Source organism: Mesoplodon bidens (genome assembly GCF_964165515.1).
Source record: "Mesoplodon bidens genome assembly, chromosome: 18".
Taxonomy (NCBI): domain Eukaryota; kingdom Metazoa; phylum Chordata; class Mammalia; order Artiodactyla; family Ziphiidae; genus Mesoplodon; species Mesoplodon bidens.
In genome coordinates, this window is record NC_138175.1 from 20,223,335 (window position 1) to 20,365,724 (window position 142,390).

At 43.4% G+C, this 142,390-nt stretch overlaps 5 protein-coding genes and 2 pseudogenes across 14 annotated transcripts in view; 4 read left to right on the plus strand and 3 right to left on the minus strand.

Annotated features, from left to right (window-relative positions):
* Positions 1-3,117: 3,117 nt before the first annotated feature.
* CA7 (carbonic anhydrase 7) lies at positions 3,118-11,041 on the minus strand (the record flags this gene model as incomplete). The annotated part of the gene is made up of 7 exons (XM_081216809.1): positions 3,118-3,240; positions 3,727-3,882; positions 4,401-4,463; positions 4,565-4,660; positions 5,380-5,498; positions 8,310-8,507; positions 11,002-11,041. 7 exons carry the CDS (start codon positions 11,039-11,041, stop codon positions 3,118-3,120), a joined length of 795 nt encoding a protein of 264 aa, XP_081072935.1.
* Positions 11,042-17,941: 6,900 nt separating this feature from the next.
* NAE1 (NEDD8 activating enzyme E1 subunit 1) lies at positions 17,942-43,106 on the plus strand. Its single transcript, XM_081215477.1, has 20 exons — positions 17,942-18,051; positions 21,434-21,537; positions 21,627-21,687; positions 23,409-23,439; positions 24,179-24,250; positions 24,513-24,592; positions 25,225-25,334; positions 27,195-27,304; positions 28,215-28,277; positions 28,673-28,736; positions 29,611-29,702; positions 31,947-32,006; positions 32,100-32,233; positions 34,257-34,332; positions 34,572-34,611; positions 35,876-35,962; positions 36,784-36,876; positions 40,072-40,186; positions 40,273-40,322; positions 42,866-43,106. The coding sequence occupies exons 1-20, from the start codon at positions 17,999-18,001 to the stop codon at positions 42,973-42,975; spliced, it is 1,605 nt and encodes a 534-aa protein (XP_081071603.1). The 5' UTR covers positions 17,942-17,998; the 3' UTR covers positions 42,976-43,106.
* A 1,930-nt stretch (positions 43,107-45,036) lies between these two features.
* On the plus strand, positions 45,037-91,827 carry TERB1 (telomere repeat binding bouquet formation protein 1). Of its 7 annotated transcripts, none has more exons than XM_081216688.1 (18): positions 45,037-45,123; positions 48,655-48,717; positions 55,449-55,559; positions 55,746-55,874; positions 58,059-58,190; positions 59,328-59,388; positions 59,483-59,598; positions 59,702-59,824; positions 64,484-64,636; positions 66,044-66,175; positions 67,693-67,818; positions 68,955-69,112; positions 80,292-80,641; positions 81,964-82,028; positions 82,320-82,415; positions 87,365-87,514; positions 88,266-88,331; positions 91,508-91,827. In XM_081216688.1, exons 2-18 carry the CDS (start codon positions 48,687-48,689, stop codon positions 91,693-91,695), a joined length of 2,187 nt encoding a protein of 728 aa, XP_081072814.1. In that variant the 5' UTR covers positions 45,037-45,123; positions 48,655-48,686; the 3' UTR covers positions 91,696-91,827. The 7 variants fall into 7 exon arrangements, with proteins under 7 accessions (XP_081072814.1, XP_081072812.1, XP_081072815.1 ...); XM_081216686.1 differs by having other exon boundaries at positions 45,063-45,686; XM_081216689.1 differs by having other exon boundaries at positions 45,063-45,686; positions 64,538-64,636.
* On the minus strand, positions 74,392-74,862 carry LOC308606511 (large ribosomal subunit protein eL20-like; annotated as a pseudogene). The gene has a single exon. The product of its transcript is annotated as a large ribosomal subunit protein eL20-like (transcript).
* On the minus strand, positions 75,333-75,934 carry LOC308606148 (inhibitor of growth protein 1-like; annotated as a pseudogene). The gene has a single exon. The product of its transcript is annotated as an inhibitor of growth protein 1-like (transcript).
* Positions 91,828-95,354: 3,527 nt separating the features above from the next.
* On the plus strand, positions 95,355-120,345 carry DYNC1LI2 (dynein cytoplasmic 1 light intermediate chain 2). 2 transcript variants are annotated; one of them, XM_081216693.1, is made up of 13 exons: positions 95,355-95,477; positions 95,608-95,681; positions 97,703-97,819; positions 102,410-102,640; positions 108,174-108,343; positions 109,069-109,162; positions 110,376-110,511; positions 112,673-112,784; positions 113,431-113,490; positions 114,244-114,285; positions 114,690-114,807; positions 115,634-115,750; positions 117,388-120,345. In XM_081216693.1, exons 1-13 carry the CDS (start codon positions 95,371-95,373, stop codon positions 117,486-117,488), a joined length of 1,479 nt encoding a protein of 492 aa, XP_081072819.1. In that variant the 5' UTR covers positions 95,355-95,370; the 3' UTR covers positions 117,489-120,345. The 2 variants fall into 2 exon arrangements, with proteins under 2 accessions (XP_081072819.1, XP_081072820.1); XM_081216694.1 differs by lacking the exon at positions 102,410-102,640.
* A 19,295-nt stretch (positions 120,346-139,640) lies between these two features.
* Positions 139,641-142,390, plus strand: part of CMTM4 (CKLF like MARVEL transmembrane domain containing 4) — a 71,002-nt gene continuing 68,252 nt past the window's right edge. Inside the window, exon 1 of the mRNA XM_081217015.1 lies at positions 139,641-140,007. Coding sequence (XP_081073141.1) covers positions 139,822-140,007 — 186 coding nt within the window. The 5' untranslated portion in view covers positions 139,641-139,821. The remainder of the gene's footprint in view (positions 140,008-142,390) is intronic.

Consider the following 142,390-nt stretch of genomic DNA (forward strand, 5'->3'; position numbering starts at 1 on the left):
GCCACAACTACTGAGCCTGCGCTCTAGAGCCCGTGAGCCACAACTACTGAGCCCATGTGCTGCAACTAATGAAGCCCACATACCTGGGGCCCGTGCTCCACAGCAAGAGAAGCCACCGCAACGAGAGGCCCACGCACTGCAGCGAAGAGTGGCCCCCACTCGCTGCAACTAGAGAAAGCCCATGCGTAGCAACGAAGACCCAACGCAGTCAAAGATAATAAATAAATAAAATTTAAAAAATAATAATAAATGAATTAAGTGGAAGGGTGTAAGGAATGAGGAATCTTGGCAGCCTTGGGATAATTATTTTAAAATCAGCTCCCATTTCTCAAGTCCTCTGCAGCGCCAGGACTGTGGTGCCACCATCCCCGGGAGGTGGCAGTGGGGTGCTAAGATCCCTGGAAGGGCCAGTCGTATTAGGCCTATTTGGTCACCACTAAGCTCAGTGCTCTGGCGTAGAGCAGGAGAGTTAGCAGACAGATCCAGCTTCAAATTTTGCTTGGCCACTTGCCTATTTAACCTCCCCCAGCCTCATCTTCCTCATCTGTAACATGGGGGTGATAACAGTTCTTAGATCATAGGGAGAGAGTCAGACACCTGCCCCAGGCCCTTTACCTGCCTTCAGGGGCAGCATTACTAGCGTTACTTCCCTGCGGCCACCTGCCCCCAGGCTGAGCAAACACTGTCTTCCAGACACTATCCTTTTCACCATCTCCTGAAACATGGAGAGAGCAAATGGCCCCCAGATTGGGCCAGGGGTGCCAGCCGGGCTGAAACTGTGTCTGGCCCTGTGCTGGAGCAGCACGTGCTGAGGGGCCCTGCCCCTCCTGTGCCCCAACGGCACTTTAGGGACAGGTTTGCCCTGAGCATGAGAATGGAAGGGGGGAGTCAACAGAGCAAGCCTCTCCCTTACCTGCCTCCCTGGTCTCAGAAGCTAGAAGTCTAAGGCCTAATTCTATCCTCTCCTCGTGGCCTCACCCAAAACCCAGAAGTATCCCATGACCCTGGAGTGCCCTTCTGGTATAGTGACAATGACAGGAGCTGTGGCCAAAGTGAGTAGACCGATGTGCCCCCAGCCCTGCTGGTACCTGCAGCTTGGCCTCCTTTCCAGGGATGTTCAGACACACCACCGGCCCATCTTTCCCAAAGCCTCGACCCTGTGCCCCCTCAGCTATCGCTTTCTTCCCCTTCACAACCACACGTATGCATTTGCTGTCCCGGGTTTACTTCCCCTCACTCCTCAGCCCCCTCACTGTCCATCATCTGCCCTGTCCTGGCTCATGGGGCACAGGGATGGCTGGGTCTCTAAACCTTCTGGACTTGGGCTGGGACTAGGGTGAGTCCAGCGAGGCACTTACGGTGCACATTTAAGGAGACACGCACCCTCAGCGTCATACAAATGCAGGGTCGGGGCCTGAGGGTGTGTGCCTCCTTAAATTTTGCACCCTAAGAGATCACTTGCCTCACCCCAGCCCCAGCCCTGCCTCAGACTCCTCAGCAGCCCCCAATGCCCCTTTCCAAACTCTCTCACCTAGGTATCTCAGACACCACTCTGTGGCTTTCCCTCTCAGCAGATCCTCCTCAGGGTCGTGCGCTGGTTCTGTGCTAGATCCTGGGTCCCTTCTCTCACTGAGCACCCTCCCCCTCCCTCCCCTCGGCCTCACCCACCACCCTGAGTGAAGATGCTCCAAAGCAGCCCCCTCTACCCTCCACCTCTCTCCCCGGCTCAGACCCCAACACCCAGCGCTTCCTAGCTCTCCTCTCAGGGCCCCACAAACGCTGTGTGTCCATCCTGGTCTGCTGCTGCCCAGGCTTTCCTGTCCTCTCTCTCCGCCCAGGGACCCACCCTGCACTCCCCTCCACCCTCACAGAGAGCCAAATGCTATCTTTGGGCTCCACGTCCTAAGTCTCTCTCCTCCAGCCCCCTGCTCCGGCCTCCACCACCCTGTATTCTTTCTCCTGGCCGCTGGCCACCACCTTCTCCTGCTGCCAGTCCTGCCTGCCCACCCCCACTCCACAGGGATCTCCCAGCCTTTGCACGTCTGCCCCTGCCCCTCCTCTGCTCCAGATCCTTCCTGACTCCCATTAGCCTTGGGAGAGAGTCCCAGGCCCTCCCCCAGGGCTCCAGCCCTCGTTCTTCTCTGTTCCACAAACACCCTGGGCTCTCACCGGGGAGCTGGCACACCTGCTCTTCCCTGAGCTCAAACATGCTGTTCCCTTCTCTCTGCCTTGGAATACTGGTTGGAATTTAATTTCTTCACCAGATGAGGACATCACAGTGTGAGCTCAGGGTGGGGGAAGTAGGCTCTCCCTTTTCTCTGCCCCCATGGCCCCTGCCCCGCCATCTGTATCACCCTCACCTCTTCGGTGCCCACGGCCCTCTCAACATCCTGTGCTTGACTCATCACCGTGGCCTCCCCGATGCCTGGAACAGCACTTGACAGAACACAGGCACTCAACGGGTATTTGTTGCATGAATGAGTGAATTTATTAATCAGTGCATGGATGGATTGTCATGTAGGTGGCTTTGGTGGCTGGGTGGGGATGAAGGGAGATACTACATAAGCTGTAGCCAGTGCCTGCCTATGGAAGCAGGTGGCTGGAGGGAGAAGGCCATGTCACCTCCAGCAGGCTGGGTCCTGATTTTAATGGCCTGGCAGTGAGGTGCGTGCATGGCGGAGGCCTGCAGAAGAGGTAACACCGAGAGGGCAGCTCTGCCCACTTCTAATTATTGCTTGAGTCTTTCTGGCAATGCCAGCTGCCTGCCCTGCAGAGTTTGGTCTCATCCATCACAGTGTGAGCTCAGGGTGGGGCTGCTGCCATTGCCAGTGGGGAAGACAAGAGGAGGTTCCCAGGGGCCTTTGGGTGTTGGAGAGCCGAGGCAGCCTTAGGCTCGGACCATGCTCAGCTCCTGTCCTTCCTGTCCCCAGGGCAACTGAAAGGTGTCCCCTGACTTGAGGGTCCCATCGAGAAGCCTCCAGCGTGGCCAAGGAGCAAGTCAGCTGAAGTGGGGTCCACAGCAGCCCTAGGCAGGGAGCCTTGGATGGTTTGGTGTCTGCTGACATGGAAGCCCTTGGGAAGATGGTGCTTCAGTGGCCGGCTGGGCAGGTAGGCAGCTCAGGCCCTGAAGGAGGCCTTGACCACACGGCCCTTCAGTGGCTGCGGCGGCCGGAAGTTGTTCACCATGTGGATCCTCTCATCGTCCTCTGAGGTGAAAAGCAGGCTCCGGAATTTCTCCATCTTAAGGCAGAAGAGATACTCAGGGCAGAATGGGGGCGCTGTGGTCCTCTCTGATCCCAGACACAACATCTGGCATACCCTGCCCCTCTCTCCTCTCGCCCCTGGGGCTTGTCCCTACTTCTCCCCACTCATTTCCTCTTTGGGAACCCAACCTCAGTTACTTACTCACTAAAGAGCCTCTGAACCTGGACCCTGCTCCACCTAGTTCCAGTTCCCATCTAGCTAAGAATCATCAGCAAATGCAGCATTCAGATTCTAGCACACTAGGGGTGGTCCCAGGATCCAGGGATCTCCCCTTCTAGTCTGTGTCCAGGTCCTAATAACTAACAACCAAGCTGACTCCCACCCAAGAATCTAAACATTTATTAGCGAAAGACGGGAGCCTTGATGGTGGGACCACAGGCTGTGGGCTGCTGGTTGGGAGTCACACTGCCCGGGTGTGCCTGACTGTCGTATCCTTCCATCTGGTACTCTGGGAGGGCTCACCTGCCTCTCAGAGATGCTGATGGGCTCCCGGAGCACAATCCAGGTGACGCTCTCGCTCAGTGGGGGTGTTGTCAGGGAGCCAGGGTAGGTCCAGTAGTGCTGGCTGGCAGGCAGGAGGTACTTGGGGTTGAAGCAGCTGAACTGGGCCTTGGTGCCCTGGGGCAGGGTGGGGAACCCAGGAGTCAGCAAAGACCTCCCAACAGGATGAGACCAACACCCTCCCCACCCATTTCTGTCAATAGGATTTAGGCTTCTCCTTGGCCCATGGATGCAAATTGTGGCCAAATGTCTGTGATCCCAGGGGCTATTTTCCAGCCTGGCCGGCCCTCTCCACCCATTCCCTTGTGTGTAAAAGCTGTGGTTCCTAAAGCTCTTTGGGCACCATGCTCTCCCTTGCCTTCAACAGAACTTAATGGCGCTGCTGGTCAGAGTACCATTAATGTGACAGGCATCTTATCAATCCTATGCCCAACCAGACTTCACGCTGGGCATTCAGTGGGGCCATGGACCCTGATGACGAGGAGTCAGTCGCAGGGCACCACAGGTGCTGACCTTCACCTCTGCCAGGGTTTGCTGCCAGGATGGAGGAGTGGCTGGGCCCACTCCATGATCTAGCCTCTTCCTTCCTCCCCACCAGGCTGCTGTGGATCAAGAGCATGGACCCCTGGTCTCACCTTAAACCGAACCATGTAGAGTGCATCTGTCAGACGGTTCATGCTGGGGTGCTCGTCCCCCGTCTGTCAGGGAGAAGTAGTGTGAGCCCAGATCTCACTGTGTTCTGGAACTAGGGGTGGTACCAGGCCTCCCACGGCCTTCTGGGCCCAGGTAACCCCCTCACCTCCAGGAAGACACCAACCACAGCCAGGCCATCGGGTGCTGAGGCCGCCTCCCCAAAGGTGCTGTACTTCTTGGCATTCCAATGAACCAGGTGCAGCTACAGGGGCAACGACAGGCCAGGCCAGTGCTTAGTGCCTCCCAGGGGCCATGGGAGCTGAGAGCCAGGCTTCCCTCACTCCCACCAGACTCCTGGCCCCTCTGCAGGAGGGGCGGGCCACAGATAGCATTGTTCTGGGCCTGACCCTTTCCTGAGCCCCAAGGGACCAAAGCGATCAGGCCCTGCCCTCCGTGAACAGTGAAACAGATAATGACTATCCAGTGTGACACCTCCCTGAGGAAGTGAAGCCTGCAGCTGAGCCCAAAGAATAAGAAGGGGGCTATCGGATGAAACTCTTGGGGCAAGGTATTCCAGGCAGAGAGAACAGCAGCCTGGAGATATGAAAGAGCCAGGTGTGGGCAGGGGATTCATCACATGCAGGTCAGTATGGGAAGAGGTCAAGGGAAATGAGGCCAGGCAAGGCCAGTTCATGCAGGGCCTTGAGTGCCAGGCTTACTCCTTGAAGGGTTGTTAGTAAGGCTGTAGTGGGACTGGATTTGTCCGTCATAAAATTCCTTCTGGACACACAGATGGGGACGACAGTAGGCAGAGTTCAGGTGGAAGACCTGAACTTCAGGTGACGGGCGTCTCTCCCAAAGGTCCCCGAGTGACTTCACTCTCTCCAGTGCCCCACACCAGGCACCTGTCAAGACCCTGACTCCCCAGTCCCCAACTCCTTCCCCAAGTGGTAAAGGGATTCAGGTAGAGGAGGGTCTTACTTCGCTGGGGAATGACTTGCCATCCACCGTGTGCTCTGAGCCCTCACTGTGCTTCTTGCCCCAGTGGAAATGGAGCTGCTTGAGCCGGTAGGGCCCATCCAGGGGGCCCCCAGTCACCACTGCGGGGAGAAGGGGGTGCGTGTAGCAATTGCTGTGAGAGAGCCCACACCGCCCGCAGGCAGCGGTGCCAATATCAGGGCAGTGCTCAGGAGAGGGATAAACTTTTCATTTGCAACATTCCTTGCTCTAAGTGGATTTGGATCAGTCCCTGCCCAGTTCCCTGTGCCCTTAGCTGGGCCAGGGCAGAAATCCTGGAGCCCTGTAGGTGACAGAGGAGTCTGGTACACTGAGTGGGTATATCTCTCCATCTGGATCCTCCCCACTCTTGCCCAGTTTCGAGTGGAAGCTGGGACTTTGCCTCTCAGGCCCTGATTATCACTAACAATAGACCTCCCATGTCTGCAGCCCTGACCCAGGGCTGGGTCGGAAAGATTCTTTTCTTTAGTCCTCATAGTAGCTCATGAAAGACAAAACCTATTATTATTTCTATTTTATAAAGGAGGAACTGAGGCACAGAGAGGGCAAGGCATTTGCCCAAGGTCACACAGCAAGGCACTGAGCTAGGATATAAGCCTGCATCTACTTCATATAAGTTCAGAGCCCAAGGCCCTAATCACCAGGCCGTGCTGCCTCCCCAGAACCTGGAGGCTCCCCAGGACCTGATGTCTAGAGGCCAGCTCCTAAGGGTCCCCACTCTGATGGTCAGGCCCAGGTACCTCCAATGTCCCTCCTTCATGCCCTCTTTGGCAGGCCCCACTTATGCTGGTTTTGTGAATTTCCCACTCTGATACCTGGTGAGCTGGGGCCACTCACAAGGCCTCCTGGGACTGATTGAATTTCCAGCTGAAAGAGATCTGGCTGTGGAGGGAGCCCCAGCCAGGCCAGAATGTGAGCTCCTGGATCAGGTGACGCCCTGGGCTCAGCGTTCCACTAGGCCCCTCCAGGACTGGTGACCAGCGCAGGGCCTTGCCCCCTGTGGGCCCTTCAAGGAGGAGGACCATGGGACAGCCCAGAGGCCCCTTCTTGCTGTCCTGCCTCATCTGAGAAGCAGGGCCTGTCCATGGCAATGCTGGGTGGTTGACTGAGCCTGGGGGTGACGGCTGTGGGCCAGGGCCCAGTCAGGCTGCTCCATCCTGGGGAGGCAGGAGTAGCTAGACCTGCAGGCTGAGCTCCCTGATATGGGCTGGGAGGGCCCACTCTTCTGAGCATGACCCACCTGGGACTCCACAGTGTAGTCTCTTAGGGAGTGAACTGCCTCCCTAAACCTTGAGCTTTGCTCCCTTAGCCTCCTCTCTCCATCCTGACCATAGAACACACTGCCATTCACTGTGTACTTCCTATGTGTTCAGCAGTCTGCAGACATTAATACCCACAGTGACCTAGAGGGGGACACATTGTTACCTGTTACCCTCTTGGCCAGACGTGGGACTGAGGCTCAGAAAGGTAGGTATCCTGCCCAAGGTCACACAGCTGGGGAGTGGCAGAGACCTAACTGTCTCACTCCCAAGCCTACTTTCTTCCCACTGGTCCCCTACCCCTCAGGCCTGGGCATTCTGATAGGGGAGGGAACCCAAACCAGGCCAGAAAGTGAGCCCCTGGATCAGTGGTCCAGAGGAATGTTTCCTTGGGCCTTCCCCTGCCAAGAGTGGCCTTCACTGAGCTATTGATGTCTGAATTGAGCCCTCAGTGCCCTCTGAAGGCTATTTAGAAGATCCAACCATTTGAAAACTGCTCCTTCATAAACTGTGATCTAAGGTCATCAAGAGTTCCATGTCCCTCCCCAAAGTTCTGGGTGGGAGGCTTTTCTTAGAATTCAGTACCAAGAATGCTGTGTCTCTCATCTGAGGACCTGTTGGATTTCCTACCTTCTGCAACAAGAACTATAACTGATCTTCTTTCCCCTTTTCCCTAGCCTACCAGGGAACTCAGAGTTAAGCAACTAAGATCATTCCTATCTGGCTTTCCTCCTCTTCTCTGCCCTTTGATTTTCTGTTTGAAACTTAAGTTTCCCTGAGTGCTTTCATTGTGCGTATGGGGGGTTGGGGGAGGCGACAGAGGGGCAAAGTACCAGTCACTTCCTTACATAAGAAACTTTAGCAGGTTCCCTCCTTACCCCACTTCATCCCTCACAGGCCTGGTCATAAGGACAAAAATCCCTTTACTAAGGAGCACTCCCGAGGCTTCTGTCCAAGAATTTATCATGAAGGAACCCGAACTCTAATCCCAGGGCAAAGAGACCTTGGAAGGAGCTGCTACAAGTTCCCACTGGCCTCTCTTTGGTCCAGGACGGTTGGGATCTTGAGGCTGTAGGTGGGTTGGAGAAAAGACCTTTGGAGTGGGACCAGGCTGGTTCTGGCCCTCCCCAGCTCAGTGAGTCTCTACTTGCCCATCTTAGAGGTAGGGTCTTGAGAAGAATAAAAGAACTGCCTGTGACCTTAGCAAGGGGTCTGGCACACAGAACATTTTAGCTCTGTTCTCTCTCTGCTGGGCTTGGCCAGATCACACAGAGAGGAGGGTTTGGCCTTAGGCCACACAGCAGCTCAGTGATGGGGCAGGGAGTGAAAACAAACCTGACCTAAAGCACTAACTGAAAGAGAAGAAAGAGAATTAGCATTTCTTGAGCATCTGCTATATGCCAAAACTACAAACATCACTTCAGTTTTTCATTTCTCCTATGATCCTAGGGAGGAAAATAGGGTCTTAATGCTCCCATCGTATGCATCAGGAGACTGAGGCTCAGCCTAAGGCTTCACAGCTGGTGAGAAGTGGAGCCTTCCTTCCCTACCACAGCATGCTGCCCCTCCTGAGCCTGCCTGAAACAGGTTAGGATCCCAGGGGGAAGGGTACCAGGGTCTGGCAGGGCCACTTACCAGTTCGGTCATCACTGTCATTGAAGTCCACTTGGACAGAGTGGCCATTGTTGGCGATGCTGAGGGACGTGCAGGACTCATAGGAAAGCTCCAGTGGCTTCAGGCTGGGCGAGTACACAGCCTGGCTGGATACGATATTGATTGGGGACTGGCGGTCTCCCTGGGCAATGGGATACAGCTTGTGCCAGTGTGAGGGGCCTGCAGACGGGGAGAGGGCAAGGACTCAGGCCAGCCTGAATCTCTGGGCTGCAGACTGAGGGCACCTGTAGGGGATGGTCTCCATGCTGTCCTTTCAGAGATTAGCCCCTGCTTTGGAGCCATGAAGTCTGGAGCTCCAATCCCAGCTCTGCCACTTCCCCTCTCAGCCTCCATTTCCTTGTCTGCGAAATGGCCTCACTAAAACTCTCCACCCAGAGCTGATAGGAGGCCCAGAGAGGTAATGCATGGAAGGGAGCACAAAAAAGCTACAGGCTCAGGGGCAGTTTGGGGTAGTGGGTCCTCCCCAACAGGCAGTATTGCTTAGAGAGGTCCCCGGGCTCCCAAACTCTCTGACCTGACCCTACCAGGTATCTGGCCTCTTCCTGCACTTTGGCCAAGTTCGAGTTGGTGTTTGTGAAAATGATAACAAAAGTTCGCATCAACCTCGCTTTGGCTCTGTGACATGAATTTGCTCCTCATACCAGCCTCGTGAAGTAGAAACAAGCATGATCCCCATTTCACAGATGAAGGAACTGAGGGCCACTCGCGCATGTGCGCACACACACTTGGGCACTGGTATAAATACACAGTGTGTGCATGCATTGCCCCCAGCTGCCTTCCCCAGCCATGTGCAGGTCCAGGGAGATTTTCACGTGCGCACACATATATGCACAGTGACCTGAGCTCACCGCACCCAGAGCCATCAGGACCAGTAACACATGTGTACAAATACACAGCCCTGCCAACTACCTCTGACACACACATATGCACCCTCACACACAGCTATCCCCTGTTGCAAACCCAGGCCTGCACTAAGAGACTACAGCAAAACACATGCTCGTGCACACACATACACACACGCACACACACGCACACACACCTGCATGCACACCCACGAGCACCCACCACCTGCCTCCCAGAGACTCCATCTGCAGCCGAGAGGCTCGGCATCTCCCTGGGGAACATCCTGAGATGCAGCCTATTTTTAGAGCTATTGCCGGCTGGTGCTTCTCCCCGTTTTTGGCTTCTTAAGTTTTCCTGAGAAAACAGCAGCAGGTGCCGACAAAGCTGTGTCCCCAGTGGATGACTCAGAATCATGGCCCAGACCCACTGGGTTATTTTTGAAGTCCTGTGAGCATGCTGCATGCCGGCACCTCCATCCTGTCTTTCCCTCCCTCATCGCAACTAGACTGGATGGCCCAGGACTGGGCGAGGGGCAGCAGCTTCAGGGTGGCCAGCTATGGGGCTGGCCTGTTGGGATACTGGACACAGTGCTGGTGGGCAGGACCAGCAAGAAGGCTGGAGTCAGGGGGAAGCACCCTGAAGCTGGCTGGGAGCAGGTGCTGGGGGGCAAGAGGATCTTCTGTTGGGTCGTGTCAACCAGCCCCTTCTCTGACTCTCTCTACGTCTCTGCTGGTCTCTGTTGCCTTTTTCTGAAAGTCTCTTTCTAGCTTTTGCATGTCCAGATTTGGGGTTCTCCCCTCCAAAATATTCTCCTGTGTGCTTGGGGTCCCAGAGGGGGCAGAGACACCACAGCACCTCCCTAACTCCTTCTGGCCCATTGTAACCTCCAAACCCCCAGACTTTGTAGCCTAGGACCCCCGCCCACCCTCACAGAGTGCCTGTCTCTCCTCAGATGAGTGGGACGGGGGTGTTCCTCCCACCAGCACTTCCGCTTCTCCCCACTCCCACCTGCCTTGCCTGGGTTTCGTCCTGGCAGCCTGGATCTTGGCTCCTCATTGTTCATCTCGGGAAAAGCAAGAAACCCTATCCCACACCGCGACCCCAGTTTGGTAAGAAATAGCCCAAAAGGAACTGACTTGCCCCAGTCCCACACTCAAGCCTTCTGGCTCTCACCGTCTGCCTCTTCTCCCTTCCTCTTCATCTTAAGGAACTGAGGCAGGACCGAGGAGCTATTCTCCCGGTCAGACCAGGAGGCTGGTGTGGGCCACGGGCTACCATGCCTCACACCTGGACGTGCTCAAACACCCTGCCCGAGGCAGACACCCAGACACATCCGTGAGCCCCCAGATGCTCCCTTTCTTCACATACCTGCCGACTCGAAAGCTCGGACGCTTCGACGGGGAAACTCTGCGCAGGACACCGCGCCCTTGCCCACGGGGAGCCCAGCTCGCCGGAGGTCCCGGCACACATGCGTGCGCGCTCCCCGCACAGACACCGCGCACAGCGCTCCGCCGGGACCGCCCCCCGCTGCCCTGGGCTACCTTCACCCGCTGCGCACTCCCGGCGATGAGTGAGTGTCCCGGCCCGGGTCAGAGCGAGCGGGGCCGTCAGGGGCTGAGCGGACTTTGCGCCAGGTGCGGGGGGAGCCAGGGCTCGGGCCGGGCGGGTGGGCCGGGTTCTGGGGGACGGATGGGAGAGGGATCCCGGTCCCGCCTAGAGGATAGGGGGCTTGAGGGTCGCCCACCCCGGCTGGGCGCGAGGGTCAGGAGCGAGTCCCAGCGGGTGGGGGCCGGCCGGGGTCTGCGCCTACCGTCGTTGTGGCCGTAGCCCCAGCCGTGGTGGCCGGTCATGCTGTTGCCGTCCCCGCAGCCGTGCACCTGCCGGCTCGGCTCAGTTCTGCTCGCTCGGACTGCGGCTCCGGCCCCGCTCGCTGCCGCGGAGCAGCCTCTTAAAGCGGCGGCAGGCGGGAGGAGCAGTTCCCAGGCGACCCGCCCCCCACCCCCCCAGCAGGGCGAGAGGGGCCGGCCCTGCCCCGCCCTCGCCCACCCGCCCTCAGGCCAGTTGAGCCAGTTGAGTTGAGATGCGAGATGCGGGGGGTGGGTGGGGGGCGGTCAAGGGGACCTAAACCCCAGCCCCATCCCCACCCTGGCCCTGGCCGGAGCACTCTCCCTCCTTCCCTCCAGCACGTGTACAGGCTCTGGGGCTGGAGAAACGGCCAATGCTGAGGGCGGCCTCTGTTTCTCCACATCCCATCTATTCCCCAGGCTTGTCACTGGGCAGTAAATCCCGCCACCGGAGACCTGGGCTCTGGGCGCTGAGTCCTCTTGGACTGGGACCCTTTTAAACTGCAGATTGCACTGACCATCAGGTGTCCAGAACTGGAGCTTCCCCTGTTTGCCAGATACTGGCAGGTTCTGGGCCAAGCTTTGGGTCCTTCCTGTCATCTAACCCTCTCAGCTTCCCTACAGCAATGGGTGGTCCTTCCATTAGCCAGAACAGGAGACTGAGGCCCAGAGAGGTGAAGTGACTTGCCCGAGGTCATCTAGCCAGAGAGTGAGGGATTTACTCTTAGTTTGTCTCACTCCTAGGCTCTTGTGCTCTTTACTACTTCCCCTTGGTGCTGGGGGCAAAGGGGTCCTGTGGTTGTGGGGATCTGGGAGCCCTGGGCTAGGAGGAGGCCTCAGGCAGAACCAGAGCCTCAAAGTGGGAGTGGGGAGTTTGGGCTTTAACCACTGGGCATTAAGACAGACAGACCCACAGACACCAGCTGGCTTTCCCATGGAACTAAGTCTGAGGCCTTGCCTCCACCCTCTCCTCTTCCTGGCTTCCTCCTCTGTCTGGGTCTCTTTGCCTATTCCTCTAGAGCCCGCTGTTTGTCCCTCCTTTCCTTGCCTCTCCATGACCTTTGACATGCCTGCTGGGAGCTCAGGGCCTCCACCCTGCACTCAATCTCAGTATCTGCCTTGGCCCAACATTTTCCCACCCACAAGGCCTGGTCCTTGCTGTGCCCTCCACCTGGGATGTCCTCTGTCTTCCACCCACTGGCTCCAGCTGGCCCAATCCGACTCATCTGAGGATGTGGCCTTATGCCAAGGATAGGGCTTGTCTCTGGCTAGGCCACAGCAGGCAGTTTTGGGAAGACAAAATGATGAGTGGATAGAAGGACAGACAACTGATCCCACCCAGGGGCTTGTACCCGACCAGAGTTGAAGGGCCATTTGTGGAATGTCTGCTGGTCTGACCTCTACCAGAGGAGACTATTTCAGGCCCTGCTGTTGGCTGACCTTGTGAAGGAGTCTGCCATCTTGTCTGCCAGGCTCCCCTATATCTGTGTGGCTGTCTTGGTTTCCCTCTCCCAGGCCCTGAACCCCTCAGGTCCCCAAGTAGAGTTGTGGAGATCAAGGGACAACTGGTTGGCTGGGCCAAGGTCAGTCAGTGACTTCCCAACACTGCCTAGATGCTCCTCCCTGACCCAAGAGCTGGAAGGGGCCCTTAATAGAAATCTGACCCTAGGGCAGGGGGGCGGGGCATCATAATAAACATGTAGGGGGTGGCCCCCAAGTCTGGCATGTGACAGGGAATGCAACCTTGTCAAGGTCCCAGGTCTCCAAACCAGAAATGTCATCTTTAGACCAAGAAGACAAAGACTAGCTTCAGAGTGAGGACTGCAGCCTCTGTTCATCTCCCAGAAGAGCCAGCCACTCTTCTCCTGGGGGAGTTGCAACACTTTCAGGGCCTGGGGATGGGCCCAAATGTGTCTACTTCATTGACCTACTTCCCCCTCACTGTGACCCAGAAGACACTTCCATGTTTATTTATAGTGCTAAAAAAGTTGGAATAACTTAGTTATGAATCCAGTTTCATCCGCACAGCAACCCCACTTTACAGATGAGGAAAGCAAGGCTGAGAGAAGTTGAGTTAGGCTGTACAGTGAGGAACTGAGCAAGAATGAAAACCCAGGGCTGCTGAGTCCCTTATTCAGCATGTCTAAAATCATCAGGAGAGGGGAGGAAGTGGATTTTAAATTTGATTGTCATTTGTGTATATATGCAAGACTCTCTTCACAATGACTTAAGAGAAGCTAGAGAGAGTGTTTGCCTCCAGGGTGGAGACTGGGAGCCCTGAAGGGTGGGGGAGGGTGCGGAATGGGGGTGGGAGGGACACTCTTTACTGCCTACTCCTTTTGAAAGAATTAAAGTATTGCCTCTTTAACAACCAAATAAAAGTTGATCCAATTTTTTCCTTCCTATATCCTGTCTTTGGCAATTTTCTCTGGGTGCTGGAGAACTGGGAACTCAGGTAGGTAAGAGGAGCCGATGGAGTCTGCCTGTCTCAGGTGAAGCTCCAGTTTCCCTGCAGCCCACTCAGGTCAACTTGGGAAAGACTGTGCCCCCGTTCAGGCACCTCCTGTCTCAATTACGTGCCGTCTTTAAAGCTGAATTGATTTCACTGCTCTGGAGTTTACTCTTTGGTCTCACTGGCATCAGTGGCCTCCTGGATTTTGCTGTTTCTGGTGGAGACGGAGGGTAGGGATATGTGAGCCATGAGGAAGGGCTGGGGAAGGAGGGCAGGAGCAGATTGCACAGCCACACCTCATTCATTGCAAACTTGACCAGATCTCACTTCCCCTCTCAAAGTTACAAGTCTCTCTTCTCTATAACAATGAAGTGATTAGGGCATCATCCTGGCCCTGACCACCTCATGGGATCCCAGTGAACATTGGTTGAGACAACAGTTGTCCAGTGCTGCACCAACAGGCAGAATCATGCCTGCTCTTCACTGTGTGTTGTGCACAGGGCCAACGGGCCAGACCGAAGACCTAGAGACTCTAAGATCAAAATTACAGCTTATTGTGGTTTTTTATTTTTTTTGGCTGCATTGGGTCTTCATTGCTGCATGTGGGCTTTCTCTAGCTGTGGAGAGCAGGAGCTACTCTTCATTGGGGTGCACGGGCTTCGCATTGCGGTGGCTTCTCTTGTTGTGGAGCATGGGATCTAGGTGCGCGGGCTTCAGTAGTTGTGGCTCGCGGGCTACAGAGCACAGGCTCAGTAGTTGTGTGTGGTGCACAGGCTTAGTTTCTCCGCGGCATGTGGGATCTTCCTGGACTAGGGATCGAACCTGTGTCCCCTGCATTGGCAGATGGATTTTCAACCACTGAACCACCAGTGAAGTCCTGAGTCTGTTTTCGGATCTATCAGATGGGAATGGAGAATCAAGAGGGCTAATAGGATGGTCAGGTGAGGTGATATCTGTGAGTGTCCTGGAACCAAGTATGTACTCTCAGACCTCTGTTCCTTCCCCTTCTCCTTAGCTTGTTTGGGCACATTTAAACCAAACATTCCTTTTCCAGTTACAGTAGTGGCACCTATTTATTGTAGAAAATTTGGAAGAATCAGAAAAGCATAGTAAAGAAAATTAAAATCACTGGTCATATTACCACCCAAGAATCACCACTGTTAACATTGTAGTGACCATGGTGCCAGGCTTTTTCAATATGTATTAGTAGTACTTAAAAGACAATCAGAATCATATGTGGAGCTTTGTGACCAGTTTTTTCTTTTTTTTCACTTCATGCCCTATGATAAGCATTTCCCTGTGTCATCAGTCTTGGAGAACTTGACACTTAATAATTTTACAGTGGTCTAGTATGTGGATTATTTCTAGTTTTCACTATGGTAAATGCACTGCAGCGGACATCCTTATTTATATATCTTTGTGTGTGTGTCTGATGATTTCCCTGGGAAAGTGGTATAACCAAATAAGATGAGGTACATATTGTGGGTAAGGCATTTTAAAATGTAGAAGGTATGGTGGAAATAGTTTTAGAAATTTATTCTTTTGTTCAAAGCATTTATGAAGACTTATTAGATGCGAAGGGCTGAGCCAGGCATGGGTGATACAATTGTGAACATTACAGACCCACAGTTTTCTCAGGCGAGGGGTGGGGGAAAGAGGCAAGAGATTGGCCAATGAGCACCAGGATGAGAAGGGCTGGGATAGGTAAGGTCAGGTAGGGAGGGCTAGTGGCTAAGGTCTGGGAGTGTGTCCTAGGTTGTGATTCATCCTTCCTGGATGGTTTCCCACAGATTATAACCTCTTCCAGGTCAGAGGTAGCCCCAGACTTCCTGGAAGCCCAAGTATCCTGTCTCCTCCAGCTGAGACCAACCAGGATGGGTAAAATAATAGACCTAAGCTGGGTCTGGCTAGATCTGTACGGGTGTTTCTTTCTAATCCCTGTGCCACCTTTTAATAGCTGTGAGAATTTGGAATTTTACTCACCTCTCCAAGTGTCTGCTCTCTTGGGTATTAAATGGGGTAAGCAGTAGTATCTATTGCATTGGGTGAGTACAATGAGCACAAAATGGTGATGCATGTCAAGGGCCTGCCTGGCATATGAGTACTCAGTAAACAGGGGTGGTATAGGGATTTTGGGGCTCAGTTTTCCCACCTGTTCAGTGGGAGATTGGCCTAGGTTGGTGGTTCTCAAACTTCAGCATGCATCAGAATCACCAGGAGGGCTTCTTAAAAGTTTCCCAGACCTCACTCCAGAGTTTCTGTTTCAGCAGGTCTGGAATGGGGCCTGAGAATTTGCACTTCTAACAAGTTCCCAGGTGATACTGATGCTTCTGGTCCAGGGCCTCATTTAGAAAACCAATGGTCTAAATGAATGCAGCCTTTGTTTCCTGGTCTGATACCTTTGATTCCCTGTCTTCTATAATAGGAAGAACTTGTGAGGTGCCCTGAGTTCCCAGATGGCAGGGTTTGTGTCTGGTCAACCGCCATGGCTCCATCACAGGCACCTTTACATGCTGTTATGGGTTGAATTAGATCACCCAAAAGTTGTTGAAATCCTAACCCCCAGGGCCTTCGAATGTAATCTTATTTAGAAATATGGTTTTTGTAGATATAATCAAGTTAAGATGAGGTCATTAGGGCGGGTCCTGATCCAATGTGACTTATAAGAAGAGAAGAAATACAGAGACACGAGGGGAAAATATCTATGATGATGCAGGCAGAGACTGAAGTGCTACATACAGCTGTAAGTCAAGGATTACTAGCAAACCACCAGAAGCTAGGAAGGCCAGGACAGATTCTTCCCTTTAAGCTTCAGAGGGAGCATACTGCACACACTTTAATTTTGGACTTCCAGCTTTCAGAACTGTGAAACAATGAATTTCTATAGTTTGTACCAGTCTGTGGTACTTTGTTACAGCCACTTTAGGAAAATAATACACTGAAGTATCTTTTTTATGGGACACCACCAACACAAACCTTTTTCAAAATCTTATATTTCTTCATAGGCAGTATGACTCCCCTCTGCCAAATTTGGGGATGTTTTCATTCATGCAGTCCATGATTGCATTGAATCCTCACCTGTCGCCTTTTGACCTTCCCACATTCCGTGGTTGTATTTTATTATCCCTTATATTTCACCTGTCCAATTGGAGGACATGTGACAGCATAGCACATGACAAACTGGGAGAGTCTCATGCCTCTGTTTCCCATCAGTTGTGTTCCATGGGTGCTATGTAGGGGTCAAGGGCAGTCATGAGTGGGTGTGCCCCCACCTGATCCTGGAGACAGCACCTAGGGGGAATTACAACCATCATCGCTGCACCATTACTGTCAAACTGTGCCCCTTCCCCTGTTCCCATTCCAGCGTGGGTTGGGGTGGAGATCTGTGCCCATTTTCACCTTATTTCAGGTAATTATTAACCTGAAGATGCCTGTAGAGTCTGGGAGATAGAGAGGAAGGGATCCTCATGTCCCTCCACTCTCCTTTCTCTCCCCCTTCCTCATGGGGTAATCCCCTTCTTTGGCACCCATCCCCAAAGGGATGTTTCTTTTCAGGAAGTGGAGGGCTTTAAATTCCACCTTGCCTTTATGTTCTCTTCTCAGTCCTCGTGACCTGGCCCCTGCTGTCCCTCAAACTTCCCCTGACCACTCCCTACCCTTCACCTAACTCCACACCACACCAAACTTTAGTGCCTCAGCCCGTCATGCCTTCTCTGCCTCCCAGGGATGACACCTGCTGTTCTTTCTGCTTAAAACATTCTACCTTGCCCACACCACGTGAAACATTCCTGGAGAGGGGGAGTGGGTGGGGTTCCTCTGCCCACCTCTCAGCTCCCCAGCTTCACATTGTCTAGTGAGTACTCGTTTACTGTCCCTCTCCTGTCTTGGGACAATGAACTCCCTTAGAACAGAGCCCCAGACTTATTCCTCTTTGCATCTGCATCCAGGAGCAGCTAGCTTTGTGATTGGAAACCTGCCCTAGTGTGAGCTAGTTGAATGACAGGATGGAAGAAATGGGTGAATAATAATGACCATAATAATGAAAGTTATTATTCAGACATGATTTTTTGTGAGTCTTGTTCTGTGTATTCAAAATCTCATTTAAGACTAATAGAACTCTGTGAAGGAGGCTCATTTATCCCCATTGCACAGAGGAACAAACTGAGGATATGAGCGGTAAAGAGCAGATCTCACAACCAGTAAGTGGTTAAAATCTAAATCTGCCTGATTCCAAAGCTCGAGTTCCCCACAGCTACTGCGTACATAGTCTCGGACTGGCGGACTAGAGGGGCTGGTGCATTGGGGAGGACTAGATCACCAGCCCGAGTCTGAGCTTTGGCTGCACACGCCTGGCGTACAGGCGACGCGTGCGCAGTGCAGTGGCGGCGCCCCCTGCGGGCAGCGCGCAGGAGGCAGCTGCAGCGAGGGGCGCTTAGTGCGCCTGCGCGCTCGTGGAGGTGGTGGCTGTTCTCGGTAGTGGCCCGGCGGTTCTCCGCGCGGCGGGCGCGGCCATGGCGCAGCCGGGGAAGCTGCTTAAGGAGCAGAAATACGACCGACAGCTGAGGTAAGCCAGGGCTCACCGAGTCGGGCGGGCCAGCGGGTTCCTGTGCGTCCGGGCCGGGGCTAAACGGGCGGGCGGCGTGGTTGGGCCTCCCTCAGGCCTCCCACCGGGCTGGGCCGGGCCGTGCGGCCGGCGCTCAGGGTTCCGGCCTGGGGCCGGCGGTGCTTCTCGAGGGCCGGGACTCGCCTTCCCCGAGGGGCGCGCCCGCCCGCTTGCCACGCGGTGTGCAGGTCGAGGTGCACCGTCCCAGCGTCAGCCGGGTCACCGGGGCGGCTGCCAGTTCCATCTCGCTGTGCTCAGGCTTCTCGTTTTGCAGAATGAGGGGATCGGGAATACCCCATCCCGGCCGCAGAGAGCAGCACCGAGTGTTAGGTATTGTTCTAAGCCGGAGCTGTCCACTAGAAATATAATGCTAGTCTCATGTAAACCACCTGTGTAGTTATATATATATATTTTGGTAGCCACATTAAGAAAGGAAAAATAAACAGGTGAAAATAATTTTAATAATGTAGTTTATTTTATTTAACCCAATATATCCAAAGTATTACCATTTCAACGCATAATCAGTATCAAAAGTTATTAAAGATATTTAACATTTTTTTCCATTCTGTCCTTGAAATCCAGCACTTTACACTTGTAGCACATCTCAGTTTGGACTAGCCTTATTTCTAGTGCCCAATAGCCACATGTGGCTAATGGCTACCTTAATGGACACTGCAGGTCTAAGCCATTGGGCTGGTTCTTGACTACTTCCTCTCCCATGCCTCTTCTCCTAACACTCCCCATTCCTTATTTATTGATCATCTTCTGAGTGTTAAGGCAGCAGAAGTAACACAAATGTTTGGCTCCCTTCCTTTCTGGAGCCCCCAAGTCAGAAGTTACAGTGTGTCCCTAAGGACTGGAACCCATTTGTATGTACCTACAGCTTAGTGCTGTGTTAGGGGCTTTATGCACTCAATTCTGAGAGCAGCCTTGAAGGTAGATATTCTCTCTGCATTATAGATGGGGAAACTGAGTCTTAGAGAAGTTCGGTAACCTGCCCAGTTTCCCATGTATTTGAACCAGGATGTAAACTCAGGTCCTTCTGGCTTTTTCAGAGCTGGTACTATCTGCTCCTGAGCTTCTGGGGAAAGAAGCAAGGTGACAGAGCCCTTGTAACCAACTTGTGTTCTCTTGTAAATTCTTGGAGATCCTTGTGTTTTGAATGTAGATGTAACCATACATGACAGACTTGAGAAGATATTTATTTATTTATTTATTTTTATTTATTTTGCGGTACGCAGGCCTCTCACTGTTGTGGCCTCTCCCGTTGCGGAGCACAGGCTCCGGATGCGCAGGCTCAGCGGCCATGGCTCACAAGCCTAGCCGCTCCGCGGCATGTGGGATCTTCCCAGACCGGGGCACGAACCCGTGTCCCCTGCATCGACAGGCGGACTCTCAACCACTGCGCCACCAGGGAAGCCCGTGAGAAGATATTTTAGATTACTAAGTAACTGTGACAAAAAAGAATTTTTGCTGAGTCCAGTCCATTTAAGGACCAAACTTTACCTTTCATCGTGAGAACTGTTTATTGGCTTTGAAGTGTCAGAGGGAAGCAGATACAAGTAAAGCAGCAAAGCTGTTCAGCCAGCTAGCAGTCAACAGGCCCTGCTTTCCTTAGGCCAGCAAGAGAATAGAGAGGATTGATTTCTTGTTTGGGCCGTTTCTTGAAATATATTACCTAGAGATGCACTAGTATTCTTTTAGGCTTACTTTCCAACTACCCGGGTATCCATCAACCAAATATGTCAGGTGTCTTCTGTGTGCCCTACTTTCACAGAAAAAACAGACATTTCCAGTCTGTCTGGTTCTTCTAGGCTATTCCTCCATGCATTTGACAGCTATTCAGTGATCACTTATCCTGGGCAGGGCACTGTATCGGGCATTGGGGTTCCAGTGGTGAACAGAGGGAGTGGTCTGGACCCTTATGAAGCTTAGAGTGGAATGGAGAGATGGGTGTTCAGCAAATAAAAGACCAAATGAGGGCTTCCCTGGTGGCACAGTGGTTAAGAATCTGCCTGCCAATGCAGGGGACACGGGTTCGATCCCTGGTCTGGGAAGATCCCACATGCTGCGGAGTAACTAAGCCCATGCGCCACAACTACCGAGCCTGCACTCTGGAGCCCACGAGCCACAACTACTGAAGCCTGCGTGCCTAGAGCCCGTGCTCTGCAACAAGAGAAGCCACCGCACTGCAACGAAGACCAAGCACAGCCAAAAATAAATAAATAAATAAAATAAATTAATTTTTTAAAAAAACCCAAATGAGGCAGTTACAGTTGTGATATGCTCTGGAGGACATATGGGCTACATAAAAAGAGGGAATCTGTTTTAGATCAGGTGACAGGGAAGGCACCTTAAAGCCTATCAGTCCTCCAGGCTATGAAATTTTTCTAATGATTTGGGCTCCCCCTATACTAGTTCCTATACTGACAAGAAAAGATACATTAGTTAATAGGCTTTCTGGGCGAAGGTAACCAGGTTGGATCAGCTGTCATGATGCTTATTTGATCATGTACCTTGCCATGTTGATGATATGCTGGTGTGACAGGATATAACATATATTTCAGGTTATAACATATATTTCTAATCCTTATTACATCTTGCTGTTTGTTAATGTATGCATTTATTAATCATGCTATTAGAATGTTCATTGGGAATTACATTTTAAAGCACTCTTATTGAAGTCAGTGTGAAGGCTTTTCAGATGATAATTCAGTTTTCTTGGTAAAGCTTTTCTTACTCTTGCAGATGTCATGGTGATAAGTCCCATGTCAAGATCTTAAATATTCTGGATCCCTATAACTTAAGGAGAAATGAAATAGAGAATAATAGGTTTTAAATCTAAGGTACTTCTCGGGACTTTCCTGGCGGTCCAGTGGTTAAGATTCCGCACTTCCACTGCAGGGGGCGCAGTTTCAGTCCCTGGGAGGAGAACCAAGATCCCACATGGCCCACATGCCACGTGACACGGCCAAAAAAAAGAATAATAATAATAAATAAATAAATCTAAGTTTCTTCTCTAATGTTAATGACTACAGAGACTTTCTGTTCTGTAAGTTATCTGGCTTGAAAAGAGTAATGGACTAGGAGCTGGAGGACCAAATTTTTAGTTCTGATTTAACCCCCCCTTAAACCATGCCAGGCATCAACCTGTTTGCGTCTCAGGTTAGTCAGCTATATAATCCCCGTAACACCTCCTGCTGTTCCTGTCTCACATATTTGCCATGGTTGTCACATCAGTTATTCTATACAAGAACACTTTAAAGGTCAAAGATCATGATTCAAATAAAGTTGTATTTTCATGAAAGCTTTTAAAATGTTAAACTTGTGTATTCTTTTGTAGGTTGTGGGGTGATCATGGGCAAGAGGCTTTAGAATCTGCTCATGTTTGCCTAATAAATGCAACAGCTACAGGAACTGAAATTCTTAAAAACTTGGTACTACCAGGTATTACAGTTTTGTTGTTGCAAATTTACTTCGTTAAGGTTTTGAGCTAGAAATATATATTCTTGACTGACTCTTGTTTTGTCTCCCAGGTATTGGTTCATTTACAATTATTGATGGAAATCAGGTCAGCGGAGAAGATGCTGGAAATAAGTATGTTCTATTCTTTTCAGATACCTGCATGTTAGGGAAGGCAGTGCATTGTCATGGGAGAGCAAGGCCTGAATCCCAGCTTCAACTCCTCAATCAGGGTGACTTAACTTCCAGGTGGAAATAGTCCCTATGCTTAGGATCATGGCAAGGATGAAGTGAGTTAATATAGGTAAAGTGCTAGCAGTGTCTGGTAAATAGGCCTTTAGTAACAGGTACCTGTCATTACTGCCTTTATTGTTGTTAGGAATGAAAAAGGGTAGTCATTCTTACTTTATCTGTGAAACCTGGATCCTTCCTGAGTCCTTATATTGATTCCTAGATGTTAGTATATAATTAACAATAATTGTATTTTTGGATTATAAGATAGTAAAAGCTACCTTTTGTTTGTGGTGTCTTCTAAGCTTAGTCCAGGTATATCTCTTTCTACAATACACTGTCTGTAGAAATGCTGTTCGTTTTGGTTTTTTTATAAATTTATTTATTTTATTTTTTAGGCTGTGTTGGGTCTTCTTTACTGTGCGCAGGTTTTCTCTAGTTGCAGCGAGCAGGCGTTACTCTTCGTTGCGGTGCGCAGGCTTCTCATTGCGGTGGCTTCTCTGGTTGCGCAGCATGGGCTCTAGGCACGTGGGCTCCACTAGTTGCGGCACGCGGGCTCTAGAGCGCAGGCTCAGTAGTTGTGGTGCACGGGCTTAGTTGCTCTGCGGCATGTGGGATCTTCCCGCGCCAGGGCTCAAACCCGTGTCCCCTGCATTGGCAGGTGGACAGGTGGATTCTTAACCACTGCGCCACCAGGGAAGCCCTAAAAATGCTGTTTTAAAGATGGCCTGCATATCATTCTTGAAAGATGATCATATTTAGACTTTCAGAGCATTCCCCAATTTGGATTTCATGCTTGCCTTTTCAGGGACTTGGAGTCTGGGATCTCTCATTATATTTGTCAGTAAACAGCAACAATGAGTAAATAGAAGAAATCAGAATTTGGTTCATATTGAGCTTTGTTATCTTTTCTCTGGGTGGTAATACAAGTTTCACTACCACAACACCCTTTTATTGGTATCTATAAAGAAAAAGACCTTTTATCTTTGCTTACTTGGTTGGTTAGAACAGGGTATAGTAAGAGTGAGGTTTCTTTCTCTTGTGGAGCTGCTGAGCTTGTGCTCCAAGGGTACCCTGACTCTGATCAGCAGACTCAGATCTGGACCTTGGGGCACAACAAGGGTATGTGTGGGAGGAAGCCTGAATAAATCTGTTATAGTTACTTGCAAAAGCAGACTGTTCAATGCAGCATTTCCCAAGTGTGGTCAGTAGCTGTTAAATGGGCAAATGGATTCCATGGTCAAATGAGTTTGGGAAATGGGTCAAATGAAACTAAATATTTCTTTAGTGTAAGACTTTAATATCATGCGTATTACGTATATTATGAATTTCCAAGAGAGAATATAACATATGGTGTTTCCCAAACTTTTTAAAGCCCGGGGACCCTTTTCTCTCAGAGCATTTTGTGAAATTCATGTTCTGTGGTACATACTTTGGGAAACATTGATTTATTAGCCTGTCTTTGGTTACAAGTTTCATCTAGCTTTCTTCCTCCAGGAAGGCTGTTACAGTCTGAAATTAAAATATAGTTTGTTTTAAACTATGAATGAAATGCACCTGGTATTACAAATAACCTTTCCTTTATAGTCAGAGAAGCCATTAAATTTGTTTTTATTCTGTTTTAGTTTTTTCCTTCAGAGAAGCAGTATTGGCAAGGTAAAAAATCAGTTTGTTATAGAATATAGTTGTATTTGAACATCTAGTGATGCCACTATGTTTCGATTGTTTGAAAAGCTTTACTTTAAAAGAGCTTATTATTCCTCTGAGAAAAAAGCTAATTATCTCATTTTTTTCTGATCTTGTAAATCTTTATATGCTTGGTAGTTTAAGAACTTAGAAGTACTGTTCGTGTTTTTATTATCCTGTATTAAAGCTAAATATTCAGTGATGTTAATGTTCAGAGGTTGGAGTATTTTGGTTAAGAAGATTTTTTTTTACCAAGAGTTAGTCAGAATGTGTCTTATTTTTGTATTTCATATTAAAAATCTTACAAAACCATATGGGTCAACTTACTATAGTATTCTGAATAGAAATGACTGTTTCTTTAATGACTGACCTCTCTGTGCAGGACTGTAAATGTGGGAGGTTAGAGTAAGTCTCAACTTGACTCAGAATCTCCCTGCCTGCTCCCCAGGGTTTTCTGGTCATTTGCCTAATCAGGAAAGTAGAGTGCAAGTCATGTAAGCATTTAAGAATTCTGAATAATGATGGTTTAGCTCTGTTTTAAGTAATACTCTGGTTTAGTCCCAGTTTAAACACTATGAAAAGCAGAGTTGTCATATCTATGCATGGAATTTGGGTTGTTTTACAGTGTTTTTGCCTGATCTGTAAATTAGGGGTTACATTTTAACCAAATTTTTTTCTAATTCAAGTAAAATGTTTTGTTTTTAAAAAGAATCGAGCTCAAGCCGCCATGGAATTCTTACAAGAATTAAATAACGATGTCTCTGGGAATTTTGTGGAAGAGGTATATATAGATATATATATATATACACACACACATATTATTATTTCTGGTCAGAAATTTAATTTTTTAGTAATTCAGAGCCCTAAATTTAGTAATTTAGTAATTCAGAATTTTGAATCTTTGTATATTTATGTTGAGAGTTGAATTATTTTAACATTGGAGTCTAGCATTTACCTCACTTGTTCTAAAGTAGCTTAACTGTTTCTGTCATCTTTAATATGATTGTCAAATTGTTGGATTTTCTTTCCCCTGTCCTATTTAGAGTCCAGAAAACCTTCTAGACAATGATCCTTCATTTTTCTGTAGGTTTACCATTGTGATTGCAACTCAGCTTCCTGAAAGGTAAATTTTTAAGTTAATTTGTTTTTATTTTAATCTCTTATTAGATTTGCATAGTTTTGTTTTCTCTGCAGGGTCTGTGGTCTTTAAAATTCTTAAACTCCACAGAAACCTTTAATTAGAAGTGCTTATGGATCTCCAGCACTAAAAAGATAGGGAAGAGAAAAATACTGAGATGTGAAACTTTAAAAAATATATATTTAGAACAGTTAAATTGAACATTGGTTATTTTTTTAGTGAAAAAAAAAACTAGTTAGAATTAATTATAGGGAGTGCTTGGCGCTGTATACAAAAGTTTTATAAATATTTTCTTCTTTATTATGGAAATGTTTAGGAGATGTCTTTCAGTAGCATTCTCCCTAATACAAAGGACTAGGTTTTCATATCTCTCTAGTCCAAAAGATATACTTTCTTTGACACTGCAACCTTGTGGAATTGCTTATGTAAATATGTAATATGTTTATGTAAATATGCTGTTTATGTAAATGCAATAGATATATCTTTGCATTTATTATTTAGTAAGAAAGTTGCTTTATTTTAAAGCATTTTCACATTTGGCATGTTTCCATTTGCTTATGTTCTTATCCTTTGTGACTTCTTTTACAGTATATTACTACGTTTGACTTCTTTTACAGTATATTACTACGTTTAGCAGATGTCCTCTGGAATTCCCATATCCCTCTTTTGATCTGTAGGACATATGGACTAGTTGGTTATATGAGGATCATTATAAAAGAACATCCAGGTAAAATTGTTGCACATATGGGGCTTCCTATTGGTTGCTTTAGCTATAATTTTAGGAACTTGACAATTTAGAAAGTCAATTTTAAATCACAGAGTAAATTTGTAGCAGCTCAACTCTGGTTATACGTTCAAAGTGGCAGTCAGAATCAGTAGGCTTTAATCTTTGTATTTCCTTTACTTAGCACTATAGAAGGATACAAAGCAGGAGATACAACAGGTGCAGCTGCTTCATCTTATTAGGAGGCCCAGCAGCTATGCAAATACCTAGCTTTTTTTGCCTCCTAACCTACATAGGGCATGTATGTCTGTCACAGGTAAGAGCCAAGGTATGTGGGTTACACTGACACAGAAAGGATATGCCACCTTTTCCCCCACCAGTTTTCTATTCCATTCTCATACAGGCATTAGGCTTCCCCAGTTCAGGTGTAATTGCACACAGCAAGCAAGGCATTTACCTAACTACTGTTCCAAGGAAACAGTGTTTATAGGAGACTGAACTCATCTATAGGCAGGCTTGCATCAGTTCAAGTCCCTTTATTTAGAAAATTTTAATCTTAAATCATCATAAAGTTTTCGTTCAGTACTCCTGCATTGCTCTGAGCCAGGTACTCTGCTAGTGTAATGACAGTCATTGGCATTGGTAGCATCACTGAAAAGTGGTATCTGCCTGGGCAGCTAAGGAGTGGTATTTGAGACTAGGTTTTTGGCAGTGGTGATGGGTCATTTAAGAGTTGTAAGTAGGAAAGTGACAAGGTAAACATTTTGTTTTAAACTGGTCACTCTGAAACCCGGTGGAGAATGAATGGATTTGAAGGGGCAAAGATTGGAGACAAGGGTTGCTTTTAGGAGATTTTCAGTGGTCTAGGTGAGAGAAAGAGCCAGAGAGAGAGCCCCTGACTGAGGGCAGATGTTACAAGGATAGGAAGAGGGAGTAGACGGTAATGAAGGTTAACATTGCTGGCTGTGTGCCTGCCTTTATGTGGATTATTTCATTTAATCTTCCCAAAATCCTTGTAAGGCAGATACTGTTTTATCTGCTTTTTACAGATAAGGATGCTGAGGCATAGAGAGATTAAGCTTTTTACCTAAGGTCACACAGCTAGCAAGTGACAGAATGGAGCCTAGCTCTAAACACTCACTGAAATTACACACTTTCCCATGCTCCCCTATGTGGAGAGCTGTGTATGAAGTGACATCAGGATGTGGGGAGTGACTGATACTGGGCCAAGGAAGCTCGAAGTCAGGGAAGACCATCACATTTCTAGGGAAGAGGTCTCGGTAGATGGTGATGCTGTCTGTTGACCACAGGTGGAGGAAGGGTAGGTTGTTGGGTGCTGTCGGAACACAAATTTTACCTAGTTTGATCTTTTCCAATTGTAATAACAAGAAAATTCTTCACTAAAGGAATCTTGGTTTTACTTTTATTAAAACTATAGTCCACTTAAAATTTGTGCATTTAGTAAAATACAAATTTATATGTATATGTAAATTTAACTCAATAATGAACAAAACAATGAAAAAAACCTGTAGGCCCTATGCCCATTTAAAAATTACAGATTTCTGGGCTTCCCTGGTGGCTCAGTGGTTGAGAGTCCGCCTGCCGATGCAGGGGACTCGGGTTTGTGCCCCGGTCCAGGAAGATCCCACATGCCGCGGAGCGGCTGGGCCTGTGAGCCATGGCCGCTGAGCCTGCATGTCCGGAGCCTGTGCTCCGCAAGGGGAGAGGCCACAACAGTGAGAGGCCCGTGTACCACACACACACACACAAAAATTACAGATTTCCTAAGTTCCTATAATGTATGTACTGCCAGCAGTATTGCTAAAGAAGTAAGTTTATCTTTTGGGATTATTTGTTTCACAGTAATAGAATCTCATCCAGATAATGCGTTAGAGGATCTACGACTGGATAAGCCATTTCCTGAACTGAGAGAACATTTTCAGTCTTATGATTTGGATCATATGGAAAAAAAGGTTAGTAGTGTGTGTGACCTTCCATTTATAGGTATACTTAAAACTTTGTTTTTAACCTAAGGTTTTTGAATTACAAAGTGAGGAAATACTATAAACCTCCATAGTCCTGTCATCCAGGTCACATAGTAACAACATTGTACCTAATTTGTTTTAAATAAATCTATCTTTCCCCAAAATTTAAAAACTTTTTTATTGAAGAAAAGTACATTAACTGAACATATCTGTGTAATCAACACCCAGGTCAAGAAATTGGACATTAACATATCCCAGAAGCCCTCTTCATGGCTCTTTCCTAAACAAATAGATGTACTTTTTAAAACAGTTTGAATTTGGGGTGGTGTTTGTTGAAATTGACTCCTCTTAAAACTTATTTTTAAGAGAATTACCAAGGCAACTGCATAATTCATTATAGAAATAATGATATTTATAACAGGCCATGTAATTTAAGGCATATATATATATATATATATATATATTTTTTTTTTTTTTTTTTCCTGACTACCCATTAATTAACTGCAGGTATTTTGTTCATCAGAAAACACAGAAAGGATCCCTTTTCCTTAGTTTTGGATTGGTATCTGAAATCAAGATACTTGAGCTTTGTTTTTGGGTGGCAGTCCCTGAGACAGTTTTCTTAATGGTAAAATGGGGACAATCATAGTATATACCTGCCTTATTAGAATTAAATTGGACACTGCCTTCAAAATCTTTGTAAAGCAATTTTTGTTAACCCAGTTCATTTTCCTTCATTCATTATTCCACATATACTGAGAGATGTAAACATTGTTGAATAATTGAATTTAATAAATATTGTTGAATTTGTTGAAAATGATATGGTATAGTGAAAAATAAATGTTAACTAATTAATGTTAACTGATACTGATATTTCCTTTGATTCTTTTATTTTTAGGACCATAGCCACACTCCATGGATTGTGATCATAGCTAAATATTTAGCACAGTGGTATAGTGAAGTATGTCCTTTCTTGAAAAAAGAAATTCCATATATGACTGTATTTTTTCAGTTTATTATAAAGAATTTCGTTGGAGGGGGTGGGACATTGATTTTTTTTCCTTATATGGTTATAGGGCAGCTGATTTAAACTGCTAGTTTAAATCTAGCAGTTTCTCTTTTGATACTGACATTTTTATTAACAAAATGAAATTTGAACAAATGTCATTCTGAAACTGGCAGTGGGGAATGAATGTAGAGAAATGGCCCACAGTTTCTGTTTTCTATCAAGTCAGCTGATTTCACCGAGGTATAGATTTGCTGATGAAATCTCATATGGATAGGGGGAAACTGGACTTTCAGTTTCCATATTTTGAGTTTTTACAACTAGACTAAAAATTTTTTAACCCAATTTAGACAAATGGACGAATACCTAAAACGTATAAAGAAAAAGAAGACTTCAGAGATTTGATTAGACAAGGTAATATGGGATGTGATTAAATGTATAAAGTTTGAAAAGCATATTGCTTGAAGCTAATGTTTATTGGATTTCTGTCAACACCTTTGTCAGATGATGCCATCATGAGGTTTTGTTTTTTTTTGTGTGTGTTTTTGGCTGCATTGGGTCTTTGTTGCTGCACATGGGCTTTCTTTACTTGCGGTGAACGGGGGCTACTCTTCGCTTCGGTGCGTGGGCTTCTCATTGCGGTGGCTTCTCTTGTTGAGGAGCACGGGCTCTAGGCACGTGGGCTTCAGTAGTTGTGGCTCGTGGGCTCTAGAGTGCAGGCTCAGTAGTTTTGGCGCACGGGCTTAGTTGCTCCGTGGCATGTGGGATCTTCCTGGGCCAGGGCTTGAACCGGTGTTCCCAGCATTGGCAGGCGGATTCTTAACGACTGCGCCACCAGGGAAGCCCCCATCATGAGCTTTTATTTTATTTTCCTCAGGAGGTTAAGGAGCCACTCCTTGTGTAGTTTTAAGAATGACTAGTGGGCTTCCCTGGTGGCGCAGTGGTTGAGAGTCTGCCTGCCGATGCAGGGGACACGGGTTCGTGCCCCGGTCCGGGAAGATCCCACATGCCGCGGAGCGGCTAGGCCCGTGAGCCATGGCCTCTGAGCCTGCGCGTCCAGAGCCTGTGCTCCGCAAGGGGAGAGGCCACAACAGTGAGAGGCCCGCGTACCGCAAAAAAAAGAAAAAAAAAAAAAGAATGACTAGTGATTAGCCATATTTCTTCTTCTTAAGGTTCAGTATCCAATCCTCCCTTCAGAATCTGACAAGGTTATCTCCATAATGCTGGGGGGAGAGAAAGAGTGAAAAGAAAAGGGCTGTTGTTTACTAATCAATTTCTATTTTAATAGGAATTCTAAAGAATGAAAATGGGGCTCCGGAAGATGAAGAGAATTTTGAAGAAGCTATTAAAAATGTGAACACAGCACTAAATACAACTCAGGTATTAAGAGCTGATGAGGTATTCACAAATGAAAGGTGTTTTCTGAAGTCCTCATATGTGAAATAGTTGATTTTAATTTTAATTTAATATTTCTCAAATTGTAGAGTTGGTTAGAAATTAATATCTGTAATACAGCTTGAATATTCTTTTAATAAGATTCTGTATTGTCCTTGTTAAAATGGATCTCAGTGCTTCAGCATATAATTTGATACAGTGATTTATATAAATTAATTGTGTGAAGTACATGGTTTGTGAATAATAAGTGTTTGGGGGTAGGAATTATATAATGAAGGTGGTATTTTGCTGTTCCAAAATAGTGTTGCCTGAAAAGTTAAATCTTACCCTGCTTTGCTTTTGACAGTAATTATTTGGATATATTGGAAGATGTTCTTAAAGACATTGTATACCTTAAAAGTTACTTGGAGGATAACCTAGTGTAGATGCCCTTTGTTTTGTTGTTGTTTTGTTTTTGAATTCTGGCCAGTGAGTTTTTTGGGGAACTTTGGAATAATACAACTGGTAGTGTAAATTAGAATTTTCTTATAATTTTTAAAATCTTTTTTTTGGCTGCACCACACAGATTGTGGGATCTTAGTTCCCTGACAGGAATTGAACCCGGGCCCTCAGCAGTGAGGGCCTAACAGTTAGCAGTGTGGAGTCCTAACCACTGGACCACCAGGGAATTCCCAGAATTTTCTTATAATTTAAAACAGGAAAAAATGCTACCCTTCAAGTTAGGAACGCACTCAAGGTGTCATTACATACTCTTTGGAGACAATGAGGTAGTGTTGCTGAGTGCTTAAACATGTGTGCTCTGTGAATCACACAGTTTTCTGGGGTGTTGAAAATTTTCTGTGTCTCAGTTGGGGTGATGGTTAGAAGTATGTGTATCATTATCAAAAAACATTGAATTGTACATTTAAGATTTGTACATTTGGGGCTTCCCTGGTGGCGCAGTGGTTGAGAGTCCGCCTGCCGATGCAGGGGACACGGGTTCGTGCCCCGGTCTGGGAGGATCCCACATGCCGCGGAGTGGCTGGGCCCGTGAGCCATGGCCGCCGAGCCTGCGTGTCCGGAGCCTGTGCTCCGCAATGGGAGAGGCCACAACAGTGAGAGGCCCGCGTACCACAAAAAAAAAAAAAAAAAAAAAAGAAGATTTGTACATTTTGCTGAATGTAAAATTTACCCCAATTAAAAAAAACAAGCTTCTCATGGTTGGGGGACAGTGAACTAAGCAAACAGACAAATGTGCCAGGTGCTGTGAACAAAATTAGAGTAGAACAGAGGGGTAGAGCATGATGGAGAGGAGGTCTGGGATCAGGAGGGGCCAGGGAGACTCTCAAAGAGATGTGTTTAAGCAGAAGCCTAAGTGAAGTGTCATGCAGAGGTCTGGAGGAAGAGCTTTTCAGGCCAAGGAAGCACATGTACAAAGGCCCAGAAGTGGGATGATGCTTGGCATTTGTTCAAGGATCAGTATGAAAGCCACTGTGATTGGAATGAAGTAAACAAGGGGGAAAGAGGTGGGAGGGATTTAAGTTTGGAGAGGCAGAAAGGGCCTGATCATAAAGGCACTGCAGTCCACTAGAGTGTTTTGAGCAGGGGAATGGAGTGACCTGATTTATATTTCTAAAAAAATTATTCTGGCTCTTGTGAGGTCAAAAGACTGTAGGGGACTGGGAGTGGAAGCAGAGAGAGCAGTTAGGAATTACCAGTAAGAAAGTTCTTTTTTCCACACAACAGTAGAATCAAAGCCTAAGGTTTCTATAGTTTTTATTACTGTATGATGTTCTTGCTAGCATTAAATATCCTTAATTTAATGACCTCATTTCTGTCAGAGTGGTTGTCTCTTTCAGCAGTCACTAATTAGGGTGTAAGGGTTTCAGATTTTTGACAAGATGGAAAAACACGAAGGACTACAAATCTAGCTTGGTATTAATGTCTGTTATCTTTGTTCTGTCTTCAAATATGACTATAAAAAGATTTACTTAGGCTCCTTCTTTACTCTACTTATGATGTAAGAGAATAGGTCAGTCTTTAATGCTAACAGCAGTGGGCAGGAGGGGACTTTCTTCCATTCGCTCTTTCCCCAACGAATCTCCATCTGGTGGTGATTCTGAATAAAAGTCTAAGTTTGTATTTGAACTTGTTTGGAAAATTGCAGTGGAAGTTAAAGTGGGCAGTGAAAATAAAAATGAACTTACATTAATTCTTAGTATAAGTAAATGTTTCATGTTCCTTTGTTAGATCCCAAGCAGTATTGAAGATATATTTAATGATGATCACTGCATAAATATCACCAAACAGGTAACAATAACAAAAAAAGTAAAAATAGTGCCACCTTAACCTTTGGGTCAAATTCAGATGTCACTTAATATTAATTTTTTTTGCTTCTTTTAGACTCCGGCATTTTGGATTTTAGCTCGTGCCTTAAAGGAATTTGTGGCCAAAGAGGGTCAAGGAAATTTACCTGTTCGAGGCACAATTCCTGATATGATTGCAGATTCAGGCAAATATATAAAACTTCAAAATGTGTAAGTCACCTGTTTTCAAACTATGTAGTAGAAAAATCAACCTGTTTATATTAGAGATGAACATATTTTATCAGTCTACCAGAAATCAGAAATCAAATGGAAACCTGTTATAATCTTATCACTTTAAAAATAATCTAAGGGACTTCCCTAGGGGCGTAGTGGTTAAGAATCCCCCTGCCAATGCGGGGACACAGGTTCTATCCCTGGTCCGGGAAGATTCCACATGCCATGGAGTGACGAAGCCCGTGCGCCGCAACTACTGAGCCTGTGCTCTAGAGCCTGCGAACCACAGCTACGGAAGCCTGCACGCCTAGAGCCCGTGCTCCACAAGAGAAGCCACTGCAATGAGAAGCCCGCGCACCACAACGAAGAGTAGCCTCCACTCGCCACAACTAGAGAAAGCCCACGTGCAACAACGAAGACCCAATGCAGCCAAAAATAAATAAATTTATAAAAATAAGCTAAAAAACTTAGGGGGAAGATTTTTTTTAATATATTTTATTTTTAAGAATAGTTTAAGTTCACAGCAAAATTGGGCAGAAAGTATAGAGTTCCCACGTACCCCCTGAAGGGTCAGATTTTGTTTTTCATATTTTAAGATAAAACCTAACATTTGAGCACTTAACTCTATGCTATCAACTGTTCTATGTATTAACTAATTTAATATTCACAATAGCCCTATGAGAGAGATACTATTATTGTCCCAGTTTTACAGGTGAGAAAACTATGACATAGAAGAGGTAATTTTTTCAGGGTCTGACAACTGGGAAATGGCAAAACCAAGATTTGAATCTATGAAACTCACCTGTATACTCTTAACCATGGCCCTGTACTCTCTTTTATCTGTAATTTAAAACTTTGAAGTCTTTAGTTTTGATGAATTTTTTGTCATTAATTTTCATAATTTAAAGAGTTCATGACTATAGATAGACACCTGCTATCCAGTTATCACTATCACCCAGGTAGATTGTCATAAGGACAGGTCTCAATGGATATTACCCTTGTGTACTTTGGGCATGGTGCTGATGAATCCAGGGCCACTGGCCTTGTTTCTTTAGGGACCAGATAATGACAACACAGAGAAGGTCTCTGTTCCCTAGACAGATTGTACTCTTCATCTCAGTCATTCTCTAACACATCTTTATTGCCCTAGCCTAAAAGTTCATCTACCTAAAACTTGGGAAAAGTCAGTTGAGGACAAAAGAATTATGACCTCATATCAGAGGTAGTCAGCTTAACACTGATCATCTCTAGAGGGTGAAAATGTAAATAGACTTAAAAGTTTTACATGAATTTGTAGATGGACAGTTCTGAAGTATTTAACTTTCCTTGGACTTGACTTCAAGGAGATTGTATTCTTTTGCAACATACTTTGTTAGGTCCTCTGTCAGAGAAGCATGGGTCATGGATCTCTCTAGAAGGGCAGTTTTTAAGTTAGGTGCTGTTAATTATTGAGGGAGCCTAGGTTATTAGTGCAGTCCAAGAACCCGTCACCAACCACTAAGAGGTGCTGGTAGCATTTCCATGGCATTGTCACATTTCATGTATTTTCAGATCAGTATTTTTTCATGAAAGGGAAAGAGATTTTTTGTCTGATTCATGGTGATATTTAAATTTGGTAATTTATTATTTATTTATTTATATTTGCCTGCGTTGGGTCTTTGTTGCTGCGCACGGGCTTTCTCCAGTTGTGCCGAGTGGGGACTACTCTTCGTTGCGGTGCGCGGTCTTCTCACTGCCGTGGCTTCTCTTGTTGCGGAACATGGGCTCTAGGCACGCGGGCTTCAGTAGTTGTGGCATGTGGGCTCAGTAGTTGTGGCTCATGGGCTCTAGAGCTCAGGCTCAGTAGTTGTGACACATGGGCTTAGTTGCTCCGTGGCATGTGGGATCTTCCCGGCCCAGGGCTTGAACCCGTGTCCCCTGCACTGACAGGCGGATTCTTAACCACTGCGCCACCAGGGAAGTCCCCAAATTTGTTAATTTAAATATTCGTTAATAGTAGCTTTTTGTTGTTCTTTTCCAGTTACCGCGAAAAAGCAAAGAAAGATGCTGCTGCTGTGGGTAATCACGTTGCCAAATTGCTTCAGTCTATAGGCCAGGTAAGCTGCCGGGCACACTGCCTTTGATGGACAGTACAGCTCCAGATAGGCCTGATTGCATCATGTAACTCCAGCCAGAAAAGGCTTAGAGAGAAGGTGTGACACTGGCTCAAAGCTTCTTTAGAGGGGTCCTCACTTGCCTGCTAATGAGAAGGCCTGTCATAGTGATGGGCTTTGTGCTGTACCCTCTGTTAATCTGCTTTTATACTGGAGCAAAATCTGCATTTATCTCTTTACAGGCACCAGAGTCCATTTCAGAGAAAGAATTAAAATTACTCTGTAAGTCACCTTGACTTAATTTCCTTATTTTGTTTGATAAAAATGTGCCATGGGAGATGTTCCCAGCAATTTTAAATGGTTGAAATTAAAAATTTTCCATGGTCTCAGTGGTATTGACATAGGTAATTATTGCGTAAGGTTTTTTTTTTCTCATGATAAATGGAGAGGGTATTCTAAGACTGGTCAGAGGTAGAGCATCTTTATCTAATGCTAAAAAGACATGAAGATCAATTAATTGAAAATTATCAGTAATACAGAATTATTTTCAGCTTACTCATTTTAAATAACTTGGGAAAGTTTTATCTGAAGACTTTGGGAGTGAAGTCTTGAGTCACATGTACATTGACAGTATTGGTTTAAATACTAACTTTGATCAGTGTTAAATGACTGTGATAGAATTAAGAATTTTGCCATCTAGTTTCAGAGTGGCTAGGCTCCCGGGGTCTTCTTTATAACTCCTGAGTAGGCCCAGAGAATTCAAGAGTTAGTTTAAGAGTAATAAAATCTGTTTTACATGCCATCTGAGGATTTCTCCCTGTAGCTATGACCCCTAGTTTCTGCAAAAGTCTATATTTTGTATGTTACCCATCCTTAAAATTATTTATCCAAATTATTCATTTTAAGACTCTTCAACATGTTTGTTTAGGCTTAGTTTCAATGTTTTGTTCCACTACTAATCTTACCCTGTGTTTATGCATTAGTGTTTGTGCTACTAGATTATATGATACCAGATTAAAAGCTGGATGTGTTGGGTATTTGAGACTTTATTATTCTGGTCTCTATTGGGATATGTTTGAAAATTTCCATAATACAAAGTTTTTTGTTTTTTGTTTTTTGTTTTTAAAGCCTTACATATTCTCAGAGCACAATACATATAACACTCTCCTTCAGTACTGCTTGTCCATAATAATGATAAAAACTACTATTCATTGAGCCCTATCAGGCATTCTGCTTGGTATGTACTGTACACAGTTACACTTTTGATCCACAGAACAACTCAAAGGTAAACAATATACCTCCATTTTACAAGTGAAAACTGAGGCTCAGAGAAGTGCCATCACCTATGTAATCAGTGCTGAACTGGTTGTAATCCCAAGGACATGAATTTAAGATAACTTGTGTTCTGGTGCCATCTCTGCTAACTATTAGAACCTTTTCTTCATACTTCCATGTCTGTAAAGAGGATACACAGAATTTCCTGTTCTTAATCAGGATAGTCATGTATCTTAACCATTTACTTCCATAATGTCTTTTCTGTGTTTAGGCAGCAATTCTGCATTTCTTCGAGTGGTGAGATGTCGATCCTTAGCTGAAGAATATGGCTTGCATACAATTAACAAGGATGAAATTAGTAAGTAATAACCTTTTTTAAGTGAAGTTTTTTCTTTTTAAAATTAATTAATTAATTTATTTTTGGCTGTATTGGGTCTTCGTTTCTGTGCGAGGGCTTTCTTTAGTTGCGGCGAGCGGGGGCCACTCTTCATCGCGGTGTGCGGGCCTCTCACTGTTGCGGCCTCTCTTGTTGCGGAGCACAGGCTCCAGATGCGCAGGTTCAGTAGTTGTGGCTCACGGGCGCAGTTGCTCTGTGGCATGTGGGATCCTCCCAGACCAGGGCTCGAACCCGTGTCCCCTGCATTGACAGGCAGACTCTCAACCACTGCGCCACCAGGGAAGCCCCAGTAATAACTTTTTGATGCTAGGTTATTAATTAATTCTAAGGATATAAATATTTTGTGTATAACAATGTATAGTAGACTATATGGTGATAACATAAAGGATAATATAAATATTTATACTCTAAATTTTATTCTATAAACCTGTCCAAGAAGTCATAATTTCAAATATAAAACTTAATATGTACATACATAAAATCCTATTTAGGTCACTGAGTAAGTTGTGTGATATGTAGAAGAGCTAAAGTCAGCATAATACTACCTTAGTAGAGGTTATGTGACCATAGCTAATAGTCTAAGACCATTGGGTTTTATCTCAGTAACGTATCTCCCTTTATTTTATAATTATTTATCATTTTCTATTTTATTGTCACAAAATATTTAAATTTTATGATAGAATTCCCTTGTATTCTGAAACTTGAGTATATAGTAAATTCAGTTCTTCCGTGTTTTTATGGCATGAATTACACAAATTATACTGAAATTTTTTTCCTTTCAGTTTCCAGCATGGACAGTCCAGATAATGAGATAGTATTATACTTGATGTTACGGGCTGTTGATAGATTTCATAAACAACATGGTAGATATCCAGGTAAGAATAGCAATCAAATTATCAAATACAATAAAATCTTGTGTTTTGGCCACACAGCATGGCTTGTGAGATCTTAGTTCCCTGACCAGGGATTGAACCGAGGCCACAGCAGTGAAAGCTCCAAGTCCTAACCACTGGACCACCAGGGAATTCCCAATAAAATCTTTTTTTTTTAAATTAACTAATTTATTTTTGTCTGCGTTGGGTCTTTGTTGCTGCATGCAGGCTTTCTCTAGTTGTGGTGAGTGGGGGCTACTTTTTTTGTGGTGTGCGGGCTTCTCATTGCAGTGGCTTGTCTGTGTTGCAGAGCACGGGCTCTAGGCACGTTTCAGTAGTTGTGGCACACGGCTCAGTAGTTGTGGCACATGGGCTTAGTTGCTCCACGGCATGTGGGATCTCCCCGGACCAGGGCTCGAACCCATGACCCCTGCATTGGCAGGCAGATTCTTAACCACTGTGCCACCAGGGAAGTCCCCAATAAAATCTTAAATAAATACTTAAATAGAATGAAATCTTAAAGGATTCTTGGGGTGTTTGCAGTAGTGATGCTTGAAGTCACACTGTAAACAATTTACACCTGGTTCGTCTCAGGAACTACCATTTGTTTTTTAAGTGTAACCAGTTGCAAGTAGTGTTTGATTCAACACAGGGGACTGTTGGTTGATTGCATATAGGATAAAATTTTTTCCTGTCAGTTTGTACAGTTTACTTCTAAGACTCACACTGAGTTTGATTTAGTGGAATGAGAAAGCCACAAGAAGTATGCCTGTGATTTCCGAGCTCAGAACTCTGAAGATGTTTCTTTGCTCAGTATCTATTTTTTGTTATCTGTTAATGTAGTAATTGGGGAATTGGCATATGCTCAAAGGTCTTCAGTTGCCCAGGATATCTTTATTAAGATTGTAATTTTAATTGTGCAGGATTATTGCATAGCAGCACATTCTGGGTGTGTCATAAAACCTGTTGTCCCAACTGATGTAGTATACCCACTGAGTTATAATCTTAATGAGCAAGCTTACCAGAAAAGGAGAAGGAATAAACACCAAATATGTATTGCTTTATTTGTATTGTTTGCTTAGAATGTATTTTTGGTTATCTCTTGCATAATCAACCATCCCCAAATTTAGTAGTTTAAAACAATCAATTTTTCTGTCTCGTTACTTTGTGGATTGGCTGGACTCGGTTAGGCAGTTCTCACTGGGGGAAGGGGATCTCATGCAGTTGCATGACGCCTGGGGCTGGAGTCATCCAAGAAGACATGCTCACTCACATGTGTGGCACTTTAGTTGGGATATCCGGAACTGCTGTGGGGGGAGTGGGCCGGTGCTGGTCAGGCCTCTCTCTCCACATGGCTACTTGGAGCTTCCTTTTAGCATGGGAGTCCTAGATTTCTTACATAGTGGCTGCCTTCCCCAGAGTTAACATTCCAAAAGACCCAGGTGGAAGGTACAAGGCTTTTTATGACTTGGCCTTGGAAGTCACAGCATCACTTATGTCATGTTCTGTTGGCTTCACAGGGTCACATTAGATTAAGAGCGGAAGGGGGACCACACAAGGGCACGAAGAGGTGTTCATTGGGGAGCCATCATGGGAGATTAGCTGTTACATAGAGCACAGGCTTTGGAGTTAAACCTAGGTCCAAATCCAAGTTCTGTCACTTATTATCTCTTGATCTTGGGTGAGTCACTATTTCCCTCCAAGTCTCAGTTCTCTCGGTATGGAAAGGTGATAATAATAACTACTCTATTAGATTGTAAGGGTTAGATACGTGATGTATAAAAATCACTTAACATACTGCTTAGCTTTTTTTAAGTACTCAATAAAGGGTAGATGCTACTATTTTGAGAAGGAGTGATGATAGGTCTTTTTTTTATTAATTAGTTTATTTTTATATTTGGCTGCGTTGGGTCATCGTTACTGCACACGGGCTTTCTCTAGTTGTGGCGAGTGGGGGCTACTCTTCGTTGCGGTGCTCAGGCTTCTCATTGTGGTGGCTTCTCTTGTTGCAGAGCACGGGCTCTAGGTGTGCAGGCTTCAGTAGTTGTGGCATGCGGGCTTAGTAGTTGTGGCTCGCAGGCTGTAGAGCGCAGGCTCAGTAGTTGTGGCGCACGGGCTTAGTTGCTCCGCGGCATGGTGGGATCTTCCCAGACCAGGGCTCAAACCCATGTCCCCTGCGTTGGCAGGTGGATTCTTAACCACTGCGCCACCAGGGAAGTCCCGATGATAGTTTTTAAACTAGAGAGGTTAAAAAATAAACTAAACTAGAGGGGTTTAGTAATACCTGGATATTATGGCAATTACATTTTTCCTTCCAGTAGTAATAATAATGATAGCTTACCTTTGGAGACATCATAGTTTAATCATTAAGAACTGCCTGGGCTCATATCACAGTTTTGCTACTTATGAGCTAAGTAACTCAGGCAAATAACTTAATCTGTCTGTGTTTCCTTATCTGTAAAATGAAGATAATAATAGTGCCTACTAAATAGGGTTGCTGTAAGGATTAAATGAATTAATATTTTAGGTGGTGTTTAGAACAATGTCCAGCATCTATTAATGCTCCATAAGTGTTACCTATTATTATAGTTTTTTGTTGTTGTTGTTTTTGTGGTACGCGGGCCTTTCACTGTTGTGGCCTCTCCCGTTGTGGAGCACAGGCTCCAGACACGCAGGCCCAGCGGCCATGGCTCACGGGCCCAGCCGCTCCGCGGCATGTGGGATCTTCCCAGACCGGGGCACGAACCCGTGTCCCCTGCATCGGCAGGCGGACTTTCAACTATTATTATAGTTTTATATGTGTCATTTAATCTCCTGGAAATGGGTAATAAATGCTATAGGTTTTATAAAGGGTATAAATAGGACATTACTTTCTCCTTCATTCAGTTCTATCAGATAATTATTGAGCACCACTACGTGTCAGATACTCTTCTAGATACTGGGTAAGGAGCACTGAACAAAGCAGATTTGTCAAACTCAAATTTTTAATAGATTTTAGACAGTTTCTTTGATTGTTACAAATTTGTGATAGTTGCAAATATTAGTCTCATACTTTCCATTATTTTTGTTCTTATTTCAGTTTTACACCTTAATGTTTAAACTAGAACAGCTAAAACTGGATTAAATAAAGGAGATAGCCAATAATTTTGAGTCACATATTTATTTTAATGAAAATTAATTTGCATATATATATTTTAGGGGTATCTAACTATCAAGTTGAAGAAGATATAGGCAAGTTGAAGTCTTGTCTCACTGGCTTCCTTCAGGAATATGGATTATCCATAATAGTGAAAGATGATTATGTCCATGAATTGTGAGTATTTTTTTAGGGAATGCAAGAGACAATACTGTCCTGTCATAAGGCTAACAATCTGTTCATGTCTCCATCCTTTCCTGTAGTTGCCGATACGGAGCTGCTGAACCACACACCATTGCTGCATTCTTAGGGGGTGAGTTCCAGAGATGAGAAGACTGTCACCTGTTGTTATATAGTACAGTTATGAAGTTTTGTTTTCCCAGCTGTTTTAACTAGGGAGGTCAGTAAAGCACAATGTTAATATTGAGTTTAGATTATTTTGGTAGCCCCCAAACTGGTCTCCCTGCTTTCCGTCTCTCCTACTGCTGTCCATTTTAAACTCCTGAAGAGTAATTAATCTTTCTAAAGCATAGCTCTGATTGTGTCTCTCACTAACCCTCTGACCTGGCAGTACACACATATACACTACAGTAGTCCTCGGAAAATAAATCCAGAGTCTTTCATTTGACATTTAAAACATTCTGTGTTCTGGTTTTACCCAGCCTTTCTGGCCTTGGTTTTTTCAAGTTACTTGCTTTTCCCCTAGACGTGCCCTTTGATTTCCCGCTCCTTGAATCTTTACCCCACTCTGGGCCCATTTGCCTTAAGTCTCCCTGTTGCCTGCATGTCTAAAATCTACCTGTTCTTCAGGACCCAACTCAACAATACCATCTCTTAAATAAAACTCCTTGGAGCCTGGAAGTTGAGGTCAGGGTCAGCATAGTTGGTTTCTGGTGAGGCCTTTCTTTGTGGCTTGTAGGCAGTCACAGTCTTGCCATGTGCCATAACCTCTTCTTTGTGCAGGAAGGTGAGGAGGCTCTCTGGTGTCTCTTCTTATAAGTATACTAATCCCGTCATGAGGGCCCCACCCCCGTGACCTCAATTACCTAATTACGTCCCAAAGACTTCAACTCCATCTCCACATACGGTAACATTGGGGGTTAAGGCTTTAACATTTGAATTTTGGGGGACATGCATTTGGTCTATAACATGTGCATTCTATAATCATTCTGCACAAGTCATTTCTTTCAGGTCTTTTTAAAAATATTATCTTCCCCTGTGAGGCCATCCCTGATTGATTTAAAACAGTCTCTCCTCTTGCATCATATCCCCCTTCCTTGCTTTTTCTCCTTAGCACTTAGTCACTTGACGTTTTACTTATTTGTAAATTCTCTCTCCCTCACTACTGAAAAGTAAGATCCATAAGGATAAGGATTTTTGTCTTTTGTTCCCTGCTGTATCCCTAGTGCCTAGGACAGTGTCTGGTACATAGTAGAGTCTCAAATTTTATTGAATCAGTGAATGTGAAAGTAGAAGCTTCAGATTATAAAAGATGAAAAATTGTTTTCTTGGTAGTTTTTTTTTTTCTTTTCTGTTGTTTTGTTTTGAATAGTAACTTTAAAACTTGTTACTGTTACTCTATACTCAGACTGTTACTGAGTATAGCAGTCTGGGTATCTAATATAGATCCTTTCCAAATTACAGATATTCCTTTACCCTCCCTTTTTAAAAAAATTTATTTATTTTATTTATTTATTTTTTGCTGCATTGGGTCTTTGTTGCTGTACGTGGACTTTCTCTAGTTGCGGTGTGTGGGCTTCTCATTGTGGTGGCTTCTCCTGTTGTAGAGCACGGGCTCTAGGCGCCTGGGCTTCTGGAGTGTGGCTCACGGGCTCTGGAGTGCAGGCTCAGTAGTTGTGGCACACGGGCTTAGTTGCTCCGCGGCATGTGAGATCTTCCTGTACCAGGGCTCGAACCCGTGTCCCCTGCATTGGCAGGCGGATTCTTAACCACTGCACCACCAGGGAAGCCCCTTTACCCCCTTTCTTTTTTTTTTTTTTTTGCGGTACGCGGGCCTCTCACTGCTGTGGCCTCTCCCGTTGCGGAGCACAGGCTCCGGACACGCAGGCCCAGCGGCCATGGCTCACGGGCCCAGCCGCTTCACGGCATGCGGGATCCTCCCGGACCAGGGCACAAACCCACGTCCCCTGCATCAGCAGGCGGACTCTCAACCACTGCACCACCAGGGAAGCCCCCCCACTTTTTATTATAAAACATGCACAGGGTAAAATTCAAATGCAACAGAAGGGTATCCTTTGAGAATCCTTTCTGCCTATATTTAGCCTTTAAAAAAAGTGCAGTCATCCATACTATTGTTTTGACTTTTTCTTGCTTAATATATTTTGCCAGTCTTTTTTTTTTTTTTTTTTTGCGGTACACGGGCCTCTCACCGCTGTGGCCTCTCCCGCCGCGGAGCACAGGCTCCAGACACACAGGCTCAGCGGCCATGGCTCACAGGCCCAGCCGCTCCGCGGCATGTGGGCTCCTCCCGGACCGGGGCACGAACCCGTGTCCCCTGCATCGGCAGGCGGACTCTCAACCACTGCGCCACCAGGGAAGCCCTTTGCCAGTCTTTTTAAACCACCATAATTAAAAATACTTTTTCTTTTAAACTGTGGCATAATATGCCAGGGTGTGAATGTATAGAACAAAATTTTTATTTCCTTTAGTAACATAGTTATAAGAAATTGTAGTCCTTTGTTTTGATATGACTCAGTAAGTTATGTCTGTTTTGGATTACTTTTAAACATCTTTGGTTTTGGAAAGGAAAGGTTTTCTTTACAGAATTGAATATTTTTATAGAACTCTTTAAATTTACCTTTTTCAAAGATTTGCTTTTCTCCTTTTTCCTTGCAGGAGCTGCTGCTCAAGAGGTTATCAAAGTAATCACCAAACAATTTGTAATTTTTAATAATACTTACATTTATAGTGGCATGTCACAAACTTCAGCAACTTTCCAGTTGTAGAATAAGTACCCTATAGTGTGTTAATGATTGAAACTGTAATTGCCGTCAGGTTGTGCTCCAGTTTGTAAAGTTCTGCTAAGGGAGAACTGTTAAGTTGTTTCCTTAATAAACATTTTTCTCATTTATAATAATGTAGTCGTGTTCTTTGGGGAGCTGAGGTGGAGGGAGGAAGGAAACAGTTTTCTCAGAGAATAAAAGCTATCCATTTCTAACTGAGTTCATTATTTCTGGCTTGCTATTTCAAAGTTACTTAACATAGAAATATCTTGTATGGACTTCCTTGGTGGTGCAGTGGATAAGAATCCGTCTGCCAATGCAGGGGACGTGGGTTCGATCCCTGGTCCGGGAAGATCCCACATGCCGTGGAGCAACTAAGCCCATGCACCACAACTATTGAGCCTGAACTCTAGAGCTTGTGAGCGACAACTACTGAGCCCATGTGCCACAACTACTGAAGCCCACGCGCCTAGAGCCTGTGCTTTGCAACAAGAGAAGCCACCGCAATGAGAAGCCCACACAGCCCACCACCACAACGAAGAGTAGCCCCTGCTCACCACAACTAGAGAAAAGCCCACACACAGCAATGAAGACCCAATGCAGCCAAAAATAAATTGAAAATTTTTTTAAAAAGGTCTTGTGTTACATTAGAAATAGCTTAAAATATTTTTTTCTTATAATCTTAAATAATGAATTTAAGGCACGTGCAGATTTTAGCTGTGGACATCTTAATACCATCACTGTTTGTTAAAATACAATTTAAAAGGGGCTTCCCCCAGGACATGGAAGCAACCTAAGTGTCCATCGACAGATGAATGGATAAAGAAGATGTGGCACATATATACAATGGAATATTACTCAGCCATAAAAAGAAATGAAATTGTTATTTGTAGTGAGGTGGATGGATCTAGAGACTGTCATACAGAGTAAAGTAAGTCAGAAAGAGAGAAACAAATACTGTATGCTAACACATAAATACGGAACCTTAAAAGGTTCTGAAGAACCTAGGGGCAGGACAGGAATAAAGACACAGACGTAGAGAATGGACTTGAGGACACGGGGAGGGGGAAGGGTAAGCTGGGAGGAAGTGAGAGTGGCATAGACATACATACAATACCAAATGTAAAATAGCTAGTGGGAAGCAGCTGCATAGCACAGGGAGATCAGCTGGTGCTTTGTGTTCACCTAAAGGGATAGGATAGGGAGGGTGGGAGGGAGACGCAAGAGGGAGGGGATATGGGGATATATGTATACATATAGCTGATTCACTTTGTTTTACAGCAGCAACTAACACAACATTGTAAAGCAATTATACTCCAATAAAGATGTTAAAAAAAAAATAAAAGGGGCTTCCCTGGTGGCGCAGTGGTTAAGAATCCACCTGCCAATGAAGGGGACATGGGTTTGAGCCCTGGTCCAGGAAGATCCCACATGCTGCAGAGCAACTAAGCCCGTGTGCCACAAGCTACTTACTGAGCCTGTGCTCTAGAGCCCGCAAGCCACAACTACTGAAGCCTGTGCGCCTAGAGCCCGCGCTCTGCAACAAGAAGCCACTGCAGTGAGAAGCCCACGCACCGCAACGAAGAGTAGCTACAACTAGAGAGAGCCCGTACACGGCCAAAAATAAAAATAAATTTAAAAATATATTTTTAAATACAATTTTTAAAAGACAAATATTTCAGATGTATAGTTTTATCAGAAAACAAGAACAGGATACAAAGGGGAGGGAAGGTTGTAAAAGATTAATGATGGCAGCGCTTGGGGCTCAGACGGCCTCCTCCCCACGCCTGCGCACACCTACCCGAGGCCACGACGCCGGCCTCAGCGACCCCAGAGCCTGTTCTCCTAACTCCTTCGGGCGAACGCCCCTCTGAGCAAAGAAAACCCTTTACACAGGGAGCAGTGAGATTAGAGGATTTCCCCTTCATATAGTGACTTTCCACTACTTCAACAGGCGTACATTTGCTATCCGCAGCCCTCTGGAATATGGGTGAGCAGTGGCCGGCGAGAGACTCCACGTGGGGGCGGGGCGGCCGGAAGTCCCGCCCCACCGAAGTGCGCCCGGTCCTCTCGGCGGGAAACCAGGTCGGGCGTCGTGCTCAGCGGGCTGCAAGGGAGAAAGGGCGAATCCCAGGGCGCTGCGACTTAAGGGTAAAGGACACGGCCTCCACTCCCTGCGCGTTCGGGTCCTGCCTCAGCCCCGCCTCGGAACCCGCCCGTCGCCTCCTGTGGAAGGTCTGGGATGCAGAACGCCCCGCTCTAACCTTCTTAACCGACCCACATGAGGGGATGGGGTGATGAGGCGGGATGGGGCATTTCTGAGGAGGCGGTCGCCCCGGGCTGAGTCCCGCACAGGGAAAAAGAATTGTCACGTACCACTTAGGCGGCTAGAGCCTGGCCGATTGTACTTCAGAATCCTCGGGCGCTTCCCCAGGTGGTTCTGATGTATGAAGGGGGTGGGCGCAGCTGGGGCAGTTGTTGCTCAGATCGGAGGTGGGAACCTCTGTTCCGCATCACCTGAGGGGGAGGGCACGTTAACGGGACTGATATTCAGACCCACCCGCTGCCCTGCCGGTGAATCGCCTGTGGAGGAGCCGGCCTCGGGTCGCTAACCAACGGCCACGTCCCTGCAGGAGTTGGAGAACCCTGGTCTAAGAGGGAAGGGCCCGGGGGACCACCTATGCTCTTCAAAAGGAGTTCCTCCAGCTCTTTAGGTGAGCCAGGCAGTGGTGTTAATGAGCGCAAATTGACGAAACAGGGTAGAGTTAGTCTTCTCGCCTGGGCAAGATGTCTATCGGTTACCTGTGGAAACTGGGATGAGGTGATGAGGATGAATGCGGAACGGCTGCTCCAGTCTCCTGAGGCCGGGAGTGTTGATGTTGTAGTGAAATGGCTCCTGGTACCCTCAGCCTGTTTCTGGACCTGATTGACTGTTTTTTCTCTATCTAAACTATTGTAACAAAGTTTACGTTACATTACTTGCATCTTGGCCGTTTCTCCCTTGCCTCTCCTACTTTAGGGGAAAGTTTCCACTTGGTATGAGCCTAAGCTGGGGATCCACTGTCAACAACTTAGTGGTGGCAGATATGGTGGGATTTTCAGCCCTGCCAGCCTTATGCACAGAAAGATGTCATTTATCTTTCTGATATTTTGAGGGTGCTATTTAGATTTCAAAAAGCTTTTCATGTTAACATTTTCTAGGCCACGTAAAAGAGGAATGTTCACCTCATTTTCTTGCTTAAATTTGAATTTAACAGTAGTGTTTTGGGGAATTGATTGAGTGCAAACTGTTAGTAGGATAGTTTCTTCCTGTTACCTGGAAGAAAAATCCCTTTTTCCCCCTGTGAGAATACAGTAAATAATTTTGAAATCTTGTTCATGGCAGTCTGCATCTATTCACTAAGTTACTGAAAATACTTAATAATATGCTTTATTGGGCAGATGATTTTGTTCTTGTATTTTATACTTTTAAATATAATTTTATAGTTATCCCTCCCTTGAAAGTTATAACTTGTCCTTTGCTGTGGATGTTTTTAAGCATGTAGCAGGTAAATAGATGACTTGTATTAATGCTACTAGATATTTGACAAACTTTATCTTATTTTACTGTGCAAAGTAACCATTTATTAGAAAACAATATAAGAAAGACAGACAAAGGGGAACAGAAGGAAGTTTGTGTTGTCAGCTTCAATTTAAAACTTATATCCCTCTTTAAATATGAAAATTATATTAAAAAGCAGAATAGATTGACTAATTAAGACTACGGAAATAGTCCTTAAACTCCCTCACAAAGCAAAAACCTCCATGTGTGATACGTGTTTTTTTTAAAACAGGCTGTTTTTTAATCTAGTCTTTTTCCAAATCCTAACCCATTTGCTCAAAGATAATGCAACCTTTAAAAAAGGATGTAAATTTTCCTGTAAATTTTCATTTATATATAGTATGTCTGTTTATAATATGTCTCCAAATTATATGTAGGAGGCAGTATAACAGGATAAGAGTGTAGCCCTTGCCTCAGATTTTCTTGGTTCCCACTCTAGCTCTGGCACTTACTAGCTGTTTGAACTTGAGCAAATTGTTTACTTTCTCCTCATCTATCTTCATCCTTATAGCTCCCTTGCAGGGTTGTTGTAAAGACTAAAAAGATAGTATTTATAAGGTTTATAGGGGTTTATAGAGCCTGGCCTATCATTGGGCTTGCTGAACATTAGAAGCTTCTATTATAAAACTTGTGAAAAATGAAAAACAGTGAAATAAAACACTACCAGCTAAAGACAACAAGTGTTAATATGTTGCTCTTTTCCATCTAGTTTTATTTTATGTTTGCCTCTACATAATTGGGGTCATACTGTAGATAAAATTTTGAGTCTTGCTCTTTTGATTACACGGTAACATAAGCATTTTTCCATACTGTCAAACATTTCAAGTAAATGTCAATATTCTTGTAACAATATCCTATCCTGTGGATATACTATGATGTACCTACCCATTCCTTTTTTTTTTTTTTTTTTTTTTAATTTATTTTTATTTATTTATTTATTTATGGCTGTGTTGGGTCGTCATTTCTATGCGAGGGCTTTCTCTAGTTGTGGCAAGTGGGGGCCACTCTTCATTGCAGTGCGCGGGGCCTCTCACTATCACGGCCTCTCTTGTTGCAGAGCACAGGCTCCAGACGCGCAGGCTCAGTAATTGTGGCTCACGGGCCTAGTTGCTCCGCGGCATGTGGGATCTTCCCAGACCAGGGCTCGAACCCGTGTCCCCTACATCGGCAGGCAGATTCTCAACCGCTGCGCCACCAGGGAAGCCCCCCATTCCTTTTTAAATGGAATATTTAGGTTAAAAAATGACAAAACTAGTAAATATTTGTATAGTACTTTATAAAAGAGTCTCATATTTATCATTAAATTTTTTGTTTGGGAATTTTCAGTTTGAGAGTTAAAATGAAAGATAGAAAGGATAATTAACTATCTCTCTTTAACCACCCAGTGCTTTAGTAAATAAGAATTTTAGAGTTCTGTGAGTCCTGATTTATTGCTCTAAGAAATTAATTGGACTCTGATGTATTTTTCTAAAAAATCAGTTTAGCATTTTAAAGAATGTGAGAGACCATATTAGGGTTGCCAGTTATTTTTAAAATTCATCTAATGAATATAAACAGAGGTTTAAGCTTGAAAATAACCATGAGTTGTTAGAAAAAATTTTAGTATTAAGCTAAGTTGGTGAAGAGAAATGCACATCTAAAGAGTGTGTGCGTATTTGTGTTTTAAACCTCTGATTCATGGAGGAGTGCCCAATCTGAAATCATAGGATAAAAATTTACAGAAAAGAAAATAAGGAAGGAGAACCAGAAGTGGAGCAGCTAGATCTAGTCAACCAATCATTCGTGTGTTTGTTTAATAAAATGTGTTGAATGCCTGTAGTACGTGAGTGCGAGGTGCATTTATGTATGTTTTCAAATTTAATTCTTGTAACAACTCTATGAAGTTGGAAATTTATATTTTACAGATGAGGAAACTGAGCCTCAGAGAACTTAAGCATACCTAATACCACACACCTAATAAGTTTCAGATTCAATCTTTGCTCTTCTGGTTTGAGAAAACTATTCTTTTCCTACCCCTTTGCATATATAATTCTGGAATTCTCAAAATTGATTTAAATTGAGAAAATACCTTTATCTTATAGATGAAATATAAGGTAAAAGAAAGCAGACAAGCATGGAAAGTGAGGACACAAAGAAAATACAAGGTGAGAAATTTGTGGATCATATATCTGGAATTTGTTTTATAGTGTATTTGTGGGATATACTGCAGATTATCTGACAGGCTCCAGGAAATGAAAGAATTATTCAGCAATTTACATGAATATTTATTAAGCATCTACTCTGTGCCTGTCACACTGACTTCAGGAAACAGACATTCTAATGGGAGATGGCATGTTGATAATTAGAATACCATACGATAGCTGATTTAATGGAGGTATATATAAGAACAGTGGAAACCTGAGAGGACCACCATCAAATTTCAGAGCTGTCCTCAGAAAAATGGGAATTTAATTCATGGGCATAAAGGAGGTTAACCAGAGAGGAAATATTAAAATAGAAAAGAATGGGGAATAGTATTCCCTAATGGACCCCATCACATCAGGGTTTGGCTGAGGAAGAGGACCCTCAAAAAAAGACCGAGAAAAACATTTCAGAAAGGTCAGGAATGTGGTATTTTGGAAATCAGCCTTAGGAGAATGCTTTGAGAAAGATTACCCAAGAGCCTCAGTGTTAAGTATCACAGATGAAGACTGAAGTATCCACTGGATTTTTCATTTAGGAGATCTTTTGTTTTATTAATAGTAAATTTAATAGATTTCAGCCAGATTGAAGTATATTGAGGTCTGGGTGGGAAATAGTGGAGACCGTATGAATAGCTTACTCTTCTTAAAAGCTTGTCTGAAGATATATGGCATTAACTAGAGGGAGGATGTAATGTTAAGGAGTCTTATAAGAGGTATAGAGATAAGAGAATATGTGAAGAGGGAATGGGGATTATGGAGAGGGAGAAATTGAAGAAACTGGAAAGACGGGATAATTGCTGGAGATGCTCCTCTCAGATCATTTATCACACTATGGGAATTACTTACATCCTCTTCTGTCTCTATCACCAGATTGTGAGTTCCTTGGAATTAGAATCCCTATCTGATACAGAGTGGATGCGTAGTAGACATTCAATAAAGATTTGTTAAAGGAATATATTTTAAAGAAGGTCATAGGCCTGTAATAGTGCCTTTTGAGTTGTATGCGAGAGAAATACAACTCAAACTAGTTCAAGAAAAAAAAGGAAATGTATCAGTTCATACAACTGGGAAACTCAGAGTTGTGAGGAAGTGTTCTCCAAAGGAACCACAAGAAGGAAGAGGGAAATCATTCTGGGCAAGAAAAAAACTATAGTACAGTTGAACCTTGAACAACATGGGTTTGAACTGTGTGGGTCCACTTATATTCAGATTTTTTTTTGATAGTACTACATGATCTGAGGTTGGTTGAATATGAGGATGTGGAACCACAAATATGGAGGGCGGATTACAAATTATATGTGGGTTTTCAACTGAGTGGACGGTCGGTGCCCTTAATCCCCGTGTTGTTCATGGGCCAACTGTAGTTGTAGTCACTGCAGGATCCCAAAGCACAGGTGAATGTGTTAACCATGAACAGGATGGGAGCTGGATCCTGGTGTGATATTGTAGAGGAAGAGGTAAGAATGGGTGTGGCTGCAGATATTTTTGTAGGAATTCTGTGTTGTGGAAAGTGTTCTGGGAATTCTGTGAAAGCCTAACATCTGTGTCTTTTTGACTGAGAGTTTATTATAGCATTTATAAGCTGCTTTGCCCAGAGAGCAAGGCAGAGCCAGAGATGACAAATAATTAACGGCTTATTCTCTGGAATCAGCCCTAAACAACTGAAGGGAGCTGATAGATAAATACTCTTCACACTTTGACTGGGATGACTGTGAGACACATGGCTCTACCCTAGCTCCCAGAGTTTCCTGGTGGGGTTGCTTGTGTCTACCTTCCCTTTCTGTTTCATCTTTTCAAAAAAGTACTTGCACTCAAATTTTTGTTTCATGGTCTACTTCTGGGGGGCCCGAAATTAAAACATGAAGTGGAAGAGAAAGAGATGAGGTTTGAAGAGAGCTGAAGATTTGGAGTAGCCATTGAGGAAAATGGGAGAAACAACAGAAGGGAATTGGAGATGGAGCTGACCATGGATGGGGTTGCCGAGTAGAGTTGGGGGGTGTAACCTGGAATGCATACCAAATATTTGCAATGGCATGACTGCTTAATTTTTTTTTTTTCCGTTTAGCAGTGCCCAAATTTGAGCTGAAAGAGCAGAGAAAAGAAACTGTTTTGAGTCACAATTAGGATTATAAAACATGTTTGGTAGGAGAAGGGGTCAAAGGAATCCTAGCAAGATAATGGTTGAGGTGATGAATCATGGGATCTGGGATGAAGAGGGAAGGATATGAAACCAAGTCTCTGAGAACACGAGTAAAGGAAGTAGAGATCATAGGGGTCAAGGAGTAAATATAAGAATAAGGAAGTAAGCCATGGGCTTCCCTGGTGGCGCAGTGGTTGAGAGTCCGCGTGCCGATGCAGGGGGCACGGGTTCATGCCCCAGTCCGGGAAGATCCCACATGCCGCGGAGCGTCTGGGCCCGTGAGCCATGGCCGTTGAGCCTGCACATCCGGAGCCTGTGCCCCGCAACGGGAGAGGCCACAACAGTGAGAGGCCCACATACCGCAAAAAAAAAAAAAAAAAAAAAGAATAAGGAAGTAAGCCAGTTGAAAGAATTAAGAGTAATATTCAGAAAGTGAAATAATGGAGTTGAAAATATCAGTGGTAGAGCTGTTCTGACTATTGACAAGGGTCCAGATTTGGCCTTGGAAGTGAATAGCCAAATTTACCTACAGTTTGAGACTTGCAAAGGAGAGAGACTGTCTGTTTCCCAGCATCCATATCAATCACCCAAAAGAACTGTGATTGGGGCCACTTCAGTCATTAGGTCAACTGCAGAGCATACCAGTAATTTAAAATATATATATATATGTATACCTATAAATTTATTAAGATGTAATTGACATACCACATAATTTACTCATTTAAAATATACAGTTTACTTGTTTTCATATATTCACAGTGTTGTACAACCATCACCACAATCAATTTTAGAACATTTCCATCACCCTCAAAGAAACCTGTACCCGTTAGCAGTCACATCCCCCCACACACACCCCTGTTAACCTAGACAACCACTAATGTGTTTTATGTCTCTAAATTTGCCTATTCAGGACATTTTATATAAATGGAATCATATAATATGTGGGCCTTTTTGACTAGCTTCTTTCACTTAGCATAATGTTTTCAAGGATCATCCATGTTGTCTCAGTATCTTCATTCCTCTTTTTTGTGGAATGATTCCATTGAATGGATATATCATATTTTATTTATCCATTCAAGAGTTGATGGATATTTGGGCCTCCACTGTTTGGCTATTACGAATAGCGCTGCTATGAATATCCATGTATAAGTTTTGGGGTAGACATATGTTTTTATTTCTTTTGGGTATATACCCAGGAGTGGAATTGCTGAATCTATGGTAAATTTATGTTTAACATTTTGAGGAACTGCTAGACTGTTTACCAAAGCAGCTGTACCATTTTACATTCCCACAGCAATGTATAAGGGTTCCAATTTCTCCAAATCCTTGGTCAGAATGTTAGACTATTTTTGATTATAGCCATCCTAGTGGTTGTAAAGTGGTATCTAATTGTGGCTTTAGTTTGCACTTCCCTAAGAACTAATGATATTGAGCATCTTTTCATACACTTATTGACCATTTGTATATGTTCTTTGGAGAAATATCTATTTAAATCCTTTGCATGCTTTTTAATTGGCTTGTCTTTTACTGTTGAGTTTTAGGAGTTCCTTATGTATTCTGAACACAAGCCCCTTATTGGATATATCTGATTTGCTGATATTTTCTTTCAGTCTTTGAGTTGTCTTTTTACATTCTTTCTTTTTCTTTTTTTTCTTTTTTTTTGCGGTACCCGGGCCTCTCACTGTTGTGGTCTCTCCTGTTGTGGAGCACAGGCTCCGGACGCGCAGGCTCAGCGGCCATGGCTCACGGGCCCAGCCGCTCCACGGCATGTGGGATCTTCCCGGACCGGGGCACGAACCCGTGTCCCCTGCATCGGCAGGTGGACTCTCAACCACTGCACCACCAGGGAAGCCCTCTTTTTACATTCTTAATGATACCTTTTGAAGCTCAGAAATTTTCAGTTTTAAGTCCAATTTATTGAATTTTCTTTTATTGCTTGTGGTTTTGGTATTGTAAACACTGCAGTTTTTGTTTGCTTGTTTATTTTCTTCAGGAATTATTGAAGGAGCTAGCTTGCATAGCCTGGAGGAGATAAAAACCCAGTTGTAGATATCAGTAGGTGCTTTGTCTGGGAAGGGAGGGATTATGATAGGAAATATTAAAGTATGAAAAAGAAGTACAGAAGGAATTAAGAAAAGTACATAAAAAGTTTTTGTGCCTAGAGTTGAAAATCACCATGCCCCATCAAAAATCCTCTTTGGTATGTTATTGATGATGAATGGCTTATTGATATCCGGACAATCACACTAACCTTCTTATGGTTTTTATTAATGTAGAACATCAATAAAAGTTTGCTGTTACTCCAAGACAACTCAGTGATAACCTTTGTACTATGATATTTTACTAACAAATTGAGTCATGAATTATTTCATTGAACCAAATTGCCAGTTGAATTTCTGTCAAGAGGAAGACTAATTGATTCACAATAGATCTTAGTTGTTTTTTTTAGTGTGCTTCTCTATTTTTTCCTCCCTTCATCCTATAGCTTTGAAAACTTTAAATATTAATTCAAGCATTATGTCAAAATCTACGTACAATTTTATTTAAATCCTTAAACCCAAGAGAAGAAATTGTTTAAAGGCTATTGTAAAGAATTTTATAGGAAAATGATTGTCTATTGTTCCCTTTTAGTTGTAAGTAAATATTTAAACTTTGTATTTTGATAAATTTAACATGTGTATATAGCCAGCATTGTGTAAACATCAGCACAATCAGTATAATGAACATAGCCTCATGTCCCTTTGTAATACCTCCCTTCTGTCCCTTCCTGGACCTCCTTTCCCCAAGCAACCACGGATGTGCCTTCCGTTACTGTAGACTAGTTTGTGTTTTTTCAATATATGGAATTGTACAGTATACTATCGTATACTCTTTTTTGTGTGTAGTTTATTTCACTCACCATAAGTATTTTGAGATTTATCCATGTGGTTGTATGTATGAATAGTTAATTCCTTTTTATCGCTAAATAGTATTCCATTGTATGGTTATACCACAACTTCTTTATCCATTCATCTGCTGATGGACATTTCAGTTGTTTACAATTTTTGGTTATTACATATAATGTCACCATGAACATTTGTTTACAAGTCTTTATATGTACATATATCTCCTTTTATTTTGAGTAAGTGCTTAGGAGTAGAATGACTGCATCAAATTTTAGGTGTTTAACAATTTATGAAACTGCTAAACTTTCAAAGTGGTTGTACTATTTTATGTGTCCACCAGCAGTATATGAGAGTTATAGTTCCTTTGTATCCTTGTCAAGATATGTTGTGGTCAGTCTTTTAAATTTTAGTCATTCTAGTGGGCATGTAATAATGTCTCCTTGTGGTTTTAATTTGCATTTCCCTAATGATTAATGATGTTGAGCAGCTTTTCATGTGCTTATTTGCTATCTGTGTATCTTTTTTGTCTGTTCAAATCTTTTGCTCATTGTTTTATTGGGTGGTTTGCTCTCGTTGTTGAATTTTGAAAGGTCTATATGTTTTCCGGATATGTTTTTATCAGATATGTGCTTTACAAGGATTTTCTCCATTTGTGGCTTATCTTCACTTCAGAAAACACTATTTTTATTTTAAAGGTATTTTTAAAATTTATTTATTGTATTTATTTTTGGCTGCGTTGGGTCTTTGTTGCTGTGCACGGGCTTTCTCTAGTTGCGGCGAGTAGGGGCTACTCTTCGTTGTGGTGCGTGGGCTTCTCATTGTGGTGGCTTCTCTTGTTGCAGAGCATGGGCTCTAGGCTCCCAGGCTTCAGGAGTTGTGGCTCGCGGGCTCTGGAGAGCAGGCTCAGTAGTTGTGGCTCACGGGCTTCGTTGCTTCGTGGCATGTGGGATCTTCCTGAGCCAGGGATCGAACCTGTGTCCCCTGCATTGGCAGGAGGATTCTTAACCACTGTGCCACCAGGGAAGCCCCTAATATGGTGTATTTTCATTTCCATTCAGTTCATTCTAAATAGCAGATATTTAAACCAATGTGGCTTTAATTAAAGAGAATAATATTTGGATTTTCTTTTCATATATTTCATGCAAAGGGAAAATCAAATAATTATAAGAAGTTCATTTCAAGTTATATTATCGAAGGAACATCTTTCTTTTACATATCTTTATTGCTTATTAGATTTTTTCCAAAATTTATTTATTTATTTATTTTTTGCTGTGTTGGGTCTTCATTTCTGTGCGTGGGCTCTCTCTAGTTGCGGCGAGCATGGGCCACTCTTCATTGCGGTGTGCGGGCCTCTCACTGTCGCGGCCTCTCTTGTTGCGGAGCACAAGCTTCAGGCACGCAGGCTTAGTAGTTGTGGCTCACGGGCCTAGTTGCTCCGCGGCATGTGGGATCATCCCAGACCAGGGCTTGAACCTGTGTCCCCTGCATTGGCAGGCAGATTCTCAACCACTGCGCCACCAGGGAAGCCCCTGCTTATTAGATTTTAAAAAGTAATACATATTATTTAAAAAGCAAATACAAAGATATGTATTTAGAGGGTGAAATTTAAATGGTTAGTTTTTGAAAGGAAATGTTTGGTTTAAAATAATGAAATTGTTGTTCTTTAGAAATGAAGACTGACCTGAACTTATTATTGGAGTGTCTGAAGTATCAAATGGACAATGCTTTTTCGCAGAAGGAAGCTCTGGTCACTATTCATTCAATTTGCCAACAAAACAGTAAGACATGATAGTGAATTTTTATTTGTGATTCTAGTTGTTTAGTATTGTGGTATATGAAATATGCATAGTTCTTTCTCTTCTACTCAGTTACTGTACATATTATGTTACTAGGTTCATGTGATTTATTGTCCTTAAAATAATAATTATAATAAATATTCTTTGTTTTGTCTGTACACTCTACAGGTAATGCAGGTCTTTATTTGAGGGAAATTGGTGGTTTGATGTTTGTAAAAAATCTTGCAAAGTCAAGTGAACATAGTATGGTAAAAGAAGCAGCATTATATACATTAGGAGCTGTTGCAGAACAAAATGGTAAAATATGAAAACTTTATTTCACTATCCTTTAATCATTGTGTTATACTTTAACAAACTACTAAAAAATAATTTTAGAATTCAATTCCTTTTTTACATGTCTGGATAGTTTTTTCCAGGTATTTTATTTAAATTAATGCATACCAAAGATTTTATTTATCTTATTAACTAATGAGGAAATGAGTAAAATGTTACAACTGTTTCAAAAATAATGGCAAAAAACAATACTATAGGGCTTCCCTGGTGGCACAGTGGTTGAGAGTCCGCCTGCCGATGCAGGGGACATGGGTTCGTGCCCCGGTCTGGGAGGATCCCACATGCCGCGCAGCGGCTGGGCCCGTGAGCCATGGCCGCTGGGCCTGCGCGTCCAGAGCCTGTGCTCTGCAACGGGAGAGGCCACAACAGTGAGAGGCCCGCGTACTGCAAAAAACAAACAAACTAACTAACTAACTAACTAACAATACTATAGGCATTTGGGAAAGCTGAAATTTAGGAATAGGCACATAATTGGGTGTCTGCAGGTCAAAAATCAATTATGTTCTACCGGTCGAAATGTTTTGCATTTCTGTGGACAAGAATAACTTGCATTAATATCAGTTTTCTACAATTTACAGAGTTATAAATTAGCCCAAAGACAGTAAAAGACACAAATAATCTAGAAGGGTGTGCTAGACAGGACATTCAGTAATTGTTATCCTCCATTTCAAAATCTTTCACAATTTTTCTTGCCATTAGTTGGAAACATTTTTTTTTACTTTGTCTTTTACTATGCTTATCTTTTTTTTTTTTTTTTGGCCATACGAATGTTTTTTATTTTTATAAAAATAAAATTCATCATTCTTTCTCTTTTTTGCTTTTGGATTTTGAATCATAGGAAAATTTTCCATACTCCCAGATTATAGGGGAATCCACCCATGTTTTCTTTTGGTACTTGTGTGATTTTATTTTTTAGTTATACATGTTTTATTCTTTTTTAATTTTCCTGGGATATGGTGTGATGAATGGTTCCAGTTTTATCTTTTTTTAAATACAGCAATCCAGCTATCCCAACACTGGTTAATAAAAGTAGATCTGGGCTTCCCTGGTGGCGCAGTGGTTGGGAGTCTGCCTGCCGATGCAGGGGACGCGGGTTCGTGCCCCGGTCTGGGAGGATCCCGCGTGCCGCGGAGCGGCTGGGCCTGTGAGCCATGGCTGCTGAGCCTGTGCGTCCGGAGCCTGTTCCCCATAGAGGGAGAGGCCACAGCGGTGAGAGGCCCGTGTACCGCAAAAAAAAAGAAAAAAAAAGAAAAAAAAGTAGATCTTTTTCACATTGATTTGAGATGCTACCATTATCACTTAATGAGTCTATTTCTAGTTTTTCTATTCTGTTTATTATCTATATATCCAGGTACTTGAATCAAAATATGAAGATAACTTACAGCCATCATATATGTGGATAAATATGCTTTCTGTATGGCCGACAAAAACATTTTTCTGTAGCATACCTGAAATGAGGTTAAATCTAAACTATCAGTTTGTCAAATAACTTTATATTCTTATATTTTCAACCATTAAATATTTCTTCATCACTTGTTGAGAACCAAGCTGTGTGCTAGGCATTGGGGATAAGTAAGACATTGCCTTTCCCTTTGAGAGTGTCTAAAAGCTGTTCTAGACACTGGATATATGTGTTCAAATTATTTTTTAAAAATTCTGCTTATTGCATGATTATCACCAAAAAACCTCTCCTGTTGTGTAGGTATCATTTTTGTCTTTGGGAAAGATATTTTTATATCTAGAAAAGTCTTTAAAAATACCACAAGTATCATTTGTCCCTCTTTTCTAAAGCAGATTTCTGAATTTTCTTAAATTTTTCTTTGGCTATGTTTTGTTACTTATCCTCAATTTTTTGGTCATGTTTTATTTTAAATTTTTGTTCAGTTAGGCTTTTATTGGAAATTCTATGAGATTGCAATACATGTTTTAGAACTTAGATCAAGTACTTCTGATTAAAATATTGCGTCTTTGGTCTGTTAATTGAGTAAGCATATAAGTTTGTCAGAATTTGCTGTATGACTAATAAATGTCAGTGAAATGAGATCTGGTTGAGAATTGTCCATATGGCAATTTTATATTTTGTTCAGTATATTTTAAATCTTGTCTGTGCTAATACATAGAAATTAAAATTATATTTTCATATTTCAGTTTACTGTCAGCAGACTTTGTGCACTTCAGAATTGTTTGAAGACTTAAATTGGTTCTTATCTAACAATGATTCAAACACAAATTTGAAAAGAATGTCTGTCTATGTTATTTTGGTTCTAGTTTCAAATAATAGTAAGTACATTCTCTTATGTTATGGAAATATTTTAAAAAATAATAAATTGGAACAGTCATTGTTAGTCCTTTTATTCTAGTCTTTATGTCAGTTCCTTTTTTAATCTTACTAACTTCTCAGAACTACGGCTTTAAAGAAAAGAGAATTAATAGCATGCATTTGTTTGATATTTATTAATTTAGTGTTTTAAAAACTACTAAAGTGATTTGCATTATTTAATTAACATTGAAAAGAAACAGCTTTAAAAGCAAAAGAGAAGCATTTAATGAATTAGTTTGGTTGATTTTCCACTGAATTGGCCATTTAATTATCATTGTATTTAAGGTCATTTTATCAGTCAGCAATGGCGTTAAATTTCATGTAGCTCTTGGCTAAAGTTTTACTTTGTTTTTGTTGTTGTTGTTTTAGTTTTTCGTTTGGAACAATCTTAGATTTACAGAAAAGTTGCAAGGGTAGTGTATAGAGTGTTCCTGTATACTTATTGCCCAGGCTAAGGTTATTTTTTTAACATTGCTTATTTAAATCTTCAAATTGTTAGAAATTTTATATGCGTTTTAAATGCTTCTAGATTTTATTTTTTCTATTTTTATGTTTTGAATTAATTTTTTTTCTATTTTGGAGCATATTTTGGTATTGTAACACAGAACCATGCAAAATAAGTGTTTTGCAGTTTTTAGAGGAAATTTGAATACTATCATTCTCTAAGCGTAAGTAATGTATTTTCCATAATAATCTTGATTACAGATTTTTACCTATTATAATTCTGTATTGTGCTTTATAATACTTTAAAGTGACTGAAAGTTATTTATTAAAAATACTACTGGGCTTCCCTGGTGGCTTAGTGGTTGAGAGTCTGCCTGCCTATGCAGGGGACACGGGTTTGTGCCCCGGTCCAGGAAGATCCCACATGCCGCGGAGCGGCTGAGCCCGTGAGCCATGGCCGCTGAGCCTGCACGTCCGGAGCCTGTTGCTCTGCAACAGGAGAGGCCACAACAGTGAGAGGCCCACGTACCGCAAAAAAAAAAAAAAAAAAAAAACTACTTAAAAAAATACTACTTAAATGTTGTTCTCCATTTCTACAAAATTATTTTCTAAACAGAAGTCATATTCATGTAATATATGGCTATTTTTTTAAGGGACTGGACAGACGCTTGTGAGAGAAACAGGATGTATTTCAGTTCTATCACAGTTGTTCAAGTAAGTAAATATACATTTCTTGTTATTAATTATTGATTCCTTAAGACCTTAATACATTTGTATTAATTACTTCCTTTTCTATTTAACCTAATAGGACAGTTCTTTCAAAACATGAGTTGAATTTGTCAGATGAAAATGTTTTCCAGAGTTATCAGTTGTGGTCTTCAGTGTGTAGTACTCTGTGTGTCTGTGTCAACAATCCTCAAAATGGTAATTATCTCAAATATTTACATATAAAAATAAAGATAAAAACAAATAAAAAACTGATATTTTCCAAGTATATTAAAATATGATTGCCTTTTTCTCCTTTCAGATGAAAATCAAATGCTTTGCTCTTCACTTTTTCCACATGCTAATGACTGGCTAATAAATTGCATGAAACCTGAGATAATTCGCCCTATTTGCTCATTTATTGGACTCACTCTTGCAAATAACAGTAAGTATTCATTATTCTCTGGGTTATACTTGAAAAAACATATTTTAAAAGGTTTTTTTATTTATTTATTTGCCTTATGCGGGCCTCTCACTGTTGTGGCCTCTCCCGTTGTGGAGCACAGGCTCCGGATGCGCAGGCTCAGCGGCCACGGTTCACGGGCCCAGCCGCTCCATGGCATGTGGGATCTTCCCGGACCGGGGCATGAACCCGTGTCCCCTGCATCAGCAGGCAAACTCTCAACCACTGCGCCACCAGGGAAGCCCGAAAAAACATATTTTAAAGCATAACAAAAACCTATTGAATTAATGAATTCCAGTAAGTTGTGTCATTTTGGATCCATTTATACTATTGTATAAGTTATCTTATACATAGAAAATCTTAAAAATAGATATTGTTAAGAAGATATGGGAAGATGGTGGTGGCAGCATAGTTTTGAATCTTCCCATATATCCTCACAAAACAGAACACCTACACGGCAAAACTGTAAAAACCCACAGAGAGTGTTCTCTGACCACATAGAATTAAATTAGAAATTAATAAAAGTAAAACATCTAGAAAAGTCCCTAATATCTAGAAATTAAGCAACAGAGTACTAAAAAAACCCACATCAAAATAAAAATACAAACCTGTGAATCACAAAATAAATCATAAAGGAAATTAGAAATGTTTTTAACTTAATGGTAATGAAAACACAAAATTAAACAGTGGGATGCTGCAAAATCAGTGTTTAGATGGAAATTTATAGCAATAAGGCTTGCATAGGAAAGAAGGAAGGTCTCAAATCAATTATATTAGTTTCCACCTAAGAAACTAGAAAACAGAGCAAGTTAAACTCAAAGTAAGCATAACAAAGGAAATAACAAAGAGAAGTTTAGCAATCAATGAAATAGAAAAAGAACAGAGTAATCAATTAAATCAAAAGCTAGTTCTTTAAAAAGATCACTAAAATGGATCCTTTATCCAGATTAACCACGAAATAGAAGGCCCAAATTATAAGGAATGAGAGATGACATCACTATATCTTAACAGATATTAACAGGATAACAAAGGAATAGTAGAAACAACTTTATGCCATTAAATTTGATAACTTAAATGAACTGGACAAATTCTTTGAAAGACACAAACTACAAAAGCTCACTCAAGAAGAAATAGATAAACTGAATATTCCTATATCTAATAGTGAAATTGAATTTGTAGTTTAAAACCTTAACACAGAGGAAATTCCAGGTCATAAAGCCTTCACTTGGGCTTCCCTGGTGGCACAGTGGTTAAGAATCCACCTGCCAATGCAGGGGACATGGATTTGAGGCCTGGTCCAGGAAGATCCCACATGCCTCAGAGCAACTAAGCCCGTGCACCACAACTACTGAAGCCTGTGCTCTAGAGCCCACGAGCCACAGCTATGAGCCTGCAAGCCACAACTATGAGCCTGCATGCCACAACTACTGAAGCTCATGTGCCTAGAACTTGTGCTCCACAACAAGAGAAGCCACCACAATGAGAAACCCACGCACTGCAACAAAGAGTAGCCCCCACTCACCACAACTAGAGAAAGCCTGCACGCAGCAACGAAGACCAAACGCAGCCAAAAATAAATAAAAGAAAAAAGAAAAAAGGCTTCACTGTTGCATTCTACCAAACATTTAAGGAAAAAAAATTCTACATAAATTATTCCAGGAAATACAAGTAGAAGAAACACTTCCCAACAAACTTTTAAGGGCAGCATTATTTCCATACTAAAACTTGAAAAAGACATTACAAGAAAACTATAGGCCAATATCCTTTATGATCATAGATGCAAACATCCATAACAAAATATTAACAAATCAATCCAGCAATATATAGAAAGGATAATATATTCTGATGAAGTGGCATTCACTTTAGGCATGCAAGATTGGTTTAACATTAGGAAATTCACCATATACATAGACTAGAAAAGAAAAACTATATGATCTCCAAAGATGCAGGAAAAGCTTTTTACATAATTCAACATACATTCACGATGAAAGATTTTGGTAAGCCAGGAATAGAAGGGAACTTCCTCAATGTGATGAAGGGCTTCTACAAAGTACTACAGCTAACATACTTAAATGGTGAAAGACTTAATGCTTTCCCCCTAAGATTGGAAAAAAGACAAGGATGGCCACTCTCATTATTTGACTGGACATCCAAGTCAGTGCAGTAAGGCACAAAAATGAAATAAAAGGCATAGAGATTCAAAAGGAAGAAGAAAATATAGTATTTATTCATAGATGACATGATTGTCTGAAGAATCTACAAAAAGCTACAGAACTAATAAGTGATTTTAGCAAGGTTGCAGGATACAAGGTCATATACAGAAATACTAGCAACACTTGGGAACTTAAAGTAACTGTCATTTACAATAATATAAAAAACCCAAAATACTTAGGGGTACATTTAATGATTTCATCTGCTATGTCTATATGCTGAAAACTATAAAACATTGCTGAAATAAAGAAAACCTTAAATTAATGGGAGAGATATCATATTCATGGATTGTAAGATTCAATATTGTTATAATGTCACTTCTCAAATTCATCGCTAGATTCTTGGCACTCCCCATCAAAATTTCAACGGGCTTTTCTGCAGAAATTGACAAGCTGATTCTAAAATTTACATGGAAATGCAAAGGGGCTAGGATAGTCAAAATTATTTTGAAAAAGGACAAAATTGTAGGGTTTATATTACCTGATTTCAATACTTACTGTACAGTAATCAAGAGTGTAGCATTGGTGTAAGTGTAGACATAGTTCAATGGAAGAAGTAGAGAACCTAGAAGTAGACATATATATATGATTGATTTTCTACGAATGTTGATTTTCTATAAAGGTGCCACAGTAACTCTGTGTTGGAAAAGGTAGAAACAAATGGTGCTGGAAAAAGTATTTATCAATCTGTGAAATATGAAGCTCAACCCTTACCTTACACAGTATACACAAATTAACTTGAAATGATCCCTACACCTCAATGTAAGAACTAAAACTATAAAAAGTCTAGACAAAAACATAGGAGCAAATCTTTATAATTTGGGAGTAGACAGATTTCTTAGGACACAAAAAGCATGAGCCACTAAAGAAAAGATTATAAATTGGACTGCACTGAAATTAAAATCTTTTACTCTTCAAAAGATCCTGTTAAGGTGAAAAGGCAAGCCATAGACTGGGAGAAAATATTTGTGAAATGTACATCTGATAAAGAACTTGTACCCAGGAAAACCCCAAGGAGATAGCCCTATACACCCACTAGCATGGCTAAAAGTAGAAAGGCTAGTGATATTAAATATTGATGAGGATGTGGAACAACTAGAACCTTCTCACACGTTGCTGGTGTGTATCTGTATTCAGATGTTTAAAGCAAGTAGTCATGTATCATATGCAAAGGAACATATCTCTATAATTTCAAAAATTGAAATCTATTTCCATGATGCTTTGACATTTCCTCTTTCTTTAAGTACCAACTTAGATGAGTAATACTGCTGTGTCCTACTTATAGGACCTTATTACTCTCAGCAAACTGACATGAAATAGATTAGAGGTAATTTGAAATATTCAGTGTACAGGTGTAGACTAGGATGTTCTTGTGCTTATAAGCCTGAATTTTCATTACATAGGCTATAACTGAAAATCTTTGTGGTAATATAGTGCCCAATTTCATCTAAGAATTTTAAGATACTTTTTTAAAGATTTTTTTAATGAAAATACTTTGTGGTAAAGAAGCCTATTTTGGAGTCTCCATAATATTGAAAATGTTTGCTTATCCTTAAATAACATTTCCTAACATTTCTGTTCTGATGTAGAAATTTTTGAACATGATTTTTTTAGATTAAGATTTTTGTGTTTTATTGAACAATACAAAAAGTAATTTTTGTGTTTAAATCATCCTGGCTCAATTTGTGATACTAGGGTAGACTGGGAAGGTTTGTGACAGAATTATAATCAGTAGCCCATATATGCATTTGTTATATGCCCATTGCTGGGATAGGGGCTGTTGAATGCATAGACCCGTGGGGTACTTTGCCATCAGAATCATTTCCTACAGGGGAACAAAAGACTAAAGGCTTTTAAAAAATGTATCTGTCATCCAATCTTTGCTTGGAATAGTTGTTATGACTCTCAACAATATGTTATACTTTTATGCTCCAAGAAGTAAAAGAATTAGGCTTAAATAAGATGGATGAAATATGTGGTTTTTTTGAAACAGTTAATTTACTTTGCCCTTTGTTGATTCAGATTTGAGGAATGAGTTATGTTGGAATTCAGAAAGTAGTCAGCTTGCTAATTGTAATACCAAGCTAAATGAATGAATCTATTCTTTATAGCTCTTGAAGGACTTGAATTTAATAATGTCATTCTTGCAAAATATACCAGTTCTTGCTAAATGAAACAAGATATCTAACATACAAGAAAGAAGTACTGTACTATACATGTAGTTGTACTATGTCAAAGTGAGTTTCTTATGTAAGTAAATAAAATCAATCTTGTGATTATGTATATGCACAGGTAAAGATTGGATTTTTCATTTTGGGATTTTTAGTAAGTATTTTAAAAACTCAAGTTAATGTTATATTTAGTACAAATTAATTTAAGGAAACCATATACTTGTTTGAAGTATAATAGTTCTGCTACTTTATTCCTTAAGCATATGTGCAGAAATACTTTATATCTGTGGGTGGACTGGATGTATTGTCTCAAGTTCTTGTGCAGTTGGAATCTGATTCACACAAGACCCTTTCCAGTGCTAAGCTTGCAGTGGTGGTGACAAAGACAGTGGATGCATGTATTGCTGATAATCGTGAGTGAAAACGCTTAGTAATTTTTCTGCAATTGCATTTTGCTTCAATTCAGCATGGTGAATGTTGAAATGATAGATTGAACGCTAGCATGGATTGGACTTCCAGTTTCTCATAAGTGGGAGAGAAACTTAGAAATTATCTAGTCCAACTCCTTATTTTCTCATGGAGGTTATGACTTCCCTAAGAATTCAAATCTAGGTCTTCTGACTTCAGGTTTGATGATAGAATCAAGATAAGAGTCTGTCAGTCCTAAACCTTTGTTTCACTTAAAAAGCTGCATTAAATGAAAAAGTTTACTCTGCATGGCCTGTGCCAACGCCCGGCTCTTTGGCATCCGGGCAAAAAGGGCCAAGGAAGCTGCAGAACAGGATGTTGAAAAGAAAAAGTAAAGTACTGTTGGCAACTTGTGATAAAAAAAAAAAGTTTAGATGAGAAATCAAGGGACATTTTGGAGACATAGGGAATGGAAAGCCCAATTTATAGATTTTAAAAAGTGAGATAAAGAATTAAGGTATGCCTCTATCTGATAAGCGTGAGATAGACTTACCCTACTGTAACCAGTGAGTAACAGAACCAGACTTGAACTCATGGCTGCTTCTCACATGTACAGATACTGAGGAATGATAGTCTATAAATCTCTGTAACTCTTGATTCACAAATAACTGAAAAAAATAGATCATTTTTTAAAAAAATCAGTTATTTAGGGCCTGCTATGTGCCGGGCTCTATGTGAGCTCTAGAGATACAAAAATTATTAAGATGTAGTCTGCTGAGGAATTCACAACCTTTTTGTTGCTGTCAGTAGTTAGACTCTGAACGCTGTTAAAAAAAAAACAAAACACCACACATACACATGAAGAACAAAACCGTGAGAAGTGTAGCTTAAATTGGTGGACTTCTTGAATTTTTCACATCTCAGTATAGCTTCAGGTATGCTTCACTGCATCATTAACGTCAGTAGAACCGTGGCCAGTTAATAGTGTATTTCAATGACAGGCAGGAATTGATTTCATAGGAAGGTCTTTACTGTCAATCTAGATAAGATGAGGAATGTAAGGTGAGAGTAAGTAGATTTTAGGAAGGTAGTATTATTACTTCATATTCACCACATTATTCAGGACAACTTAGAAGAAAGCATTCTTCAAAAAACTTGCTTTAGTATAGGGAGAGGAATTAATGAGGGCTATATAAGCCACCATTTTATTACAATGAATTTGTTTATAGTCACACATATATATACATATATATTAGATGCTATATGAGATGTGAATTTTAGATATTATGTAGATATATAATGTCATTCTCCCAGGATAAGATCTGAAAAATAGTATAATGTAATATCTGGAAGATACTGTATGTATAGCTATACATTTTAAGTTTGTACTTGTTCTTTTTTTCCTTTTTTAGCTACTTTTGGGGTAGTACTATCCAAGTACCACATTGTTTCAAAACTTCTGGCATTACTGCTTCATGAAAGTCTGGATTCAGGAGAAAAATTTAGTATCATACTTACTGTTGGTCATTGTACAGAGGATTGTGGTAAGTATTGGATTTATTTAGTGTGTTTATTAAAACGGTGGAGTGGAAATACACTATTCCTCCCCACCCACCCAGCTTAAAAGTATTGCCTTTCTCCTAGTCCCCAAACCAGTCATTTTGCTCCTCATCCTTCTTCAGCCATAGTATTCAGTCAGTCCCTAAGACCTGTGGCTCTACTTCTGTTTACCCCTCCTTATCCCCTTCTGCTCAATTCCAGTGCTATTTTCCCCGTTTAAGCCCTCAGCTCCTCAACATCTTTCACCAATGTTATTGCAATAGATTCCTCCCTGTGTCCTCTTCCTTCTATCTCCATTTTTCAATCCACTCTTCACACTGCTGCACAGATATGATCCTGTTTTTCCTTCTTGAAAACCTTAGAAAGTTCTATCTTTCTTTCTCTACTTATCATTCTCTCCTCTCTCTTTTTTCTCTTCCCCTTCCATTTTCTCCTTCTCTCCACTTTCTTGCCATTCTTCCTCTTTCCACTCTCCTCCTTTCCAACCCTCTTCACTTTCTTTCTTTTTTTAAAGAATAAATTTATTTATTTTATTTTTGCATTGGGTCTTCATTGCTGCACGTGGGGTTTCTCTAATTGCAGCAAGAGGGGGCTACTCTTTGTTGCGGTGCATGGGCTTCTCATTGCAGTAGCTTCTCTTGTTGAGGTGGCTTCTCTGTTGCAGTGGCTTCTCTATCTCATGCTTATCCACGGGCTCTAGGCACGCGGGCTTCAGTAGTTGTGGCGCACGGGCTTAGTTGCTCCATGGCATGTGCCATCTTCCCAGACCAGGGCTTGAACCCGTGTCCCCTGCATTGGCAGGCAGATTCTTAACCACTGCGCCACCAGGGAAGTCCCCCAACCCTCTTCACTTTCCTCTCTCCTTTCTCTCTTCCTCCAATCTCCTCTCTCTCCTCCTCCCACTTTTCCACTTCCCTCTTTTTATTCTCTTGCTTCTTCTGCTCTCTCTTCCCTCATTTTCCATTCTCTCCATCCATTTATTTCTCTATACTTTCTCTTCACCTCTGTATAATTTATGATTCACTATACCTTTAAAATTTTTAATTTAATTTTTATTTTTTTATTGATGTATAATTGACAACAAAACCTTTTTTTAAACCAAGTGAGGGCAGTTTCTTTACTCTTATGAGGTGTGACACTGCTCCGTGGCTGTGTTTCAGAGATTATCACTTATGAGACTTAGGTATCTTATATAAGTAGATTATTTTCTAAATTGAAAATACCTTTGAAACTTTGTTTTTCTGTATTTTAAAATTTGAACTATGTTCATAATTATCACAGGGAAGAATTATGACCTCATGCATATAGTTTAAGATAAAATAACTATTGGGAATTCCCTGGTGGTCCAGCAGCTAGGACTCTCTGCTTTAATTGCCGGGGCCGGGGTTCAGTCTCTGATCGGGGAACTAAGATCCTGCAAGCCGTGCAGTGCGGCAAACAAACAAACAAATAAATAAATAAAGTAACTATCTTCTGCTTTAATCTTTGATGTGTTTTCCAGAGGAAAATCAGTATGACCTTTTTAAAAGCAATGGGCTTCCACTCATGATACAAGTCTTAACTGAATCTCAGAACGAGGAACTAAACAAAGCTGCCACTTTTGTGCTTCACAACTGCAAAAAAATTAGTAAGTTTACTATTACTTTAAAAAAATACCAGCCAAAGTTTATGCAAGAGAATTATATCTGCTTTGATGAACCAAGCCCCTTTAGCTCCCAAGCTCTTCTTACATTTGAAAAGCAGATTATATAATTTTGACGTGACAACTAGAGTACTACAGTGTGTAAAAAACTTATATGGAAGAGAACAACAGTATAGATAATTGACTTATTTAATGCAGTGTGGACAGATTTAGCTGTAGGACTTAAATTTGAGGGCTACAAGTGACTTATGATTAAATCATAACATAAAGTACCTTCATTTATTTATTTAAAAAATGTTTGAGTGTCTCTTATTTGCCAGGCACTGTGCTAGGCATTAGGGATACAGTGATAAGATACAACAGTCTATGTGTTTACAGAGCTTAGTGTAACTAGAGAAATAGGTAGTAATTGAATAATCCCAAAAATGAATGTGTTATTATAAATTAACATACAGGTTAAGAATGGATGGAGCACAGATCTTAACCTGTAACAGGGACTGTGACCTAGACTTGGAGCAGAAAAGGCTTTGGGAGGAAGTGATTCTTCAGCTGAGATCTGAATGTAGAGAGTTAATTAGGTGAAAAGAAGGGAGTTTGTTATGGTCCAGTGTCTCAGGCATACGCAACAGTGAGGCACAAATGTCCTGTGAGAGGAGGGAGCCTGGTGCGTTGAAGGAATTGATGGCTGAAGCATAGAGGAAGTGGCCATGAAAAGGAGTTTGGGCTTTTGGAAGAAAACTGCTGCCCCATTATGTAAACAGAGAATTTAAAGGAATATAGGAAGGAACCACTTTATGGAAACTATGTTAAAAAAAAAAACTACTTTAAAACCAGTAGCCGTAAACCTGAGGGTGTTTATATGCCTAGCATAACATGTTTTCTCGCTCTTTTCTTTTCTCTATAATTCTGAAGAGTAAAATCTAATTTATGACTCTTTGTGTCCTCAGCCTCTGCCAAGCACTTGCTTTCCACTTATTTTCAGTACCACTTAGGCAGTTAAGATGGTTTGGATGTGCAAAATTTAGAGAAGGGGGTATGGGGTATGAGTTTGTCCTTATTTAAAGTGTTAAAATAACATTTCTAGTAATGGAAAAACTCACTATTTTTCCCATATTATAAAGCTGAGAAGTTATCTCTAAGTCTAGGAGAATATTCTTTTGATGAAAATGAAGAACAATTAAAGGACATAAATATGAAAGAGAAGAATCTTGAAGATTACTGGAAGAAAGCGAAGGAAATTCTACACAGAATAGAACAGCTTGAAACAGAAGGAAATGAGGTTGGCTTCTTTGTTGCAAACAATGTAGAACTTTATTCAAATAGTTTTTTTTTTTGGTGGTATGTGGGCCTCTCATTGTTGTGGCCTCTCCCGTTGCGGAGCACAGACTCCGGACGCGCAGGCCCAGCAGCCATGGCTCACGGGCCCAGCCGCTCCGCGGCATGTGGGATCTTCCCGGACCGGGGCACGAACCCGTGTCCCCTGCATCGGCAGGCAGACTCTCAACCACTGCGCCACCAGGGAAGCCCTCAAATAGTTTTTAATAATGCAGGTTGGAGGGTAAAATATTTTTCTTGCCAAGTTACTTTTTTTTTTTTGCGGTACGTGGGCCTCTCACTGTTGTGGCCTCTCCCGTTGCGGAGCACAGGCTCCGGACGCACAGGCTCAGCATCCATGGCTCATGGGCCCAGCTGCTCCGTGGCATGTGGGATCTTCCCAGACCGGGGCACGAACCAGTGTCCCCTGCACCAGCAGGCGGACTCTCAACCACTGCGCCACCAGGGAAGCCCAGGAGATAATCTTTTAAGTTTTATTTATTTATTTTGAATTTTAGAATTTTATTTATTTTTTTATATAGCAGGTTCTTTTTTTATTTTTTATTTTTTTATACAGCAGGTTCTTATTAGTTATCCATTTTATACATATTAGTGTATACATGTCAATCCCAATCTCCCAATTCATCCCACCACCACCACACCCCCGCCACTTTCCCCCCTTGGTGTCCATACGTTTGTTCTCTACAACTGTGTCTCTATTTCTGCCCTGCAAACTGGTTCATCTGTACCATTTTTCTAGGTTCCACATATATGCATTAATACATGATATTTGTTTTTCTCTTTCTGACTTACTTCACTCTGTATGACAGTCTCTAGGTCCATCCACGTCTCTACAAATGACCCAATTTCGTTCCTTTTTATGGCTGAGTAATATTCCATTGTATATATGTGCCACATCTTCTTTATCCATTCGTCTGTCGATGGGCATTTAGGTTGCTTCCATGACCTGGCTATTGTAAATAGTGCTGCAATGAACACTGGGGTACATGTGTCTTTTTGAATTATGGTTTTCTCTGGGTATATGCCCAGTAGTGGGATTGCTGGGTCATATGGTAATTCTATTTTTAGTTTTTTAAGGAACCTCCATACTGTTCTCCATAGTGGTTGTATCAATTGACATTCCCACCAACAGTGCAAGAGGGTTCCCTTTTCTCCACACCCTCTCCAGCATTTGTTGTTTGTAGATTTTCTGATGATGCCCATTCTAACTGGTGTGAGGTGATACCTTATTGTCGTTTTGATTTGCATTTCTCTAATAATTAGTGATGTTGAGTAGCTTTTCATGTGCTTCTTGGCCATCTGTATGTCTTTGGAGAAATGTCTATTTAGGTCTTCTGCCCATTTTTGGATTGGGCTGTTTGGTTTTTTAATACTGAGCTGCATGAGCTGTATATATATTTTGGAGATTAATCCTTTGTTCATTGATTCATTTGAAAATATTTTCTCCCATTCTGAGGGTTGTCTTTTCATCTTGTTTGTAGTTTCCTTTGCTTTGCAAAAGCTTTTAAGTTTCATTGGGTCCCATTTGTTTATTTTTGTTTTTATTTCCAGTACTCTAGGAGGTGGATCAAAAAAGATCTTGCTGTGATTTATGTCAAAGAGTGTTCTTCCTATGTTTCCCTCTAAGGGTTTTATAGTGTCCAGTCTTACATTTAGGTCTTTAATCCATTTTGAGTTTATTTTTGTGTATGGTGTTAGGGAGTGTTCTAATTTCATTCATTTACATGCAGCTGTCCAGTTTTCCCAGCACCACTTATTGAAGAGACTGTCTTTTCCCCATTGTATATCCTTGCCTCCTTTGTCATGGATTAGTTGACCATAGGTGCATGGGTTTATCTCTGGGCTTTCTATCCTGTTCCATTGATCTATATTTCTGTTTTTGTGCCAGTATCATATTGTCTTGATTACTGTAGCTTTGTTGTATAGTCTGAAGTCAGGGAGTCTGATTCCTCCAGCTCCATTTTTTTCCCTCAAGACTGCTTTGGTTATTTGGGGTCTTTTTTGTCTCCATACAAATTTTAAGATTTTTTGTTCTAGTTCTGTAAAAAATGCCATTGGTAATTTGATAGGGATTGCATTGAATCTGTAGATTGCTTTGGGTAGTAGAGTCATTTTCACCATGTTGATTCTTCCAATCCAAGAACATGATATATCTCTCCATCTGTTTGTATCATCTTTAATTTCTTTCATCAGTGTCTTATAGTTTTCTGCATACAGGTCTTTTGTCTTCCTAGGTAGGTTTATTCCTAGGTATTTTGTTCTTTTTGTTGCAGTGGTAAATGGAAGTGTTTCCTTAATTTCTCTTTCAGATTTTTCATCATTACTGTATAGGAGTGCAAGAGATTTCTGTGCATTAATTTTGTATCCTGCAACTTTACTAAATTCATTGATTAGCTATAGTAGTTTTCTGGTGGCATATTTAGGATTCTCTATATATAATATCATGTCATCTGCAAACAGTGACAGTTTTACTTCTTCTTTTCCAATTGTATTCCTTTTGTCTTGTTCCTGATCTCAGAGGCAATGCTTTCAGTTTTCACCACTGAGAATGATGTTTGCTGTGCATTTGTCGTATATGGCCTTTATTATGTTGAGGTAGGTTCCCTGTATGCCCACTTTCTGGAGAGTTTTTATCATAAATGGTGTTGAATTTTGTCAAAAGCTTTTTCTGCATCTATTGAGATGATCATATGGTTTTTCTTCTTCAATTTGTTAATATGGTGTATCACATTGATTGATTTGCGTATATTGAAGAATCCTTGCATCCCTGGGGTAAATCCCACTTGATCATGGTGTATGATCCTTGTAATGTGTTGTTGGATTCTGTTTGCTAGTATTTTGTTGAGGATTTTTGCATCTATATTCATCAGTGATATTGGTCTGTAATTTTCTTTTTTGTAGTATCTTTGTCTAGTTTTGGTATCAGGGTAAAGGTGGCCTCATAGAATGAGTTTGGGAGTGTTCCTTCCTCTGAAATTTTTTGGAAGAGTTTGAGAAGGATGGGTGTTAGCTCTTCTCTAAATGTTTGATAGAATTCATCTGTGAAGCCATCTGGTCCTGGACTTTTGCTTGTTGCAAGATTTTAAGAAGATGTTGTTGGTAGGAGTTTATTAATTTATTTATTTATTTTTGCTGTGTTGGGTCTTCGTTTCTGTGCGAGGGCTTTCTCTAGTTGTGGCAAGTGGGGGCCACTCTTCATCGCGGTGCGCAGGCCTCTCACTATTGCTGCCTCTCTTGTTGCAGGAGCACAGGCTCCAGACGTGCAGGCTCAGTAGTTGTGGCCAACGGGCCTAGTTGCTCCGCGGCATGTGGGATCCTCCCAGACCAGGGCTCGAACCCGTGTCCCCTGCATTGGCAGGCAGATTCTCAACCACTGCACCACCAGGGAAGCCCAGCTTGTTGCAAGATTTAAAATCACAGTTTCAATTTCGTTACTTGTGATCGTTCTGTTCATATTTCTATTTCTTTTTTTTTTTTGATGTGGACCATTTTTAAAGTCTTTATTGAATTTGTTACAATATTGCTTCTGTTTTATGTTTTGGTTTTTTGGCTGTGAGGCATATGGGATCTTAGCTTCCCAACCAGGGATCAAACCCATACCCCCTGCACTGGAAGGCAAAGTCTTAACCACTGGACTCTCAGGGAAGTCCCCGAGTTATGATAATTTTATACAGTTGTGTAACTATCAGGACAGTCAAGATATAGAACAGTCCACTCACCCTAAAATGTTTCCTTGTGTCCCTTTATAGACAGTCCCATTCCCCATCCTCAGGCCTAGGCAATTCACTGATCTGCTTTCTGTCGTTAGTTTCCGTTTCTATAATTTCATTTAAATGGAATCATATATTATATAATATTTTGTGTTTGATTTATTTCACTAAATATATAATGTTTTTTAGATTCACCAATGTTGTTTTATTAATATTTTGTTCCTTTTTACTGCTGAGTAATATTCCATAGTATGGACACACCACAACTTGTGTATCCATTCACCAACTGATACACATTTGGGTTGCTTCTAGATCTTGGCTACTAGGAATAATGTTATGTGAACGTTGGTGTACACTTCTGTGCCTGTAATGTACATTTTCATTTCTCTTCAATAAATACCTAAGAGCAGAATCACCGGACAATTATATTTTAAAGAAATTATGAACCTCTTTTTTTTTTTTTTTCTATTGGGCCACACTGTGCGACATGCAGGATCTTAGTTCCCCCACCAGGGATCGAACCCATGCCCCCTGCAGTGGAAGCATGGAGTCTTAACCACTGGACCTCCAAGGAAGTCCCAGAAATTATGAACCTCTTTTAACATTTCCTAGAGTACAAGTCCGCCTCCACTTGTCACCACTCAAAACAATACAGCACCAAAAGAAGAAAAAGTCCCTTCTTTTTCTTCCATCCTTGTATTGCCCATCTAGCACATTCTGATGTCAGAGTCTAACACTGGCTAGCCCTAGAATAGTGGTCTATAGAGTCTAGTTTAAGTTTTACAATGCAGGACAAAGGAGGATAGGTTTGGAGTTGAGGAGCAATAAATTAAGAACTGGTACATCCTTTATGTCATGTATACAACTGTTACCCTGGGATACTCCTTTACCATCATCTTAATGATTCTCTTTGTATCTTTCCTTGATTTCTGATTTCCTGGATTCTGTGTCATTCTCTCTTTTTTGGTTTAGTTTCCCATTTTGATGGGCTACATTCTTCTGTAGCTTTCTGAAAAAGGGTACATAGGATGTAATTTTTTGAGACCTTGTTAATATGAAAATAATTTTATTTTGCCTTCAGAATTAATTGATAGTTTGGTTGGACAAAATATTCTAGATTGGAAATCACCTCAGTATATTAAACGTGTTGCTCCACAGCCTTGTAGTTTTCAGTGTTACTCTTGAGGTCCAAAGCCATTCTGATCCTTTGGTGTGACCTGTGTTCTCCTTCTGGAAGCTTATGTAATCTTTATCCCCACTGTTTTAAAATTTTACAGTGTGGTACATTGGTGTCAGTCTCCTTTCATTCATTGTGTTATACACATAGTGGGCCCTTTCAATCTGTCGACTTATGTCCTTCAGTTCTGGGAAAGTTTATAGCATTATACTGTGGTGATTGCTTCCCTGTTTTCTCTTTCCTTGTTTTCTGAAACTCCTATTATTTATTTGTTGGACTTCTTGAGCTGGTCTTCCTTCTTATCATTTCTCTCTTATTTTCTTCTCTTTTTTCGTTCTACATTCTGGGAAATGTTCTCATCTTGGAGTTGTAGAAGTGGTTGACTGCTGGTTGGTGGCACTTGCTGGCTGCCATCTCCTCCACCTTCCTGATCTGGATAGAGTTGGGCCTAGGTACGAGGCTGGGCACCCATGTCTCGGTAGCACTGGGTGATGGCACCTGCTGCAGTCAGGTCCCGGTACTCCTGGTACATGTTATGGGTGCCACTGCGAGAGTCATAGTGCAGCCAGATGCTAGAGTTCTTCACCTGAAGGGGGAGATTCTCTAACACTCGTACACAGTAGACAGTTTTCCCTGAAGACTTCTTCATCTTCTTCAGCTGAGACACAAAGTACCAGAAGTGAGACTTGGAAACAACATGATTAGGCGCCAAGATTCTCATGTGATAGAGGGGTAGCATGCAGCATTTGGGGGTGGGCAGCAGCGCCCCACCACCTTGTACTCTCGAAGTATGCCTGAGGCCTTCATGGCGCTCTGTGTGCACTCTATGCCTCCTATGAAAAGGCACAATTCTCATTTTTAAAGTTTTTTTTTTCTAATCCATATTTTATCTTACTCCTCACAGGTGTTCTTTGGTTGTTGATGTTTGCTTGTTTCTTTCTTTCCTGGTCTCTAGCTTTCTTCAGATTTCTGGTGATCTTTGGTTGCTACTAATATGTAAGAGTCATATGCAAAAAGCCTTCCTGGAAATTTTTTTTTTTGAGTGTTTAACTCAAACCTATATTTGCAGTTCCTAAAATGCTGATCCACAGACCACTGTCTTGTTATATATGTGCACCAGCGGAAAAGCAAAGAGAGCTCCGGTGTCCCTACGAGAGAAAGAGCTCCTCTTCCAACAGTCTTTAAAAGGCTACATGTACAGTCCCTGCACCCACCCAGGTGGCCATGCAATAAATACACGGCTTGTCCTGCTCGCCTCAGTCCAGCCAGGCCTGCCACTACCTGTTGTAGGCCTGTTCCTTTTTGGATTCTCCAGGGCCTTGTCCATGGTCTTCTCGTTCTCCCCTCAACATTTGGGGCAGTACCACTTGCCCTTGGGTTTATGGTTCAGCCCCACGCAGGAGAAGTGGAACCACTCGGGGCACTCGTCATTGTCACAGCCGGTCATCTCTCCATAGGAGACCTGATTGCACAGACAGTACGTTTGGGTCAATGGGAAGGTCTGCAGGGGATGCTTCCCTCACGGCTTTGGCCTTGGAGCGTTTCTTCTTCTTGGAGGCCTTTGCCTTCTTTTCCTTAGGCATTCCGGAGGTGATGTAATCATGGTCGTGATTATTAGCTGCGTTGTTGTGCTGTATCTGGGACCACTTGTTGTTGGGCTTTTCTGCCTGCGTGATTGTCTCATTTTTTGACTTATCCTGGCCAGCTTTGCTGTGGCCAGTGGTGTCATTGACCTCTTGCTGTGCCTCAAAGAGTTCCACGTGACTGTCCACCTGTCTGGCCCGGTTCTCCACCAGCTCCACCATCTGACTCACGATCTGGATCTTCTCGTCACCCAGCTCCTGGCTCCGAATCAGGGCCCTCTGAATGCAGTGCAGCACTCTCCTCCACTGGGCGCCGTCCGTCTCCTGCTTCAACTTCTCATAATACTCATTCAGTTCCTGCAGGATTTCTTGATATTTCGGGTTATCTCCTGCATGAAAGAGACGTTTCTCTGCAGATCAAAAGGCAGAGACTCGATGGAGTCCAGATAGTCCTCCACGTAGTTCACCAGGTGGATCTGCTCCCCATTGGGAGGCTCAACGTGGTTCACCGAGGTCCCTGGTGACTCTGCGCGGCTTTCCGCTTCCTCCGGCCCGCGATCCCTTGGAGCCCAGCGCTGCAAATGCAAGGCTCCCGCCTGCCGGTGCCGCCCCTCTGGCCGACCCTGCGCCGCTATATCTGCGAGTCACACCGCCTGGGCCCGGGACCGGCACCTGGCGGGCCGGACCGGCGCTCTGCGGCCTCAGGCCCGTGGAGGGCGCGGGCGGGCCTGCGGGTGCGTCCCCCGCCGCCGGGGCCAGGGCCCGGGCGGAGCGAGCGCGGGAAGGGGCGCGCACCGCCCGCTGCCCCCTTTCCTGGAAATATTTTGACTCTGGATTCTTGTAGAATTAACTTGGGTCATTTTTTGGAGAAACTCCAATGTCTGATCTCCTGCCTAGAAATCATGAACCAATATTCAGGAGTCAAAATGGGGAAAAGGAGCTTGGGAGTCTTAGTATTCAGTATGTAAATATTTTCTTAGTCTTTGTTTTGTGATAGTATTCTGCCTTCAGCTTTGCTTGGTGTCCTCCAGTGTAGAGACTGCTTTATCCCCCTCAGAGATTAAACTTGCATCTTTGGGGAGGGAGTGGACCTTCTGGTGTCCATCAGCTGCCTGCTGAGTGTGTGTATGTGGGGGTCAGGATCTAGCAATCCAACTACTTGAACTTTCATCCAACCTTCCTGTTTTTAACCCCACTTTCACCCTACCTCCAGTTCCTAAGTCTTTTGAGAGTTTGGCAGCATATTTTAGTTCCTTGGCTTTTCCCATTGTCAGCTTTCAAGTCTGCTTTATTTTGATTTATTTTTAATAAATTTATTTATTTTTGGCTGTGTTGGGTCTTCGTTGCTGCGTGTGGGCTTTCTCTAGTTGCAGCGAGCGGGGGCTACTCTTCGTTGCAGTGCTCGGGCTTCTTATTGCGGTGGCTTCTCTCATTGTGCAGCACGGGCTCTAGGCGTGCAGGCTTCAGTAGTTGTGGCACGCAGGCTCTAGAGCACAGGCTCAGTAGTTGTGGCACATGGGCTTAGTTGCTCCGCGGCATGTGGGATCTTCCCGGACCAGGGATCGAACCCATGTCCCCTGCATTGGCAGGCAGATTCTCAACCACTGCGCCACCAGGGAAGCCTAAGTCTGCTTTATTTATTTATTTATTTATTTATTTATATTTATTTTGGCTATGTTGGGTCTTTGTTGCTGTGCGCAGGCTATCTCTAGTTGCAGTGAGCAGGGGCTACTCTTCGTTGCAGTGTGCAGGCTTCTCATTGCAGTGGCTTCTCTTGTTGTGGAGCACAGGCTCTAGGCGCGTGGGCTTCAGTAGTTGTGGCGCACGGGCTTAGTTGCTCCGTGGCATGTGCGATCTTCCCAGACCAGGGCTCGAACCTGTGTCCCCTGCATTGGCAGGCGGATTCCTAACCAGTGCGCCACCAGGGAAGCCCTGCTTTATTTATTTAAATTCAACTTTATCAAGTCTGCTAAATAGGCTGTCATTCACCTATCTGCTTTTCAATTCCAAAATTTTGTTGCATTTGTATCTTCTTCCATTTCTCCTTGTGGAATTTATGCTTCTCCTTGTGGGTTTATGCCTTTTTTTTTTTTGGCTGCATTGGGTCTTCATTGCTGCACACGGACTTTTCTCTAGTTGCGGCAGGTGGGAACTACTCTTCATTACGGTGCGTGGGCTTCTCATTGCGGTGGCTTCTCTTGTCGCAGAGCACGGGCTCTAGGCGCACGCGGGCTCAGTAGTTGTGGCTCACGGGCTCTAGAGCGCAGCCTCAGTAGTTGTGGCACATGGGCTTAGTTGCTCCGCGGTGTGTGGGATCTTCCCAGACCAGGGTTCAAACCCATGTCCCCTGCATTGGCAGGCGGATTCTTTTTTTGTTTGCTTGTTTGTTTGTTTGTTTGTTTGTTTGTTTAGCGGTACGCGGGCCTCTCACTGTTGTGGCCTCTCCCGTTGTGGAGCACAGGCTCCGGACGCGCAGGCTCAGCGGCCATGGCTCACGGGCCTAGCCGCTCTGCGGCATGGGGGATCTTCCCGGACTGGGGCACGAACCCGTGTCCACTGCATCGGCAGGCGGACTCTCAACCACGGCGCCACCAGGGAAGCCCCGGCAGGCAGATTCTTAACCACTGTGCCACCAGGGAAATCCCTATGCCTTTTTATTATTTATTTATTTATTTTAATAAATTTGTTTATTTATTTATTTTTAGCTGTGTTGGGTCTTCGTTGCTGCGCCACCAGGGAAGTCCACCTATGCCTTTTTTTTTTTTTTTTTTTTTCCGTTATGCGGGCCTCTCACTGTTGTGGCCTCTCCCCTTGCGGAGCGCAGGCTCCGGACGCACAGGCTCAGCGGCTATGGCTCACGGGCCTAGCCGCTCCGCAGCATGTGGGATCCTCCCGGACTGGGGCACGAACCCGTGTCCGCTGCATCTGCAGGCGGACTCTCAACCACTGCGCCACCAGGGAAGCCCCCACCTATGCCTTTTTAAGAACTGTTGTTCTAATTGTTTTTTTGGAAGGAACAAAAATAAATATGGGTGTTAAAGTCATCATCTTTACCTGGAAGCCCTATCTATCTATCTGTCTACCTATATATCTTACAATTGCAGAGTATTCCACTGGTGGATATGCTAGTTCCCCTTGAGATGAACTTTCGGGTTCCAACTTATAGCTATTACAAACCATACTGCAGTTAATAACATTAACATTTTGCACATGTAAAAGTATATCTATAGGATTTTTAAAAAAGAAATACACAGTGTTTTTTTAGTTTGTTTGTTTGTTTTGTGCTGCATTGGGTCTTCATTGCTGCATGTGGGCTTTTCTTGCTCTAGTTGTGGCCAGCGGGGGCTACTCTTCTTTGCAGTGCGTGGGCTTCTCATTTCGGTGGTTTCTCTTGTTGCAGAGCACGGGCTCTAGGTGCGCGGGCTTCAGTAGTTGTAGCACGTGGGCTTAGTAGTTATGGCACGTGGGCCCTAGAGTGCACGGACTTCAGTAGTTGTGGCTCATGGGCTCTAGAGCTCAGGCTCAATAGTTGTGGCACACAGGCTTAGTTGCTCCGTGGCATGTGGGATCTTCTCAGACCAGGGATCATGCCGGTGTCCCCTGCATTGGCAGGCGGATTCTTAACCACTGTGCCGCCAGGGAAGTCCCTCAGTTTTTATTATGAAAGATACTGTCAAATTGTTTCTCCATAGAGGTGTACCAGTTTACACTCTCCCCCATAATGTACAGAATGTTTCCCTATACCCTTTTGATCTTTGCCAATGTCATAGATGAAGAAAGATGCCTATGGGACTTCCCTGGCAGTCCAGTGGTTAAGACTCCGGACTTCCAATGCAGGGGGTGCCGGTTCGATCCCTGGTCGGGGAACTAAGATCCCACATGCTGTGCGGTGGGGCCAAAAAGTAAAAAAAATAAAATAAAGAAAGATATCTCATTTACCTTTAATGTCTATTTCTCTTATTAAAGTGAGATGGAGCCTTTTTCATATGTGTAAGAGCTATTTATTTATATTTCCTTTCTTGTGAACTGTTCATCTCCTTTGCCTATGTTTCTACACTGTTACTGATCTTTTTCATAGTTCATTGTAGTAGCTTTTTATAAATGTTACTAGAAAAATTCTACTGTAGCTCAAGATATGACATACATATTCTTTCTAGCTGTTTTGATTTGTATTTGATTTTGCTTTTGGCCCTTTTTTCCTCTGGGTCCCCACCCCCCAATATTCTCCATCTCTAGCAGAACTTAAAAAACTTTTTTTATGTGGTAAAGTATAGGTTTTTCTTTTATGATTTATTGATTTTTTGTAATACTTGGAAAGGTATTCCTCCCATTGAGAATATTGAAACATCATGGTTTCTTTTAGAACATATACAATTTCATTTTTTTATATTTAAATATTTAGTTAATTTTTACTTAATTTTTGTATATATTGTGAGATATGTATTCAGTTTATTTTTTTCCCCAGTTGACTACCCAATGGCCCCAAATCATTTAATGAATATTCTCCCCTTCCTTCCTAATGTAAACCACCCCCTTTATAATGTATATTCTATTGACAATCATAAACTTTTTCTGCATTATTTAAAGGGAGTGTAAATTGAATTATAAAGCAAATGATTATTCTGAAATTATTTACTTATTTTTACATTACAGGAAAGAGTACAAAGAGAAAAATATGAGGATTATGTTTCACCTATGAACATAAATATTCAAAATACATTGAAACACCTCCATGCAGATAGCAGTGGTGGAGGTCCCAAAGCAGAAGATAGGGATAAAAGCCAGTCTAGAAAGCTTCAGAGTTATAAGTCCCATGAAGTCATGTCTAAAGCATGTACAAATGATGATCAAATGAAGAGCCTGTTAAAGAGTGCAAATCCAGTTAATGCTTGTTATAGGGAGAGTGGGCAAAATAAGACTTTATGTAAAGCCAATTCAAACTGCAATCAAAACTTACGTGAAGAAACAACCTTTGAAAAAAAGAATTTTGTTTCTCAATCAAGGTATAGTTTAATAATTGTTTCTAACTTTTATGTATTCAGCATTTGTGTGTGTGTGTGTGTAGTACTATGTGCCATACTCTTAAACACTGGGATATAGAAATGATAAGCATGGTTTTAGGAGGAAGCTAATGTAGGAAATGTTGGGAAAGGAGTTTGGATGGGCCAGTATGGGCTAGTTCATCTAGGGCCTTGCATGTAATACTACTCAAGATTTTCTGTTATAACTTATAGAGTGTAGGGAGCCGCTGACGATTTTAAATTGAGTGACACGATCAGATTTGAATTTTAGAAGGGATACTCAGAAAACTTAAACTGAACCTCTGTAGCTGAAATAACAATGCACGTATTGATAATCCATCAACAATTTACCAAAAGCCAGTTTGTAAGTTTAACTTGATAAAAGGGAGTAAGGTGTGATGAAAATCTGGTTTAGGCTTGTCTTTTCATTTGTTTCCTGTACCTCACCTCCAGTATATGTCCTTTCTCGCTCATGGGTAGCCTGTGGGGCTGGACCTGGAACTGCAGCTTTTCTTCCTAAAGCCTTTCTTGTGTTCTGCTCTTCTGATAGTTACTGGGCTAGGAGGGAAACTGAAGAGAATGGTGCTGTGTTCTGGGGGTGCTGCAGGGTAAACTAAGTGTTAGACAGATGGATTACATCATCACACCCCCTTTTTCCTTTTCAAAACTGTTCTTCATGTAATTTTAACCCGATTTCTCAGGGATATAGAATTGGGAAGTAGTGGGATATGCTCTTGGGCCAACCTTCTTGCCCTCTGGCCCAATGAATTTGTTATTTCCTCTTTTTTGCCCTCCTTCCTTCCTGTTTTCCTCTTTTATAACTTTTTCTTCCATGTTTCTGCTGGCATCAGTATTATTGACCTCTGGAGTCTTGTTTAACTCCACTTTTTTTTTTTTTAATTGAAGTAGAGTTGATTTACAATGTTTCAGGTGTACAGCAAAGTGATTCAGTTATATATATATATATATTTATACACACACACATACACACATATATATACTTTATTAGATTCTTTTCCATTATACATTATTACAAGATATTGAATAAAGTTCCCTGTTCTATACTATAGGTCCTTATTGTTTATCTATTTTTTATTATATATAGTAGTTAACTCCACTTTTAGAAACAAGGCTATAACCATTGCATACCATACTTTGGCAGAATTTGGTAGATTTTGGTAGATCCTGACTCCAGCTCTTTCTGCCTATCAAACATCAGAATCACACTACTGCTTACGGAAAGATTTGTTCACACACCAAACAATATGTTTACTTTTATTAATCTGGTGTCTATTTTCTTTTAGTGACCATATTTTTAAACATCCAACTCCTATTGCCAAAAACACAAAGCAGCAGTTACCAGTAACAGGTATGACTAAAAATGTTTCTTCTTTGATTGTTCAAGAAAACATATTTAGGTGATTAATATGGCTAAAAGTAATATCTTCCCTCTAACATATAAGCCATGGCTTTGACTCTCTTTCTGGTCTAAATGCCTCAGTCACCTTTTATTGATATCCTTTCCGTATATCCACTAGGATGACTGGAAGTGTAGTACTGGGCTACAGTTTATGAAACTCTTGAGAATTAATAAATCTTATAAACATCAGGTCCTTTTCACTAATCAAAATATCTTTCATTTTGCAATTTTTTCCCCCAGATCCATTTACATTATGTTCAGATATAATAAATAAAGAAGTCATTGGTTTTCTCGCAACAGACAATTGTTCCAAAATATTGAAGTATAGATGCTCAGGTAAATATTTTTTTAATTGTAGTTGTTTCATAATTAAAGCTTTATATGATATTAATTAACTAGAATTCGTAATAGTTCTACCTGTGTGATTTAAAGTTCATTCCCTTTGGAGAAATAACAATCTGGGGTCTCATAAAACACTCAAATTAATACCTTCTATCTGCATTAGTCTGTGTTCCCAATATTTGCTCATATGAATCAATGCAGCTAATACTCTTTTTTCTTTTTTGAATTTTATTTTATTTATTTTTTTATACAGCAGGTTCTTATTAGTTATCCATTTTATACATATTAGTGTATATATGTCAATCCCAATCTCCCAGTTCATCACAGCACCACCACCCCCCTCCAGCGCTTCCCCCCTTCGTGTCCATAGGTTTGTTCTCTACATCTGTGTCTCAATTTCTGCCCTGCAAACCGGTTCAGCAGCTAATACTCTTAAAAAATTACTTTATTATTCTCTTTCTGTCACCATCTATAAGTTTAACTTTACCGAGTAAGGTAAACATTTTTTATATTTTCAGAGAGCCAATAAATAGGTATATATTCTGGATTATGAATAATCCAGAATTCCACAGTGCTTATTCCATCCTTTCTTCTCCTTCATATCCCAGTATTTGCTCTTTGTTTACTCTTACTGTTGCACCCTGCTCTTTGGAGAAAACTGAGGCTATTCCACGTTAGGCTCAAAATATTACTATTCTTCTGTCTTAGATGAAGGGTTTATCTCTTTTACTCTAAAACTGATATCTAGCTATAATCCAAATCCCATCTATGTTTTCTCCCCATTTTATAATAATACTTGTGTAGGCTTTCTCTTTAGTCCCTTTTTATTCATTAACTCCATTTGTCCCAACTTAAACTATGTTCATTTCTCCTCATCTTAAAAAATACCCAAATACTTTGTGTGATTTGCTATCCCTTCAAGTATTCATCTATTCTTTCTTCCACCATCTATTACCAGATTCCTGCTCTTGTTCCCTTCTCTTTCAGCATATTCTTTCCCTTCTTAGCTCCCTGCAGTCTAGCTTCTTTTATTGCCATTCTACTAAACTTTAATGTTAAAGGTTACCTGAAACTTCTTTTTTAACCCCCAAACCATGACTTTTTAAAAGATTCTTATTGTCTTTAGTATCTCTGCACTGTCAACTACCATTCCTTGAAATCCTCTCCTCTCATTTGAAAGCCATAGTTCCCAAACTGTCCACCCGAGCTCCCTGGGGCTCTGCAGTGAACTCACAAGGGCACTACACTACACAATATTTAAAATTTTATAAGTGAAACACAAAATGGTCAACATCTTCTGGACACCATGTAAACTACTAGCTCAAAGTAGTTCACAGTTTCACCATTAGATTGTACTACATCTCTTTTGATGATGTCACGTCTTTGTGAAGCTGGGTTTTCAGTGGTTGTTGTGATTTTTTAAAATTAATTAATTAATTAATTTTTTTTTGGCTGCGTTGGGTCTTTGTTGCTGCACGCAGGCTTTCTCTAGTTGTGGCGAGCGGGGGCTACTCTTCGTTGTGGTGCACAGGCTTATTGCGGTGGCTTCTCTTGTTGTGGGCATCAGTAGTTGTGGCACGTGGGCTCTAGAGCACAGGCTCAGTAGTTGTGGCACACGGGCTTAGTTGCTCTGTGGCATGTGGGATCTTCCCAGACCAGGGTTCGAACCCGTGTCCCCTGCATTGGCAGACGGATTCTTAACCATTGCACCACCAGGGAAGTCCCAGTTGTTGTGATTTTTAAAAAGCAAGCACCACGTGAAAATCAGTGTGGAACAGGAAATGAGGGTGGCAGTGTCCAGTCTGATTACAAGTTTTGAGAACTTGTTCTGTACCCAATTGTTGCACAAATCCCATTAGGAAGTAATTGTAATTAATAAGAATGAAATACAAATATATATATATATTTCAAATTTAGGTCTATTATTTTTTTAAATGGCTACCAAGTTGTTAGAACATAAATACGTATTGAGTTGTTTTGGACCTAACAGAACATTTGGTATTTCTTTTGGCCTAAGGGTGCTGTGAAAAAATCACCAAGATCTTTTTTTTTTTTTTAATTTTTTTTTGGCTGTGTTGGGTCTTCATTGTTGCACGTGGGCTTTCTCTAGTTGCAGTGAGTGGGGGCTACTCTTTGTTGCGGTGCGCGGGCTTCTCTTGCTGCAGAGCACGCACTCTAGGTGCAGGGGCTTCAGTAGTTGCGGCATGTGGGCTCAGTAGTTGTGGTGCACGGGCTTAGTTGCTCCACAGCATGTGGGATCTTCCTGGACCAGGGATCGAACCCGAGTCTTCTGCATTGGCAGGCGGATTCTTAAGCACTGCGCCACCAGGGAAGTCCCAATCACCAAGCTGTTAAAGATGCCACAGAGTAAGACAGTTGGGAACCTGTGGTCAAAAATATTCCAGTTTGGAGAATGGATGCTCTATAACTGTTAACTCCCTTTCATCCCTTAGTTTGTTTGAGATAGTTCCTTCCTAGTTGCTTTGCTCCCTCAGTGACCATTCATTTTGCAGACACTTAGGGAGTGCTTATTCTGCAGCAGGCACTGGAATCAGAGATGAATAGAACTCAGTCCTCACTTCAGGAAGTTTACAGTCTATAAAGCTCTCCATTTTATCACCTTTATTCCTTTATCTTATCTTCCTGCCAAATTTCTACAGATACTCCCCCCAATATATAGTCTACTCAACTCTGCTGCAGCATTTACTTTTGTGGCATCATCTATCATTTTACCAATGATTTTCAAATCTGTATCTCCACACTGCACTTCTACCTCGGGTTATAGCCTCATTCTTCCATTTCCAGCTGTACCTAGGACATACTCACTTTAATATTTTGTTATTTCAAGCTTAATGTATTCAAAACAAAACATCTTTCTCCCTCTTAAACTGGCCCCCTCCAGCCACTCCATTTTTATTAGTGTTGCCATTATTCTTCTGGCCCCCCAGATTTCAAACCTTGAATCATCTATAACTATCTTTTCTCCTTACATCCCCTATTTCTAGTCTATCATATTTGGTTCTTTCTTTCTTTCCCACACAGGCCCCTTTTCCTTCATGCCTAAATTACTAGCAGTCTTTCAGTCTCAAGTCTCACCAACCCCCAAGTAACGTGTATTGCTATTAACTTCTCTTCCTCATATGTGCTTTGTATCATGTCACCATGCTAAAGAACCCTCAGTGCTTCTCTGTAACTCACTAAATCGAACTCTCTGCCTGGCTTTTAGAATTGTGTGGAACTTTGTCCTGCTTCCACTTGTTAAATTTTACTGCAATTTGTTCTGTTTAAGTCCACCAGAAATGTGCCATGCTTATTCCAAACTTTGCCATTCGATCCATTACAATCGAATTGTCCTAAACGTCTCCCTTACCCCGACAGCTCATTATTCACCAATTTTACCTCAGAAATCTCTGCATTCTCCCTGAAAATGCTGTGTTTCAGAATCCCCTCATTTATCTGGACTGTTTAAGTTACCCCTCAACTGATTCTCTTACCTTCAGTTGAGCTTTCTGTAGACAAATCTTGTCATTTCCCTGCTTAATAAATATCCTTCAGTTCTTCCCATTGACTTGAAGATAGTAGTTAAAAATCCTTAAGATGACTTTCAAGACCGTTTTTGACCTGGCCCCTTGCATCCCTTACCAACCTCAACTTTTCTCCCACAGTTCTCTCATACCTTATACTCCAGCCACACACAGTACCTGTGATTCTCTGAACACACTATGCTTTTTTACTCTTCTGTGCTTTTGCACGTGTTCTTTGTACTTGAAATGTCCTCATCCTTGCCAACTTTCTGCCTGGCTAACTTTTCCTGTAGGTGACAGGTGGATAGAGAACTTTATAATGGATGGATGTGGCTAACATTACCTGAACCTACTGATCAATCTTAATATCATAAAAAGAGAGATAGTCAGACTTTATGTTCCTGTTAATGTGATGCAGTAAGAAGTACACAATACTACCTGTGAGGAGTTCTACTAAAAACAATTGAACCTGAATCTGATCAATCATCTAGATCTAATAACTAGTTTCTTGGGCACTCAGGAATATTTTAAAGGATGCAACTAGGTTGTAATCAGCAAAACCCAGCCTTTGGGAAACTGCACATTACAAATGACCCAGGGTCTACAACAAGTAAATGACAAAGAGGAAGAGAGGGGAATTCATAGATTAAAAGAAACTCAAGAGACATATCAGCTGAATGTAATGGCGGACCTTGTTTGGATCATGATTCAAATAAACCAACTGTAAAGAGAAAGTTTTGAAATGATGGGGAAATTTGAACACTGACTGGATATTAGATTGTATTAGGCATAATTTTCTTAGGTGTATAGTGGTTTTGCCATTTAAAAAAATAAAGTAAGTGTTTTTTTAAAAAAGAGTTCTTATCTGTTAAGAATGCATGTGAAGTATTTACAGATGAAATGACACTAGAATGCACACTGCAGCCTTCATAATCCAGTGTGTACATGGGGGGCAGAGCTGAGTAGGTGGGGGAAGATGAAATATGACTGGCCATGAGTTAATAATTTTTGAAGCTGGATGATGGATACGTGGTGGGTAATTATACTTTTCTCTTTATTCTCGTGTGTTTGAAATGTTCCATAGTAAAACATTAAAAGAAAAAGAAGACGACTGGGCATAAGAGTCACTTCCTTTGGATATCTTCCCTGATAGTGACTCCTGCTCAGAATTAGGCCAAGGTAGATGCTGCTTTTCTATATCACCATAACTCTGTTCACACTGCTATGGCAACACTTATTTCATTGTATTATATTTGTTGTCTTTATTCTCTCGCATGACATGACTTGGAGCTTCTTGACGTATTTATAGTTAAGTTGCTGATTTCACTTCAGTTACCATCATAAAGATATTTGCTTTCATAAATTTGTTATTGGATTTTTTGTAACACCTATACATCACTTAAATTTGTTTTCTTTTAGGTTGCATAGCAGTAGGAAAATCCCTGAATAGCCGAACTTTTAGCAAGCTCTTACACTCTTGCCTGTACCAATGTGATCGTCACAAAGTCATTGTGGAAGCTGAAGACAGATATAAAAGTGAACTAAGGAAGTCACTTATCTGTAACAAAAGTAATTAATTCAGCAATTTTAAAACTGTAATTACAGTAAGTCAGAAAGAGAAAAACAAATACCATATGCTAACACACATGTATATAGAATCTAAAAAAAAAAAAAAAACAGGTTCTGAAGAACCTAGGGGCAGGACAGGAATAAAGACGCAGACATAGAGAATGGACTTGAGGACACGGGGAGGGGGAAGGGTAAGCTGGAACGAAGTGAGCGAGCGGCATGGACATATGTACACTACCAAATATAAAATAGGTAGCTAGTGGGAAGCAGCGGCATAGCATAGGAAGATCAGCTCGGTGCTTTGTGACCACTTAGAGGGGTGGGATACGGAGGGTGGGAGGGAGACGCAAGAGGAAGGAGATATGGGGATATACGTATACGTATAGCTGATTCACTTTGTTATACAGCAGTGACAAACACAACAATGTAAAGCAATTATACTCCAATAAAGATGTTAAAAAAAACCAAAACGATAATTATAACCATACCTTCTGAACTATGATCTAGAACATTAAGTATATTAAAAGATAAAGGGTAAAATAATGTTGAAAAGAAAATCTGTCTCTGAGCAACTGTGATTTAAAATGTTCCCAGGGAGTAGATTTAGTCTCTAGTAATTTAAAAATTCTTCCTAATCCACCTAAGGATTCCCATTAAAAGGGGGAAAAAGGGAATCTCATACTAATGGAATTGATGTGATACTACTCAGATGGATACTCTAAGTACACTAAATGTTTTCTGTATTTTTCAGAAATTCTGCTGACCCCACGTAGAAGACAAAAACTCAATAATGAATCTACTACCCCTGGAGGAATAAGTGAATATATTTAATTAAAAAATAAATATAAATTTCATATATTCATGAAAAAGAAAAGCTGAATGATTGTTCTCAGTCACATCATTAATGGCTTTTAAATGATAACCCTTGCTTCTGATGAGGGTCATACTTCCTGACAAAAGAGGCTTCCCTCTTCCCTTTTCCGTGTTGCTTGCTCATCTGTTACTTTCCAGCTGGGGAAGGGGCAGGAGAAAACTAACATTTATTAAGAACCTCCTATGTGTTAGATGTTTTATACATGTTATTTGCTTTATTTCATATAATAACGTAAGATAAGCTATTATTTTATTCCCACTTTAATTTGTTTTCTTTTAGGTTGCATAGCAGTAGGAAAATAGCTGAAATTTGCCAATGAGTTGGCAAATGGCAGAACTTAGATTCAAATGCAAGCCTGTCTTTCTCCAGAATCCCCTTTTCTATCCTCTGGATCACTTTTCTGTTTTAAGAGCAAAATTATTCTCCTGTGCACAAGTGCTTCAGACAAATTTTGCAGAAGATTTTGGTTCACATCTGTAGCACTTTGAACAATCAAAATTGAAGAGACAAATAGTATAAACCTTAGAGCCCTGTTTAAAAATTAAAATACTTCTAAACTATGAGTTAATTTACAGGAGTTTTTCTTTAACTACAGGGTTAATCACCATTTCAGGTTTATCACCATTTCAAATTTATCACAAGACTTAAAGAACATTACCATTATCTTCTGTTCACATGGAGTTAGTATGTGCAGAGTAAGACTAAGCAGTTGAGTACACTCCTTGTCAAAGTCACCTTGAAATTAGTAATATCTGTAGAGCCATTCTGTTATTTATTGTGAAGACATTTGGACTTGATCCATCCAAGAAACATTTTGCCACATACTTTTGTTTGGCCATTTTCACTGCCAAAACCTTGAAAGAAATTTCAAATTTACTTTTTATAACTAGGTCTTTTTCTAGGTTAAAATTTCTGCATACAAATTAAAATTAAGCGCAGTACCACTACAGGGTAGCCCACTTTTTGAAGTTAATATTTTCTGTAGAAACTGTTAGAAAAAGGGTATTTTTCCATAGAAACGTTGCAGTTGGAAATCTTTTTGACAAGGAGTTGGCATCAAATTAATAAAAGAATTTCTTTTTTTTTTTTTTTTTTTTTTTTGCGGTACGCGGACCTCTCACTGTTGTGGCCTCTCCCGTTGTGGAGCACAGGCTCCGGACGCGCAGGCTCAGCGGCCATGGCTCACGGGCCCAGCCGCTCCACGGCATGTGGGATCTTTCCGGACTGGGGCACGAACGCGTGTCCCCTGCATCGGCAGGCGGACTCTCAACCACTGCGCCACCAGGGAAGCCCAATAATAGAATTTCTTGAGCAACATGTCTTAAAAGCAAATATATAACAACTGAAAGTATTCTATAATCATTTTTCATAGTAAAATCATTTGCAGAGCATCATGAAATATACATAATTATGGTTATATATTGATTATACAGAGGGATCCTAAATACTGTTAAGTCACTTTCAGCTCGTAAATACCTACATCTTTTTTGTAGGTTCGAGGTGCTTAGCTAAAATCCAATAGTTAATAAGTTGGCCTGCTTTTTTCAAATTTAAAAAGGCATCTTGAGGAGGTAGTGATTAGATTGGTCTTACATCTCTTTTACAAGCAGGCCAGGAATATTTGATGTACTGCCATTTTTCCCCCTCTTAATAAATTTCCCTTTCATACTAGAGACATTCATCACCTTTCATTTGGTTATAGGTTACACTCAAATTTGAGACTCTTCTTTTGAGAAGGGACCATTTGCAGCATCTAAGTATTTAAAGAGCCTTGGGGGCAAGGCTCTCTTTTAGGATGGATTGATATCTTGAGAGGGTTTGAAAAATAAGAGTCTCTAGGACTGAGCCCTCTTGCCTATTTTTCCCTGCTTTTTTCTAATGCCCTATCAGTATTAGGAGGAGCACTAAAGAAGTCACAGAAGATAGTCTTGTGGTGTAGAGAGCTGTTTCCTTCTAGTCTGCCAACTATGCTGCTGTGGTAACCTTTGAGGTATTTGGCACAGATGCTAATTTAAGTGTAGAAGTCAGTGAGATGGCAACTGCAGGGGAAAAGTGGGGATTGGCTCTACATGAACAACCCCAGTACCCAATATTTTGAATGTTACAATAACCCATCTGGTCCTGATTATAATGAGTTCAAATCATTTAGCAAGTGAAGTTGAAATCATCTATTTCTCAGATAACCACAGTTTTCCAGTAGGCCCAAGTAAGACGTAACTTCATTGATAAGTTTTAAAACAGTTTTTACTGGTAGTAACATTTTTCTGTCAACAAATATTTATTGATCACCTACTATGTGTCAGACACTGTCTTAGGCACTGGGGACACATGGGGAGTAAAACAGACAAAAATTCCAGTCTTCATGGAGCCTGCATTCTAAGGAATACCATTAAGTAATATTTAGACATTATTTTCATTGATTTCTTGGCCTTCTGCTGGTAAGATTTTTCCCTCCTGCTTTAAAAGATCTGAACTATGGCTCCTATCTGAGGAGAGATGGACTAACAGTCATGACATGCAAAGGCAAGATTTTCGAAGGTTGTCCCGGCATAGCTATTCAAGGTCCTACTAAAGTAAATAGCAGCCTTAATTGGAAATACAAAAACTCTTCCTCATCTGTATCTACCCACAGTGATAATGTGAATTAACAGTGAATTAAAAAGCTTAAGGGACTTCCCCGGTGGTCCGGTGGTTAAGAATCCGCCTTCCAACGCAGGGGACGCGGATTCTATTCTATGAAGTTATGGAGCCCTTTGGGAAGACCGTATCTGTAAGATAGGTAAGCTGTTTGTTAACTGTCCTCACAGGAATGTTGAGAGAATTAACAATCATATGTTTATAAAATTTTGTGTTTCTTGATTGAAGGATTTTGCGAATATTATCGCAATAGGATTGTTACAATTATTGAAGAGATCACAGTGATAGCATCTAGTTTAATAGTAAGCACTCAGTTTTGTTTTGTGTTAATTGAAGTGGATTTCTATATGATGAGTAGTCCAGGCATGAAGTTTTCTCACTGTGTAATCCATATCCTTAGAATAAGTTAAGTATTTATTTGGGTCTCAAGAACTCTTTTTTCAGCAAGTACTAATGTATTCTACAATTCTCATTAATTACAGAAAAAAGAAGAATTCGTAAAAACTTTACTGAAGAAGAAGTAAATTACCTTTTCAATGGAGTTAAGAAAATGGGAAATCACTGGAATTTAATTTTGTGGTCTTTCCCCTTTCAGCAAGGACGGAAGGCTGTGGACCTTGCTCAAAAATACCACAAGCTGATCAAACGCCCCAAGTGTGTGGCTCCTTGATTGGAAGAAGACTTGTCAGTTTTTAGTTTGATATCTTAAAATACAGTGTGTTGAAAATACAAAATTTAAAATATTCTTATAAACTCTTATGAGACAGGAAATGTGGCAATGGGGATACTGTTTTAATTACTTTTTGTGATGCTGTAGCTCATCAAACTATTAAAATAATTTATAAAACAAATACACTTTTGGATTTCCCTGGTGATCCAGTGGTTAAGACTCCACACTTCCAATGCAGGGGACATGGGTTTGATCCCTGGTCAGGGAACTAAGATCCCGGATGCTTCGCAGCACGGCCAAAACAACAACAGTAACAACAACAACAAAAATTGTTTAAAACAACTTTTTATCGTTTGCTTTTAAGTTAGTTTTCTTCTAGTTGGAAACCAAACTATTAGATCTCAAACTTCTATTTTTCTTACTCTTTTTATATTCCATCATGCTGATGCATCCTCCATTATACCTAAAATGCTGTTGCTATGGCAAAGTGATCAAGTATCGGGGCATGAAAGCTCAGTTGTGCTTATGTACTCATTGGGTCACTGCTTCATGTCATTCATATAAATACCAAAGGGTATTTCCCTATAAGCATGTATTCTTTCACCCTTTCAGATCATGACTATGTCTACTTAGATAAAGCAGAATTTTTATTAAATATCTTTTATTCTGATCCACAATGAAAATTCCAGAGGGTTAATAAGCAGAAAAATTTTAAGCATGAGAATAATTTACAATTAGGAAAATTCTTTGCATCATTTAAAGTGTGAATGACTCTAGTCCATTATCTGTCAGTATTTCCTAAGCACTATGGGGATGATTTAAATGGTCTGCTGGGTTATTTTGATGCGTATTTCTCAAGATGTATGAATGTTGTTTTAGGTCAAAGGGGAAAATATTTTGTCTGTTTCCTCAGCCTTACTGGCAATAGGTTTTTTTTTTGATTTATTGGAAATTATCTATGTAACAGGAAATCAAATACTGCTTACAGAGCATCCCCAAGAGTATGACATGCTGTAGCTGGGACACTGTTTTGTGTCAGTCACTGACACCGTATTTAAAATAACCTATACTGCCTTCTGAAACCTTGAAATTTTATCCTAACCCTTGGCTCACTTTTGGTTAATGTGAACTGCTTTTTTCCCTCAAATGGAATTTGGTAATAAAGTAAGTGAATACACATCAAAAGGAAAGCCAAAGAATGATCACATATTAGAGGACTGTTTGACTTTAGGGACTCAGACCTGGCCAGTTCAACAGGGAATAAAAAGGGATTTCAATAATGTCAGACCCTTGGAGTTGGGGCTGACTTCAGTTATAGTTCCCTGCCGGAGGCATAAACTGCTGTACAATCTGGACATTGGCTATCTTTAGTTTTGCATATATCCTCAGAAACCTGGAATTTACTATTTCACAGGGTGATAATTGATGGTCAGTTCTTTGTTATGCTAAAATGAAATATACTTTTCTGGAGTACCTCCTGCAGAACCACAAAAGTTGAATCTCTTTTCCACATACCAGCCCTTGAGAGAGTTACAGATAGATATCTATCACTTTCCCCTCTACATCCTTTATCCTTCATGCTGATGAGCCTCAGCTACTTCCTGTTTCAGCTGAACAGTGTCATGTCCCCTTATGAGCTTAGTCACCGACCACTGGATACCTTTTTGTTTATAAACTGTGTCCAGAAAGAAATGTGGCCTGACTGGCAGAGTAGGGGGATCAGCCTCTTTGCTAGGACCAAAGAGGTTTTATGGACCTTACCTAAGATACTCTTTGGCATTCTACATGACCAACTCTCCGATTATAGTTGATATAGTTAAGACTTATAACTTTTATTAATTCCTATCTTGTTCTTACACATTTATTTTTAACTCCACTACAGGACTTCGGTGGCCCCTGTTAAATTTAATCTTGTTAGAATTAGGCTGTACTCAGTTTGTCATCCAGTGTGTTAGGCCTCCCTTCCTGCTTCAGGTCATCCACAGCTTCTATGAGTGTGCTGCTGCATTCTCATCCAAGTCATGGATGGCACCCTGAATTGGCTGGGTCAGGGCAGATTGGGGCGGGTCCCTAGCAGCCTCCTCTGGGCCTGGTCTTTAACAAGCCTCAACACTATCATCCAGCCTACATTTCACTTTCTTGTCTATGATGTGCATTGGCAAATGCCCCGTTGAAATCTGAATTTTCCAGGTCTGCAGCATCCTCCTACCTGCTATTTCTGCAAAATAGAACTTGTGTAAATCTGGTGCTATCTTTTCCTTTTCCAACTGGTCACATCAGAGAGAATTTCACCTAGGGCTGATGAAGTGCACTGGCCTGTAGTTTTCAACTCCATCTTTTGTCCTGTGAAAATTCAGACACTGCTTACCTTTTTATGACTTACAGCACTTTTCCTGCTCTTCCTAGACTTCCAGGGTATAATTCTTAATAGGTTTTCACTCCCATTGTCTTGTTTGAACCTTACATTCAGGTTGGCAGATGATATGCCCATTTGTTGGATCTGTAATTCATGCTGCCAAAATTCTGGCAGAGCCAGGATCAGAATCCTCATCTGAATCCCACATGCATGGTTGCTTTACTGACATATCCTACTTTCTTGTGATATTTAGAAATGCCTTGTAAAATGCCTTTGCTTCCGCAGAGGCTAGCAAGAGCCCTCAGGTAGCAGCCAGACCTAAAGTGAAACTCGATAGGTGAAGTGTATTTTTTCTTTCCTTTTCTCCCATTACCCTCTTCCTTCCCCTTCTCTCCCCTGTCCCTTTCCCCTTCATATCTTTCTTTCTTCCTTCCTTCCTTCCTTTCTTTCCCTCCCTCCCTTCCTTCCTTTCTCTTTTTCTTTCTTTTTTCCTGAAGAAAGGAAATTAAAGCCTCCTATTTCTGGTGTCAAATGCTGGCTCCCAGAAAATATCATTAAAAAAAACCCAAACACCTGTTAATAAGTAAAATCAAGCGAATTACTCACTACAGTAAAGATCACTACCTCGTGGTCTTAATAGGGTCAAGGAAGGAGGAGGTGAAAAGCAGCATATTTGTGAGGATTTGGGGATCTAGTTTAAGGCCGGTCTTTCAATTCGTGGTTCGATTAGGATTAAGCAAAGTTCATGATAGAATAGGTTAAGATCGGTAAAATTGGAAGTACCGGGATGCTATCAGAAGATAGCCAGAAAGCACTGGGTCCTTGGTCAGGTTTCTCAAGATTCCTGAGCTTCAGGTTCCTCACCTGTAAAAGAGTTAGATAAGATTCAGTGAGATATCCTGTACTGAACTCATTCCAAGGCCTGAGCTTTTCGCTGCAGTCCGTCGGTTGCCTCGGCCCCAGACGGCGCAGCTGGAGCGGCCAGCTGACGGAGGACCGGGAACGGGTGTCTTTGCGCCCCTCGACCGGCAGAGGCCGCTAGCGCGCCCTCCACCCGGGTGGCTCCCGCTCGCGCCGCCGCCTCCCCGAGCAGGGCTGCCCCGGCGGCTGCCTGACCGCCGCCCACCTCCCGCCACCAAGTTGCCCTAACGACCCTGCGGGAGCCCGAGGACATCGCAAGCCCGGTGGAGCGCGGCGGGCGGCGCGGACCCTGCGGGGCGGGCGGGTGGGGGCGCGGCAGGCGCGGGCGGGCCGGCGGGGTCCTCGCGGGTCCTCGGCGGGCCCGGGGGAGGGCCCTCTTTGTGGCTGCAGTTGGCAAGATGGCGCCGGTGGGGGTGGAGAAGAAGCTGCTGCTGGGCCCTAACGGGCCCGCGGTGGCGGCCGCCGGCGACCTGACCACTGAGGAGGAGGAGGGCCAGAGCCTATGGTGAGACCGCGAGGCGGCCGGGCTGGGCTGGCCGGGCCGGGCCGGACTGTCGGACAGACTAACGGGCCGTCGCGGGCCAGTCAGGTTCAGGCTGGCCCCGGGGCCGACCGCTGTGCCATTGTCCCCACAGGTCCTCGATCCTGAGCGAGGTGTCCACCCGCGCCAGGTCCAAGCTGCCGTCCGGCAAGAACATCCTGGTTTTCGGTGAGCGCCGGTGGCGGGGCGTTGCCCGGGGAGCTGGGGTGGGCGAGGCGGGCGCCTTCTCACTGGTGCCAGCCTTCCTCTCCCCTGCCGCCTGCCCGGAAGGGCCTGGAGACCCTGGCTGGACAGCCTGAGAGTGGCCAAGTCCACCACGGCCGAGGTCAGGACGTTGCCCCTTTTCGAGAGCCCAGGGATGCTGGCAAGTGCTCGTCGGCACATTCCTTAGTCTTTTGGCCGCAACATCAGCTTTGCTTTAAATGTCCCTGACTTCCTGCGCTCATAGCCACGAAGTTCACCGAACTGCGGGCGTAGAGAGGGGAGGGAGTAGATAAGGTTAGCGGAGGAGGCGGGCGAACGAGGTGACTGGGGGTCGTCGGGCTGTGGGGAGATGCCACAGGAGCCATTTCTCTATCTTGATGAGCGGTGCATGGTGGGAGGGGCGCTGCAAAGGACAGCAGGCCTTGGAGTCCTCCCCGGGGACTTTTCCTACATTATTTTAGCCTTCACTGCTGGGTTACCTGGGTTAGGTTCCTCAGCGTCTGTGGTCTCCTTTCCTCATACAAGTAAGGGAGTTTGGCTGGGTTCATTCATACAGGAGAGCCATTTGTTGAGTGGGTCGTTTCCTGTCGGTTGGGCACTGGGACAGCACAGACATCCCTCAGACACTACACAAGAATGTCAGTTTAGTGAGACAGAGATAGATGTGTTGGTGATTGCACTACACCATGTTGGGCATAGACAGATGATTGGGGCACGTCATATGGCTTGATGTTGTTTGGAGTTAGGTGTTTTGAAGGGTAGGTGTTAACGTGCAGGGGCCCAGAGGGTTAGTGTTTGCAGGAACACAGAGGTGACAAGGCGAGGGGGGGGTGTTGGAAGCTACCACAGCCTCCTTGTGGAACGTGTCTGATGAGGTAAGTTTGAGGCAGATGGGGGAAGGCTGAAGAGTCGATGCTTTCTCCTGAAGGCACCCAATTCTCAAGGGCCTTTTATTTTACCTCCGTCCTCTGATTCTCACGGGAATCACTGTGAGGGTGGTTTTCCCACTGTTTTTGAGGGGAGTGGCTGGTCTTTAGTTGATGACCACTGCAACAGAGAACAGAAGACCCTTAGAGGTCTTCGCGAATTGGGGGATCGAGGGCACCAGATCTGTGTTTAGAAAGGGGATGCTGGCAGCAGAGTGGCAGGTGACTCAAAATGAGCAGGTACTGAAGCCAGGCTGAGTGCGCACCATGTCCACATGGGACGTGGAGGGCCTGAGTAAGGTAGTGGCATTGAGGGTGGAAAGGAGGACTTTGACCTGTGGGATGCCTTTCAGTTCTCATGTTCTGTAATTCCATATTACTAAATCCCAGGGGTGCTTAGTAGTGTTTTTTGGTGGTGGATCTTTCTGATGTTTAAGGTTTCTTTTGGGGGGAGGGAGAGTTGTTAGCTGGATAGAGGGGGATGAGGAGTCGCTTGGTAATTACGAAGATAGTGCTTAAGAGTTTTGCTTAGGTCTGTAATTATTTTCATAGCCCATAGTTTCCTAGCCTTCAGAGTGCTTATGAAAGAAATGTACTAAAATCAAAGGTGAATAACAGCTTCATTCTTTATGATTATGAGGCAGGATCAGACTGTTTCAGTTCAGAGTCCCTAGGCTTTAAGGTTAATTATATTCTGAAGATTTCTTGCTTTCCTTGTGGTAAAAGTTTATTTTGTGAGAAACTAGCCCCACCTTTTACTTTCACTTTTCCAGATGCGTGTCTTATAAATTACAGGTAGGGCCTGCGGGCCTGCCTTCTTCCTTTCCTTGTGAGGTAAGGATGACTGCAGTAGATTGTCATTTTAGATCTTGGAAATTGCCGCCTTTATCACCTCTCCCCACCCTGACCACTCTTACAGCAGGTCCTGCTTTGTTTATGAATACAGGTGAGACCTCAATAGCAAGCTGTACATGAAAGTTCCTTGTGTGAATGTCCAGACTCCCCATCCTTGCCTAGAATAAGTGGTACGCTTTGTCTTCTTACGTGCATCACTTATAGGTGAAGATGGTTCTGGTAAAACAACCCTCATGACTAAACTTCAAGGAGCTGAGCATGGCAAAAAAGGAAGAGGCCTAGAGTATCTCTACCTCAGTGTCCACGACGAGGACCGAGATGGTGAGTGAAGCATTGATCCATGCAAGTCTCTGACTCCTCGGTTGCCACTCCTGCAACATGCCCAGGCATTCTCAATTTTCTCTTTAGGTCTAAGAGAATTAGTCGCAGGGGAATAGATGAAGTGTATCTCTTTGTAGGACTTTACCTATTTTTCTTTACAGAGTATGTTAGCAAAATGGGGAATGGGCCTGTTACCTGCTGCTCTGGGTAGCCCTTACTTAAAAGGAGAGACTGAGGGTAAAGTTTCAAATGCACATAAAAGTAAGAAACTGAGAAGTTTTTGGACTTCCCTGGTGGCTCAGTGGTTAAGAATCCACCTGCCAACGCAGGGGACACGGGTTCGAGCCCTGGTCCGGGAAGCTCCCACATGCTGCGGAGCAACTAAGTCCGTGCACCACAACTACTGAAGCCTGAGCCTCTAAAGCCCGTGCTCTGCAACAGGAGAAGCCACCGCAATGAGAAGCCAGTGCACCGCAACAAAGAGCAGCCGCCTGCTCACCACAACTAGAGAAAGCCCGCGCGCAGCAATGAAGACCCAACAGGGCCATAGATAGATAGATAGATAGATAGACAGATAAAATTTATTTAAAAAAAAGAAACTAAGAAGTTTTTAAGTGCTTTGGACTTTTCTATGAGAGAAACACTTGGCAGACTGATCTGGGCACCATTGTTACTCTGCATGGTTTTAGTGGAGAATCTGAAATTGATGTGGTTTAGAGTATAAAAGCTTAACAGATATTCACAAGAGAGTTTTGAGTCTTTTTGCGACAGTGTAGAAATGCTGATTGCTTGTGGGTTTTTGTTTTGTTTTGTTTTTTCCCCCAGTGGAGAGAATAGAGGCTCAGAGGTAATAATGTTCTCTTAATTTCTCATGTCTAGAACGTGGATAATAATCGTTTTCTACCTTCTGGGTAATTGGGATGGTTAAAAGTGCATGGTAAAAAAAAAAAAGTGCATGGTAAGCTCTATTATAAGGATTAGATATCATTTTAAATTGTGATAAGTACGATTGTGAGTTGGATTGGAACAGTGGTTTTTGGTTACCACTAGTCAGTAATACCTCCTTTGTAAACTTTTAGGCTTTGTGTTAGATCTTGAATGGCTCTAAAGCAAATAATTATTAATGCCTAGCTTTTTTTATTTGTAGAAAAGTTACCATGTAACCTAAGGATGAAATATCTTCATTAAATTACTTTCTTAAAATTGCATTTACCCATTTGTACAGTAAGGACCATGATGTAGGGGTGATTATATAAGGGGGGCAAATCCCACCACCTCTGGTCCCCCATTTCCTTATTGCTAAAATGAAGAAGCTGAACCCAGGTCCTTCCTTGCACCTTAATTCTTCGAGCTCCAAGAATCATTTAAATAGAGGGGAAAAACCCTTTAATCTTAACTTAGTAGTCACCTTAGAACCCCAAGATTTTATTCCTGCTCCTTCTTCCCCGGCTTCCTTTGCCATACTGAACATTCTCTGAAGGATGTGAAAGAAAGGTGGGAGGTAGACCTGGTGCTAAGGGCTCTCCTTGTGTAAGGAGAGCAGAGGCTTTCCAGTGCCCACCTAGGCCCACCAGAGTTTGTGTAGGTAGGGTTGGGACTCAGGGGTCACTGAGCTGGGCTAGAGGGCCTCATATGTCTGAGTGTTTTGCTTCCTGTCTTTGATGATTTTTTTTTTTTGCGGTGCACAGGCCTCTCACTGTTGTGGCCTCTCACTGTTGTGGCCTCTCCCGTTGTGGAGCACAGGCTCCGGACGCGCAGGCTCAGCGGCCATGGCTCACGGGCCCAGCCGCTCCGCGGCATGTGGGATCTTCCCGGACCGGGGCACGAACCCGTGTCCCCTGCATCGGCAGGCGGACTCTCAACCACTGCGCCACCAGGGAAGCCCCTTTGATGATTATTGTGGAAGGAATTTGGGCTTTGGAGCCAGGCAGAACTGGTTCAGAATCCACTCCGGTAGTCACTAGTTGTGACTGACTTAACCACTCTACACCTCAGTTTCCTCATTTGTAGTATTGGGCAATGGTACCAATTTGTAGGTTGACAGAATGAGAGGTGGCATGTGTCAAGTGTAGCTGAGTGCTTGAGACAGGTGGTAGGTCTAGTACCCTTTTGAAAGTATATGAAACATGGTGTAGATACTCTGACATTGCTATAGCTGCTTGTTTCAAAGGGGCATAAACATATTTCATGCCAAGCATCAAAGTAACTATATTCACTTACCTCTTTGAGTTAAAATACATGTTAATTTTTATTTCAGATTCCTTAAGGTTGCCTTAAAAACTTAGATCTCTGCATTTATGGGATTTTTTTAAGCTGCCTACTTGCAAGTTCCTCTTTGATGAAAGAGTTGCCCTTACCTGTGGTTAATTAAACATCTTTTAGCCCCAGTATTTTTTATTGTGTGGTGTGACTAGATTATAAATATACATTTTGCAGGCAATCACCCAGGTAGAGAAAATAGGTTCTGGCTTGTCCTTGTTTTGTGGTAGGACATGGCATGTCAAAGGACCTCTGCCTTAAGGGTTGGGGGCATCCATTTAATGCCACATGTGGTATGTGTAATCTCCATGCACATGGGTGAGTTATATGTAGTGGGCAGTGGGAAGAAAGGCTAAAAAAAAGAACCATGTCTGGTGAGGGGCAGACATTAAAATCTGTAGACTTCAGGTACAGTTTGTTTGTTTGTTTTTTGGCCACGTCGTGCAACATGCGGGAGCTTAGTTCCCCAACCAGAGATCGAACCCGTGTCCCCTGCGTTGGGAGCACAGAGTCTTAACCACTGGACCGACAGGGAAGTCCCAACAGTGCAGTATTTTTGAAGGCATTCGTAGAATCCAAGTCAAAACCGCTATCTGAAATGCATTAGAGTTTGAAAGTATAGCTAGATGTAGATACCTTTGTTGTACTGTTGAAATAAAGTCATGAATGTAAAAATTTTCACAGCATGTTAGTGAATTGATGGTACCCAAAAAAAAGGTAGCTAACAGAAGACAGGTTTTTAAAGGCTAAGTTGCAATTTATTGGGGAGGAAGTTAATGAAATGATATTTTTGATAGTAGGATTTCTCCCTCATGGTGCTTTTATTAAAAAAAATTCTCGGGCTTCCCTGGTGGCGCAGTGGTTGAGAATCTGCCTGCCAATGCAGGGGACACGGGTTCGAGCCCTGGTCTGGGAAGATCCCACGTACCGCGGAGCAACTAGGCCCGTGAGCCACAACTACTGAGCCTGCGCCTCTGGAGCTTGTACTCCGCAACAAGAGAGGTCACGATAGTGAGAGGCCCGCGCACTGTGATGAAGAGTGGCCCCCACTTGCCGCAACTAGAGAAAGCCCTTGCACAGAAACAAAGGCCCAACACAGCCATAAATAAATAAATAAATGATTTTTAAAAAAAAATTCTCAAAAAGATGTCTAAAATTTTTTAAAAAGTATATTATTAATTTGGAGAAATATCTTCTACAGTTTGATCATCCAGATATAATTTTAGAATCACATGCTTCATTAAATGTCAGCACTTGCACCTTTGTCTGTATATGTTTTTAACTTTACTGTGGAGAACAAAACTCCATAAAAGCATAGACTATTTTGATGAACCCCAATATATCTATCACCTGCCTTCAGGTTAAAAGTTCTAGGTCAATTTTATTTCAGCTGTACTCTCACCCTCTTCTCTTTTCACTCCACATTGGATTATTAAAGCAAATTTCAGACATTATATCTTTTTATCTGTAACTACTTCCATATGTATGTCTAAAAGATTAGGATTTTTAAAAACATTATCATATCAAAAATAAGTGTAATTCCTTAATATTATCAGGCACCCCGTAATTCATATCTCAGTTTATATAAGTAATGAGTTTATCTTGGCATTTAAATACAAAGGTCCTGTCTCTTTGGCACCGTTTGTGGTATGTGAGCACACTGTTTAGTGTGCCTGACACAAGAAGAGCTTGTTTAACCACAGGCTCTTCGACACAACTTGCTGCCTCACAGATTGCTGATATCTTAGAAGAATGGATTTTTAGACTATGGCACAGTCGTCCAGGGAACATTTGTAGCTTTTAGTAGTATCTTTTTTTTTTTTTTTTGCGGTACGCGGGCCTCTCACTGTTGTGGCCTCTCCTGTTGCGGAGCACAGGCTCCCGACGCGCAGGCTCAGTGGCCGTGGCTCACGGGCCCAGCCGCTCTGCGGCATGTGGGATCTCCCCAGACTGGGGCACGAACCCATGTCCCCTGCATCGGCAGGCGGACTCTCAACTACTGCGCCACCAGGGAAGCCCTATTAGTATCTTTTGATTCTTATTGAAAGCTAAAATGTCCTTCACTCTTTACTCCTCAGACATTGCTGGAATCTTTTTGGATGTGGACACAGTATATTATGGTTGTTACAAAATTTTATAGTTTAGACAGTTCACAAGGCACCTTGATGAAGAGTTGCTGTCCACTGAGCACTTGGACCCTTTTCTGGTTAGGATTTCTGTCTCTGTTCTGTGTGGAATTCTGTGGCTGTCACCTTTAAGTTCTTCCTTGTGTGGCTCTTTCAGCTGTGCTGATGGTCATTGTCAGTAACTTAGCTTCACTTCTTTTCTTAGATCACACACGCTGCAATGTGTGGATTCTGGATGGAGACTTGTATCACAAAGGTCTGCTGAAATTTGCAGTTTCTGCTGAATTCTTGCCGGAGACCCTGGTGATTTTTGTTGCAGACATGTCTAGGCCTTGGACTATGATGGAATCTCTACAGAAATGGGCTAGTGTTTTACGTGAGCACATTGATAAAATGAAAATTCCACCAGAAGAAATGAGGGAGCTGGAACGGAAGTGTAAGTAAAACAGGATTTTCTTAATTGGAAAATTCACTCGTCTTTTTGGATGGTTCCAGCCACCTTCCTTTTCACAGTGTCAAGAGGCTGCAAAGCTTCCCTTACAGAGTGTTTGTGTTTTGTTTGCACCATTTATTTCAGATTTGCTTTTGTAGATTCAGTAGTCAGAAAGTCTTCAAAGCAGTCTTTATCTCAGCTGTCACAGTTGAAGAAAGTAAATCAGTATTCCTTATTATTTTCATTGGTTCTCTTTTATAATAAGGGTTCTTCCCTCGCCCCCAAAACGTGATCAGTTCTGTGAGCCTTTTTGCTGTTCTGTTAACTCGTGGTCTGCTGAGTTAGTATCAGTGGGTGTAGAGATTTACTGGGATCTCTGCAGCTTGAGTCCATTTCCCTGTATTTCCATTGAGGTCCTATGGACCCTCTTGTTGACAAGTTTAAAGGAAGACCCACAAAAGATAAATCTTTCAGTTCCTACCTTAGTTCCTTTGGAGATACAGCAAATATGATTTTAGTTAGAAATAAGAAATTCTTTTTTTTTTTTTTTTTTTTCATTAAACTGAAAGGATATTTTAAGACTCGGGGCATCCAAGCCCATTTGAGAACAGAGAACTTTAAAGGAAGTTCTTTTTGTTTTGTTTTTTTTTCCTTAATGTGGTTCAGAAGCTTGTTTTTTCCTTTTCGTTGCTTCTGTGCGGTTACATCAACTTCTGTTCACTTGCCAGGGAAGTGGGAGGGGCAGGGGCTGGAGCTGTAGCAGCAGCAGTGCCGTCTCGGCCAGGGCAGTCTTGGCTCAGCCTGGCTCATTTCCACGGGATGACATCACTCCCTTTAGTGAATTAATGAGGGCTTCTGGAACATGGCACACAGGATCTTCAAACTTACTGGCAGAAGGGTTCAGAAATTTTGATGTGCTTTTCAAATCAGATTTCTTGCTGTGTGTCTTCCTGTCATAACTTCACTTGCTCCTGACTACATTAGCTAAAACAGGGAGTTTAACATAGAATTCTTTAGTTTGCTGTGTGCATGTGTGTTTCCTGGGACACCCACGTATGCTGCAGTGATTATTATGCAGCTCAGCGCATCTGTCCTCAAACACTGACCTTTCTAGATAAAGCCTATTTTTCCCCTGAAATAGAGACCCTAGAGACAACTTCTGGGAATAGTTCAGAGCCTGAAGAGCTGTTCTCCTTTCACTGCGCATTTACCATCGTACCCAGACTAGTGGGTTAATGCACAGGAGATTTCAGTTTCTGAACCTGTTTTCCTAGAGTTATAACCTTGTAAAGATTTGTTAAAACAGAAAAAAAGGAAGAGATTGAGCCAAGGATATTTTTCTTTCCCAGATAGGGAGGCTGTCTGCCTGGTGCCAGATCTGTTCAAGGCATTGGGGATACATACAGCAGACAAGGTGCCCGCTTCTGGGGAGCTTGTGCTCCCATGACACACTGAATTTATTTTGTGGTCTTAGTCATTGATGTTTGTGTTGCTTAGGATTAGATTGAGCTTCACGTGACACAAACCCAAAATAACAGTGGCCTAAACAAGACTGGGTTTTACTTCTCTCTCCTGTGAATGAAATCCAGAGGTAGTTCAGGCCTGGAAAGCATCTTGAGGAAGACAAGTCAAGGACCCTGGCTCCTTTGTGCTTACTGCTTTGTCATCTTTAGGGTGTGGTTCTCTTCCTCTTGGCAGCCAGAGCTCCAGCCTTCACATCTGTGTTGCAGGCAGCAGGATGGAGGAAAAGCAAAGAAGGGCTGAAGGGTGTGTGCCTGCTGTCTTCCTAAGGAGACATTTCCTAAGGAAATGCAGTCTGTGTGGCTGTGTGTTCTAAGTATCGGTGCTCGGTTTGGTTGTAAGGAGGAAGAGGAGAGGACACTGGAGGGCGGCTGGTGATTGCTGGAACCACATCCGTGCCTCATGGCTCTGGCTAACCTTCTGAGAGCCTCTCTTGTGTTCACCACCTTTCCTCTGAGGTGTTTGGAATGGTACTCACGCCTTTCTGTTACCCGTTAAAGGAGTGCCTTTGTTAGTGCTAGTTTTAGGTTACATTTTAATAAAGTGGTTGGCCGTCCTCTTGCTTAGAGGACTCCCACTTTCCAGATTAATTGGACTCTAGGTATTGTATTGAATGAGCAAAGAGCTGTCACCCAACCTGCTTTCTGATCCAACACCAGTGTCCAATCTGCTGAGTTTGGAAAGCTGCTCCATGGCCAGCCAGTCTCTTTCTGGATTAGGTTCCTCAGTGGTCCTGAATCGGTGGCAGCTGCTTGGCTGCAGGGTTTGTCTGAGGGGGAGGGCAGAGCAACCCCTAAAGCTGCCAGAAGGTGGTGCTTGTTTGTAGGTTAGTCTTATCTTTCCTGCTTTGTGTCTGGGGTTTCACTTGCTTATCAAGTAGAGGAAAAAGATTAGGTGCAATCTCTTGGGTCTTCTCAGAACTGTGGAACTAAGGGGTGATCAATGAGGTAGGAGGGAAAAGAAGAGAAAGAGGCGGCGCTCTGCAGTCTCCTTCCCATAGCCACTCCCATCTGATGCTAAAGGGAAGCCCCTGGTGGGCTGATGGCCCCTGCTGTGAAATACTGGCCATCCCACCACCTAGAGAGAAACTGCTAATACTGTGGTATGTGTGTATCCTAAGGGAAATGCACATTTTATTATCCAGATTACACAGTCCTCACTATGTTTTTATCATTCCTTTTCACCACCTCCGTTATGAATATTTGCTCTGCCTTCCAACTTATTTTCTAAAATGCTGAGTTATTAAAAACACATGTGCATTTCCTACTGTTTTTGGATAGCCGTAATTAAGTCATTCCTTCAGAGAATGAATAGCCTAGCCCAGGGTTTCCCAACCATTTTCATATCATGGCCTATGTAGAATACAGCAGAGTTTATACAGCATGCTGGGTAGTGGAGGTTCGTGGAGCAGACTGCTGGAGCTGCCCCACCCCTGCCTTCCTTCCCACAGTCACTTAGCTTACCTGTAACCTGCTCCAGGCTCTGCCATGCTCACTGTCTTGGAAGCCTGTCTGAGTGCCTCACGTGACCTTGGACAATTATAGATATTACCCAGACAGTTAAGCCATTGTATTTTTCATTGACTTGAAGATTTGTTAAAATGCTTTTAAAGAGAAAATGTGGGAAGACTAAAAAGAGTACATATTCTCAATTATATTTATATTATAAATGTAATTACATATGTAAATGTAATTACATATAAATTACATTTATAACTCTAGAAAATGCAAACTAATGTGTATTGAAAAAAAAAGCAGATCAGTGGTTGCCTGGAGTTAGGGATGGTGTTGAGGAGAGGTGGGGAAGATAGATTACCAAAAGGCACAAGGAAACTTCTGGGCGTGATAGATAAATGCGCTGTCTTGATTGTGGTACTGACTCATGGGTGTATTCATATGTCAAAAATACCAAATTTAGGGAGTTCCCTGGTGGCCTAGTGGTTAGGATTCCAGGCTGTCACTGCCATGGCCCGGATTCAATCCCCGTCGGAGAACTAAGATCCTGCAAGCCGTGAGGCATGCCAAAAAGAAAAAAAAAAAAAACAACCAGATTTACATTTTAAACATTGCGCTGTTTGTTGTGTGTCAGTCTTGGCTCCATAAAGCTAAAGTAAAGCAGATTTAAAAAAAAAAAAGAGAGAAAATGTGGGAGCCTTTGATTTCTTAAGAGCCTTCAACAATCATCAGAAAACCCTTCTCTGTTTTTGTCCAAAATGCAATGCAGTAAAGATCTCTTGAGTATTCATTTATTCAATCTGAAGAAATAAACTGCACTGATGGTAAAAAAAAAAAAATCTCTTGAGTAGATTGTTTTTGTGTGTTTTTTGTTTGTTTTTGGCCACGTGGCATGCAGGATCCTAGTTCCCCGACCAGGGATTGAACCTGCGCCCCCTGCATTGGAAGCGTGGAGTCTTAACCACTGGACTGCCAGGGAAGTCCCATGAGTAGATTATTTATATTGGCAATGAAATTATGTGAATGAGCTTAATTAAAGAGAAGTTGTAGAGCTGAAATATTATATCTGCGCTTTAGGGTTTAGGCAGTGGTTTTTTCCCAGTATTATGTGAAAGACATTGTGCTCCCAGATAATTCCAGAAGCTTATATAACAATAACCTAAAGTCTTTGTAAATTAGGACTCACTGTTTTAAAATATTTAAAACCTGTTCTGTGGGTGAAGAAGAGTACATGCACTTTTCTCTAGATTCTCTTTAATCTAGTTGTCTGTGTTTTCTCAGTGAGCATGTTGTGGGTGAGAGTAAAAGTCCTTTTGGTCCTTTAGTCATGTTGTGTGTAGAAGAGTAGAGCTGCCGGCTCGAAGTAGCTTTAATCATCATGTCCTTGTTCTCTGGCCTGACATGTAACCTTGAAGCACTCAGGAAAAGGTGCAGGTCTGTGGACTTTGTGTTCACTTGCCTTAACCAAGACCATGGACCACTCTCAGCTTGAAGGCTCTCCTGTGGGGTTGCACCCATGGCCAAAATAGTGCCAAGAACTAGATGTTCTATCACTCACCCCTTCTTGTGTTAGGCAGGAATAGGTCCGTGACACATGTGGCTCAGGATCTCCTAAAGATGAAACTGAGTCCACAAGAGTGAGGATGATGAGGAGATGCAGATGGTGCTGGCAAGTCCAGCCTCTCTCTTTAGCACGGACGCACCTCGGCTGTATGGAAACAGCATGTTCTTGGTAATTCAGGTGGTTCTAATGAGAACTCTGAGGAGTTTTATAAGTTGTAACCTATTCTAGTGGTCGTGTCTGTTGAAGTAACACAGTTCAACTATCCTAATATTTTGAAAATGTAAAATATGTAGGAAAAGTGTTGGGAATTCCCTGGTGGTCCAGTGGTTAGGACTTGGCTCTTTCACTGCCATGGCCTGGGTTCAATCCCTGGTAGCAGGACTAAGATCCTGCAAGCCTTGCAGCATGGCCCCCAAAAAAGTGTTTGGTTTTTTTTTTTTTTTTTTTTTTTTCTTTTTGCGGTATGTGGGCCTCTCACTGCTGTGGCCTCTCCCGTTGCGGAGCACAGGCTCCGGACGCGCAGGCCCAGCGGCCATGGCTCACGGGCCCAGCCGCTCCGCGGCATGCGGGATCCTCCCAGACCGGGGCACGAACCCGTATCCCCTGCATCGGCAGGCGGACTCCCAACCACTGCGCCACCAGGGAGGCCCAAAGTGTTTGGTTTTGTTTTTCATAGTAGGAACTATTGAAGCCTTAGGAGTTTTAAAAAACCTGTTTAATTGTTAAGAGTTAGATGCAATTAAAGATGACCAGGGGAATATCTTTACTGCTCTGAAGTTATACTGCTCAGACTGACTGAAAATGTCAGAATTGGGATTTTGTATCACCACCCCTAAATCCCTAATACTGCAGTTAAGTCAGATGCAGTTAGGAAGTTTGTCACAACTCTTTATGTTTTGTGCTTATTACTACCTGCTTCAGTTTTCTAAAGCTGGCATGTGCATTTTTTATTGTGTGTGTGTGTGTGTGTAATTTTCTTTTTCTTTTTCACCTGTAGTTGTGAAAGATTTTCAAGACTACGTTGAGCCTGAGGAAGGTTGTCAAGGTTCCCCACAGAGAAGAGGGCCTCTGACCTCAGGTCCTGATGAAGAAAATGTGGCCCTGCCTCTTGGTAACAACGTGCTGACTCATAACCTGGGGATCCCAGTGTTGGTGGTGTGCACAAAGGTGTGTGCCAGGGAATTGTACGCTTGGCTGGGTTTGGCAGTGTAGCAAATAAATAAATAAAATTCATTAAGAAAAAAAAATCCAATAAAGAACAAACAAAAAAATGGGGGGTTTCAAAAGTTCTTTGATCCTAGTCAGAGCCTCTAGGTTGCCCAACTGCAGCATGTGCCATTCACATCATATTCTGTGAGAATGGAGCCCTGTGGAGTGTGCAGTGCACAGCCATGTCCAGTGGGCCTGTTTCCTGATGTGACCTTGTTTGATTCTTAGAGCAACTGTGAGGTGATCAGGGCCATCATATCCCTGCTTTATAGATGTGGAAACTGAGGCCCAGGATGAAAGAAGAATCACCAGTTGCTTTTCACTCTTGTCTATTTATTTAATTAACGCTTGGACTTTGGGCTGTGGATGCCTTCTTTTTTAAAAAATTCATTTATTTATTTATTTTGGTTGCGCTGGATCTTAGTTGTGGTTGGCGGGCTCCTTAGTTGTGGCATGCGAACTCTTAGCTGCAGCATGGATGTATGATCTATTTCCCTGACCAGGGATTGAACCTGGCCCCCTGCATTGGGAGCGCGGAGTCTTAACCACTGCACCACCAGGGAAGTCCCATGGCTGCCTTCTTTGAAGCCATGATACTTTATTACTGATAAAGACAGTGTTCCCATCCTTAGCAGGCAGAGAGGCAAAAAGATGACTCCTTTCTCTTTCTATCTTACCTGCAGTGTGATGCGGTGAGTGTCCTGGAGAAGGAGCATGATTACAGGGACGAGCACTTTGACTTCATCCAGTCACACCTACGGAGGTTCTGCCTCCAGTGTATCCTTGGGGTGCTGTGTTGGGGCCCAGGGGCACAGGCTCCCCTATATGTGTGCTAATCCAGGCTTCCTCCAAATGGGGCTTCTTCAAAGAGATAAAGTACTTCCTGAATCCAGAATAGTTTTTTGCCAGGGTGAAATTGTATACATCAGCGGTCCCCAACCTTTTGGGCACCAGGGACCGGTTTCGTGGAAGACAGTTTTTCCACGGACCACGGGGGGCGGGGGAGGGTTTAGGCAGCAATGCGAGCGATGGGGAGCGGCAGATGAAGCTTTGTTCGCTCGCCCACCGCTCACCTCCTGCTTTGCGGCCCGGTTCCTAACAGGCCGAGGACCAATACCTGTCTGTGGACCTGGGGTTGGGGACCCATGGTATACATCATTTTACTTTCTAAAAGTTTACTGTGTTGGAATTTGAGACTTAATAATTTGTGCCTATTTTTGATTATTTTTTATTTTTAATGGTGTACATTGGTAGACTTTTGTATTAAGAATAAAGCTGATATGTGATAATTTTATTGCAAATTATTTTTATCATATCTTGAAAATCTTTTTAAACTTTGCTTTTTTTATAGAAAAGGTTAATTACCCAACATGATAGTGTTTTGGGTGCTACAGGGTTTCCTTTATGTTTATGTTTTGTGCTGTCCGTGAGAGAGAGGCTGTGTCAGCAGACTTTTGAGTGTTGTTTCTGTAAAAATCCAATAGCAGTTGGTGCCATCATCCCACATCCTGGGCGGGGGAGGGTAAGGGTGGGTTCCACTACTTCCTTTGGGCTCTTAAGCTTGTCCAGCTCAGTGGAGGGTGCCATAACATGTAGGTACCCAACTCTTATATGCTTAATGACCAACTTGATCACATGTGGGCATCTGTCTAGGAAAGAATATGTGTACCTTGGATATGCTGAGGGTTTTCCTGGGCTACCCTCAGAACCATTAAGTTGACTGCTTGGGACGCAACCTGATGGGTCAGAAGACAAGTTTACATGTTCAGAAATGAACTACATGGCCCGCTATCATCAACATGCTTTATGCTTTTGACCTGCTTCTTCTGCTACTATTACCTTTTTAGTTCTTAAGATTTTAACACTTTATATTAATTGTGTTGATCAAAAACTGAGTATCCTGTGACTAGTACTTTGAGGATTGTGCTTGTATGTATTTGCTTTTGTCTCCTCTTGCAGTGAATTGGTTTTCCTTAAGCAGATTGATTAGATGGAGCCGCCTTGATTTACACATCAGTGAAGGAAGAGAAAAACCTCAACTTGTTGTATAAGTACATTGTTCATAAAACATATGGTTTCCACTTTACCACGCCTGCCTTAGTTGTGGAAAAGGAAGCAGTTTTTATGTGAGTTCTTTATAGGTGATGCTTTCAAACGCTTCTCCTCCTGGTACATTTGCTCTTTACATTTTATCCTTCCAAGTAAGATGCCTCTGTCTCTTTCTTATACAGCCAGCTTTCTACTACCTTGGGGCAACGTGCTTGGAGTTGGACCTCATAGGGCATATATACACCCACCTTTCCATCTCTGCTCTTTTCCAGATTACTTGCCATTCTGCTTCCAGTCTGAGGGAACTGGGTGGAGTGAGGGTAGGGGTGCTGCCTTTCTTCATGGAGAGCAAGTTGCTAAAACATTTTTGCCACTTACTGTCAACTCTGGTAGAATGCCGGCTGAGTGAGGGAGTCGTAGTATAGGGAATTGGCACTTTGAGGATCCTGGACGTTTTCTGTTGAAGCATCTGGTTTATTGGCATCCATTGGCAGGGATGACTGCCTACGCCCTCCCTCGCACCGCATCAGCTTGGGCTTTGGCTGTACTGAATGCCTGTTGTGTTTCCGGTGTTTCACATTTGAGGAGCCACTGGGGCTGATTGTCCTGGGCAGAGACTTGGATACCTGTTAGTCCTAATTCGTGTCATTCTCTCAGTGGAGAATGGTGGGTGTTGTGCATGCATAAGTAAATGTTGAAGGTGTGGTCTCTGAGAGGACTTGTGCTAGTGTCATGTTTTTAGGCTTAGATATCCTCTTAAGAAAGAATTACAGTTCGTTCAGCAAATACTGAGCACTTCCTCGGAGACCAGGTTCTATGCTGAGGGCAGAAATGAATGAGATGTGGTCCCTGCACATGGCACTTGAAGGGACACACACAGCGAGGAGGGGTAGGGCAGTACTGGGGTAGTAGAGGCAGTGTGGCAGGGCGAGCAGAGGAGTGATGCTGGGAGAGTGAGTGGTGCATCCCAGGCAGGCCAGAAGGAGTGGAAGGGTGGGAGAGTCTGGGAGAAGACTGAAGGTGTGAAAGCCGAGAGCTCTCGGGACCGAACAGGCTGCCTCCTCAACATTTAGGGAGAGCCTCACTTGGGCTCTTCCCAGACAGCAGATATAGAGACTTAGACTGATTTTAGAGAATCGTTGTCTAGAGCAGTCAGGCCAGCACCAAAGCCACAAGCTCTCAGTGAGTGGTATGCTTTTGGAGTCAGTCAGTGCCCAAATCACTTGTGATCCTGAGGAGAAGGAGGATCAGGGAGATTGGATGTGTTCAGGGCTGATCTGGAGTGGAGAAGAAGCTCAGAGCTTCTGAAGGTGACACGAGTCATGGCAGTATCTTGGTCATGCTCTGTCCCTTTGCACCTTTGGTCCTGTTGGTAGTTGCCTGTTGGGGAGCCGGTGAAGTCGTCGGAGCCATTGGGGTGGAGAGCCCTGGCTAAGCACCTTCTTGGTTCTAGAGCTGTGGAGCAGGATTTGGATAGAGAATGAGAAGCCTGTGGGAACAATCAGTTGCCATCTTTTAGAGCTTCTAGATAAAACTATGTCATGTAGGGCATTTTACAATTGTTCCTTACCCTAGGCTGCAGCTTAGCTTAATGGAACCTGGGTGCCATCCTGCCCTGCGATGTCAAGCTGGGCAGCTCCCACATAGGATCCTCAAGAACTCCTTGTGTCCCTCTGGTTTGAGGCCCAGGATAGTGCAGGTCCTGCTACTCCCCTTGGCTCCAGGGTACATATTCACACATCAGTAAAATTAACCAATCCATAAGAAAACTGTTGTCAGAAAGAAGAGTTCTCAGAGAAACAGCTCACAGGGGTGTCTTCATACCAAAGCCCAGAGAAACAGCCGTATCCTGAGCTCTGTCCTATGTGTTGCTCTGTATTCTCCACTCTGTCAGAACAGGGCCCCATTGTGTCCTTGTTCTTCTCAGCAGAGTTGTGGAAAAGCTCTGAACACTTCCTGTGGGTCAGCATGTATAGTCAGTAAGATCTCGCTCTGGCTCCTTAGGCCTTGGGCCTCATGAATTCATTATGGAGCAGGACCTGTGAGGCTGAGCTGATGGACTACACTTGCAGTGAATATTGGCTTGTCTGCCAAAAGCTACAAGCCGGCCCAGCAACTGCAGACCAGAACTTGTGGGAAAGGATCTCAGCTGGGAGTCCTCTCTAACCCAGAGTGTGCTGAGTATTCCATAAGGCAGTCCCAGGAAAAGCAAGTCAGTCTCTGTGTCTTTGCCTTTAGACCTGCAGGCTGGGACAATGAAAAGAAAATAGCTATTTTACATGAAAATTTCACAACTGTGAAGCCAGAAGATGCATATGAAGACTTTATTGTGAAACCTCCTGTGAGAAAGGTACCCAAATCAGTCACTTTAAGAGTTGCAAGTGGGGAATTCCCCAGCGGTCCAGTGGTTGGGACTCTGTGCTTTCACTGCCGAGGGACTGGGTTTGATCCCTGGTTGGGGAACTAAGATCCCACAAGCTGCGCAGCATGGCCCCCCTGCCAAAAAATAAAGAAGTAGTTGTAGGGTTTTTTCATGGGAAAAGAAACTTATAAAGAAACAAGTCTCGCACATTGAACCATTTGGGGGGGTGGTAAAAAAAATAATCCAAGGGCCTTTTAAAAAAAGTCTTTAGATGAAATCGTGTTATGTAATTGGCTCCGGGTGGCACAGCATGTGTGATGGACTGCCACTGCTGCCTCTGGATTACTGTGAGTAGATCCCACTTGCTCCTGTGATCGCCTGCAGACCCGGATCTGGGAGGTATTGTTTAGAACCTGCCAGACTTAAAAATGTCATTTGGCCATATGCCAAGGCTGGTCTTGGAACAGGGTCTTTGCCAGGCTAGAAAGACTTGACCTCTTCAGTCTCTGCAGGGACTCCCCAAACCCATGTTGAGACTTGAGCACAAGATTCTCCTTTCAGCATGAATTTTGACAAGTAGTTTGGGGTGTTCTTGGTCTATGACCACGAATGAGTGTGTCACTTCACTTCACAGCTGGTCCACGACAAAGAGTTGGCAGCGGAGGATGAGCAGGTGTTCCTAATGAAGCAACAGGTAAGAAGACCAGTGAGGCCAGAGCAGAGGCCTTCTCACGAATGAAACCACCTCCCTGGCGTGAGGCGGGGGTATCACAAAGAGCTTGCAGGGACAAAGGGGTTGCCACCAGTCCTTGTTCTCTCCCATTTCTAAGATTGGTACAGGGTAGGGGGCCCCTCAGAGGATACCCTTCCTGCCTTGCAGATTCTCCTACAGTGATAGGCTTAGTATCTTATTAAGTACCTGTTCTGTCTGCAAATGTAGATTTTCTGGCATAGTATTTCCCATGTTGACAGTTTACCAAATGCCCTGACCTCACTTCCGTTAGTTCACATAGCCCCACACAGCCCTGTGCGTGAAGGCAGGTGAGCTGATATACACGTTTTGTAGGTGAGGAGAGTAAACCCAAGCTGACAGTTCAGAATGCAGACCCAGTCCCACCTTTCTGTTTCACTGAGAGTGTTGTTAGACACATCACGGGTTTGCCTGATGATGCAGGCAGGTCAGCAGGGGGCCGTTGATGTTTTTTATTGCCAACTTCTCCTTCTGTGCTCTCCTTGCTGCATTAGCTTCAAAACTGGTTACTGGGAGTATTTTTTGTTCACCGTATACCAAATTGCTCAATTTAAATATTTTGCATTTATAGTGTAGAACCTCTGACTTGGTTGTTGTTAATGGTGCCCTCTAGTGGAATACTTGGAAGTGTTTCTCCGGACCTTCAGTGCACTCTGCAGGCCTTGGTTAATGGTCGGTGTGTCCCTCTCTTTGCAGTCACTCCTTGCCAAGCAGCCAGCCACACCCACGAGAGCCTCCGTGAGTACCTTAAACTAAACAGAGGGTCAAGGCCCAATGTCATGTCTTCAAACTTTATACCATTATTTGTGAGAGCTTACATTTGTGTGAGCTTTTGTATATTCAGAGGGAATTTGGTCCCCCTAAAAGCCCAGGGCCAGGTACATGGTAGGAACTCAGAAAACGTCTGATGAAGGAATACAGCTCTGGGAATTAGAGTCAACAGGTTTTGTTATCTTGGTATCTCTTCTCTCAGGAGAAATTGGGATCTAAAAAAGGGACTGAGCTGGGCACAAACTCCCATTCCTGCCACCCTTCTCCCTAGACTGTGACAAATACCCTGCAGAAGCGTGTCTTCATTTTTGGGATATGTACTTTCTGTTATTTTTATGCCTGTGTGTGACTTGGACTGGTTTTGGACTTAGGAATCCCCTGCAAGAGGACCCTCTGGCTCTCCAAGAACCCAGGGCCGGGGAGGGCCAGCCAGCGTGCCTAGTGCCTCCCCAGGCACGTCAGTAAAGAAGCCGGACCCAAACATCAAAAGTATGTATCCTATCTCTTTGGAGAGTGGTTTAGTCCTAGGCCTCATTCCTACTTTAGGGGCTGAGTAGCTGGATTTGGAAGGTGGAGACTCAAGGCAGCTGAGCTGTTTTCTTTCCCAAGAAGGGCTGCTTTCCACTTCCTCTTTCTGAGAGAGGGAGTTCATGGTTGGCAGAGACCAAGGCCTGCTCCTTTGTTGGAATTGGTGGCCCTTGCACCTGGCTTTGTTTAAGACCCTGGTTAGGCCTCTATATTCAGAGAAGAATACAGCATGAGAAGTCACTTTAAAATGTATAATTTGAGTTCTCAGTTTTGTTGCTTATTAGGTTTATATTATTACCATTTATGAATTGTCACTTGTTTTGTCAAGCTCAGTTACTTACTGGTTTAAGTAGCCCTTACCCCAGTGACTTAATAATACCCCAAGATGTTGGCTGCAGTAAAATCCTAAAATTATATTTAATTCTTGCATGTTCGATGACTGTCTTCTATTCTGAATGAGAGCTTTTCACAGCAGCTTTGGAACGTTACGGGCTTATAAAACTTTGAAAAACACTGCCTCATGGACAGGGAGATGATGTGGAGCACAGGTTATCTATTATGCCTCTGAACAGGTGGGAAATCTAAACAGGTTTCCACTTACTAATTATGCTAACACATAATCAGCCTTAGCAGTGGCAATGTATAAGGCATCATAGTGAATGAATCTGCTCAGTATCCTAGGAGGATCATAACCACAAATGGATAATTCCAAGCTGAAAAATAGTTTGTTGCTGTTTAATTGAGTCATTCAATTTGTGTGATGTTTTTTTTCTTAATGTTTCCTTAGATAATGCAGCAAGTGAAGGGGTGTTGGCCAGCTTCTTCAATAGTCTGTTGAGTAAAAAAACAGGCTCTCCTGGAAGTCCTGGTGCTGGTGGGGTGCAGGGCACAGCCAAGAAGTCAGGTACTGAAGGGCCCCCAAAGATTTAGGACACTTGTGATCGGAGAGTGCCGGAAGGTTGGGTGGTGGACAGGAGTGTCTGCTTTCACTGACCTGCAGACCCCTTGATGTTCTGAACAGATTTCCACCTTATACTGAGCAGTATAATTTACAGTAGGATTACCTTATTACCATGTGTGTTTCTTGGTACATTTAAGGTGGGATTTATGTATATTCAGGTTCTCAAGAACTGACTGTTGGGTGAGTTGAGGTAGATCCTAAACATTAGGCTGGCCAAAAAGTTCGTTCGGGGGCCTCCCTGGTGGAGCAGTGGTTGAGAGTCCGCCTGCCGATGCAGGGGACACGGGTTCGTGCCCCGGTCCGGGAGGATACCACATGCCGCGGAGCGGCTGGGCCCGTGAGCCATGGCCGCTGAGCCTGCGCGTCCGGAGCCTGTACTCCGCAGTGGGAGGGGCCATGGCAGTGAGAGGCCCGCGTACCGCAAAAACTAAGTTCATTCAGGTTTTTCTGTAACATCTTACGTAACGAACTTTTTGGTCAACCCAGTACATGGCCTGGGTGTAGAAGTTCTGCCCGTTGGAAGTCATGGTCTGGAGTGTACCATTGACATTTTATTTAGTCTGTAATATCCTGTGTTGCTTTATAAGGATTTTGCTCACTCTACTGCCTCCAGTCTTGCCCTCCGCTGCCTGTGAACCCTCACTGCCTCACTGGAGGGTCGTCATTTTCTCCTCCATGAAGCTCCCCACCCTTGTCACACATAGACATCTCTGTGACAGCCCACCCATCTGTTCTTCCGTGTGGGCACATAGGGCAAGTCTATGTCTTGGAGGTCTCTGAAACAAAAGAACCAGGTTCCTTGGGAATTACAAATTTTCCCAGAAAGCTTGAGGCCATTTCCAAAGGGTTTTAATTTTCCATTGGCTATAAGGAATATTAATACAGTATTTTCCTTAATTGGTGTTTTCCAATCAAAGGAAACCCTCAAGAAATCACTCCATCGTCAGGTTAGCCTGTGCCTTCAGGTGCTCTGGAGTTCTTGGAGACTCAGAGTCTGTCTGATCTGTTGGCCCAGGCTATAAACTGGTACTCCCTGGGAGGAAATAGGGGTCACTTCTAGGCCCCAGTTAGTGTTCAACAACAAAAGATATGTGCACCAACTTTGTGCTGTATCGAAATGGCCAACCTTAGTCTTATATTCTTATTGAAATACGGTGTTCCAGGATATCCATGTGAGTCAGTTGTAATTAGTAACAAAACATAAACACCTGTTCTGTCTGAGGCACAGAAAGTCGTTTGCTGCATGCCAGAAACTCAGATACTACCTCTAGGAAGATGGTGATGAGAGTGCATAGGGCTGAGAGGGTTTTCAGAAAGGCCTTTGTGTTTGGCACAAAGGCATCCCCAGGCAGGGGGCAGTAATGTAGTCGGGGAGCCCAGACCTGTGGCATTTGGAATTAAGAAGGGCTGAATTAGAGTCTGTCTCCTTATAACCATTGCAATGAAAAAAGACTTTCCTCATTCTTATTGGAGTTATTATCACCAAAAATGATTATAGAAATCTGTATAATTTTAAATGTTACTTAAAAAAATTTTTTTTTCTGCTCTCATCACTGCTGCTTTTTTTTTTTTCTTTAAAGGACAAAAGACTGTGTTGACAAATGTTCAGGAAGAACTGGATAGGATGACTCGAAAACCAGACTCCATGGTAACAAACTCTTCAACAGAAAATGAAGCCTGATCCTCCTTAAAAAGTGCATATGTAAAATGACCAAATAACTATATTGATCTGCTCTAAGACCAGGATTTTTCTGATATGGCACATGCTATCAGTTTTTTGGGGCAGGGGAGATGAACTTAAAAAAAAAAAAATGCTTCATTGGCTTGTCCGAGTGTGAAATGCACCTTTAGGAAGGTTATGTGTCAGATCCCTTTGTGAAGGATAACCCTTGGACTCTCAGGCATGTGGCTCTCTGATGGGCAGCAAGTGCAGCTGGGCTTCTTGGGGAGGGAAGGTAGATGGAGAGAAAGAGGGCCCACTTACTTTCAGGGTGGAGCCAATGAGACCAGGAAGTCATTGATCAGATGGTAGCTAGTCTGACCAGTTGCATGTTAACAGATTCACTTGTTCTTGGGAAGCAGATTAAGTAGCAGAAAGTCCAGGAAAGAGAAAGACTGAAAGGAGGAATGAGAGAAGTGTTGGTAGGGAAGCGGAATGTTGCAGAAAGTGGAGGAGGAGGTGGAGATGAGCAGTGTTAGTAAATACAGTGTGTTCAGTAGAAGTCGAATAATCATTTTTAAGACTTAAAATCAGAAGCATTTCCAAACTAAACACTAAGCAAAATGGGAATTGGACTTGTTCTGAATGCATCTTTAACTTATGAAAGATGTGTTAAGTGTGGGGATGCCTGAGTCAGGTGGAGCCGGTATGGGGGTGGGGAAGATGGCAGCTGCCCAGGACTCACGTGCTTAGCCCAGGCCATGTCCTCGTGGGAGATGTTGGGCTCCACGCGTGTGCGTCGTGGGGTAGTCACTGTGGGGTATGTTTAAAGTCAGCAGTTACAAAATTAGTTTACTTTGAATTGTGTTTTCTAAATAGCTTCTACTTTGTTTTAAAATTTTTTTTTTTTTTAACTACCACAGGCTGGCCTACTAGTAGAGAATGGGTGACCAACCTCTCATTTTACCATAATGCAGTGTGCTACAGAAAGTTTGAAGGAGGTTTTTAATGTAAATACACTCCAGTTAATTGGCTTACACCAGTCCCTGCCTTATGGTCATTGGAAACCTTCGTGGAGTTCCATTGATGCACAAGGGTTTTGTCCTAGCTCCCTGGTCTGATCAGTGTTATCAGATGGACAAATAAGTGTGAATGTTTTATACTGAAAAAGGAAATTTCTCTTGTTTTATGTTTTTCATAAACTAGCATTTTTTTCTTATGGAAATAAGTGTTTCAGGTGTCTCCATTTAGGGCAAATTCATGCACATTGTCATGTCACAGCATCATCCTGGAAGTGACTTCTGTGGATTTAAAATGGCACTTTTAATTTTATACATGACACAGAACATTGAAATGCAAACACTACCATTAATTTAATATATAAAACATTTGTTGTCAAATCAAGGGAAAAACTACAGTTCACTTATGTGGAATTTACTTTTTTTATATGAATGTTTGTTGTACTGTGTCTAAGCATAACTTCCCTAATGTCATTACTTTTACATACCAGATTTGACTGACCACTAACCATACTGGGCATAACTTAATATCATATGTTATATAACAAGACTCTAAGACTGTCTTGAGTTGCTTTTCTGTAAAGGTCTGAACACTGTTAAGGAGAAAGCTGAGTATTTACTTGCCTTTCTGACAAACAAAAATGTGTTTCTTGTGCCAGTCATATTGTTGAAAATACACTTTTTTCCCCCCTTTTTAATTCAGTTTTTTTTTTTTAATGTGTTATGGCTTCCAGTTACCAGATTTTCCAGGTAATGACAGTAAACTGACTTGGAATGATGGTTGTAGTATAATGACCAATAGATGCCAAACAGCTTGTGGCCCCACGAATGATGGGGTCACTTAATCCCTCAATAGCAGCTGGCAGGGGCAGGGGGCACAAAATGAGTGACCTCAGAAATAAGAAAGAATTCTTCGGACGGCACATGCCTAAGAGGGATACAGTGTGATTTTAAATTTTAATGCAAAACTTTACTTTTTGTTTATTTTTTATCATTTAAACTGATAAGCACTTTTTGTGTCAATATAAAATGTACTAAAACCGAAGAAATGCTAAGACACCTGTCTTGTGAAGGAAGGTTTCTTGGAGATCACTTTAGTTTCTCATAACAAGTGGATACTCCTAGGATCAGAAGAAACTGATGTATAGTGTCATGTGCTCAGTGGTTGCCAAAGTCTACCAACTTTGGGGAGCTGCAGGGTTCTTTTTGGGGGGGGTGGGAGGGGGGAGCATATTTTTTGTTATTTTGGGATTTTCGTGCATTGGAACCAAAGGCCAAACAATAAACAGCCTTTACTTTTTAAAGTAAAATTCATTTCATTTGCAGAATACACTTGTATGGTAGACTGTTAAAGATAATTTTATGACTATTTATGTACATTGTAGTGGTTACATCTGCTGTTTGTCTTTAAAATGGAAAAATCAAAGAAATAAGCCCAACCTTGAAGATAAGGCCACGATAAAGGCCATGAATTGGTCTTTCCTAAAAATGCAACGGGTATGCTGCTAGAATTATTTAATTTTGTTTGCACTTTTTTTTTTTGGATTGGCATTTTTAAACCAGTATTTAAACTGAAGATGTGTTTTATTAGTTTAACAAAGTTAAAAGTGACTGCTCTGTACATCATGACCTTAACAATGTTGATGCTGTAAGTGAAAGTTCACTGTTGTCTCTATACTAGGTTTATTGGTGTTTTTAACTTAAAATTAGGACTGCAGATTATTCTCCCACCAGCCTTAGTCCAGGGGTGTGGCTCTATCCAGATGCAGTATGCAGTCATGTGGAACCTTGCTTTCTAGTGCTGGAAAAGATGTCTCTAATTACTGGCTTCAATAAACACAAATCCAGACTGCTTACAATTTTTGGTGACTTTCTTTATGATAAATCATCCCACTGGAGATACACTGAATTGTCTGCTAGTCATATAAGGTATCTACCATGTAGCTGAAAATGTATACCTCTCTCATTTGAAATTATCAGAAATTCTGTTAAAGAATATTTTAAAACCATATTTTGATATATGTGGAGTTCCAGGCTGTAAGTAAAGTACAAGGGGTGTGAGTTGTCCAACATATTTTCTTGTCTATTAGATAAGTTCTTGATTATCTGAATTGGGTAAGAAATTTTCACTTAACTAATTTAGAAGCCTTGAGGATTCATAGAGGAATTTCAGAGCAGCTGTACCATAATGCTTCTCACCTGCTGAAATGGGCAACAGTAAAGTATGTTTAAGAAAATCGGACACTTTATATTAGAGATGAATTGTGTTTCTGATTATTACACTTTAAGCATGTTGAATTTTCTGTTCTTTAAAGCTGATTTATTACACAGATTTTCTCCCCAACTTTTTATTTTGAAAAATTGTAAACCTACAGAAAAGTTGGAAGAGGAATATATTGAATACCCATGTTCTTTTACATAGATTCACCAGTTACTAACTTTTTTTCATATTTGCTTTCTCTGTCCCTCTCTTCCTCCCTCCCTCCTTCCCTATATCTGTCTCAATACGCACACATATACTTTTTTCCCCCTGAGTCATTTAAAATAAGTTTTAAACACCAGGGCATTTCACCCCTAAATATATTAGCTGAGTCTAGGCCAGTTGTCTTATAGAATATCCCACAATCTGGATTTGTCTTATTGTTTCCTCATGATTTCATTTAGGTTAAACATTTTTTGTAAGAATGCTATAAGTGAGATTGTGTATGTTCTAGTATTGCACATCAAGTTGTCCCTGTATTGGTGATGCTGGGTTCGATGCCTTGTTTAAGGTAGTGTCCCCCATATCTATCAAAGTGGGGTGATACCATTGAAGATGCTGGATTTCAGCCACCTTTTACACATCATTTTTATAACATCCACTGATGATCTTACCTAAATCAGTTTCCACATTAGTAGTTCTTAAATGGTAATATTCTTATCCCATCATTCCCCTACATGTATTAGCTGGCATTCATCTATAAAGAAGAGTTTTCTTTCCTCTACCCTTTTTGGGTACTTATTTTCACTATGAATTTACAGTTTTGTTTTTTTAATTCAAAGTGTTATAATCTAATAACTCATTCTTTTTGATGCTCAAATTGCTCCAGATTTGATGAGTGGGAGCCTTTTCAACCAGTTGTGTCCTTTTTTCCCCTGTTTTTTTTGTTAATATATTTTTTGAGGGAATTCCTTTATTTTTATTATTTATTTATTTATTTATTTATGGCAGTGTTGGGTCTTTCTTTCTGTGCGAGGGCTTTCTCTAGTTGCGGCAAGCGGGGGCCACTCTTCATCGCGGTGTGCGGGCCTCTCACTGTCGCAGCCTCTCTTGTTGCGGAGTACAAGCTCCAGACGCGCAGGCTCAGTAGTTGTGGTTCACGGGCCTAGTTGCTCCGCGGCATGTGGGATCTTCCCAGACCAGGGCTCGAACCCGTGTCCCCTGCATTGGCAGGCAGATTCTCAACCACTGTGCCACCAGGGAAGCCCCTTTTTTTCCCTTTTATTGAGATACAATTCACAATGTAAAATCATTTTAAAATGTTCATTTCAGGGGTTTTTAGTATGTGTATTCACTCTGTTGTGCACCCATTGCCACCATCAAATTCCAGAACATTTCCATCACCCCAAAAAGAAACTCCATACCTATTAGTCCCATTTCTTCCCTCCCGCCATTCCTAGCAACCACAAATCTTTCTATCTGTGGATTTGCCTATTTTTGATATTTTACATAAGTGGAATCATACAATATGTGGCCTTTTTGTATCTGTCTTCTTTCATTTAGCATGTTTTCTAGGTTCATCCATGTTGTAGCATTGTGTCAGTACTTCATTCCTTTTTGTAGCTGAATTATGTCCCACTGCATGGAAAACCATATTTAGTTTATCCATTCATCTGTTGATGTATATTTGGGTTATTTCCAATTGTTATTATGAATGAGGCTGCTGTGAACATTCATATATAAGTTTTTGTGTAAACATATGTTCTTTTGGCAGATACCTAGAAGTGGAAGTGCTGGGTCATATGATAATTCTATCTTAGCAGAGAATCACCAAACTTTTCCATAGCAACTGAACCATTTTATGTTCCTGCTAGCAATGTATAATGTTCTTTCTCCATATCTTGGCCAACACTTGTTTTCTGGGAGTTTTTTGTTTGTTTAACTATAGTTATCCTGGTGAGTGAAATGGTATCTTAGTGACTAATGATGTTAAGCATCTTTTCATGTTGTTATTGGCCATTTACATAGCTTCTTAGGAGAGGTGTCTATTCATATCCTTTGCCCACTTTAAAATTATTCGTCTTACTGCATAATTGTAAGAGGTCTTTATATATTCTGGATACTAGACTCTTACAGATATAGCTGTGTCCTTTTGACTCGCCCCCATCGTTCTTTGAACATTTCCCTACTTCCTGGCACAAAAAGATGTTCCAGGCCCACCTTGCATATCCCCTGCCTCTGACCTGGAATCAGCCATTTTCCCAGCGAGTCCTGGTTTCTTTTAGTGGGGATTGGTATTTAGAAACCAAGATCTGGACTGTAGGCATGCTTAATGTTACTGGGTGCTGTTGCATCTAGGCCCTTTCAGTGGACATGCAATATGTACTTTTTCACTGAACATTGCCTAAAAGTTATTTTATATATCAATTCAGTTTATTATTCTTGTTTATGGCTGTAAATATTCTTGTTTATGGCTGCATAGTACTTGATTATGTGGATGTACCATAGTTTATTCAACCAGTCTCTTAAATGGACATTTAAGACATTTCCAGTCTTTTGTTTTTACATAATGCTGCAATGAATAACCTTGTGCATGTGTTGCTTTTATTTGGGGAGATGTATCTTCAGGGTAAATTCCTAGCCATGGGTCTTCCTTGTCAAAAGGTAAATGTAGTTTGTTTTGTTTTGTTTTTAAATTTCGTGTGACTTCCTTTATTGCAATACTCCCTTTTTTTTTGTTGTTGTTGTTTTGGCTGCATTGGGTCTTCATTGCTGCGCACGGGCTTCTCTAGTTGTGGCGAGCAGGGGCTACTCTTTGTTGTGGTGCATGTTGTCTTATTGCGGTGGCTTCTCGTTGCAGAGCATGGGCTCTAGGCGCACAAGCTTCAGTAGTTGCAGCATGTGGGCTCAGTAGTTGTGGCACGAGGGCCCTAGAGTGCATGGGCTTCAGTAGTTGTGGCACACGGGCTCAGTAGTTGTGGCTCGCAGGCTCTAAAGCGCAGGCTCAGTAGTTGTGGCACACGGGCTTAGTTGCTCCGTGGCATGTGAGATCTTCCTGGACCAGGGATCGAACCTGTGTCCCCTGTGTTGGCAGGCGGATTCTTAACCACTGCACCACCAGGGAAGTCCTCCCTTTTTTTTTTTTTTCTTAATTGGAGTATAGTTGATTTACAATGTTGTGTTACTTTCTGCTGTACAGCAAAGTGAATCAGTTATACATATACATATATCCACTCTTTTTTAGATTATTTTCTCATATAGGCCATTACAAAATATTGAGTAGAGTCCCTGTGCTATACAGTAGATCCTTATCTATTTTATGTATAGTAATGTGTATATGTCAATCCCAGTCTCCCAATTTATCCCTCCCCACCCCTCTTACACCCTGGTAACCATAAGTTTGTTTTCTGTGTCTTTGAGTCTGTTTGTAAATAAGTTCATTTGTATCATTTTTTAAGATCCCACATGTAAGCAATATCATGTATTTGTCTTTCTCTGTCTGGCTTACTTCACTTAGTATGATAATCTCTAGGTCCATCCATGTTGCTGCAGATGGCATTATTCTTTTTTATGACTGACTAGTATTCTATTGTATATATATATATATACCAAATCTTCTTTATCCGTTTATCTGCCAATGGACATTTAGGTTGCTTCCACGTCTTGGCTATTGTAAATAGTGCTGCATGAATCTTTTCAAATCATGGTTTTCTCCGGGTATATGCCCAGGAGTGGGATTGCTGGGTCATGTGGTAGTTATATTTTTAGGAAACATCTATTTGTTAGATGTTTTCAAAATCCCTTCCATAAAGATCACATCATTCTGTACACCTATCAGCAGTTGTGGAAATTATTAACTTGTTATATTTTGCCTTAAAATTGAGTTTAGGAAGTTTTGTGAATAAATACTTACTTTAGAGATTACTTAATTTGATGGTACTAGCAGTAACATTGTCATGGCAAATATTTATATTAGAGATTGCTATCTCCTCTATTAGCAAGGAGAAGTCTAGATGTTGTATGTAAATTGACTTAATCTTTATAAAGACCCTGTGAGGCAAACTAAAGATGGATAGGCGAGGCAGCTACCAGGGTCAGAGCCAGAATTTGAGCCCAGTCAGCGGTGCTGTGCTCGTATTCATTGTACTCATTTTTAAAGCAAATGGGGGGAAATAAAAGCAATTGGAAGTGTTTCCATCTGTGGTCTTAAGCACACATGGTGCTCCTGTTCAACCTTTTCCCCTTTCTGTCGGGGATGAAGGAGCCATTCTTGTTAGGTGGGAGAAAAATGGCAGAGAATGTACCCAAAGGGAAGGTGTACAATCGCCTAGGCAAAGGGGGACGGGATTGCAGTCAGTTACTTTGTTCAGAAAGGCAGCTTGGGATGCCTGCCACTCTCCTTCTTGGAAGAATCTCTGCCTCTTAAGGCATGAATGGCTTTGGGGGTCATCTGTGGTAAGGGCTCTTGGCAGGGCCTGAGATGTAGACCTTCATCAGTACAAATACTCCTGAATGTACAAGTAAGGGGGAGGGCATGGGCTCCAGTGGGTTCCAATCCTGGTGCTTTCTCTGACCTACAGAAGTCTCATTACTTTTGAATCAGGCAAGTACAGTTTAGACAGGTGAGAAATTGATCAAGAAGTAGAACAAGAAAACAGTCAAAATTGGGGAACTTCACTTCTTTTAGGCCTCCTTTCTTTGTAAAGTGGGGATAAAATTTCTTTCCTGTCATTGTGAACATTAGAGGAGGTGCACGTGTGCCCGGCATATGGTAGGTCTTCAGTGTGATGGTTGACCCTGAAAATACCTCTAGGAAACTCTTCAGTTAATGTTGTTCCAGCAACCCCATTTGTTTTAAATAAATTTATTTATTTATTATTTATTTTTGGTTGCGTTGGGTCTTTGTTGTGCGCGGGCATTCTCTAGTTGCGGCGAGTGGGGGCTACTCTTCGTTGCGGTGCGCGGGCTTCTCACAGCAGTGGCCTCTCTTGCTGCGGAGCACGGCCTCCAGGCGTGCGGGCCTCAGTAGTTGTGGCTCACGGGCTCCAGAGTGCTGGCTCAGCAGTTGTGGCACATGGGCTCAATTGCTCCGTGGCATGTGGGATCTTCCCAGACCAGGGTTCAAACCCATGTCCCCTGCATTGGCAGGCGGATTCTTTTTTTTTTTTTTTTTTTTTTTTTTTTGCTGTACGCGGGCCTCTCACTGCTGTGGCCTCTCCCGTTGCGGAGCACAGGCTCCGGACACACAGGCTCCGCGGCCATGGCTCGCGGGCCCAGCCGCTGCGCGGCATGTGGGATCTTCCGGGATAGGGGCACGAACCCGTGTCCCCTGCATCGGCAGGCGGATTCTTAACCACTGGGCCACCAGGGAAGTCCCAGCAACCCCATTTGTACCCCTGTAGAATCTACCCTTTCCATTTGTGGCATTTCACGGTTAGTAGTCTAAATATCATCTCATCTCTAAAGAAAATAGAGGCTGGAGGGATGGATATCCATCCTCTAACCATTCACCTGGTGCAGTTCCCATGGGATCCCACGCCTGAGCCCTGGCTTCTGGAGGCAGGGACAGTGCTTGTTACTTAGTACTGTATTCCTTACCCTGTAAAGGCCTGCAGATAGCCACGAGGATGCAGAGTGCTGTCTGGATGCTCCTTCTGACTTAGTTGATGAGGTGCAGATGGTGAGTTCTGACTAGGGGGAGATGGAGATGACAGGCCTGTGGCAGTGTTGTTGGGAGCAGGAGGAAAAAGCCGGAACTCCCACTTTGGGTGGACATTGCCCCCCACTGGTGCAGAGAGCCAGGCCGCAGTTGAGACAGCCCAGAAGCCTCTCCCTGGGCTCTGAGGGACTCAACAGCTTGAAGGGAGAGGAGACACTGTGCTGAGATGGCAGGGGTTTGAGAGGCTAGGAATGGGGCGTGGGGTGGTCACCAGATCACTGGGTGCCAGGGTTCTGTGTGGGAGGGTTGAGAGGTCATGACATCTTTTCCCCATCCTTGGGCAGCATTTCAGACAAGAGGAGCCTAGCCTGTCAAGTGTTTCTGATCTTGTTAAGAAATTCCTATGTGGGTAAAGTAAAAATTTTTTCCAGTAGTGTGAACGTTTAACTTTGTGTTCCATCTTGATTGTTTTCATCAAGCAACTCAAGATAGATCTCAAGAGTGATATGAGGTATTCAATTGTATGATGTTTTCCTAGAACATATAATTGAACTTTTTTGTGTAGAACTGAGTTAACATTCCTAAATGATCATCAGCCTCCACTGTCTTCCTCACCCTGCCTCCCCGCAAACCCACCTCACCCAATCAGCTTCTTCATGGAACTATTTTAAAGTTCTAGACAAACAAGATATGAACTTCAGATTATAAGATCTTAAATTTCATTTGGGGAAAAATTTAATGATTTTAACTATGTCCCATTTTAAGGCAGTTATTTATTTTAAAGAGTGGGGTGCTTTGTACATCTGTCAGCAGCCGTGGCATGGTACATCTGTCCCTGATATTTAAAATATTTGGCGCCATTTTACTGTGAATCCATTTTGACCTACTCAGTCATCTAACAAATGCTAGCCTGGAATTAGACTTTGGAGTACATGGGAAACTAACCACTGTAATTGTTTAAACTACGTATACAGATGATATGTGCATGTTGAGAAGGTATTTCAGAGGTTCCTATTAATGTTAGGTGGCTTTGCACCCTGAAGACCCATCTGAGAGGATCTTTTCTCTCTTACAGCAGAGCTACAGGAGGTGAGCAAACTGCAAGGCTTTGCTTTGTAGTAAAGCAGCTGCGCCAGCACACCCCCTGGTTCTGGGCAGGCTCTGGCCCTCTCCAGCAGCCTTGCTCTTGACATTCCTCTTCGCATTTGTCGAAGCCTAAATCTAGGTTTCCCAAAGTGTGTTCTGGGCATATCATATAGGTGGTTAAGAAGGATTAGAAGACTCAAGTTTTAACTACATGAAACAGGTTTTTGTTTTGATTTGTTTTATGGGTGACTGCATAGGTGTGAGTATTCAGAAGGGCTCAAGTGTGGGCTTTCCCAGCCGACTGTGACTGGACATCCTCTAGGTTCCACAGAATGCCCTTTGAGAACATCCACACGCAGGGTTTCTAAGGCTTGGTCAAGGCCCATGTTTTCATGATTCTTGGAATTTGGACTCTGGTGATCTTTGCGTATAGCCTCTCAGTATCCTCTCTCCTGTCCCCACCTTCTCTTCCCTCTCGCTACCCCAGGGGAAATCAGCTTCTGTAAATTGGTGGGTTTGCCGTAACTAGGACAACCCCTAGGAGGTTTTGCCCCTGGGAGCAGGTTTCTCCAGTGACTCCCATGGGTGGCTTGGTCCTAGACACAAAGGAGGCCAGCAAACACCGCCCTGCTGCTGGCTCTGGGTCCTTAAGGGAGGCATCACCAAACACAGCTTCATACCAGCTAGTCTGCCCGCACTTGGAACCAGAAGAGTTTCTGGCGTTGAGCTGAACTAGAACTGCTCTAACATAAAAGGGAAAACCATTGCCCACAGTTCCAGCCCGGACGCCTGGGTTGTCTCAGCTGAGAACCTCGAGTCTAGTGGACTTGGGTGACAAATAAGTAACTTAACCTCTGAATCCTAGCATCTTCACCTGGAAAGTGGTGAGGACAATCTCACCTACCTCACAGGGAGGCTGGATGCATTGAGATGGGTGCACGGCACAGTGCCTGGTGTGCAGTCAGTCCTGAAACTGAACCAACCCGGAACTAATTGTGTGAGAGACAGACCTTAGTGTTTGAAAGGATCTTAGAAATCGCCACTTTCAAGATGCGGAGATAAGGCCAGGGAGGGAAATTACTTACGAAGGTCACACAGACAGGAGCAGAGTTGGGACTGAAAGTCCAAGTGTCATTGCTGCTCCTTCCCTGCCTTCTGCTACCTAATCTGCATACCCTTCCCCAGCCCGGGGAGTGCTAAACACCAAGTCTTAAATCGGAAGAAAGAAATTGCTAGTTTAGACTGTGAGCAAGAGCTATTTTAGGGCAGACAGGCTTTCAGCACATCATAAACTCCATCACCTGGGCAACTGCCTGATTTCTTGGACAAGGCAGCTCTCCACTATCTGCATGCGTGGGCATCCGAATACGTGGTTGAGGTATGTGGCCTCCTGGGGCCTCCTCCCTGCCTCTCCTCAGCAACCACTGTCCTCTTCCAAGGAACTGTGGGCAGGAGTAGGTGACATTCAAGATGCTGGTGATAGGTGAACCAGGTGGGTCCTCCCCTGCAGGGCTTGTAGTCTTCCGGGAGCAACAGACAAGCCAACTGCTGTCCCTAACACCACAGTCAGCTTCTCTGCCCAAATTAAAAAATGAGGTCTTTGTGCTGCTCTTCCTCTTCCCCACCGATTTGGCCCTAAACCCTTTAGGTGGGCAGAACATGATAGGTTGGGGTGGGGTGGGGTGGGGAGCGGTGGTGACCCAGAGCTGGTTTTTGGAAAGTGAGCTGGGTGAAGAGAATCCCAGCTATGGGTAGGGATGAGGGAATGGCCTGGCATGGAGTGTTAACCCAAGCAGGGTGAAGAGGGCAGCTTCCTGTGCAGGGCAGGGGTTGGGGGAGGTGGGGACACAGGGTGTCCGAGCCCGAGCCCAAGTCGGGTGAAGAGAGCAAGCCCATAGAGGGCTGACCTGACTCAGGCTATCAGCCTGGGTGGGCTGAGGAAGGCATCCAGAGGGCGTGTCAGAACCTGAGTTGGATGAAGAGAGCCTCCACAAGAGAGGGGTGGCCCAGTTTGGGGTCATGTGGTAGGAGGGCATCTGTGCAGGGATGGGGTGATGGTGGAGATGGAAAAGGGATTAATACAGAGGCATTGATCAAGCAAATTACTGTATAAGAGACAATAGCCAGGTTTCTCACTGCCCTAGAAGGGAGTTACAAAGAATGGAAAGAGAAAACTGGAATGTTGAATTGGAGTTGGAGGTATTAGTGTGAACTGATGATTTTCAGTACACACACACAGAGAAAAAATATGTAGATGTAAAGAGGTGCATGTATAAGTGTGTGTTTATATACATATATTCCCTATCTGCACTGAGAGCTCAGGCCTAGGAGCAGCAACGGCCCATTGAACACACCTCATGCCTAGACTCAGTTTCTAGGTACCATTCTCCAATAAAATAAATCAGGGCTCCTTGGAGAAATGGCTGATTCCAGGGCTGGGCCAGGGACAGTATAAGTAAGCTTGGAATGTCTGTGTTAGAAAGTAAGAAAGGGCTCAGAGAACAATGGAGACATGGCAAAAAAAACACAGCAGCCCAGTGGCCAGATTTGAGAAAAATTTGAGCATTAAAAAAAAAAAAGATTGTAATTGATTACAACCCATTAAAAGAAAAGGAAGTCGTGAGTCTATATTGATACAACGAAATAAATTGAAAGTTTAATGAGAAACAGCATTCCCTGCCTCATCAAAATTTCAGTTGATGTGATTTCTTTGATGGGTTATAATCCATTACAATCAATACTTATTTGATTGCTCACTTTGTCCCAGGTTTGTTCATTACAAGGGGGAAAAAAGAGTAATGGAGAAGCCTGGGAGACACAAGCCTAATCCCCAAAAGTGAATGCCATTAGCAATAGGACAAACAGAAATCTTGTGCCTCCTGATAGGCTGTACTGAGAAGAATACAACATCACATGTAGGGTATTTCTGCCGAAAGTGTATAATCGGAATCTAATGGTGAGGAAACATCAGACAAGCCAAATTGAGGGACGTTCTGCAAGATAATTGGCTGTAATCTTCCAAAGTGTGAAGGTTGTGAAAGTCAAGGCGAGTGTGAGGACCTCTTCCAATCTGAAGGAGACTAAAGAAGCATGACAACTAAAGGTAACGTGATTCTCAATGGGATCATTTTCTTACAAAGACACAGGGACATTTGGCAAAACTTGAGTGGGATCCAGTGGTTAGACGGTAGTAATGCAACATGAGTAACTTCTGGGTTTTGATGGTTGTATTCTGGTAAAGGAGGAGAACGTCCTCCTTTAGGAGGATAGGACAGAAGCATAAATACTAAAGTATTTGGGGTGATACAGTATTAGGTTGGCAACTTACTCTCAAATAGTTTAGAGGAAAAAAGTTCTTCGTTCTGCACTTACAACTATTTTTTTGAGACTGTTTCCAAATAAATACATTTAATTAAAACAAACCAACCACCTTCGAGTCTACGCATGCATATGGACTGAAGAGCCAGGTGGTGTGACATTCAGGCCACTCACAGTAACTCCTAAAACCTTTCCACTGTCATGACTTCCTTGTGCTTTTCTCAGCTCGTATTTCATTCTTCCTCCCCTAGTCTCCTGGCTTCCCAGACTTGACCCTTGGTGTGTCCTACCATCATGCTTTCCTGCCCACTCTGACCACTTACCTAAGTCCTGTCTGTTTTTTGACGCTTAGCTCCGGTGCCCATTGATCCAGGGGGCCTCCATGCCCCCTCCAAGAACCAGGTTGCTGAACTCCTGGGGCTTTTCTGGCTGTCCCAGGCTTTCCCTGAATAGGTCTGGGGACCCCCTAGGCATCCACAGATATACTCTTGAGGGCTCTGAGACTTTTCTTCTTTTTTTAAAAATTTAATTAATTATGTATGTATGTATGTATGTATGTATGTATGTATGGCTGTGTTGGGTCTTTGTTTCTGTGCGAGGGCTTTCTCTAGTTGTGGCGAGCGGGGGCCACTCTTCATCGCGGTTCACAGGCCTCTCACTGTCGCGGCCTCTCTTGTTAAGGAGCGCAGGCTCAGTAGTTGTGGCTTACGGGCCTAGTTGCTCTGCGGCATGTGGGATCTTCCCAGACCAGGGCTCGAACCCGTGTCCCCTGCATTGGCAGGCAGATTCTCAACCACTGCGCCACCAGGGAAGCCCAACTTTTCTTCTTTTAAAGGGCTCTGTAGGACTTCCCTGGTAGCGCAGTGGTTAAGAATCCATCTGCCAATGCAGGGGAAATGGGTTCGAGCCCTGATCTGGGAAGATCCCACATGCCGCAGGGCAACTAAGCCCATGCGCCACAACTACTGAGCCTGCACTCTAGAGCCCACGAGCCACAGCTACTGAAGCCTGCATGCTACAACTACTGAGGCCCGCACACCTAGAGCCCATGCTGTGCAACAAGAGAAGCCACCGCAGTGAGAAGTCCGCGCACCACAACAAAGAGTAGCCCCCGCTCGCTGCAACTAGGGAAAGCCCACACACAGCAACGAAGACCCAACACAGCCAAAAATAAATAAATAAATAAAATTTAAAATAAAAGTAAAGGGCTCTGTACATTTTTCAAGACAACAATCTCTACTACCCATTTGATACAGTGGAGATAAGACTGAATTAATTATTCATCTATACTGTACTTTCACCCAAATCCAATCATGTCAGCGCCCTGCTTCTTAAAGAGCATAGTGCAGCCCTGACAGCTCCCCTGGCTGCAGGCGCCTTCAGGATCTGTCCCTGCCCCTGCCTTCACATGCCTTCTAACCCCTTTCTGCCTGAGCAAGAACCCAGACTGCTCACCTCTTTCTGAACCTCTCAAGCCTTTCCATCAAGGCCTTTGCTTAGGCTGGGTCCTTTTTCCAGAATGCTTTGCCCTGCCTTGCCTGTTGAGAATAATGGCAACAATAATGAGTAAACATTTGCTGAGTGTCTACTTTGTCTTGGACACAATTCTAAGCCCTTTACAATTTACAGATGGGGAAACTGAGGCCCACAGATGTTCACAACTTGTCTGAGGTCATACAGCCGGTGAATGCAATCCTGTGTTGCACAAATGCTTCCTTGCATGTCTACCCCGTGTCTGGCCCTGAGCCAGGCCCAGAGGGTACAACAGAGATAAATGAGGCCTTTGCCCTCTCAGAGCTCATGGTCTGAGACTGATGAGTAAACAGTGAGTCATAACAGTGTAATAAACACTTTGATACAAGGGGCCATGGAAGCCAGGGCAGGAACACCTGACCCAGCCTGGGAACTCAGGAAGGTGTTCCTGATATGCAGGAGTTAGCCCTCCACACTGGGCTGTTTTGAGGATTAAATGCGTTAATATGTGAAAACCAAGTAGATCAGGTTCTGGCATGTGGGAAGCATGATAAAAGTACCGCCGCCTCCTTTGCCTCCTCTTCCCTCCTCGTCCTCCTCCTCTCGGCCTTATAAAGGAATGGATGTTTTTATTGTGGGAGGGGGAATAGCAGGTAAGAGTATGAGTTATGTTCTGGCCTAATGGAATTCAGGACACCCAAGGGTGACGTCTAGGGGGAGAGAGGTCATGGGAAAGGGGATGAAGGTAGCACCCTGAGGAACACTGAACTCTAGGGGCTAAGCCCATAAAAATGACTGAAAAGAGCAACCAGAGAGGTGGGAGGAAAATCTGGAGTGTCTGGGGCCGTCTATGCCATGCAAGGAGACTGTCACAAGAAGGCAGAAGCAGTTGGCAGGATCACATGCTGTTGGGTGAACTCCTACTTAGCCTTCAAGACCCAGTTTAGCTCCTTGAAGCTTTCCCTGGCCTCTCCCACCCTGGGCAATTGTACTGGCCTTGTAGTCCTGTAAATATTGTAGCAGCAGATTCCTGTTCCCCACCTGAGGCCTAAGCATCAGACTCTTGGGGGAGGTCCTGAAAATCTACCCCTTGAGTGAGTCCTATGCACATTAAAGTTTGCAGATGCCAGTATTCTAGAGAGAAAAAAACCCAGGGTAGGATTCTCATTGGCTCAGCTTGGGTCCCATGCCCACCCTGAGCCAATCTAGGGTGGAAGAGAACCATGACTGGTCATTCTTGGGTCAGGTGCCGACTCTTCCTAGGTGGGCATCACTTGGGAGGAGGAAGGCAGGTGTTGGAGCAGAAGAGGAGCAGCCCCAGGACAAGGAGGGCCGCCGTTATTAAAGGCAGCAGATGGTGCTAGGCAGAGAGAAGCAAGCTTGTCTGTTACAGTTCCACAGTTCTTTTCAGAGAGCCTTGAGGCCCCAGAATGTGGCTCGGTGCCTGGCACAGGAGGGTGGGCCATCAGCAAATGTTCGGTGTATGTACGTTGCCTCCTGGCTACCTGGGCAGCTCCCAGAGGCTCACAGGCTAGTTTAGCCAGCCCAGGCCAGCATGGCCACGGGTATCGGAGGTAAGTGTAGGCAGTGTCCACATTCCCTTGTAGCCACACTTTCTGCCGCCTTCCCCAGAAAACCATTCCCCATCCCCTGCCCTGGGAAGAGAAAGCAGAGGAGGGCAGCCAGGGCGAAGCCAGGCAGCTGCTGAGCAGGCGAATCTTCCCCTGAATCAAGGGCCAGCAGGGTTTGGAGGCAGCGGGAACAATAAACTGGGGTCCCACGGAGGGTGGGATTCCACTGGAGGCCCCGGTAAGGGGCGCAGATGGTTTGGCCCGGGGTTGTCCTTGGTCATAGGAACCGAAGGAATGTCAAACTGGAAAATCCCGGCGAGCACTATTTTTAGAGACGACTTGGAAAGCATTTTTCCAGCTGAAGGGACGAGTTCTTTCAGAAGCTGCAGTTAACTCTAACCCCTGAACCACTCCCGCCTGGAATCTGCCCAGGCCCGGCCCCTCCCTCCAGGCTCGTGGGAACACTGCGGGAGGAGGAGAGGGACATTTGGTCCTTTCAGACACAAAAAGAGGTTGTTTGTTTTTCACATCTTTGACTACAATCCTCAGACATTAGGAGTTTATACCAGTACGTTTCTTTAAAAGGCCCTTTAAAGGTAGAGAATCATTTCAGACCAAGCTGTTAGTCTTAAAACATTAAACATGATTTTCTTGGATGTTTGGTTCATGCTTCACATTGATAGTTGTTCATGATAAACTCAGTCTTCCCACTGCATGCTTTATGCTTGCGATGTTCTCCTTAACTACCGCTGTCTGTATTTTTCTGTTTGAAGTAGGAGTCTCTAGGGACCTCCTAATTACTGAGCTTATTAAAAGTAGTAGATGAGCGCTATTGCTTAATTGAAGTTACAGGAAAAGCGGCCCTACCCCCAACACTAACGGGTGCCCTGGGGAGGGGCCTCAGTAAGAAACAAAGTGAAACTGGAACCTCCTCCCTCCTCACCGTTATCAGGCACCGCCTCCAGGGACAACACGCAGGGACCCCAGTTCGGGAAGGTGTTTTGCTCCCAGCCCTTCATGGAATTCAGATTCTAAAGTCCTTGTAGGACCAGTGCTTTATGGAATCAGTGTGCCTGGGGAGGAGGGCTAGAGTGGGGAATCCCCCAGGCTTGGAGGTGGTTGCCCTTCCGCTAAATGAGAGGCTGAGAGACTTGGGAAGAGGCCAGGCCCGATGTAGGTGAAGCGGCATATACTGGGGCATAGCGTGTATCTAAGGATGCTATACTCTGAGCAGTTTTTTTTCAGGATGAGTTCAGGGACTGAGATAAGAATCAGCATTATGGTTGCTGGCAGAGCCTATCCACTGGCAACAATTAACAAAGTAGCATCTGGTTTCTTCATCAGTCTCTTCTGAGTCTGGTTTCCTTGAGTCGGCCCTGGATATGTGGACCAGACCCTGGAAGCCAGGGACCCGAGAGCTACCCACTTCTCTGTCATTTATCATCCTCATTTTGTCTTCAGCACCTGTAGACACCTGGAGGCACAGCTATAGCCACAGACTCATGCTGTATTACGACTGAACACTTGAGGAAGGCACAATATCAAGATCTACTCTTAATATGTGGGATTCCCAATAACACCCGTTGGAAGTCTGTGAGCGTCTGTTAAAAACTAGAAGTAAAAATTTCGAGTCTGTCCCCGGAACTAAAAATAAACGTAGGCTAGTGTCCAGGAACAGGGAACAGCTAACAAGTACTGGAGAGGAGCCTCCTATCTTGCTTCCGCTCAATCTACCTCCTTCGATGAAGCCAAAGAGAGCATTCTAAAAGGAGGCCTTACTGGGCCACTCCCCTGCTTAACACGCTTCAGTCCAGAATCTACCCTCTCATATGGTCCCTGAGGCCCTGCAGGGACACCCAAGGCCACCTTTCACCCTTGAATTCTGCACTTGAGCCTCTTCACTGTACTTTGCTTTCTTATCTCTTGGCCTTTGCACGTTGTTCCCTCTTCCGGGAATGCTCTTCTACCAACCCTTACCATCTCTTTGCCTTGCTAACTGCTCTTTGTATTTCAGACCTCAGCTGAAATTCTGATCCACAGACTCAATGAAATCCTTCCTGGAAACTCCCATACCACAATGAACAACACTCAGCACATGCTCTGTTGTGTTTACTGGTTTCAATGCTTGGTCTCCATGTCTGTGCTGGCAGGGACTATATCTGACTCTCAAGTTCCTTTTTAAAAAAATCATTTTAAATTTAGCTTTGATTAAAATTATATGAGCACATAGTTGAGAGAATCAAACAGTTCTACAAGGCCTATAACCCCCATTACATATCCTGCTCCCCAGAATTGACATTTTTTAACTTTTAACCAATTATTTTTATATTTACATACATATATATATATATATATATATATATATATATTTTTTTTTTTTTTTTGCCTCACCACATGGCATGTGGGATCTTAGTTCCTCGACCAGGGATCAAACCCATGCCCCCTGCAGTGGAAGCGCAGAGTCTTAACCACTGAACCGCCAGGGAAGTCCCTTTACCTTTATATTTTTAATTGACATGCATATACTGCTTCCTGTTGAGTTTTCAGTTTTAAGCATCTACTGATCTCCCATGATGGATGAAGAGTATTTAGGTCTCTTGCCCAGCTTCCCCTTCTCCCTATCATACATGCACACATCCTGTCCCTCTATCCTTTCCTCGGAATATGGTCAGGTACTTTTGGTTAGATCCGCACTCATTGTTTACATTGTTATAATTATGCAAGTGTTATTCACATGTGATTTAGCATACTTACTTCTTTTCTATATATCGTTTTATTTCCTGCAGTTCATCTATGAATATTTGCTTAATTTTCTATGCATTTATCACTAATTTATCTCAAAACTTTCTAGAAACGATGAATCTTTCTTTTCTGTGTATTTAAACACATTCTTAATTTCATCTTGAAGACATCTCTCGAAGCTCTGGCTGCTCCAATCTGGGCTGGTTAACCCCCAGCCCTGCTGCACAGGGGCCTCTATCCGTTTCACCATAGGACCCTTATCATCTCTCTCTCTCACCCTTTCCTGGCTCCCCATGTCCTCTGCTTCCTTGGTTTAAATCCTTGTACTGGTGGTGTCCTTCTCCAGCAGCCTCCTAAGAAGAGACAGAGGGAGTCTTTGCATGTCCAAAAGAGTCCTTCATCAATCCTCATACCCGACTGATACTCCAGCTGGAACCAGACTTCTAAGTGGGGATCATTTTTCCTCAGGATGTGGAATGGTTTACTCCATTCCCAAAGGTGCTGTGGAAAAGTCTGTTGCCTTTCTGATTCCTGATCCTTTATAATGAAACGTGCTCTGTTCTTCTCTGGAATCTTGAGGATCTTCTCTTTGCCCCCAGTCGTCTGGTGTACCTGGTGCTGGTTCATGTTCATTCATTGTGCTGGGCACTGGTGGGTCTTTTAAATCCAAAACTCATGTCCTTTGGTTCTGGAAAGTGTTACTGAATTTTTTTTAATTATTATTTTTTGTTTTCTTCCCTCCATAGTCTCTGTTCTAACTTTATTAGAGTCTTATTATTCTATTATTCTCTTGGACTATACCTCTAATTTTCTTATCTTTTCTCTCATTTTCCATCTCTTTGTCTTTTGGTTCTATTTCCTGTGAGATTCCCTTTAACTCTTATATTGAATTAAAAATTTTTTTGCTTTCATTTTATTTAGTATCCAAGGACACACACACATAAATATATATAATTTTAGTATGGTACTCCTGCCCTCAACTGTGCCTAGTGATCCCTAGCTAAGGGACCCTCTGTTTTACCTTCTCCAGAGAAAAAGATTCCAGTCTTGGGGGATGGTCATGGGTGGGGATCGAGGGATCCATTTGCTTCTTTTTTAAAAAAATTTAATTAATTAATTTTTGGCTGCCTTGGGTCTTCGTTGCTGCGCGTGGGCTTTCTCTAGTTGCAGTGAGCGGGGGCTACTCTTGTTGCAGTGTGCAGGCTTCCCATTGCGGTGGCTTCTCTTGTGTGGTACGTGAGCTCCATAGTTGTGGCTTGCGGGCTCTAGAGAGCAGGCTCAATATTTGTGGCTCAGAGGCTTAGTTGTTCCGTGGCATGTGGGATCTTCCCAGACCAGGGCTCGAACCTGTTGCGTGCATTGGCAGGCAGATTCTTAACCACTGCACCACCAGGGAAGCCCTCCCCATTTGCTTCTTAAAAAGACTTTCATTTGGTCTTTTTTTTTTTTTTTAATTCCTGCTTTCACCCGCACCCCCCCACACACACTTCTAGATGTGCTCGGTGCTGCCCATTCCTGAGCCTTTTTTCCTGTGATATGACCTAGGTTGCATTTCAGCCTTCCCCTGTGCCAACTTAGGGTTTAGCTTTCTTGGATCTGCTAAGTTAGTTACCACTTGCCCATTTGCTTTTCTGCTTCCAACATTTTGTTGCCATTGTCTCCTTTCCCATTCTTTGTCCCTGTGGTTTTATGCCCTTAAAAAATGTCCCTGTAACTATCATTTCACTGGGATTTGGGGAGAAAGCAGAGGCCAGAGTCTGCATCCAACCATTCAACTTGTTATCTTTCATTGGCAACCTCCAGGTCCTAGCATATTCTTTAGCATATAAGTGCCCAATAAATATTTGTGGGCTGAATGGAGTGTTAAGAGTCATTGTCATTCCCATCTTTGGTAACCAAAAGGTGAGAGCCCTTTAAATTGAGATCTCCTGAGTTATGACATTTACTGCTTCTCACTTCACAAGTTCACAAGCCCATCTGAATTATATACTAGGCAACACTGTGTAGTGAAAAAATTTGGAAGTGAGTGGGCTCTGCTCACCAATTGTGTGGCCTGGGACTACCAGTCTGAAACCTTAGTCTGGTCTTCTGTAAAATGGGAATAACACTTTCAAGTGCCTTCCTCAGTGTCTAAAGCATGGTAAGCTCTAGATATTTGTGGTGTGGGAGGGTTCAATACCAAACAGACAATTCTTAGAAAGTCGGTGTTTAAGCTTAAAATTATCCTTCACACTTGAATTGCAAATTGGTCCCTAATTAATGCCCTTCAGTGCAAAAATCTGTGTTTAACCTGCCTTGGTGATTAGACAGAGATTGCAAAACCTTTTCAGCTAAGAGAGGAAACTAATGTTGGTCACCGAGGGTCTCCTGTGGGCTAGCTCCCATTCTCGGTCAGGCCGGTGAATCCAGAGCGTACATTGGGAGTTATTCACAAATACTGCCGCGTGTCTGTCTTACAGACCCAGTACTAAGCGACCTCACTCACCCCGACTTCTCACCCCTGTCCCGCTCAGTCCCTGACCTCGGTACTGGTTTGTTGCCCAGTGTGGGAGCCCAAGACACTTAGCCCCCTCTTGTAAGTCAAACAGTCCAAGTCAGGCCCACCCTGGGCCCCGTACTGTTCCCAGGACGGGGGTCGCACAGCACATCTTGGTCTTCACCGATAAGTCCCCTGGCCTACCTGAAGAAGACCCCACTTCCTCCAGGGAAGAAACGGAGGCAGCGCCCTGGGAAAGCAGCTCCGTGCCCCCTAGGTCCACCTCGACCCTCCGTCAGCCCCCATTCTCCCTCCTCCCCACTACCCCTCTTTCCCGGACCTTCGCCCTCCCACGCCGTGATAGCCTGGCGCGCAGCCGCGGCCCCGACCCCCGCGCGTACTCAGGTGAGGGCGGAGCCAGAGGCCCTGGCGCCCCGCCCCGCCCCGCCCTCCCGAGGCCCCGCAGCGCGGGCAGCCACCTCCACTCGCGGGAGCCGCGGAGCGCCGCCGAGCGGCCGGCGGGCGGGCGCTCGCTCCGCCCTCTCCCGGCTGGCCGCGCCGGCTCCCGCCTCCTTCCCTCTCCGCCAGCTCCCGCCTCCCTCCCTTTCCGCTGCCGAGGCGGCGGGAGCCGAGCCCGAGCGGACCGAGCCGCGGCCGCAGCCGGGCGGCGGGCTCAGAGGCGGCGGCGGCGGTGGTGCGGGCAGTTAGTCGGCGGCGGCGGCGGCGGCGGCGATGCGGCGGCCCCGCTGAGCCCGCTAGCTCCGGGCGCCGGAGGCCAGCCGCGCAAGGCGGCCCGGGCCGGGCGGCAGCATGCGGAGCGGCGAGGAGCTGGACGGCTTCGAGGGCGAGGCCTCGAGCACCTCCATGATCTCGGGCGCCAGCAGTCCGTACCAGCCCACCACCGAGCCGGTGAGCCAGCGTCGCGGGCTGGCTGGCCTGCGCTGCGACCCGGACTACCTGCGCGGCGCGTTCGGCTGCCTCAAGGTCGCCCAAGTGGTAGGTGCCGGGCGGGGCCCCAGGTGCCGGCGGGCGGCCTAGCCGCGCGCCTTCCCTCCCTGCTCCCGCTTCAGGGGGCGCAGGCCCGGCCGGCCTCCATCGCGCACTCGCTCCCCATGGCCCCAGTCCTTGCGCTCCCTCTCCTTCGCTGGGTCCCCGTGCCACCCTCCCCCTCCCCTGGGGACCCTGCCTTCCCCAGCCCTGCCGCCTCAGGTGTGCGCCTTCCACCTGAACACCTGCCCCCGGGCCTTCCTGTCCACTCCAGCCTTCGCTGTCGCGAGCCTCTTTCACTGTTGGGTTTGGTGGTGCGCGAAACCGGCGGGGGTCATGCTGTCCCCTGGGTACTGCTGGTCATAGCAACTTGTGTTAGGTTTTCGGGGCCCGCACATCCTCCACTCCTCCGGATGGTCCTCGTTTGTCTCGGCTTCCACCACTGGGGACTGTGGCTCGGTTTCTTCCCTGGCGCCCAGCAGAGTGCTGGGCATATGGTAGACGCTCAAATAAATGTTTGTTGAATGGAAGCATGTAGTCTAGATGCATTGGGGGAGCCCAGATTTGCCCAGAGTCTCCAGTTTATGCTGCAGAGGTTTTGTTTGTTTGTTTGTTTGTTGTTATTTATTTATTTATGGCTGCATTGGGTCTTCGTTGCTGCACGGGGGCTTTCTCTAGTTGCGGCGAGTGGGAGCTACTCTTTGTTGCTGTTCATGGGCTTCTCATTGCGGTGGCTTCTCTTGTTGCGGAGCACGGGCTCCAGGCACTCGGGCTTCAGTAGTTGTGGCACGTGGGTTCGATAGTTGTGGCTCCCGGGCTCTAGAGTACAGGCTCAGTAGTTGTGGTGCACGGGCTTAGTTGCTCTACGGCATGTGGGATCTTACTGGACCAGGGCTCGAACCAGTTTCCCCTGCATTGGCAGGCGGATTCTTAACCACTAGCCACCAAGGAAGTCCCTGCTGCAGAGGTTTTGATTCCTTCTAATTAGCCCAGAAGATAGAACCGGCATCCCTGAATCCTCCGCCCCAGCACCATGGCTGGCATTGCCCAGTTGGTACCCAGAGTTAAATCACTGTGGGAGGGCAGCCAGTTTTGGAGGTAACAGAAACAGAGAACTTTCTTTTGGGCTTGTCTATGGTAGAGCTCATTTCTCAGAATTCTTATTTTTAGCTTTCAGGGTGTTCAGGGCAGGGGCCTGTCCCCTCTGCCCCTCTTTTGTGGTTTTCTAACAGGCCTCTTTGGTTTGTTACTTAGCTCTGCTGTGGATAGAGCATACTCCAGTTCGGAAAAAACTGTCCCGATATCCCCTGACACAGGTAGGCCTTTCCTCTGAGGCCTGGCAGCGAAACTTTATAGACTTCTCATCTAGAGAAGCCATTTGCACAGAGCTGCAATGTATGTGCATTTTGTTTCTTCCAAGCACTGGTCTTCTTGTGCTTACTTGAGTACATAGATAAAGGTTCCTTGGGAATCATTTAATGTGTGGATATCCTTTAAATAAAGGTCTCAGTGTTTGTAAATTGCATAATCATAGACTGTTCTCTCTCTCTCTCTCTCTCTCACTCACTCACTCCGGTGAAAGGCTTGTTCTGCTGATTGCAAGAGGGTAGTTTTGAAGGGCTCTCAGGAAAGACAAACGGAGCAGGTTATTCCTCTCTAGAATTTTAAACTGACCTTATCTGGTAAAGTGGAATGTTCCAAGAGATATATTTGTTCTGTAGTTAGGCATTGTGGTTAGCAAAGTGAATGGAGGAGTGGGGGAGGTGTATAACTGCCTTTAAAAAGAGGCAGCTAGGGCTTCCCTGGTGGCGCAGTGGTTGAGAGTCCGCCTGCCGATGCAGGGGACACGGGTTCGTGCCCCTATCCCGGAAGATCCCACATGCCGCGCAGCAGCTGGGCCCGCGAGCCATGGCCGCGGAGCCTGTGTGTCCGGAGCCTGTGCTCCGCAACGGGAGAGGCCACAGCAGTGAGAGGCCCGCGTACAGCAAAAAAAAAAAAAAAAAAAGAGGCAGCTAGCTGATGTTTGAGTACAGCACTGATAATCAGAAGTGAATTAAAGAGCAGGATGGGAGGGAACGTGGGCCCAGGTGGAATTTAGGGCCTTGTTAAGTACCTTGTTTTGTTTACTCTGGACTTTTGAAAGTACCTAGAGCTTGCCACTCAAAAGATCTGATAAAAGAATGAAATCCAGTAGTTTATATAAAATGTTAGATATCACCTCATTGCTGGAATTTTGTCACCTAAAGCCAGAAATGGAAGCCAGTGGTATTTATCACTGCCTTTTCGTAAGGTGCTATTTTTTTTTTTGTAGCGCTTTACTTTTCATCTGGAAGAACTTTGGGGCCCAGCCCCTAAAATCTCGCCTAACTCTTGTCTTTTGTCTAATCTCTAG

Bases quoted from the DNA above. Each gene is read 5' to 3' on its own strand.
- TERB1 (XM_081216688.1), top strand. From the start codon at position 48,687: ATGGAAAGTGAGGACACAAAGAAAATACAAG. The intron at 59,825-64,483 runs GTAAGTATTCAT...TTATTCCTTAAG, and splicing joins ACTCACTCTTGCAAATAACA to CATATGTGCAGAAATACTTT. The intron at 67,819-68,954 runs GTAAGTTTACTA...CATATTATAAAG, and splicing joins TCACAACTGCAAAAAAATTA to CTGAGAAGTTATCTCTAAGT.
- NAE1 (XM_081215477.1), top strand. From the start codon at position 17,999: ATGGCGCAGCCGGGGAAGCTGCTTAAGGAGCAGAAATACGACCGACAG. The intron at 21,538-21,626 runs GTATTACAGTTT...TTTGTCTCCCAG, and splicing joins TAAAAACTTGGTACTACCAG to GTATTGGTTCATTTACAATT. The intron at 35,963-36,783 runs GTAAGTAATAAC...TTTTCCTTTCAG, and splicing joins AATTAACAAGGATGAAATTA to TTTCCAGCATGGACAGTCCA.
- DYNC1LI2 (XM_081216693.1), top strand. From the start codon at position 95,371: ATGGCGCCGGTGGGGGTGGAGAAGAAGCTGCTGCTGGGCCCTAACGGG. The intron at 97,820-102,409 runs GTGAGTGAAGCA...TTCTTTTCTTAG, and splicing joins CCACGACGAGGACCGAGATG to ATCACACACGCTGCAATGTG. The intron at 110,512-112,672 runs GTGAGTTCTTTA...CTTTGCCTTTAG, and splicing joins GAAAAGGAAGCAGTTTTTAT to ACCTGCAGGCTGGGACAATG.